This window comes from Puma concolor, chromosome D1 (assembly GCF_028749965.1).
Source record: "Puma concolor isolate L17-30 chromosome D1, mPumCon1.1.hap2, whole genome shotgun sequence".
Lineage (NCBI taxonomy): Eukaryota > Metazoa > Chordata > Mammalia > Carnivora > Felidae > Puma > Puma concolor.
The window spans coordinates 89,617,130-89,739,025 of record NC_141676.1 but is presented as its reverse complement, the minus strand read 5'-3'; the positions used below and the strand labels follow the sequence as shown (position 1 = coordinate 89,739,025).

General features: G+C 45.9%; 2 protein-coding genes and 1 long non-coding RNA gene across 3 annotated transcripts; 2 read left to right on the top strand and 1 right to left on the bottom strand.

Annotated features, from left to right (window-relative positions):
- Nucleotides 1–19,324: 19,324 nt before the first annotated feature.
- On the top strand, nucleotides 19,325–52,976 carry LOC147576854 (uncharacterized). Its single transcript, XR_015241206.1, has 2 exons — nucleotides 19,325–19,528; nucleotides 52,688–52,976. It is a non-coding gene; the product is annotated as an uncharacterized LOC147576854 (long non-coding RNA).
- Nucleotides 35,547–56,672, bottom strand: ADAMTS8 (ADAM metallopeptidase with thrombospondin type 1 motif 8). The gene is made up of 9 exons (XM_025928847.2): nucleotides 55,470–56,672; nucleotides 47,246–47,485; nucleotides 46,305–46,440; nucleotides 45,468–45,635; nucleotides 44,190–44,491; nucleotides 41,728–41,911; nucleotides 39,141–39,313; nucleotides 38,844–39,019; nucleotides 35,547–36,750 (listed from the first exon to the last, which is right to left on the bottom strand). Exons 1-9 carry the CDS (start codon nucleotides 56,655–56,657, stop codon nucleotides 36,180–36,182), a joined length of 3,138 nt encoding a protein of 1,045 aa, XP_025784632.2. The 5' UTR covers nucleotides 56,658–56,672; the 3' UTR covers nucleotides 35,547–36,179.
- Nucleotides 56,673–73,899: 17,227 nt separating this feature from the next.
- Nucleotides 73,900–101,485, top strand: ADAMTS15 (ADAM metallopeptidase with thrombospondin type 1 motif 15). Its single transcript, XM_025928956.2, has 8 exons — nucleotides 73,900–75,269; nucleotides 87,153–87,285; nucleotides 87,803–87,970; nucleotides 88,204–88,487; nucleotides 94,046–94,223; nucleotides 95,488–95,669; nucleotides 95,775–95,950; nucleotides 97,931–101,485. The coding sequence occupies exons 1-8, from the start codon at nucleotides 74,313–74,315 to the stop codon at nucleotides 98,703–98,705; spliced, it is 2,853 nt and encodes a 950-aa protein (XP_025784741.1). The 5' UTR covers nucleotides 73,900–74,312; the 3' UTR covers nucleotides 98,706–101,485.
- Nucleotides 101,486–121,896: the final 20,411 nt, after the last annotated feature.

Here is a 121,896-nt window from a genome sequence, read left to right as displayed (position 1 = left end):
CAGTAGCACCCCTACCTCTCCTCTCAGTCTTCTTCTCTGACTACTTATCCTCTTTTGCCTCCTACTCCCTCAGTGAAAATAATACTCCAAGGAAATAATCTGCTAAATGAATTCACATTAAGGTGTACATATTGAATAAGACTTGAGTGTAAACATGTTCAGGGGCTGTTTGCATTTTAACAGCAATCTATACTTCAAGATAAAAGAAAAAATGTCTAATTGTGAAGCTCTAATTGTTACCTGTTCAATAGGAAAAAGAATTTTTAGAGGAGCTTGTTCCAACTCAGTATTATTCTGTTTCCTAGGTATTCACTACTCCAGAGCGCATGAAGAAATACAAATTATAAAAGAGCTTTAAAAAAACAAATTTGTTCTCGCAATGTGCAATGAAGCTCTGGGGCTGATTTGAGTATATCATTGCTGGATAACAAACTTTTACATTCGTCTAGCCAGAGACACCAGGGATAAAGCCAAGACCTTGATTATATTGAGAAGTTGAGTCAAGGAGATTTTCACCTTGCTATAGGAAAAGCTGATAAGAAATAATAGAACAATCTAATTTAGGATCTTGAATATTTTAAAGGATAATAAGCAGCCTCCATTCCTTTTCATGGCCTTTTTTCCTGTCATCATCAGAGAATCTTCTTTGGGATACAGTACACAAAGTGGTCATTGGGGGGAGTGGGTAGTGTCAGTGCTAGAAAAATGGGTACCAGGAAGTAAGAGCTAAGAGTGGGAAACACTCTTCATCATGATTGAATCTAAACTCTCCTAGCTTCTGTTTCTTCCTCTGTAATGTGGGAACAATAATATCTATTGAAGAGAATTAGAACTCTTTCGATTGTAAGCTATAAGAAGCCATGTTGAACTAGGTTAAGTTGGCGGGGGGGGGGGGGGGGGGAGGAATTTATAGGCTTCATTCTGGATGTCCAAGGGGCATTGGCTGGATCCTGAGACCTAAAGAATCCCTTCAGAACTTTCTGGCTCTCCATTTCTTAGCTCTACTTGTTTTTATTTGGATTTATTCTCACACCATTGTAATTTTGTGTCAGCTAAGAAGATCTGAAAAAATGTATCTATCAGCTTAACAATTCTAACAGAAAATCTCATTCAGATATCAGTCCCAAGGAAGATTACATTGCCTTGCTCAGGTTAGATGTCTAAACCCTAGCCAATCACTGTGTGGTGGGATTTGTTGGTTGGCCAGCCTAAATCATATGTGTAACCCAGTGACTTGGCCAGTATACCATAGATCCTTTCCAGGATCACCTTGCATGGAGGGAGAATTCCCTAAAGGATTCAGGAAGCAGAGGATGGGAAAGTATGCTGGGCATAAAAATATTATAGCTATTATAATCTATCCAACCTACCACTACAGGTTAAAGAATCAAATGAGCAGATACAGGGAAGCTGTTCATAAAATGCAATCATAATTAAAACTTTTTATTCCAATGATGGTAAATACCATGATCATTGAAATCAAGAAAGCTGCACTGTATAAAGATGGCTTTATTATTATTATTAAGGATGGGAAAAGATGAACCATTCAACATCTGGTGTGAAATAACTGGATAGGCCTCTGAAAAAAATGAAAGTAGAAGCCCTACCTCTCACACATAACAAATGGATTAAAGATTTAAATGTAAAAATGAAACCATAAAAGTACTAGAAGAAAACATGAGAAAATTCTTTTATAATCTTGGAATGGGAATGGTCTTCGAATCATTATTCAAAATTCTGAACTCATAAAAATATGACTGATGAATAAAACTACATCGGGGCGCTGGGGTGACTCAGTTTGTTAAACATATGACTCTTGATTTCAGCTCAGGTCATGATCTCACAGTCATGAGATGGAGCCCCGTGTTGAGCTCTGCGCTGAGCATAGAGCCTAAGATTCTCTCTCTCTCCCTCAGCCTCTCTCTCCTGCTAGTGCTGTCTCTCTTTTTAATTTTTTTTAATGTTTATTTTTTGAGAGAGAGAGAGAGACAGAGCACAAGTGGGGGAGAGGCAGAGTGAGAGAGAGAGAGGGATACCAGAATCCAAAGCAGGCTCTAGGGTCTGAGCTGTCAGAACAGAGCCTGATGTGGGGCTCAAACCCATGAACTGAGACAGCATGACCTGAGCCGAGGTCAGATGCTTAACTGACTGAGCCACCAAGGTGCCTCTCTCTCTCTTAAAAAACAAAAACAAAAGAATGACATCAAAATCAAACATTTGTATGGTGAAAAACATCATTTGAGAAAAAGTCAAAAGGCAAAAAACAAATGGAATAAGAGGCAGTAATGCATTGGAGATGGCCTGCACTGGCTCACAGGAGCTGATTATTTAATTTTCAGGAACTTTGAAAGCTGATTATCAAACACAGCCATTATTTAAAATTAAGTCATACAGGCTTATAATTAAACACAGAATGTTACAAACAAAGGTAAAAAATACTCCAAACGCATCACTTTCTAATTGTTTAACTACATTTTACTGTCATCCATGCTCTTGAGGTTATTTATGCGTATTGTGTCTATACCGTGGAGATATTATATAATGGTCCACTGCTGCACATCTCTTTCCAATTCCACATTTAGAGATGTCATATTGGTAGCTTGAAATTATCTGTGGTGGGAACATTTACATCATGGAAGTTGCCAAATGCTGTGAACCAGGGCATATTTTCCCCAGAGACCACTGTTAAACATTAACCAACACAGCAGTGGAAAACAGTTTTTGCAACTCACATTACAGAGAAAGGGCTAATCTCCCTATATAATGTGTTCCTGTAAGTGAAGTATAAAAATACTATTAACCTAATAGAAACATTAGAAAACTATGAAGTGTCCATTCTTAGAAATAAAGTGCTCTGTGCCATAAGAGAAATGCAAATCAAAATCATCCTGAGATACTATTTTTTTACCTATTAAATTAACAAAACTCCAAGTTAAATAAAACTCTGCTGGCACGGCTGTGGGGAAACAGACTTCCTCTTACATTGCTGATGAGGATATAAGTTTGTATAACTACTTTGGAAGGCAATTTGGCAATATATATGTAAAATTACTAATATATCAACTATCTGACCCAGCAGCTCCATCTCTGGGAATTTACCCTATCATATAGTATAGAGCGATTTTGTTTTCTTTTTAATAGCAAAAGATTGGAAACAACACAAACGTCCATCCACATAGACTGGCTTAATAATCTGTGGAACAGTCAGACAATGGAATTAACTGGAGCTGTAAAAAACTTTAAGTCATTCTCCAATTTGAATATGTAAGAATCTCCAAGTTATATTTTCCCCCATAGTTTTATTGAGATATAACCAACATATAACAATGTATTTGTTTAAATTATAGAACACAATGCTTTGATGTATGTATATCTTGCAAGATAATCACCACAGTAGATTTAGTTAACATCTATAACCTCATGTAGTTACATTCTTTTTCTTGTGATGGGAACTTTTAAGATCTTGTAAAATCTTAGCAACTTTCAAATATACAATACAGTATTTTTATCTGTGGGCATCATGCTGTACATTATATCTCCAGAACTTGTTTATCTTATGACTGAAAGTTTGTACCTTTGGATCACCTTCACTCATTTTGCTCACCCCTACCCCTTGCCTCTGGCAGCCACCAACCTGTTCTCTCCTATGAGTTTCTTTGTTTTTTTAGACTCCATATATAAATGAGATCATACAATATTTGTGTTTCTCTGTCTGACTCATTTCACTTAGCATAATGCCCTGGGGATCCATCTATATTGTCCAAATGGTAGGATTTCCTTCTTTTTTTATGACTGTATACTATTCATATAGTATTCAAATATAATACTTTCTTTGTTCATCAGGTTACATTATTAAGTGAAAAAAGGCAAGGTTAATATCAGAGTGTATATCACATTATATTTTGCATAATTAAATAAAAATATAGTTGTATGTGATTTGCATAAACAAACTGGAAGGATAAATAAGAAACTAATGGAAATGATAATGGGGGAGGTTGCTATTAGGATGTGGGAACTGGGTGTGTGAAAAATGGGGTGAGATCAAGACTTGGCATTATCTTTTTACACTAAAATAAATGTTTAACTATTTCAATGTTCTTTTTTAAAAAAATTTTTTTAAATGTTTATTTATTTTTGAGAGACAGAGTACAAGTGGGGAAGCAGCAGAGAGAGGGAGACACAGAATCCAAAGCAGGTTCCAGGCTCTGAGCTGTCAGCACCAAGCCCAATGCAGGGCTCAAACTCAGAACCTTAGATCATGATCTGAGCCAAAGTCAGCGCTTAACCGACTGAGCCACCCAGGCACCCCTCAATGTGCTACTTTTTTATAAAGCTAAGTGAAAAGAAAGAAAAGCTTCACTAAAGAACTTGGTTGTTTATTCCACTAGACATTCAATAAATAGTTATTGAGCAGCGGCCATGTGACAGGCACTGTCCTAGGAACTGCTCCCAGAAGACAGCACCAGACCATGTAAGCTGTGAAGAGTTTAGTGGTTGTCTTTGACATATATCACTCTTGAAATGCCACATCTTCTATTACACCCATTCAACAGTTCTCTCATCCCATCTGGTCTCATATTCACTGCCTCAACATGGGGAAACAGCCCCCAGGCCCTTCAGGTCTAGTGACCATTTAATGTTTGTGTCTTCACTGTGGATGTTCTTTGTATATGATTTCACATCTCTGTTTGTCTTTCTTTTTGAGTGTGTTGTTTAATGTAATTGACGGAATTTGATATTTTAAAAGCTCAGGGCTTTCATTTTATGGACCGTGAACGAAATAGACAACAATTCCTGTGAATTTACATTCTAGCGCTGATCAGAGAAGGGCTTTGTGAAGAGGCGATATTGAACACAGACATGAAAGTTATAAGGGAAAGTGCTTGTCAGTATCTGGGATTATGCTTGTAGGTTCATAATAATTATTATTTTTGCTGCCCTCAGGGGAATTGCAAAACATTACACACACACACACACACACACACACACACACACACACACACACCCTTATTGACAAATATACACTGCTGCCAAACTATCTAATGCCTATTTCCAACTGATTGCTTACCTGGTAATGATGATAGCTTTGAAAGGAGTAAACCACCTCTGGTCTCTTGCTCTGGCTCCCAGTAACCAAGGTCACAGCAGACATTTCGGTGGCCTCTGGCTTTGATTGACAGATATACCTCTGGTTGTGGGGGCTTTGTCCTCATTCCAAATGAAGCTAAATGGCCCATAAAATTAAACCCTGACCTTTTAAATATCATATTCTACCAACCAGAGTAAACAACACACTTGAAAAGAAAAAAAAAAACAACAAGATGTGAAAATGTATACAGAGAACACAGGGGAGAATAAAACGTTCAATTTATTACTAGACCTTGACAGTCATGGTGGGATTTTTTTTTTTGCCATTTGGGGTCACCTATATGAGACTGGTTTGGAGGAAAGAACACTGTTGGGTAGGCATAATGTTGGGGGGCATGTGAAGAGCAGTTAATGTGTGTTTAAAGAAACTCACAAATTCTTTAGCTTTAAATCACAACTTACATGATCTGGTGCCTGTTTTCTGGGCTCCTGTAGTACCTATGCTCTCTTTTGTCCCAGCTCCTACTGCATTTTTTGTTGTTGTTGTTATTGTTGTTGTTGTTGGTAATTGTTGATTAAGTGGTGAGCTCCTTAGAGGAAAGTACTGTACATATTTCCCCCATATCCCTAGAACCTAGCACAGCCCTGACATTTAGAAGCCTCCTTTGAAAGACTGGGGAAGACATGTCCTATGAAGCAAGAAACTGGATAACCTTGTAGACATCTCTTTGCTTTGCGAGAGTTAGAGTCCAAGAGGCATGCTTTATTTTTCAGTTGGGTGAGTTGATGGACTGTGGGTGTTTTTGGTAACTGTTAAGATTTCCTCCTCCCAGTTACCCTGCACTCTACATGTACACATTATGCAGCTGGCTCAGCACAGCTGACTGTGACAGTTCTCAGCTCCGTGCCAGCTGGTTAGGCTCTCCCATGAATTTGTCCCAGAGTCTCCCACACCCTGTGATCTGACTGTAATCCAATCCCCTTCCTTAGACTTCTCTGATCACCCTCCCTGTGTTTTCCTCACCCCTGTCCCTTGCTCTATGAGCTGCTCAGACTTCAGCAGCTATGTGGGACCAAAGCATGCTCTGAGTTCATCCACAGAGCATGTGCCGGGACAGCCAAGTACTCCAGGTTTGAATAAAATGACCCAATCTATTTGGTATTCACTGGGCAGTCACATAGGGACGTGTCCATTCTGGGATGTCCCTCAACAGGGCAGATGCTGCCTCAGCCAGATTTGCCAAAGGTCCTTAAGTCTGGCTCCTGGTGGGAGGCTGGGGAGATCAAAGTATACCTTCCACTGCTGCCCTGCCACGCTCCTTGTTCCACCACCATTTTGCCTTAATAATGAGTTCCCATAGGAATTCCTACCCCAAATTTCATTTGGATTCCTCCCAATTTGATATCCCTCACCTGGTCTGTAACTGCAAATTTAGAAGACTCAAAATAGCAGCTTTCATAGACAAGGGACTATTTCATTTCTGGGAGTAAAGAATTGGCACTGGCTAATGAGTTATATTCCAATGTACAATGCCCTCTGATTGTGTATTATATATTAGCACTCTGGACTTGAAAGAGACAATTGTGTAATGTTTGCCCATTAATTGAGAATAATCATCTCAGCTGCACAGTGTTGCATACCAGCCAAGCTTGTCATTCTCTGATCCAACAGCTTTTAATTGTTGTGTTGCCCTTTAATGGCAACCATTCTCAGAGTTTAGAGAACAAAAACAGAGACTTACCTAAATATCAGCTCCTTCCCACCCTGAGAGAACAGAATCCATTTAGATGGAAAGGATTTGCATTTTCTAATCCCTGGAGAGTGATCATGCCGTAGCAATTTCCATTATCCATCAAGTCTAAATGCTAAGGCCATGGGATTGCTTCTTCCTAATAAAGTTAGGAAATGTAGCAGACAAGGAAAAGGCTTGCATGATTACACAGTAAGCTGGAGACTAAAATAGAAGAGATGCCTTAAAATCATTGTCAAGACTCTTTTGAATGCAAGTAACAGAAAATCTAAATCAAATTGTCTTATGTCAAAATTTTTATTGGTTCACATAACTGAAAAATCCTGGGGTGAAACTGCTTCAGCATGTCTAGATTCTAGGGCTCAAAAATATCTTCAAGCTTTGGTCCCATGCTCTCCATATCGTGAGTCTTCTCCTCTACTGCTGCATTCTTAGATGGGCACTCCCCTCCTCAGGCAAGATGGCAGGTGGCAGCTTAGTTCCAGGCTCACATCTCTGGTGAAAGTTCCAAGATGGAATTTCACTGGACCAGCTTGGGTTATGCTCTTTATTCTGAATCCATCGTGATGGCCAGGGAGAATGGAGTATATTCACTGGCCACACCTTAGTCACGCTCACCCCTGTGGGTGAAAGGCAGGGTCAAATCCATCAACCTGAACCATGTGAACTGGCAATAGAAAGTGGTCGTGTGTCCCCAAGGGAAAAAAAAAAACAGGCACTGTTATCAGAAAAATGGGACTGGATACAGAACGAGCAAGAAAAACTGAGGTACTGTACTTTCATCTCAACTTCAGGAATGAATGTCTTTGTAGGTTGGTAATTTAAGCTTAATGTCTTTTCCCAGAACTCTCTGTATAATAAAGATGACCATTTACCAAGTATCTGACATTGTGTGGAGTGTTTACATATATCCTCTCATTTAATCCTTACAACTAAAGAATCAGGCAGGTATGGTTAACCCCTCTTCTAAATGAAGGAATGGAGGCAGATGGAGATTGAGTAACATGCTCCAAGCCACACAACTATTAAAAGGTGAGTTATAACTCAACTGGAGCCTAACTCCGAAGTACTTGCCTTTTCTCCTTTTCTGTGTTTCCCAAACTTGCCCATTTGCAAGACTTTCTGGAGTGCTTATTGAACATAGAGGTTCTCAGGCACATTCTCTCCTCTACTCCCAGCTCTGCCCCAGAAATTATAATTCAATAAGTCTGGGCTAAAGTCTGGGAATCTCTTTTGTTAACAAGTGTGCTCTGTGATTCTTATGATCAGACTAGTTTTAAAATGCACAATATCATGCTGCCTCCCACAGGTTAAAAATACCTGCACATGGCCACTGCCCAATGCTGGCTCCCTTTTCCTGTCTGGTCCTTTTCTCCACAGAGCATGTAAGGGAATTGCTTTAGCTGCTGGCTATGCTCAGTTCACTCTCTAGAGCAGTGGTCTCCAAAGATGGGGACTAGGGGGCATACAGAGGTTCTGGTGGTGTCTGGGGAGGCAATATTTTTCCTGTTTTTTTTTTTTTTTCAATTTCTATCTGATTTTTATTTAAAAAGAGAAAAAATTCAACTTTACCAAACTTGATATCCAAATTGGCACTGGTATTCTCCTGAGGCACCTGTGAGGCATTTATGATACCTGAGGTGTCTTCAGAGGAGGGCAGGTGGTCCCACAATGCACAGAGATAATGGTGCTCCCATCCTTTGCTAGTTTCCAGGCCCCTGAAACCTTATCTGTACCTAAGGAGAATTACAGATTATATTATCCTGTCCCCCAAAGTCCCCAGGCTTAGAGGGTTTTGGAGGCCAGTTTTACAAAATCATCAATAAACATATAACCATTATGTTATGCCTGTTTCAGATGATGGAAAAGGGAGGAAGGCCACTCAGATCTTTTTATGAATTAGTATAACTTTGATACTGCTGACAAGAACAAAACAAGAAAAGAAAAATGTAGATGTAGGATTCCTAAACAAAGGACTAGTAAACTTAATTTGGAAGTGCAGTGAAAACAATAGATACCCATTTGCAATGACATGGATGGAGCTGGAGAGTATAATGCTAAGTGAAATAAGTCAGAGAAAGACAAATACCATACGATTTCACTCATATGTAGAATTTAAGAAACAAAACAAATGAGCAAAGGGGAAAAGGAGAGAGAAAGACACAAATCAAAAAAGAGGCCCTTAATTACAGAGAACAAACTGATGGTTACCAGAAGGTAGAAGGGTGGGTGGGTGAAATAGGTGTGGGTTAGGGAGTCATGGAGGATTAAGGAGTGCACTTGTTGTGATGAACGCTGGGTGATGAATGGATTTGTTGAATTACTATATTGTATACCTGAAACTAATGTAACACTGTATGTTAACTAACTGGAATTAAAATAAAAACTAAAAAAATATAGATAGCTGATACTTCAAATAAGTAGGATCCATGGAACACAGCCATGCAGTGTCATTATTTTCTTCCTGCTATTGTCCTTAAAAGCTGATATATGGCACTGGTTCTTTCTTACCTATGAATAAATGAAAATCTATAGTCTTTTCTGGCCACTCCAAGTAAAAAGTCTTTTGATCATGAAAAACTGTCTCAGTTTATGAATTAAAACGTATAGTTCTAGGTAACAGTAGAACTTCTAGCACTACAAAGTTAAAGCTTATCCTCATCCTCAACCTGGGCCGGCAGCAGGTGGAAAGTTTGGAATAGACAACAGGGTATTATCTCATCTGTTTCCCTCAGTTGATTTCCTCTTCCATCTCATGCATTCATTAGTTAGTCTCTGACTCCTCTGGGGTTGAAGTAGGGGGAGGGAGGGGAGCAGTAGGAAAGCTCCTACTTGCCCAGCACTATTATGAACTGTTACCAGAACATCCTAGACTGGGCAGAAGTTTAAAGCTAACTTTTTTTTTTTTTTAATCATGGAACTCTCTATGGGCTTTCTTTGAGACCCCCTATTTCTGAGAATCTCTCACCTACAGTTTAATTCGTGCAAAAGAATGCACCCTTTCTACTTAGTTTCCACCCATGACAGCACTACTTCTTTATAGAAGCTGATCCTCTCAAATGGAACTAAGATGATCCTACAAAGGCACATATTCGCTTATGCCCCACAACTGGCTCATAGTAAATATCTCCACACTTCGCTCAGATAAATTCTGGGAATGTAGGGTTTCTCCACTGCCTCTGTTTGCTCTGTGTTGGAGCGGCTAGCAGCCAGTCTCTCCCGGTTTAACTTTCTGAGATGTTAGACACAGTCTACACCGTTCTTCGAGTTCTAGGAGACTTCATGGAAGAGCAAGGGGCCTAGAACCCAGATTTCATTTTTAAAAAGATGGTGGAATTTGTTCTATTAGATATGCAGACTTATTTTTATTTTTTATTATTATTATTTTTATTAAAAAATTTTTTTTGATGTTTGTTTATTTTTGAGAGAGACAGAGACAGAATGCAAGTGGGTTAGGGGCAGAGAGAGAGGGAGGCACAGAATCCGAAGCAGGCTCCAGGCTCTGAGCTGTCAGCACAGAGCCTGACATGGGGCTCGAACTCACGAGCTGTGAGATCATGACCTGAGCTGAAGTTGGATGCCCAACCGACTGAGCCACCCAGGCTCCCCCAGGCTTATTTTTAAATAAGTCTTAAAAGTTAGGACATGGGATGATGCAAGAATTGGAAAATAAATTGCTGGAACAGGATAGGAAGCCCAGGAATACACTTACACATACGTGCATCATATACTCAGTATAAAGGTAGAATTACAAATTGGTGGAAAAATAATGCTTGGGAAACTGATTATCTGTATGGAAAAATACAAAATTGGATCCCTCTCTTACATCATAGGTGGGTTGAAATCCTACAAGTAAAAAAAAATTTTAAATCCTACAGGTAAGAAAATATTAGTCTTTATGACCTTGTGTAGAGAAAGGTTTCTTAGGGGCATCTGGCTTGCTCAGTCAGAAGAGCATGTGACTCTTGATCTTGGGGTTGTAGGTTCAAGCCTCATGTTGTGGGTAGAGATTATAAATAAACTTTAAAAAAAGAAAAATATTTCTTACAGTTTGCACCTATAGGAAAAAATAAGGATAATTTTTATCATATTATATTAACAGCAAATTTTCTGCAACAACAAAAGATACCATAAACAAAATAAAAAGACAAAAATGCAGACATTTGGGAAAAGATATTTAAAATGCAAAATTTAACAGAGAAAAGGTATCCAGAATATTGAAAAAGCCCCTACAAACCAATAATGATGATAATGGTAACAGGCAAGCACTGTCCTAAGCACTTGAGATATATTAACTCTTTTAATCTTTACTGTGTCCCTGTGAGATAGGTATTTATTGTCCCCACTTTATAGATGAAGAAACAGGCACCGAAAATGTTCAATAACTTACCTAAAGTCACTGGTGGACCCGAGTTTGAGCCTAGAAGTCTGGTTCCGGTTCCTGTGGTCTTAGCTACTATGTTTGCTCTCACACTCTATAAAAACATGAATCCAAGTAGCCAACATACATATAAGAAGAATCTCAACCCCACTAGCGATCAGAGAAGTGCAAATTACAATACCAAGGAGAAATCATCTCATACCCATGAGTTGGACAAAAAAAAAAAAAAAAAAAAAAAAAAAAAAATCTGACAATACCAAGTTTGAGTGAAGATGTAGGAAGAACATGAAACCTTTTATTTATTAAGAATTTTAAAATTTGAGGGGCACCTGGGTGGCTCAGCCAGTAGAGTGTCTGACTTCGGCTCAGGTCATGATCTCGTAACTTGTGAGTTTGAGCCCCCTTTTCGGGCTTTGTGCTGACAGCTCAGAGCCTGGAGGCTGCTTTGGATTCTGTGTCTCCCTCTCTCTCTGCCCCATTCTGTCTCTGTCTCTCTCAAAAATAAATAAACATTAAAAATTTTTTTTAAATAAAAAAATAAAAGAATTTTAAAATTTGAGTATAATTGACATACAAGTTATCTTACTTTTGGATGTACTTATTTATTAAAAATTTTTTAAAAGACTTTATTTTTTAAAGTAATCTCTACACTCAATGTGGGGCTCAAACAAAATCCCAAGGTCAAGAGTCGCATGCTCCACCAACTGAGCCAGCCAGGTGCCACTAAAATTGTTTCTTTTAGTTGAGTATAGGGGGAAAATGAAGTCTTTTGTACACTGCTGGTGGGAGTATAGATTTGCACAACCGTTTTGGAGAGCAATTTGGCTATAATTAGCAAATTTGAAGGTGCTTATATGCTATGACCCAATAGTTTTACATCTAGAAATATATGCCAGAGAAATTTTCATGCTGTGTGCACAGGGAGATGTATTGAAGAATATTCACTGCAGTATTGTTTATAATAGCAAAATTTGAAAACCTCAGAATTTATTAACAGAAAAAATTGTGATATATAAAATAAAATAACCTGCAGCAGTTAAAATGAACCAGCAATATATCTACCAATATAGGTAATTATGAAAAAAATAGTATCGTATGGGAAAAACTGGTTGAAACAAAATACCTGTAGTATAATACAATTCTGTAATATTTAAACATCCATAAAACAATGCTATTAAATGTGTATGTATATAAAATATGTGGTAAAAGAAGGAAAATTTGAACAAGAATGATAAATAATGTTTCCATGATAGTATTTACCTCTGACAGAAAAAGAAGGGCAATGAGATAGGGGAGATGTCTGCCAGTAAGTCTCCATCATATTTGTAATGCTTGATTAAAAAAAAATCCTAGGGCACCTGGGTAGCTCAGTCAGTTAAGCCTCTGGCTCTTGATTTTGGCTCAGGTCATGATCTCATGATTTGTGAGTTTGAGCCCCGCACTGGGCTCTGTTCTGACAGTGCAGAGCCTCTTAGGATCTTCTCTCTCCCTCTCTCTCTCTGCCTCACTCTCTCTCAAATAAATAAATAAATAAATAAACTTAGAAAAATGAAAAAAAGTAAAAAACCCGTGAGTTCATAATGATACCTAAAACAACAACAAACACAAAATACAGCCTAATAGTTTCCATTGGAAGTTGCTAGATAATAATTATTCTGTAAATGAATAAATAATGAGAAAGCATTCATTTTATCTTTTGTACACCAACTATATTTCAGTTACTAGATATCTGATAAAGTGGGTTCTATATAGAAGAACTCCAAACAATAAATGCAAAATGAAAGGTAGAAGTTTTAAAAATTTGCCATTTTCAACCTCTAATGAAGTAATTGATCTAGGCAGCATTCACTAATGAGGCTAAAACTATTAGCTGAGATGTTGATGGGGAACATTATAATGGAAGGGTCAGGCTGACACCACATACAACCTGTGATCAATCTTAGTGTCTTGAAAAGTTGTACAGCCTGAATATTATATGCCTCATGAGATGATACAACAAGAAGTATCTCTTATGATGTTTCTTGCCTAAAAAATTGAACTTGATTCCAATCGAGTCTTTAGAACTGCTACTAGTTTACAGGAAATGTGAGGGATAAAAGAATTGCTTAAATGACAAAGATATGATTGGTTAGATCCCAAAGATGGGACATTCTATGGGAAGTGTAACTCAGTTTCTCCAAATATGCTTTATGCTCCTACAAGAATGGCAGTAGAGAAAAAGCAGAGTGAGTTATTATAGGATAAAATACACTGAGGAGATAAAACAACCAAATGCATTGTGAGGTCTTTATTTAGATCCTGATTCAAATAAATCAGCAATAATGAGTTTTTCCTATTGGAGAAAAATCAAGGAAATGTGCATAAGGATTGATAGTAGAGGTCATTAAGTAGTTATTGTTATTTTTTCTTAATTTTTTTAAGTTTATTAATTTATTTTGACACAGAGAGAGGGAGTGAGAGTGTGTGGAGGAGGGTCAGAGAGAGGGGAGAGAGAATCTAAAACAGGCTCCACACCGTCAGCATGGAGCAAGACACGGCTCAAATTCACAGACCGTGAGGTCATGACCTGATCCAAAATCAAGAGTTGGACGCTTAACTGACTGAGCCACCCAGGTGTCCCAGGAGTTATTTATGTTAAGTATGATGAAGGTATAGTTATTATGTTTAAAACATGTCCTCAACATCAAGATGAGGACACGTTAGACAGACTGTAACACAGTGAAATAAATGTTTCTCCAATGGTCTTTTACCCCAACCCTTCAGGGAACCTTAATTACAGAAACCAGTCAAATACTTCACTCAAGGGTCTATATGCTCTGAGAGTCTGGGAAGAGAGTGCAGTGCAAATGAAGAGAACCAGATTTCCCATGCTTTGGTGAGGTGAGTGTTGGAGGAGAGCACTACGGCACCACATAAATGTTTGTGGGGCTGGGACCATCCCTCAGCCCAGAGTAGGGGCGCAAGTGGGGTCAGTGCAGCTAAGAGAAGGGCACAGTGTTCTGGGGGCATTGGGTACATGGTAGGGACTGTCAGGAGGAAGTGGACCTTGCAGAGCACACATCAGGTACCCAGGGGCTGCCGGGCTAGAAAGGCAGGATAGGAGGAAGTCTCCTTCTAGGTGAGTATTGAGTATTGTTCTGTGACATTCCCACTCCAGGCTGACGCAGCTTGGAGACATCTGACCTGCAGTTGTAGAGCACAGATTTGATATTTTACAACAAGCACAACAGTCCTCACCCAGGATCAAACCCATTTTACTGTGAGGGAAACAAAGGCACAGGATCATATGGCTTTGTATCTTTTTTTTTTTTTTTTTTAATTTTTTTTTCAACGTTTATTTATTTTTGGGACAGAGAGAGACAGAGCATGAACGGGGGAGGGGCAGAGAGAGAGGGAGACACAGAATCGGAAACAGGCTCCAGGCTCTGAGCCATCAGCCCAGAGCCTGACGCGGGGCTCGAACTCCCGGACCGCGAGATCGTGACCTGGCTGAAGTCGGACGCTTAACCGACTGCGCCACCCAGGCGCCCCTGGCTTTGTATCTTTTTAAAAAGCTGGGTGAGAACTACCCCTTAATGCTGGGCTGCTGCTCCATCTGCCACTTGCCTGTAAATTTTCTGCTCACCTTTGTCTAACATGCAGAAAGACCGTCAAAAGAGTTACGGGCTTCAGCCCAAGGGTGTTAATAGTTACTATCTTCTTTCTGGGCTTTTATCAGGAACTGCTGTTCTCACAAATCAAACTGTGAGAACATTTGCCAGAGATTTCCCAAGAGCAGACTTAACTCTTCCTGTTATATCAGAATTAGCCTCTTTAGTTGTCTTTATGCTTCTTGGGGTCTGGGGGGGCCACTATGAAGCCGGGTCCATTCTGTCCCTAGAAGCAGGTGCTCTGCTCTTTTGATTCGATGCCTGCTTCTCCAGTGGGTCCTGGCTGGGTTGGAATGTTTCTGTGGCAGTTTGCCAACAGCAAGAAGACTAAGCGTGCCCTGAGAATTTCCAGTTGTAGGGCTCTGAACCAAGTCCAGGGAGACTTCTACCAAGGAGAACATTTTGATTATTTCTTTTGATCTAAGTTTCTTCCTCCCCATGTCCATAGATCTAATCTGGGAATTACTTTTGATCTTGAAAGGTTTTTGCTTTTTGGACTTATTTAGACCAGGTCTACCTTGTTTATAATGAGTAGGACAACATTTTATTGTAAGTAAGTGTTCATCTATACCCTATACCTTAGGCACGGGACTAAGAAGGGGTTAATGAGAAAAGGATGAAAAGAACCAGGTAGGGTCTCCAGGAAGATAATCCCATGATACATTGCCAAGTATTGAAAAGACAGAGACTAATACTGAGCAGAATAGTGAAGAATAAAGAGCTCTATATTGGCTAGTGTGACCTTTTACAAGGCTTTTAGTCTCTCTTGGCCTCAGTTGCATGGTCTGTAAAGTGACACTAATAATAACTAACTTAGGGGCGCCTGGGTGGCTCAGTCGGTTAAGCATCCAACCCTTGATTTCGGCTCAGGTCACGATCTCATGGTTTGTGGGAGCGAAACCCCTCGTCTGGCTCCATGCTCAGCATGGAGATTCTCTTAAGATTTAGATTCTCTCCCTCCCCCTCTCTCAGCCCCTCCTCTGCTGGCACGTGCACTCATGAGCTCTCTGTCTCAAAAAACCCCAAAGAACAAAAAACAAAAAAACTAACCCAAGTAAAGGTAAGAGGTTCAACCTGATAAAAATCTGGAATGACTTTCCTTTTCCTTAAATACTTAATACTGACAATGCATCTCATTCATTCAATGATTTACTATTGCTTTATACTCTCATTCATTCATCCATTCCTTCACTCAACAAATACTCACTGAGCACATAGTGTATGAAATTAATGATGCATGATACTATGGGACATAAAAGTGTCTGCCCTCAGGAATTTCCATTTTAATTGTAGAGAGAAGACATACATGGGAAACTATAGTACACCAGGATGCTAAATGCCATCAGAAAGGTGCCAGATGCTGGGGTGCCTGGGTGGCTGAGTTGGTTGAGTGTCCAACTCTTGATTTCAACTCAGGTTATGATCCCAGGGTCGTGGGACTTAGACCGGCATTGGGCTCCTGGCTGACAGCTTGGAAACTGCTTGGGATTCTCCTTTCTCTCTCTCTCTCTCTCTCTCTCTGTCTCTCCCTCTTCCTCTGGCCCCACTACTCGTGTTCTCTTTCACTCTCAAAAAAAAAAAAAAAAGTGGTTGGCCTGAAGAATAAATAAGATGTGGATAGGTAGATGTGGGGAAAAATATTCTGCAGGCACAGCAAAGGCCTGAGCAGAGATCTGGAGAGGGGGATGTAGGGGATGTGCTTGGGAAACTAAATCATCAAGAAAATAATTGGCAACCGTTGAAGCTATTCAACTGGAAAACCAATTGGAAGCCAACTGCCACAGTGTGAGACTGTGAGCACTTGAAATCAAGGGGTGGGGGAGAAGAAGGTGTGGGTACTGGTCAAGAAAGTACGACCATGGCAGTGAAGAGGAAGGGATGGGAGTGAAGGAATCTGGGTGTCAGAATCCTGATATTTGCCTTTTTTCTTCAAGGTTGGTGGTCACTTTCCAAGGCCTGCTGCCCCTCCATTTTTATATTTGAATAGCACTGGTTTCAATGCCCAGTCATCTGCTCAGAGGGAGTCAGAGTCTGGCCAGACAGCAATACTGTTTGCATCATGATCTTTATTTGGAGTGATATTTGTATTTTGCTTAAGCGTGCCATTTTACTCTAAAAGTCGATGAGTGAATCAACAACATTTATTCAAAACCCATTGAGGTTTTATGGTTTCTATGTAGTTTCAACAAGAGTTTATTGAGTATCTCTGATGTTTAAGGTGATGTGAAGGGAGGGAGGAAATGATAGCTTGCCTATAGGAGTTTACAAACTCATAGCGGGGGGTGTGGAAAGCTGTTTATGTAGATTAATTATATAAAATGAGATATGTAAAAAGTACCAGGAAATTAGAACAAGTTCAAATGAGGAAGCATCCGGGTCTTGCAATCCCTTCCTTAAGGGAAGTTTTAGGAAGGAAGTGGACTTCCTAAAATAAAATAAAATAAAATAAAATAAAATAAAATAAAATAAAATAAAATAAAATAAAATAAAATAATCTAACTGTAAATGCTCAAGGATGGGGAACCAGATTGTGATTTGGAACTAAAGATCTACGCGGCAATAGATTTCGTAAGGGTGAGCTGCTTTCCAGTTGTATCCCCCCGGGCCTTCACACTCCGTTTAGCCAATTCCCACACCAGCTACATTAACTTCTGCAGTCTGTTCTCCTTTATCTGGGGAAGGACAGTTGTGGGATGTGCCCGATGAATCAGGGAATGAAGTTGGAGTAAACTATGTGGTCTCCCATTGGTAGGATTTTGAGAAGACTGTAGTTTGACAATGAAACTGATATGAACGAAACAAATAGTGCTCTCAGGGCCCTTCATCTGGCCTTTCCATCCTTCAAAATCAGTGTGGTTTGTTCAAAATCCCACCTACTGCTTTTACCAAGACCAAATTTACACACTCTGAGAATGGATTTCTCTTTGTGGTTTGTTAGGCCACTGTGGTTTCCCCTGCTGGATTCCTTTTTGTGGTTGGAGGTCAAACCCTTTCTTGCCTGCTGCTTCCAGGAATGTGCAGTGTGTGTCCCAGAGTGCTACATGGGGAGGGTTTTATTCTATCTCTTGTGAATGGAATGGCAGTCATCCAGCAGGCCTGGGTGCATGTATAAATAGAGGGACACGTAAGCCCGCATTTAATATCCAGAACATGAACCAGCCTCCATGGTGTGTTACCCCATCATGTTTTGATGAAAGGCTGCTGACAGCACCACAGACCATGCCATGGGGCCCAGCAAACCACCTAATCCCACTGCTTTATCCCAGGCATAGATGGGGGCGGATTTCCCTGCCAGGAACAATGTCTTTCCAGCTACCAGCAGCTCTGAGTTTCTTTGGCTCTTCCTACTTCTGTCACCCATTACTCATGACCCTTGGTCAGAGAGGCCAGGGTAAACATGGGAAGACCAAGATGTACAGCTAAACCCCAAATCTTTTATTTTATTTTTCTTGAGGTAGAAGATTTCAACTCAGTCACCTATGAATCCCTTGGACAATGGAGCTAATGTCAAAAGGGCCCATTGAGGGGCACCTGGGTGGCTCAGTTGGTTAAGCAACTGACTTCTGCTCAGGTCATGATCTCATGGTTTGTGAGTTTGAGCCCCATGTTGGGCTCTGTGCTGACTGCTCAGAGACTGGAGCCTGCTTTGGATTCTGTTTCTTCCTCTCTCTCTCTGCCCCTCTCTTGCTGTGCACACGCTCTCTCGCTCTCAAAATAAACAAACAAACAAACTTAAAAAAAAAAATAAAAGGGCTCATTGAAAGTTCAGCATTTCAGATCTCCTGCCTGACTTCCTACAATGTGTCACAGCAGACCATCACTTCCTGATCTATGCCGCATGAAATATGAATTCCTGCCATTCAGATTCTTTACAGTCTGGTTCCAATACTGTTCCCATCTTAGAACTAGCCACATCCTTACTTTAGCTTCTGCTTAATTGGATTGCTTTACTTTCTATTTTCCTAGGCCACTTCTGTCACTATGCCACTACTGTACTGATCTCTCCTAAAATAGCTCCCCTTCTCTCTGACTGTTCAAAGGCTTTCTATCCATTAGGATGAATTTAATTCCAGGACCTCCATGGCCACTCTCATCCACAGGTATCTTTCTCTCTATAGCATGCCTTGTTTTGACTATTTACTTAATGCCTGATTGTATGTATATGTCATAACCTATAGGCTTATATGCTGATTAGAATTGGCAGATTTTAGATTGGAATTCTAGTGTCGCCTGGAATGGAAAGCCCAGGAAGTCAAGGGTCATGCATTATCTTCTTTGTGACTCCTATAGTATTAAGTAGTATGTCCTATATGTAAGAGGGGCCAGGAAGTACTTATTGATTGGAGGAATAATAATCCACTATTGAAAAAGCAGAGCCTTGGCAATATTTATTAGTGAATCCAGTGACCTTTCAAGGATATTCTCTGGCTAAGCAGTGCAATATGAGGTAATAATTAAAGTTATTCTCAGGTCCCAAAGGGAGCTCAGAGAATATCACTCCATTGAAGTTCCCTGGAGCCTTCTAGAATGTCAGCTTAACCCAGCTTCCATGTTGGGTGGCTTCCACAGTTTTAGATTTCTTGGGATTCTATGTTATGAACTCAGAAGACCTGATTTTTATGATTGTCATCCCAAAATAGCCTTCATATTCATACTCAGTAAGTACTTGATGATTTGATTAAGCCAGAACAGTGTGTCTAACCTTTTATTAGAGAATTTAGGTTTTGAACAATGCCTTTGAAACTCCATGAGTACCTGAAACATATAATCAGTGGTCACAAAACTTTTTCTTTATTCAATGTTTATTTATTTTTGGGACAGAGAGAGACAGAGCATGAACGGGGGAGGGGCAGAGAGAGAGGGAGACACAGAATCGGAAACAGGCTCCAGGCTCCGAGCCATCAGCCCAGAGCCTGACGCGGGGCTCGAACTCACGGACCGTGAGATCGTGACCTGGCTGAAGTCGGACGCTTAACCGACTGCACCACCCAGGCGCCCCACAAAACTTTTTCTTTAAATAGTGGCTTTGGCTTTTGTAAACCTCTAAATATAATTGTTATTTTTTAATTTTTTTCACTTTTATAAAACTTGATAAAAAATAGTATTTCAAACTGTACAGTCACCAGAAGTACACAGTTACCAAAAATGCACACATTTCACTTGGTATCTCCTAAATATAATTTTTAGATAAATATGATTAATAAAATGAAGACTCAAATATCATGATATTTTAGCACAAAAGGAGGAATACAAAAAATCAGGGGGAAAATCAGTGAATTTTGCATGTAGCTTATAGAGGGGCTTTGAAGTTCTTTCAAAACAGAACTTTAAGAAATGTGTTAAATTATAGAATCATTACTGTAATAACAAAAGCTTCCACTTAGTGAGCATTTGTTGTGAGTCATTAAGTATTGGATACTCAAAATCTCATTTAATCCTAAAAGCAACTCTGTGAAGAGGGATTTTATTAGCTCCATCTTAGGGTCATGGAGGTTAGAGGCAGGTACCTAGAGGTTACAATAGTTAGCCTGGATTTAAACACAGATTTGTTAGACTCCAAAGCCCATGTGTCACTATCATGACCACCTTGGTGGACAAACACTTGATTGGACATGTTCAATTGTGTATGTTTTTAAATTTTTTTTTTAAAAGTTTACTTATTTATTTTGAGAGAGACAGAGACAGCATGAGTGGTGGAAAGAGCAGAGAGAGAGGGAGACAGAATTCCAAGCAGGTTCTGCACTGCCAGCACAGAGCCCAATGTGGGGCTTGAACCTCTAAAACCACAAGATCATGACCTGAGCTAACACTAGAGTTGGATGCTTAAGTGACTGAGACACCCACGTACTGTGCCCTGCTCCGCCCTGCCTTTTATGACAAGTTCCTAACAGATGGCTGTAAAGTGTCTGCTCCCCTCCCCCAATTCACAGTTGCTCAAAAATTGTTTGGGGTGCTTGGGTGGCTTAGTCGATTGGGTGTCAGACTTCTGCTCAGGTCATGATCTTGCGGTTCGTGGGTTTGAGCCCCACGTTGGGCTCTGTGCTGACCACTCAGAGCCTGGCTCCTGCTTCAGATTCTGTGTCTCCCTCTCTCTGCCCCTCCCCTGCTCACACTCTTTCTCTCTGTCTCAAAAAATAAAAGCTTTTAAAAAAGTTTAAAAAGTAATTGTTCTCAGTGCTCTATTGTCACATGTAGAAGGCAGGGTCTTTAAGCTGAAGGAATTGAAAATCCTGAGCAGCTTCTAGATGAGCCACCTTGAAAGTGACAAATGAGAGTTCTTATTAGTTAGGATCTGGAGGAATATGTCACTTGCCTGTCATCATGGTACTGCCTTTCTTCTGTCTTTGGAGTGACTGTATTTGCTCCTAATCCTCTTAGTTATGTATTTAATTTAACGGAACAATGTATTGAGAACCTCTCATGTGGAAGTTGCTAGGACAAACCCTTGGCAGGAGCAATGAGGGTCGGGGGTGGGGGGCATGGAGTGACATGGAGTGGGGGGCGTGGAGGTGGGAATTTGAGGGAGGATGCAAAAATGAATATGTGATCTTGATCTCAACTTATAAATTGTAGAGAAGACTGGACAGTGAGACTATATGTAAGTATGGTAATGGTGGGGGTGGAGGGAGGTATAGACACAATCCTTTGGGAACATAGGGGAGAGAGCAGGTTATTTTGTCTGGGAGAGCTGGAGAAGCTGGAGAAGCTTTCATGGAGGATGGGATATTTGAGCTCCCTCTTGGAGGATGGGCAGGTCCCTGACCAAGGAAGGACAGAATAGCAGCAGGAAAAACATGAAGTAAGAGTGGCTTAATAGCTAAGGTGAGAGTGAGGTGTGTGTACAGGTGTTGGGGCAGGCAGGAGCAGGGGTGGGGATTGTGGCAGGAGAGGTAAGGACACTTGAATATCCTCTTACAGAGTTTAGATTTTATATGGGCAATGGGAGTCACTGAAGCCTTTAAAATTTTTTTTAATGTTTTATTTATTTTTTCTTGAGAGAGACAGTAAGGAGGGGAGGGGCAGAGAGAGAGAAGGACAGGACCTGAAGCGGGCTCTGTGCTGACAGGCCGACAGCAGCAAGTCCAATGTGGGGGCTTGAACTCATGAAATGCGAGATCATGACCTGAGCTGAAGTCAGACACTCAACCGACTGAGCCAGCCAGGTGCCCTAGTCACTGAAGACTTTCGAGTCGGGGTGTAGCATCTTTCCAAATTTCCATTTTCCAGAGATGGTTCTTTTTATATATACAGTTATTGGATGGTGTTGGCTCTACTATGTGGTTCGAGTTGTACTTTTTCCTTTTCAGGGGAGCCCTCTCAAGGAAAAGAAACTTACTGTGTTTTTATCCTCTTTTGCCAGGGTTTAGTTTATTTTCTATTTACCATTTCCCCTCTCTTTCTTCCGATGCTTTTGGCAAGGCAAGGGTTAGACCATTAGTTCTTCCTACTGGCATCTGAGTCAGGTATTTGACTCATATTTGCACATGACTATTCTTTTTGGTGAGTGAGATGGGTCATCACTGTCTATGGGTTGAAAGCTCAAGAAAGTTTAGGAATAAAAAACTTGTGGAAAAAGGCACGTAGTCAAAGAGGTGGGACATGCATCAAAGCACAGGACAGCACATTGTGGATTGAGAGAGATCTCAAAATAGAAGGTGCTTCTCTTGGGATTCACACCACAGGCCTTGGCAGGCAGCCCACCCTTATCACCATTAATTTTTAGAGTTTGGAATTGGGCACTACAGTCTGGTGTTAAGCTGTTAACCTCTAGCATCAAGGCCACAGTTGCCTGGAAGAATTCCTCTTTCAAGCTGTGGCCTCATCAGAGTTCTTCATCTGGATACACCACAAAGGGCGAATGTTCCTAAATCCATTCCCATGATTCTGGGATGCTATATATGCTCAGGCACCTTCCACTCTTTTACTCCAGACCTGCACACCCAGAGAAGAGCCTTCTTGCACTGGATCATGGTGCTGAAGTTGCAGTGTGTGTGAGTGTGTACGAGTGTGTGTGTGTGTGTGTGTGTGTGTGCACAGCAGTATGTAGCTCTCTGTATGCATAGGACGAGAACCATTTTCCAGGCCTTTTGTTTTCTGTTTCCAGAGAGAATGAAACCTGAAACAATGTGCATAGTCTGAGGAAATTAGGGACATTTCTAGAACCTGGCTTTTTACAGAAGAAATCTGCTCCAGATCTAGAGACACGTTTTGGCTTTCAGATTCGAGAGTTGTTTAGATTTTGCCCAGTTTTCCTTGCTTTGTGCTGTGACGTTACACCCAAGCCATCAGCAGAGGGCTCCCTCAACCTTAGGAGCTGGTATTGATGCTTGGAAGGCTAAGCAATGTAAATGAGAGAAGAAATGCAGATCTGACTGTGAGTTTAAAATCCAATGCCCCAAAGTGCTTTTGTAGAGAAGAAACCCTAACCCATCCTGAAAACAGACCACTTCAGCAAGAAAGTATTTGCTAGCGTTTACATGAAATGACACTGTTTAAATTCCTGGATCAAGGTCAGCATAATGTTTATGCTCAGAGTAACACGTAGCTAAGTTATCCTTCAGAGAACCTGAGAAGCAGAGCAACTCCCTGACCAATGGTTTAATTGTTTCTGGACTGGTGGCTCAACGGTTCCTAAATATTGAATCACAGCACCATCAATCACCATGGGTCCCTGGTCTGAACCAAAGCTCTGCAGATGCCAAATCCCTATGTGGCATTTGCCCAGATCCATGTTGGCTAGACATTAAGGGTGCCTGATTGATAAAGCACAATGTGAAGTTATAGTGGTCCCAATCTGTTGGGGCAGCTGGAACTGGCTAACTGCTCTAAATTAAAGTTGGGCAAGTTGCATGGTAAAAATGGGATCAGGAAAAGGAAACAGGACCCTGCTGAAACAACATCCATCTAAAGTTAGTATCTCTTGAGACTGTTCTGATTTTCCACCATGAAGACAGAGCAGCCTAGGATCCAATGCCAGGTATTAGAATCCTTGCTTGGAATTTGCTAGACAACCTCTGTCCTGGTTTTATTAACTGACTCTTTTCCCTCAGCTCTAGGGAAATAATCACATTCCTTTATCATAACTTCATCTGAGATGTGTTACAGTGAATGTTACTACATTCACTGTATTGTGTTGGACACTGAATGTGTTGGACATCAGGTATGCTTGGGAATTACAGTGGAACACCCTAGATTCCTTGACCACATTTGGGAGGTATCTTGGTCTTTTATTTGGGGGCAGTGGGGATATACGTGGTTAGTAGGTGAGGTTTTCTGCCTTTTCAAGTTCCAGGGAAGCGAAGGCAGCATACTGTGAGCAACATCGGCCTCCCACCTGCCTTACATAGAAACGTACTGACCACAGTGAGTGACAAGGGCAAATAGCCACCAGGCAGGCTACAGCACTGAGCGCTGAGTGGGCTTGAGGGAGAGTGGGGTTTGTGAGGTCACGGTTTAAACAGTCATGATCTGGAGACTTTTCCAAGAAGAAGCATGTGTCTTCCTTGTGATAGAAAAGCAAATGCATACGAGGAGAAACCGTTGGGAAGCCACTCCAGGCTACTGCAGTGGGAAACTCAAGAGTTTCTGTTTGTACTGGCTTCCTTCATTCAGATGGTTCCCATCAGCTACATTCAGATTGATTCCATTTGCAAAGCTCTCCTGGCAGTCTTGGTGGAGGAGGCTCGGTGGCAGCATCTCTGGCATTTTCTGAGCCTGCCCAGGCCTTGCTCCTCTTGTGTCGTTTCTTGGCTCTTGGGCTCCTAAGCAGAAACTGGCTAAGCAACCGCTGCTGCTGAACAAAATCAAATGTAAAACAGAACATTGGAACACCAAACGAAGAGACTTTTCTAAATGCGGGGGGCGGGAATGCAGTGAAGAACAGTGAGGGATCAGGAAAGGGAGGGGCTTCCTTAGAAGCAGACTGAATCATGCTCTGGTGAGGGTTTGTCATTGACCTATCTTGTCAGCATCCTTGATAACTGTGCCAGATCAAAGGTTACATCTTTTTTACTCTTCAGTCTCACTAATGGATGCAATATAAAAGATTTGGGTCCTATTCAGGACCATTCTCTCATTTTCTGGCCCTTACGAGAGTTTGTGACCCATGACACCCTGACACCACTTATTTTTTTCCCCTAATCCTTCAACTTAGCCTCATTGCCTCTTATCACCTTCTTTCTGGACATCCATTCTCCCAGCTCCACTGTTTTACATGTGACCCATCTATTATTCCTCCACTCGATGCTAACTGTTCTGGTACTGTGAGTGAGCATGCTTCTCATCCCATTCTTTACACCACCACAGCAGGGAGAAGACACCCAGTGGGAGACATTTCCAATCCTTCTCTTCCCACTGCTGAGACTGGGCAAAAGGGTGCTGCTGTCCATAGACCGTGTCTGTCCTGCCCGGAGACTGATGGCAAGTGTTCTGTTGTTTCTATCCTTCCCAGCACTGTCTGGATTTGATTCTCCCCCCTCCACCCCATGTAGGTCATGGAGTCTGAACTTAGGGTGGACACCTAAGTATTAGAAAATGGGGAGCCCATTGACTCTTGGTCCAAGAGTTATCTAGTCCAGTAATGCTGATGTACACACACGCACTTGCACACACACATACATGCACACACAATGCAGGCTCATTGTCACACAGTTCAAAATTGAAAAGGCACAAAAGGGCACAGAGTGAAGTCTTCCAGCATTCCTGTTCTCCCAGCTTCTTAGTCCCCCCTGTAGAGTTAACCAGTGTTTGCAGTGTCTTATATGTCCTTCCAGACATACTTTATAGTACATACTTTATAAGTACTTTATAAGTAATGTACTTTATAAGTACATTATAAGTACTTTATAATACATACAAACATATGCACATACACCTTGTGGTTTTTTTCATCTTTTTAAATGGCTGCAGAGTATTTCATTGAATGAATTTCCACAATTAATGAGTCCCATCTGGATGGGCATCTGGTAGTTTCCAGTCTTTTGCTACTATAAAAAAATAAAATTGACGTTTAGTCCTCAAATCTTATGTTTATTTCCCAAAAGCTCAGTACTCAGAGGGGAGAGGAGTGTGGTCTGCACTTTACATGGCACTGTATTTAAAGTCCTGGACCACTGAGTCAAACATGTCCAGGCTTGCACTTTTGTTCTAATTCTCTCCAATGTGCCATCATGCAGAGAATTATGCTGTGAGTTCTGGTGTTCAATAAATTAGGTAAGTTTATTCTTTTCTTTCTCCTCTCTGCCTACATCCTCCTCCAACCCAAGGGTTTGTTTGTAACCAGAGTGCCTTTCCAGCAAGTGGTGCCCCCAAGCTCCTAATACTTAAAGCACTGAATTCCCTCCATTTCTGTAGAATGTGATAATTGGCAAAACACCTTCATATAACATTCTTTCCTTTGATTCTTATGCAAATTTTCTAAGGACATTTTCTAGATGAAGAAACTGAGGCTCAGAAGGACTATGTGGCTTGCCCATGGTCACCTAATTGATGAGTGACAGGCACAAAACTTGAAGCCAGATCATCTAATATCAGCCTACTTCTTTCTAATACACACATGAACCCCTTTGCCATATATGTGACATCAGAATCAGTGGGCAGTTTGGAATATGGTGGGAGACTGGAGTTATAGCAAATTCACCCCCAAATTTCATTTCCATCAGCAGATATATAGAGACTATTCAGACAAGAGGAATTATGGACTAATTTACCGGCATCGATAGAATATCCACTGAGGTAGTTCACAACATGATGAGGGCATTGCCAGTTGTCCAGGGAGTGGGAGGAAGTATGGTGGGAGAAGTACCAGGGCTGGAAACCTTTGATCTTGAAGTACAGGTTTAATGTGGAAGTCAGGGCATGGGCTTGCAAGACAGGGGACAGGAAGAGAGGCAAAGAATACATGCAGATCAAGTGTCTGCTGTGCTATGCTCACCCATTAATCACTCACCAAACTTGGGAAGGATCCATGCAGAGGTATGACAAGGGTGCCCTCGTTTTCTCAGTGAGTGACAGTGTGGGGTGATGGTGGTGCTGGAGTGGTGGGACTATCTCTACTCCACCCAACAGGTAGGGGGATTTCCCCAGGGTGGCAAGGGGCTGTGTAACTGGTGACACCTAGTGCGGAGTGGTAGACACCAAACTTGTCACAACATCCTCCCTCCAGGAAGGAAGGACTCAGGTCAAGCTCATATATGTGGCTCTTTCCTCTCTTGGATACATTTTTTTCCAGCTCCTAGGAGCTCAGGCTTCTGGCAGTTTTATGCATCTGGTCGCTAGGCATCTTCAGATGTGCCACCTCTGCTGCGGTGTCTGAACAAGGTCCAGTGCCACTGCCCCAAGGTGGCAGGGATGTGGAAGAAGACAGGAGCACTGGACACACTCCTGAAGGGGAAAGGGGAGCTTTCCAGGGGCCACCATTGAGAGAGACACAGGACACAGAGGTAGGGGCTGGGTTATTACAGGCTCAGATGCTATGCCAAGGGCTTAGGAAATTATTCTAGAGGCAGAGGGAATCATGAAAGAACTTTGGGGAAAGGAATAACAAGATTAAGTATGCATTTGAGAGACACCACTCCATCAGCAATTCACTCATTTGTTCCCTGAACACTGAGAGCACACACTATGGATCCCACCCCCGAATTCATATGTTGTACCCCCAACCTCCAGTGTGATGGTATTTGGAGATGGGGCCTTTAGGAGGAAGTAGGTTTAGATGAAGTCACAAAGGTAGGGCCTTCATGATATTTCTGTCCATATGGGAAGAGACTCCAGAGAGCTTGTGTTCTCACTCTTTCCCCAGAATTGTGTACAAAGGTGGCCATCTACAAGCCAGATAGTAGGTCCCCACCAGGAACTGATCAGGCTGGCACCCTGGTCTCTCCAGAAACATCTGTTGTTTAAGCCACCCTGTCCATGGTACTTCATTAGGGCAGCCCGAGCCAATGGAGACAGCACACAACCAGGTGGCTGGCACTATCTTGGCTCTGGATATCCAGCAGTGAACCAAGAGTCCTCATCCTCATGGAGGTTGCAGTCTAGTTGGGGAGGAGAGGGAGGCATGGCATGAACAATGCACATAAGACATTTGCAATTACTTTTATGAAAGAGAGTAATGGGGCCTTATTTAGACTGGGGAAAATGGGGGAGGACTTCCTGAGGACATGACTTTCAACCTGGGACCCTGAGGATGAGTCGAAGAGAGTCAGGAATGGGCAGAGGAAAGAACATCCCAGGCTTGGGAAGGGCATGTGTAAAGCCCTTGGGTGAGAAAGGGCTTGGTGAGTAACTGACAAGACACAAATGTCACCAGAGGAGAAGAGTCACGTAAAATAAGACTGGGAGCTGTTATGGGATAGTACACTTAGGAACTTGGTGGTCTTGTTAAGAGTTTTAGATTTAGGGGCACCTGGGTGGCTCAGTTGGTTAAACATCAGACTCTGGCTCAGGTCATAATCTCACAGTTTATGAGTTTGAGCCCACTTCAGGTGAGCCCCACTTCTCTTTCTCTCCTTCTCTCTCTCTCCCTCTTTGACCCTCATGGGATCCTCTCTCTCTCTCAAAAACCAAAAAGAGTTTTAGATTTATATTCTTAGTGCATTGATGAGCCATTATAAGGTTTAAATGAAATGAAGTGATCCAATTTTCATATTTAAAAGATGACTCTGAATAATATGAGCATCAGATTGGAGGGATGTCAAACAGAATGAGACAGGCCTATTCTGAGGGATGTTGTAGCCATCCTAGGGGTATGATGACCCTGAGCAGCAGTGGGAGTAGAGGGGAGTGGTTGCATTTGGGGGCCAGTGGATAGGATGGGTGGGAAGAAGGAGAAACAGAGGATAGGTCATAGTCACAGCAGCTGGGAGGAAGAGGGTGAGTTTGAGGACACTGAGTCTGGTGGAAGTTGGAAACACATGGGCCTGTGTTTCAGGAGCCAGCTTCAGCCAGAAAGCAGTGACTACAGCAGGCCTGCCACTGCTGTCCTTACAAAGACCTTATTGCACGGTGGGCCCTTGGCTGGTGTCTGAGAACTTGGCTCTCAGAGTGTCCCAGTCAACAGTTGACTGATAAGGACAGTTCCCTGTGGCTAGACTGTGCAGACAATATGATTTATGCTGAACACCTACTTTCCTTCTGGAAGTCTGGAATTTTTGTACGTGCTAGGCATAGGTAGCTTAGTAGACTGGCCACCAATTAAAACATTGGGCACTGAGTCTCTCACGGGCTTCCCCAAGCAGAAACATCACACACATGTTTTAGAGAAAGACTATGCTTTGTGTATCCCCTCATGGAGGAAGAGAGCACAAAGAAGCCTCATGTGGATTCTTCCAGACTCTGACTGTGTCTTTGTCCCTTATAATTCAGCAGTGTCTCTGCAAGAAACGTCAGCCATGAGAACAGCTACAAGCTAAGTCCTGTGAGTTCTTCAGTGTGTTTCCAAATGTGGGGTGGTCTTGGGGACCCCTGACACAGCCTCAGGATTTAAATTTGGAAGTGATCAGCATGTGGAAAAAACTGAAACAATGGGAGCATATGAGATCACCCAGGAAGACTGAAGACTGAGTAGAACCCTGAGGATCTCCACAACTATGAAGGAGGGCCAGAACTCAGGCAGTAGGAGAGAGGAATGTCTGCTGAATTTAGCACAAGGTCATTGACAACCTTGGCAAGTCAGTCCCTGTGGGCAGTTGTGGAGAGAGCTGGATTATTAGGGGATGAGGGGGAGAGCAATTCTCCCAAGCTTGACTATAGAAGGAGCAGAGAGGAACGTGGGGGGTGATGTAAATGTATTGAGGTAGGAAAAAACTTGATCATTTGTTTCTTCATTTATAAGGTGCTTGCTTTATGTAAGCCAACACAACACTGCTGTGGGTCCAGCAGAGAAAACAGGAAGGACTCCCAGTGTGCTGCATATTTGAAATGTGAACTGCACAATGCCATGAAGGTGTTTGACCCAGCGTGGGGGCTTCTTTGAGGAAGTGACCTTGACTCTGGAGCTTGAAGAATAAGTAGGAGTTTGTTGAAGTGAGGAGAAGAGAAAAGGGAAAAAGGACTTTTCAGGACAAGGGAATAATGCAGATGGATGTCCAGAGGGAATGAAGAGCGCACACTGAGTGAGGGGAGTGTGAAGAGATAGGGCTGCAACATGGCAGCAGCAAGATGAGGCAGTGCCTTCAGACTCTCATGGGAAGGAAGCAGCAGAGAGGTACAAGCTAAATCTACAGGAGAGGGCTTGAAAAGATGGAGAGCTGTGGTTTCCAGAAAGAATTAATTCTGATAGTAGGGAAATACCTTGTCATGTAACAGAAACAGGAAGAAAGGATGAGTTTTAAAAGAACAGGTATAGCCATAGGTAAGGCCTTAGGATTGGTGGCAAGAAATTGAGCATTCTTGTATGATGGCTTTCATTTTTTTGTAGGGTATGTTTTTCTCCCCTCCCACCCATCCCCTTTCTTGAGATCTAGCATATTTTGAGGCTGAGGAAACAGAAGGGGCCTTTGGTAAATAACTCCAGGTGGAGAAGAGGGGGACATTCTTTCAGCATTACAGCACATCAGAGATAGGCTAGCAGGAGGCCAAAGTTAGTGTGGTGGAGTCTATTGTCTTTAAGATATATTATCCTTGGACCTATCCCTGTGAGGGCTTTTTCCTTCTTCACCTCCTCCACCCTTGAGATCTGAAGCTCCATGTAGCGGTGACTCTACATGGAATGGAATGACTGATAAATCCCGCCAGGGGCCAAGCCCAAGAAAAGGCATTTCTCTGGATAGAAAAGGCACCAAGTGGAGAACAGAGGGGTCAACAAGGATGATGGGATGGGGAAATTGAGCCATATGTGAGTCCTGGATGTCTAGACTTGATATGCCATGACCTTTGGAAGAGTTGAGAGATTAATTTAATAAGGTAGAGAGATTATCTTCTGTATCTTCACCTTCCTGTAGACTTGACAGCAATTGGAATATAGCTTCTGAATCCAAAATAAGGTAGAATTCTAATGTTCCTTTAGATTCATGTCTGTACCTTGACCTGTTAATTGTGAGACTGTCCTCTCTCTCCCTTCTATCATGGGAGATGCAGTTTTGGGTACCACTTGGTAGTAGGAGGTAAGGTCATATACTCATAGTAAGGGGAAATGTGGTAGGATCATGAGTTTTAGGACAGTGGAGAGAGTGTACAAGAAGCCTGCTTAGGTTGCTGGTCAGAATTTCCACTGGGGCCCCAAACTCTTTAGTGGTACCTGTGTGATTTCCCTCAGTGTTGTGGAGCCTGGTTGTTAACATGATGATGATGGGCATGAAGCAGACAGTTGAGGGGTTCTGGAGTGAGGCTCTGCTTGTTGAGCTCCACGGAATGTCAATGGGACAAGGAAGTTGGGGCTATTAGGCAAGACTGAAGTGGAGGTGAGGGAACATGGAATCTAAAGCAGCACAAGGAAAGACAAAGTGGAGACAGAGGAGAAATAAAGACACAGGAATGTGTATATAAGGAGGTAGTCAAAGATCTGGGGGTCCCTTGAATAAATTTAATGGGAGCTGGTGAGAGATCTGGAAGGATAGGAAATTGTGGTCGGTAGTAGGATATTTAAGTTTATGACTTCAGAGATGGAGAAGTTCTGAGTAATAAGCATGTTCAGGATGTGGCCTTGGGAGGGCCCACATTGACCCTTGTCATCACTGGACCCTCTCCCTGATCCCATGTTCACATGGCTTTTCTCCCTCCTTTCAGCCTCTGATGTGCCTCCTACCTCAGCCTACCCCTTTCCCACTTTCTGGTCCAGCAAGAGGAACTCACAGCATCTTTTCTTCCGGAGAAATTCATTCCACATGTGTCTGATTCATTTGCGTTTACTGAAACTCAAAATCTCCAGTGTCCAAAAACTCTTTCAACTGTTTTTTCCCCTGCCCTTTCTTAGAAACAGGAAGTTGTGTTTGGCTGAGGACAAAGTCTTCCAGTGCCCTTGGGACTTACAAGATGTTTGGGAATGAGGAACGGTGAGGTCTGGGGAAGGCTTCTTTATTCTCTCCTTTCCTGGGGCAAGGGTGTATCTGTCTGTGGTAGCCTGGGCAGCTCATGGGGATGGAAGACTAGCCATAACTTTCCTGTCTCTTCCCACTGAGCCCAAGACCTGAGGGAAAGCATGTTCTAAAAGAGACAGGTGGCTTTGAATGCTCCTATATTTCTCTCTCCCTGCACTGGCATCTACTGTTCAGAATATACTTGGATGTTGGTTCTCACCTTTCTCTTCCCAACACTTGGACAGTGTCTTTGAGGAGCTTTTCAATCTAGTTTTTGAGGGGTGTGGGCTGGCTGGCACTCAATTTTAAGTGAGAAAGGCCAACTGTATCTTCAGTGGGATCTCAGAGAAACTCTCCATCTGAAGAAGAATGAACCAGACTGTGATTGTGATAAGTCTGCCCAGGTTGTTGGCAGGCGTTAGCCTAGAAAGCAGACAGGTGCCTGGGAAAGGCTGATGGAGTGCCAGTGAGGCAAGGAAAGCATGGAGGTCACAACACCAGCACTCTGCTCACTCAGCGCTCCAACATTTAGCTCCCCTGAAGCGTGTTATTTTGTGCCATCTAGAATTTTTTCAGATGTAAGGCAAATATGCCCACAATATATCACTTGAGTGATTGAGTGAACCAGCAAAAATGTCAGCTTAGGTGAGTGACTTCTGTCTCTCACAGTCCATAGGCAGCTTTCTTGAAGGACCACAGGAAAACGCGCTGTGCCAGAAGGCAGCTTCTCATAGACATACTGTCCTGCAGCCAAGGGCCACTAAAAGAGAGCAAACCCATTTGTATTTCTCAAGAGCAGGAGTACAGCTGTGTCCCTCTCTTCCTCTGTCTCCTGACTGAACTGCACCCATGGGCAGTGCCTTGGGGTGCAGCATGCTGGATGGATACACTTCCCTTTACTTAGGGCATCCCCTCCCACTCTACACAGAGCAGAATCAGGGCGGAGAAGGACAGGTGTCAGGGGCAGTAGCTTAATCTTGCCTAAGATGTTGCCTTCCTCGTCTTCCTTCCTCATGCTTATCCCACCTCATGTTTTGTTTTGGCTGCATGTTCAGTAATCTGGCTTCGATGGACTGAAGAGGCACAAGGAAGTGATAAGGCTGTGGTAGCTGAAATCTGGAAACCTGAGGGTGATACTACATTTGATTCTCTTTGGTAGATTCCGTATTTCTTTCACTCTTACAAACAACTCCTCATTTCCAACAGTGAAAGGGACACGGCTGCTTACTGGAGGGGCTTGGTGATCTGCGGCAGAGCATGTAGAGAGCAGAGATTGCTGTGGGCTCATAAGCCTCTTTTCCTACGACCAGGGGAGACTCAGACCCTGGGAGTCCTGGGCTATGTGTGAAAGCATATCGCCTTACCACTTTACAGTCTCAAGAATGCAGTGGTGACAAAGCCTCTCTAATTGCCCTGGACCAGAAGTTGAAAATATCAAGACCAAGCAAAAGCCAACATATGCTTAAAAATTTTCCTATTGTTCATGTCTTTTTTTTTTTTTTTTTTTTTTTGGTTGTCGGTGGGGAGGCCTGGAAAAAATGAAGAAGGATCCAGAGGAAAGCAAGAAGAACTATATGTTTGGATGCGTGGAAAGAAGAACAGTCCTTATTATGAGGGCCCACTGGTTAAAAACCCCAAACACAAAGAACCTAGTGAACATATCAGAGGGACAAGATGTTGGGTTAGTGGGAAGATGGTCCCATTGTCCCTGGACAATGTTCCTGGGAGGGGGATGGTTTGCTAAAGTGGGCTGGGGAACAATAATGTTGCATAGTTTTATAAATTCACAAATCCCTCTGGTCAGCTACAGGGGAATAAAGGGCAGAGAATAAACCCCAGGCAAGGATTCACTTACATTAAAGATGAAAGAAATGAACTTTGATGCTAATGTACCACCTCTGAAATATTTCTGGCAGGTGTTCAGAGGATCCAGATGAATGGCCAAGCTACCTGCCGCATCAGGGCCTTAGGGACTTTAGCAAACACTAGTACCAGTTTCCATCAGGAGCACTAGCAGGAAAACGCAAACTCTCAGCAGAGGAAATGTAGTCTTCCCTTCTCGGGGCTCCAAGGGTGGTTGAGGTTGGCCAGGGGAAATAATGGTGTGGTCTCTCACTGCAGATCTATTTTCTGAGTCCCTGCACTGCAGCTGTTGAGTTTCCAGACACAAACAAGTATGTATTCTGTGAGCCTGGCCGAGCCCACACAGCAAGGAAGAGCCAAGCTGGATTCCATTCTGCTTTGCACATCGGCAGCTCTGCTGCCAGCTGAACTCCAGGGCAAACGCAGTCCCTGCTGCGTAGGGTTGGCACAGCTGGACTGCTCTGGGCAGCGCATGGGGGACACGCTTGGCTTTGCTTATTCTAGGGAGGATGAGAAATGGAAGGAGATGAGGAGTTGCAGAAACATACATCAGTCTCAACAAAACTGGTGCATGGCAAGGAAGAATCTGGTTTTACTAGCCGTCATCGACATGCCTGTGTGTGTGCTTGTTTATGTTTAGGTAAGCCTGGCCTCCCCCTCACTAGAGTCAGCAGATAGGGAGAAAGTGGTTAACTCCATGTGGAGCTGTGCACCACACGGAGCTGACCAGCAGCGACCTGCTGAGGGCACTGTAGGGGCCAGAATCCAATTTATTTCGTTTCCTGCTCCCAGGGCGAGTCCTCCCAGAGGGCACCGTTTCCTCACTCACACCAGGGCTCCCTATAGCATCCTCTCTGCCCATGTCACTAGTTATTTGAGTGAGTCTTGAGAGAAAGCAAAAGGGAGGGACAAAGGGGTCAAAGTGATGAAAAATGGAAGATGCGAATTTATATGTGTTCCTTCTTTTCACTACAGTGTCACTTCTTGATGTCGTCTGTTTCATTGTACCCATTAATGAGCAAGGACTGAGTTCCCTCTACACTAGACCATATGGAAGACTGAACCAGGAAGAGGTGAGGAGATACAGAGTGGAAGGTGGGATTCTGGGGCTCTCAGGTAGGGTTTAGGTAGCAGGTGGGGGATGCAGTTCCATGTAGAAAGGGCTGATTGGGACCATTGCAAGTTGTTGGGGCCAGGAGAGTGGTGAGGTGGAGATAAAGTCTGATGTGGAGAGAAGGCACTGAGGTCGTTGGGATGACAGTGCTTAGATATGGGTTCAGCTTTCCTCAGGTCCGCAGAGAATCTGGTATCTCTGGCTGGTCAGTATATCAAAGGGAGGCTGTGTATGTTTGCAGAATGGAATGGGATAGTCTTTCTCAAGAATAATGAACCCAGAGGCATCTCACAGCCACTGTTACCTCAGAGTTGGATATTTCCACCAGAGCAGTGGTTCTCAAACCAGCAGTCTCCACATCACCTGGGAACTTGCTGGAAATGCAGATTCTCAGGTTCCCTCCTTAACCCACTGAATCAGTAACACTTGGGGTAGGGCCCAGAAATCTGTATTTTAAGAATCCCTCTGTATGCCTGCTCGAATTTGAGAATGACTGGTCTAGATTATGATGAAGAGTTGCCTGAATGAGCTGGATTCAGCAAGAGGAAGGCCTGAGAGACCCAGGCAAGGTGCCAGCTTCCCTGTGTGCGTTCAAGGTCAGCTGACCTAGTTTTAGCCTCCGTCCTTGGGCTCTGGGTCCTCTGCCTTTTCCAAAGAAATAGTGAACCAGATCAGACCACTGCATTGGCACAAGATCACACTTTAGTTCAGAGACACATTTGCATAAATACTTGAAATGGACCTGCCCCTGCAGGTGCAGCCTGAGACCCTGCACGGCTCTCCACAGTCCTGCAACTCTGCAGCCCTTTAGGCAATGGATTTTAATACTGAAGACAGTTAAGGTCATTTCTGAAGGTGGCTCGGGGGCGCAGCTGTGGAGCTTTGACATTAGCCATCAACCCCATACTCCGAGTCTCTGTTTTACTAATTTTTTCCCCCTGAGGTAGATTATTTATCGGGGAAACCAAATAGGAAAAACTTTTTTTCATTTAACTCTACTAGTCCTTTGCAAACAGGCTGAGTCTCCTGTTTGGGTCAATAAGTGTTTTTTTTTTTTTTTTTTTTTTTTTACCTTTTAACCTATGTCCTCTACCTGAACCCATACTAGGTTCAACCCACCAGATAGTAGACTTTAGGATCTGTTGTCCCCGTTCTCTTCTCCGCATTGTGAATTCATGCCGAATTGGAGTGGCCATGGCAATGGCAGGCCTGGGTAGGCCACGCCACCTCCATAGGTAGGGTTGCCACAGTGGGTACCTTTGTCTGCACTCCAGCACCCCAAGTCCATGAACACGAGACTGGCCTCACCCCGCTGGATCACAGTGGGCACGGCTGGCTTCCACAGGGCTTGACATCCTCAGGTTTCAGGGCCTCGTTGCAGGTGGCGGAGGCCTGGCCGTGGGGGTCCCGACACTCCACAGTCCGCCGCTGCCGGCCAGCTCCACAGCTGCTGGAGCATTCAGACCAGTCCCCTAGCACCCACTGCGCGTTGAGCAGGGGCTGAATGATGTTGGTGGTTGCTCTCTCTTTACTGTTCTGTATGCTGAAGTTCACGTCATTGGGAACAAAGAAGGTATATTTGACTTTGGGGGGAAAGACCTCACCAGGGACAGTCAGGAGCTGCACGGTCAGAGGCTCAGGCAGGGGCCGGAAGCTCTGCAGCCGTTCCAGGGTGGCAATGGAACCACTATATTTAAGGATGGTCCCCTTCACCAAGATGTCCTGTTCTATGGCAGAGATGGCCAGGTTTCCATTGAGCAGGTACTGCCCATCGGCAGTCTTCAATGCCAGGTAGTTGCCATCGTTCTGGACCCCTGGATGGCTCCGTTGTTTCACATCAATGTTAGTGGCACCAGCTGGGATGGTGACAATGTCATTATAGCCGTAACTATGATAGGAACAGAAAGACACCCTTAGGACCAGTGGCTACCCAGCCCAGTGCCTCAGGAAGTTAGCACGCTGGTGACCAGGGTGGACAGACACAAACCACCAGCAAATCATCCAAGTAATTGCCCCAAAGTTCCTGATAAATTAGCTGCTGAGGCCAATAGGAATGTTCTGTGCATTGGGATATTCAAGCGTTTTTGCTTTGCCTGGTAACTCTGTTTCAAATGCTTGGAGTTTAGATGTGTGGATCTGGACATCAGCACAGAGGAAGATATCCCAGAAGGGTTTGCAAAGCTGCATCAGTGCTGCCAAACCTGGCCGCTCTTGGCTCAAGTGAGATCTCGAAACACTTTTAGCTCCTTGCATTGGTATATAACTTTGCTTGGCAACTTTCATACTCAAAGCTCAAACCCATGTGGAAAAATCTGTTCCACACACCCGTTCCAGAATCCAACCAGGGTGGACATCTCACTCTACCTCTTAGAGCCAATCAGTCCCTAGTATTTGGTTAAAAGGGCCCCAGGGCAGGAGCCAGAGTGATAAATGCTGCTTCTAGTTGCCTTCCTCCGGTGTGTCCAGGCAGCATGAGCTGTGTGCTTCTGAGAAGATAGGGAATGTGTTTCTTTCTTTCTCTTTCTCTTTCTCTTTCTCTCTCTCTCTCTCTCTTCCTCTTTCTCTTTCTTTCTTTCTTTCTTTCTTTCTTCTTTCAAGTTTATTTTGAGAGAGAGAGAGAGAGAGAGAGAGAGCAAGCATGAGTGTGTGAGGGTAAGGGGCAAGAAGAGAATGAGAGAAAGAGATTCCCAGGAAGGCTTTGCACTGGCAGCATGAAGCCTGACATGGGGCTCAAACTCACAAACCATGAGATCATGACCTGAGCCAAAATCAAGGGTTAGATGCTTAACCAACTGAGCCACCCAGGCACCCCGGGGAACATGTTTCAACTCTACTGTAGGTCTAGGGCTTTATGTGGGTTGGAAAAACCTTAGTTTTTAGTCTTCTCTTCTGGGGCAAAAGTGCTCGTGTTACATAGGCTGGGAAGAAAGCAAAGAAGGTTGAGGACAGGCGGTCAGTTCTGTGCTACTCTTGCCTTTCTATCCACTCAGGCTAGCCACTTAGTTTAGGGCAGCTCTGAAAGAATCCACAGCCCCATATGTCTAATGCCTAAGAGAAAACCAGCTAACGGACCCAGTATCTGAATATCTCACACCACATGCTTCTTTTTTCTATATCCTTTGAGTTTAAATTTGAAGACTGCCAAGTTGTCTGCTGTAGGCTGGTTTTGTTCTCTGAGCCCGATAAGGTGAGAGATAGTGAGAGACAGACAGGGGCACAGTGTGGCCGTGTAACATATGCCCTTGCCATTCCTCTCCGGGAATTGTATGCCACGGCAGGAAAAAAATAGCGCAGGATTAAGACACCTGGGTTCTCTTCCCAGCTGTCATTAACTATCAGTGTGACCTTAGGAGCATCATGTGATCTTTTCATGCCTTAGTTTCTTTATCTGTAAATGGGGAATAATAGTATTGGCCATCTGATCTTATTTTAGGAATCAAATGAGGCTACAGGGATAAAAGCACTTAAATACTAGTTTTATGAACTTATGGCTTTAAGACGTGACAAAGCATCCAGAGTTGTCAGATTCATGAAAGCCCTAAGGCCACCAAGACCCGCCCCCTCTTTGTACTCCTTTCTGAAAGATCCACCTGAAGAAAGGGTGGGACTCACCAGGTGTAGGGTGAGATGTCCTTCCCAAAACAGGCCTGGGAGAGCTGCTTTCTGGCCAAGGCCCTGGTTAGTCAGCATAGCTGTATTGCTGGTTGACTCAGAGCTGATACACCCCTATCCTCGGGGCCTCTGGCTGCCCTGTGCACCGTCCTCTCTATGGGTCAGACACTATGCCAAGGGTTCCGCCCATCTCATGACTTGTTATAATGATTCTGAGATAGGGGGGCCTCCCAATGCTTTACAGAGAAACTACAGCTCAGTGCTGCGTGGGTATTAACTGGCCGCTACAGTCCACACTTAGGCCGATGTGATTCTAAAGCCTGTCCAGCTCTTCTAGAACCCAGGCACAGGACTGTGGGTGATACTCACCTGGAGGGGTTGAGGGAACCAGACACCTTCCTGCAGGAATTGCCTTTGCCCCCACACACACCACATTTGTCCAACTTCCTAGGTGAGTCCACTACATGGTCACAGCCAGCCTTGACGCACTGGCCACGGACACAGATGGCCAGAGTCTCAGGCCCACAAAGGGTGCCATCGATCACCTGCAGTGGGGAGAGGGAGTGCAACAGAGGGCATGGTGTGCACAGAAGGAGCCCACAGGTGGAGTCGAACCAGGTGGCCTTGCTCCCCACCCGTAGTTCTGAGCTCCAGCAGGATTCTCACCTTGGCCTCAAACACTTTGAACTCACTCCTTCCCCGGGCTCGGCAGAATAACTTGCAGCGGTCCCGGGGGGACACCCCTGCATACTTGGGGACCCACTGTAGGAGGTTCCCATCCATGTCCGTGTAATTGTAGGCATTGTACTTCTCACACTGCTGCTCTCTGAAGCTTTTCCCTACAAAGAGTAAGAAATTACATGGAGGTAACATGGCTTGCTAGAGCAGGGACGACCCAGCACCAGAAATGCCAGGATTCAGAGCCCCTTTATTCCTCCTGGTTTTGACCCAATCCCAGGACACAGGTCCAGTGTCATCTGGGCTCAACATTCCTAGACTCCCCCAATCTAGGTCCATGTGGCAAGGTAAGGATAAATGTCCTTTCCATTTGGGGAAGATACCAATTTTATCTTATAAATGAATAAACTTAGTAGTTACAGGGGACAACTCAGTAAGCTTGAATGCTCCATGGAGTATATTTTTGGGACCCTGCTAATTGTGCTCTATTTTGACTTCCTTGGTGACATTGGACATGTATCCAAGAACTCTTAGATCTATCTCTGGTTCTGATCTTGCCCCTATTCCTCACCGGCTATAATTCTGGCTGTCTCTGGAGGGACCTCCATTTGTAGTAGTGAGATTACCTCCAGCTCAGCAAAAGCCCAACTCCATGTGGCTTCTCCATTAACTGGTTTAGTTTGCACTTGGGGATACTGCCACATTCTGCTGTGACACTGGAGTCAGGTTTCTGCTGAACATTTGAGCGTCTACATCCACTATTTCCAACCTGTTGTTAAGTCCTACACTCTATTCAGGACAATCTGTGATTTTAAGTGTCTCCTTCCCACTCTCACCATCTGAGTCCACCTCCCACGAGCAGAGGCATTGCGGTTTCATGTGAGACCTAGTTCCCAGCCTCCTCTCCCATCCTGCTACATGCTGCTTCCAGAACAATCTGTCAGGAGTAACATATGTTGTTGTTGTTGTTGTTGTTGTTGTTGTTTTTACCCCACAATCCTGAAATTAAACCTGCTCTTAATACCGAGGTTCTCCACCCTAGTTGTACATCTGCATGGCCTGTGGACACTTTTCATAACACAGATGGCCATGCCCTACTCCTGAGATTCTGACTCAATGCACCTGAGCAGTCTAGGCCTCTGTGTTTCAAAAAGCTTCCCTGATGGACAGCCAGTGCAGAGAATCTCCAGATACCATTTTTAGCTTTCACAAACCTTTGTTGTGTAGCTTTGAAGGGCTAGTATGCTGCTTGACTCCACCTGAGTGAATCCTAGCCCCTCTCAAACCTTTCCCATCTCCTCCCTGGCACACATCCTCCTACACCTCATTCCTATCTCCATTGTACAGGCCCTGCTCAGCCCTAACTCCCTGTGAAGGTTCAGACTAGCTCAGGCTTTTCCTTGCTCCGAATTCTTCATAAGTCTAGGGGTCTAGGCCTCGTAGATTAGGCTTTAATTGCTTTGTAAAAGGCAGGTGGATCTCTAACTAGACCGCAAGTCCTTTGAGGACATGTCTTGTGCATTTTTACAAGGTCATTTATAACACCTATTATAGTTTGAGCCACACAAGAGGCACTAAAAACCACTTGATTGAGAGGATGGACCCTGGTGCATCCTGAGATCATACTATCACCATGTCTACCTTGTGCCTTATAGTCATCCCTTCTCCTTTGTCTCTCCTTCTCTTTACCCCATATGCCAGGCAAATTCTCATGATTCCAGGGCAAAATTTCTAGAGCCTCATGCCATTGTTGATCCCTCATGCCATTGCAAAACTGCAAAGCCTACAGATTCCCTCATTAGACACCAACCCAATGTCAGTGTGTCTTTGCACTTGGATGAATCTCCCTTAAAACTCTGCTTGTCTTTTGCTGCCTGCCAAAATTTCCTGGAGCTGCACAAGGGGGAGTTGGATGGGATGGTGGGGAAAAATGTCTAATGACTCCCTCTCACCAGTTCTGCTGCTACCCCTGCTGCCTCTGAGTTAACATGTGTGCTTTCTAGCGGGAACTAGGGGGTAGGAATATATGCCAACTAGAGGTGGTGCTGCTCCCTGGTAAGGTTCCATTAGGCAGTTGCCATGGCCCCAAGGGAAGATGGGCAACTCTTCTCAGAAGGAATGTGCACTAGAATCAGATTCAGAAACCCTCCCTCCGCCCTAGGCTGAATGTTGGCTGGAAAGACAGTGGAGGTTTGGCTCTGACAGTTGCTTTGGAAAATACTTCTATTCTGCACACAGACGAGGGTTCAGATGCCTCCAGGAGGATTAGTATCCTAGACTCTCGCCTCTCTGCAGAGCTCCCCCCAACCCCCTGAATGAGTTTGGTTGGGAATGACATCCTCTATTTACACATCTTAGAAGACAAGGGAAATTTCTTTCCTTGACTTTGCTATGCTCTCCCAGCCCAAGTGAGAGCTGTCTAGGGGCCAGTAAGCTTTGCCCTAAAATTTGGTGTCTTGCAGAGTCCATTCATATCTGGATCTCAGGAAAGCTCTGCATCCCCAGGAGACCCACCCTACTTCTTGTCTGGGGATTTGCTGCAGTGACAACAGTCGTGGCCATCAGTGGTCATTACCATCAGGGGGGCATTCCTCTGTGTGGCAGGACTGATACTTAGCTCTCCGACCCAGGCAGTATCTTCCTCCATTCTGAGGCTCAGGGTCCTTGCATTCACGATGTGAAAACTGTACTCCTCCTCCACAGGTCCGGGAACATTCTCCCCAGGGTCCCCATGGGGCCCAGCCTCCATCCACTACAGCCTGAAACACACAAGGCCGCACTAAATCAGGAGAAGAGGTGAGGAGGCCTCAGCTGTCAGTGTAACAGGGGCCATGGCCCTGACCTCCTCACCTAGCTATGTTCATAATAATGGTGGGTGTTGTTCAGTAAGCTTCCCTAATCATTTGTTTAATGGCTGTGTGATTTGCTTGGTTATCGTCTTCTTGAACATGGAGGCTGTGTGGGACTTGTTCACTGCTGACTCCCCTGTGTCTAAAACAGTGTCTTGCTGTTAGTAAGGTGCTTGGTATTAGTTGTTGAATGAAGCAACATTTTATGGGAATAAGGTTGTGTCTAATGCAGCAGTTCTCCATCTGGGCCAATTTTATCCTCTGGAGACATTTGGCAATGTTTGAAGACATTTTAGTTGTCACAACTGGGGAGGGCATATGCTGCTGGCCTCTAGTGGATAGAGGATGGGGTGCTGCTAAATATCCAACAATGAACATCTAACAATGACGAAGACATCCTCCCCTTCCACCCCCCAACCAAGACTTATGCAGCTCCAAATGTCTCTAGGGCCGAGGTTGAGAAGTCCTGGTTTAAAGTAATAATTGCTGGGAACTGTTGCTATCTGTCTACCAGCTACCAGTTCCAGTGGTAGGATAATGTCCGGGAAATAGAGTTGCTTCTATCTTTACAATCAACCTGGGAGAACAGAGCTTTGCCCTTGATAGGTTCATAGAGTTTTCAAAAGCAAAATAATTTTTTAAAATGACAAAAGTATTATTTACTTATGTAAAAAAAGAAAAACCCAGAAAAGTATAAAAGAGAAAATAACACTTAAAAAAAAAAAAAAACAAACAAACACTACCCAGGGCGCCTGGGTGGCTTAGTTGGTTAAGTGTCCGACTTTGGGTCAGGTCATGATTTCTTGGTTCGTTCAGTTTGAGCCCTGCGTTGGGCTCTGTGCTGACAGCTCAGAGCCTGGAGCCTGCTTCGGATTCTGTGTCTCCTTCTCTCTCTGCCTCTCCCCTGCTCTCTCTCTCTTTAAAAAAATAAACATTAATTTAAAAAAGTAAAAAAAAAATACCACTGCCCAAATAAAACCACTGATGTAATTTTCATTGATAACTCCTTGTACTTTTGCTCTGGATAATAATAAAGATGCGATGTTTTTACTTTACATACTTTTGATTCTGTCATATAGTGTTTTATGAACTGTTTTCTGTCCTTAAAAATAGATGGTAAACATCATCCCATGATCATTCCTTGTCAAAGTCTCCCTGCATTGAGTTTGGCTCTGGTGCTGGGGAACGTTGGACAGACCCCCTCCCCTCTCCTCAGTAATTCGTGAAGCACATGCTATGGGGGATGGGGGTGGGGGTCAGTACCTAGAAGAGAAGCTTAGTGTTTGAATGGGGAGGACAAGTGGCTGAGGATGAATCCGTGAATCCTGCCCTGGTTCGAGCTTAGATAGAGTGTGGCTTACCTGGCCTGAGCCCGCTCCTGAGCCTCAGTGCAAAGGACATGCCACTGAGGATAGTCCTCTGGACAGAGAGTGCTCAGGCCACCCCGGTGATTCAGTGCTGGACCGGGACCAGGCTGCAAAACTCAGCGGATGCTGTTTCATAGGCAGGCTCCGTGACTCGCAGTAAGAGAAATGTGATCAGCCTCACGGTTTGGAAGTATTAAAAGCAGGGCAAAGAAGCGAATCATTTAAAAACTCTTGCTGGCATAGCCTTGGTTTTTCTTGTAAGTTTACTCTGTCCCAGGCCAAGTTTTCTCTGCCTGGTCAGAAACAGCTTTGATTCCTTCTCCCCTCTTGATTATGGAATTCTCACAATTAATCTCATTCTCCTGACCTCTGATTCTGAATGCAGCTCAGACACAGGAAGGATATGGATACCTTTCCCTCAGTTCTTGAATGTTCCTCTTCTGTTATCACTCTATCTGTTTGTAATGGAATTCATGATGGCCTCCCTCTATTGAATGGTGAAGTTCTGGCCTTTGTGCTGGAATGCTTCATACCTATCACCAATCCTCACAAGCCTTCAAGTCAACCCCAAAGCAATTACCAAGGGGGAGTTCCCAAAATGCCCTGAGCACTGGTGGTGTCATCCATCTGCCACCATCTGTCATTCGAGAGTACAGCCTTGAAGGCTGTATTCATCACTAAAAGATGAGTGATTTTACTTAGAGGTCATGGTTGCAGCCTAGCCCAAAGTCTCTCAGTTCATGGCCCTCAAGTGTGGTTTCCTCCTTGAAAACAGCCTCCCCCTCCCTCTCCTTCCACACCCCCAAGTGGCTGTCCCTCACCTTGGGCCTGTCCACTTCCTCCTCAGGCAGACAGCTGCCATCCCAGCAGAGGTGCCCAGGCCCACAGGGCGTTCCATCAGCCCATGGCAGGCTGCCGTTCTTCGTGTGGCAAAGGGGCTCAGCACCATCCATGTGGCACCACAGCTGGGCGCAGATGTCCTGCGCAGAGGTGTTGGGGCAGTGGCGGAAACCCAGCCCAAAGATCTGCTTGCACTGTTGGTCCAGCTCATACAGGGCCCTGCGGCCTGGGAGGTCTGTCGGGAGGGGCAGGGCTGAGGTGGGAGCATCCAGGAGACAGTCTCCTGAGAAATGGAGGAAAGCAGAAGAACAAGAATGAGAAGCAGGAGTTTTCCGCTCTCAGCTCTCCGTACCCTCCCACATTACACTCCCACATTATTGCTGGGGTTGAAGGCCCAGCCATCGTAGTTTATTTGACAAGCTAAAAACTGTCAACACTCAATCATCTATATGAGCCTATCCCATTTTTGACTATCAGTAGTAAACATTTTACTAGGATTGAATTTTTTTTGTTGTCATCCAGAACATCTTGAATACATTCAGTGTTCACCTAGGGAAGGCCAGCTAGCTGACATACTAATTTACATCGCATATAATTGGGGATGTAAATGTGCTCTCAAAAACCATGGCATGCAAAATAAAGTCAAAGGATTGGTGTTTGGATAATGTACTATTTTTGTATCGTAGGTGTCCCTATCTTCTTCAATGAGAACAACCACAAATAAATTATGTTTTCAGTGCTTTGCCCAATAAGTCAAACTGTTTCGACCAGGCCACCCCTCTCCCCCATCCCCCTTGCCCTTGCTCTCACACCACTCGTTCCCTGCCTCTTTGCCATTTCTAAGCTGCCGCATCATCTATGTCTCCAGTCCGGATGCTCTATTCTCTCCTCTGTACTACATTCTTCCATCCCTTCGAGCTCTGTTCAAGCCCACCTCTTCCAGGTAAACCTTCTCAGACTAATTCTACCTGCTCTGTGACTAATCATCTAAATTAGCCCAGCACACTGGTCGCTAGAAGATAGGGCAAGGAAGAGCATGCCTTGTGAGGATGGTTAGCCTGCTATAGCACGGGAGGTTGGGTGAGGAACACATCTCTGGTGTCTTCTATCCTAAACGTCTCTGATGCTTTGTGAAGGAGCTCAGCCAGAAACAGCGCAGGTGCCAACGGCAATCTAGCAATCCAGGAGGTGGGCTGGGCAGACCTCAACCACCAGCAGCTGGCCAGAAAGAAGCAGGGAGAAGCTGGAGGGACACCTACCGTGCCCGCCGTCCAGGAGCTCCGTGAGGTACATGGCACTGCAGGGAGACCAGGGCAGTGTCTTGTTTAGGTGGACGAAGAGGGGTGCCATCATGTGGTGTTTGCCCATGGGCCCAAAGAGCCGTGCACAGGGCTTGGAGTCGTCGTGGGGCATGCTGAGGACGTGCCCTGAGGTAAAGAGAGACCTGAAGTCCACCCTAACTGGCCTCCACTGCCCTCCACTCCGCCCTGCCCCTCCCTGAGGGCTCCTCACAAGGCCCAGCACCAACCCACCCCCCTCTTGTAAGACAGTTACCCTCTGCTGACAGAAGAAGGCATCTCAAGGGCTAACCAGTCACCGGCTCCTCATGGGAACAGCCATGCCCCTGTTCCTTAAAGATTTTTGTTTCAGGCTTCACTCTGGGCTTTTCTCTCTCGGGAAGCTTTCTCAGAATACTGAGGAACATTGATTTCCCTTTGTTTTCTGCCTCAGCCTGTCCTAAATTCACATGCACCTCAATGATTTGCTTGCTTATGCAGTGCCAATGGATCTTCCCAGAGTTCTTACCACTTAGCTCTGGCAAAGCATCGCAACTCGACCTGAGCATTTGTTTCATTTGGCATTTTGCTGGTGACCTCTGCTGATGGTCCAAGACCCTATTTTAATATTATGGCCTCATGCTCAGGGTGGCAATGGAGAAAGCACAGTACCTATTTGCATATAATCAGTCTGTCCTAATTCTGGGTAGAACCTGGCCGTGTGTGAGATCTGCACTCCTTAGACCCTGGGCTGGCCTGGATTTGGAAGAGGCAGATCCCTCTGACACAGTACAGTAGACGTGGCATGGCAAGTCTTACCTAGCTCGTGGGCCAGAGTGTAGGCTGCCTGGAGCCCCTCATCCTCGATCACGGAGCAGCTCTTGTTAGGGTCACAGATTGTGCCAATGTCCGCCACACCCAGGGTGTCACACATCCCTTCCTTCCCACAAAAGTTCTGCTTGGCAGAGAGAGAGAGGGCATGAGAACAGACATTGAACAGAACATCTTCCTGTTTCTGCTCTTCCTTAGTTGAAGGAAAAATTTTAAGCCAAAGGCCCTGTTTCTTCACAAAGGCCACTCGTGTGAGGAAACCCATTTCTTTTTCTGTGTTGGTGTGTCCTGGGGCCAGCTTGTTTTGGAAGGCAGGGTAGCACAGGGGTTATGAGTACTGACCTGCAGCAAGACTGTGTAGGCTTGACTATGAGTGTTACCACTGTGTGGCCGATCTGTGCCTCAGTTTCCTCAGTTGTGAAATGGGGCTTTGTGGGGCTGCTGTGAGGACTGAAGACATCAAGAGCGCCTGATACATGTTATTAGAGTCTTCAGCCTTTGGGAAGCTCTGTTTCAATTTACCAGATAGGAGGGCAGGCCTGCCTCCTGGTTTGGAGGTTACCAAATCTCCGGTTAGCTGCCTCTGTGTTTAACAACCACTGCAGATGGCTCTCCTCTCTTCGTTCCAACTCCCGATCTCTTACTGGGCAGTGTGAGCACATTTCCTCTTGTTATGACCTCAGCAGACAGCTGGTCACAAACTTTTGGAAAAGGGCCCTTGCAAGATTCCTGTCCTTCCCCTGCAAATACCTCACACTTGTCCTCATGACCTCCCCCTCGTCGTTGTTCGGCACATGAGGCTCCTGGCGTCCAGCTGGGGCCAGCAGGGAGACATTTCCCATGTTTGGGCAGGCCTTAGTGGCCCTCTCTTTTGATCCGCCCATCCCGCCTCCCTTCCTCTCTGGGGTTTCTGGAGCCAGCCCACAAACCTGTCTGGTGAGCAGAATGGCTGTGTCAAAGTGTTCTGGGTGCCGGTCGCTGGGCTGGTTGAAACGTCGCTGCCAGTTGCAGAAGTTACGCAGGGTAAGGCCACCGTTGTCAGACACTTCTGGGCCCCACTTTTCATCTTCCACGATCAGCACTTTTACCACCATCAGGTTGATGGAGTTTCTAATGCTGGGGTGCTTGTAGATTCGGGCTGCCACAGACATTAGTGTCAGGACATGGTTCTGTTGGGAAGAAGGGGGCAGGTCGAGGGGAGGGTTACATCTCCTGGCCTGTTGCCTGCCCACTGCCACCACCCCTTGATATGCGTCCTGTGTGCCAGGCTCTGTGCTGAGCGCTGGATTTGCGGCATGTTGCTGAAGACTCACAGAACCCCTGAGGCCCTGGCGTTATATTCCTTCATTTTACCTGTAAGAAAATTGAGGCTCAGTAACTGACCCAGAACACAAAGCTAATGAGTATACTGCCAGCATTTGAACCCAGATGGCCTGGTTCCAAAACTTGTGCATTTAACATCTTGACCAGCCGCAGGTGACTCCGTAAATCTAAAGTTTAAATGCAATAAAATTAAAGTTACAGTTCCTCTGTCACACTGGCTACAGTTCAAGCACATCAGTAGCCATCTATGGCTCAAGGCTTCTGTATTAAACTCAGCAGACAGAACATTTCCATCATCACAGAAAGTCCTATTGGACCGCACTGATTATTCTACCTTAACGTTGACATCAACCGCCTCTGTGCCAGCCACCCCCATCCCCTCTCTGTTCTCAGCCCAGAAGCAATTGTTTGAGTGTTCGAGGTTAGTAGAATATGCCCCCTTAGAATCTAGTTGAGCATTTTCCTGGTGCCTATTGGGTAACTTCTACTCTTCAGGATGGGCACTGTTAGCCCGCAGATTGCTCCGATAATCACTACTAACAGTAGCCAGCCTGCACCAGTCACCAGACCCACACCTTACTCGATGCTCATGCTAACTCTGTGCGGTAGACGCTGTCACCCCCATTTTACGAATTAGGGAGTAGAGGTTCACACAAGTCAAACAAGCTGCCTAAGGTCACACAGCTCTTAAAGCTGGGACACCAGCCCAAGCACGTCTGTCTCTGAGGTCTACACCCTTTGCGTTAAGTTTCCCAGTGCTTGACTGCTGGTTTCTAGACAATCCCAGAAGGTCTATTCCCTTCTGCCAGGGCCTTGAGAGAAGTCAGTGGACCTAATGAAACCCAGGCGCTTAGGATCACACCTGCCTCCAGTTCTGCCCAGGCCAGCTGAAGGAGTCCACATCATTGCTTGGCCTCTGTCCTACCCCTGGGTTGTTCCCAAGGCTTTGGAAGCAGCCAGATGGAGCTCACTCTCCTGCTTCAGGGACTTCTAGAAGTGAGTCCTCTTGGACTATTGTGCAGAAGAAAAGGGGGAAAAGGCACGCGTGCTTTCAGCCAGGAGTGTGGCCAGCTGAGCCTGCCATTCATGTGCCCTGCTCCCTGTTTCCTAGGGCACTGTCTCCCATAAGCCTTTCTTTTTTTCTTTCCTGTGGTCTGGAAGGTAGGAGTGGAAGGAGGGGAGAGGAGGGTGAAAGGCTAAAGAGGGACAGAGGTGAAAGGCTCTGTCGGTTGAGGCCATGTGTGGGAGTTCCAGACGAATCCCATTATTTGTGAATGGGATCTGTCTGTTCACCTCGCAGGCAACGAGCCAGGTATTTTGTAAGCCCTACAAACAGGGGTTGGCAGGTTCCTTAGCGTGTCAAGCACTCCAGCTATGTTTAGGCTGATGTAAACATCTTATCAGCAAAGCTGAAACTTGGCACTTGCTCCTGGAGCTGGATTCCTGAGGGAAAAAAAGCAATCACATCATTATGCAACTGGGGGTGAGGGCTGAGGAATGGGAGCTCGCTGAGGCTGCTTCCTGGCCAGGCTTCCCTGTTTCCAGGGGGCAGAGTCTCCTGCGCTCTTGCCCTAGGAAGGGTCAAATCTGATGGGCCAGGGACCAAGCCCTAGGGTTTCTTCAGAGGCAACCTGCAACTCTCTTTACAAGATTTCTTCCTTTTGAGTCCCAATTTCACAATCTCAAAATTGGGGAGATGATGTCTTACAAAAAAGGCGTTAACACAAGATGCCAGCTGCTCAGCATTGGTCCCGGAAGGTTTGAGGTTTAAGAAGGATCTGTGTTCCCAAGCTGACCAGATCAGACTGGGGCTCTCGGGCAATGCAGCTGAGTGGGGACCATGCACCAGCCATGTCCCCAGGGAAAACCAAAGGCACAGGGGTGTACATTTGTGTACAAAGGAGGGGCTGAGGCATCAGCGGAGGCTTCCCGAAACTAAGATTTTCAGGGAGTCTCCTCCTTTGCAGTTCAGGGAGCTCACAGCATCTTCTCCAGATACTAAATAACTGTAGGGCTGAGCAGGCTTGAGAGCCATTTTTTTTTTTTTTTTTCAAGGCAGTGGATTAGACTTGAGAGCATTTGGATGTCCTTCTGGTTGCTATTTCAGAAGATAATTTCCATTGCTACAAATTCTTATAGAGAGCTACAAGAACTATGTGGTTCAGTGTGTCTGTTAAAATCCCAAATCCTGGTCCTCCCCTTCTCTCTTGTCTTGCTGAGCTTCTGGAGATGGGAGGCACTGCTATCCCCGCTGCTAGCTCCTCTAAGAAACTATGGCAGGAAAGCCTGACGTTTGCAGTGCCTCTTGCAGTTACCTAGGGGCAAGGACCTGGGGAGGTGGGGTTGGCTGTCAGTCTGTGAGCCTCCGATTCTCAGTCGGTACCCTAGGCAAAAGGCTAGACCCGACTTACAGTCCCACAGAGAGAGGGCTCAGGAGCCAGTGAAGGAGAAGGTCAGACGGCTCACTCCACCACCTGGTGTCCATATATACCTCTCTGTGCACCACACAAGTGTGGGCTACTTGCTAAAGAATGTGAACAAGATGGTGCCCCTGGTGGTGTGGGGGCCCCAGCACAGCAGATGACCTCCAGCAACCATGTCAGGTAAGTGGGAGCCCATGACCAGCCTGGCCAGGGCTGGTCCAACATCCCTGCTCTTGAGTGACCTGGGGACCTCATGCCCTTAATTCTCACTGGGAAAAGGCGGGGCATTTTCTAGGGAGTCTCCTCCACTAGTGCCCCTAGGACCTGAAAAAGAGAAAGAAATGCCCGAGCCAGCTAGGCTGAGACATAGCACTCTGATTCTTAGCAATACAAACAAGGAGATTCCTCCCCCAGAGCTCCCATGGCAGCCAAAGCCAAGTGCAGTGGGAGTCCAGGAGAAGGCTGGGCCTGGGCCAAATGCATTTCCAGCGGCTTCTTCTGCTCTGTCATCCTTATGCTTGGCTCACTTGCTCTTCACACTGTGGGTCCCACCGCTTCCTTGCTGCACACCTGGGAGAGGCAAGGCAGGGGAGCACGGCAACATGGAAACACTCTGAGCTCAGCAACCAGTGCCATACTTTTCCTACTGGGGGTCTCCCTAGGGCCCCAGACTGCCGAGGAGGTGGGGGAGAGGCCAAAGAGAGTAAAGAAGCAATTGGAGAAGAGAGAGGGTCCTGCACTGATGTCCTTCATCGCTCCTCATTCTCAAAGCAGCAAGGGGCGGGGCACCTGGGTGGCTCAGTCAGTTAAGCTTCCCACTTCGGCTCAGGTCATGATTTGCAGTTTGTGAGTTAGAGCCCTGTGTTCGGCTCTGTGCTGACAGCTCAGAGCCTGGAACCTGTTTCCGATTCTGTGTCTCACTCTCTCTGCTCCCCTCCCCACTAGTGCTCTCTCTCTCTCTCTCTGTCTCTCGAAAATAAATAAAACATTAAAAAAACCAGCAAGGGGCAATGTCCCTCTCCAAAGGTATACGCACTTACTGGAACCACAGTGAGTCAAGCTTAAACACTCTGAGCTGAGCAAGCTGGAAAGGAAGGCCTCCCTGCTGCGTGGGACAGCGGAGCCAACACAGCAGTGGGCTGGCTATGAAGGTGTATGACCACACTACCTTCCTCCTCTGACAAATGTCATCACCGAAGGCAACTCTGGTATTAATTCCTCTTTGTTGAGCACCTACTATGTGCTGGGCACTGGGTCAGGTGCTCTCTATATTGTCTTGTATCCTCAAGACAATGCTAGGACATTGGTATAACCGTTCCTATTTTGCTGGCGAAGAAATCGAGGCCCAGAGAAATTGGTAGCTTACTCAAGGACACTCAGTCATTTTGATTATCCTTCGAAGCATATGCTTTTACTCACCACACTGCTGCCTATCCTGGATGCTGCAAGGACAGCGACAGCATAGCCAAAACAAACCCAGTTCAAGCCAGCAAGCAAGCTTACCCCTGGCATTGTCTACACCTGGGGAGGCAGAAGTGGCAAATCAAAGACCTTTGAATATCAAGGCATTTTCTTTGGGAAAAACTGTGTATTGTTGATCATGCTTGGAAGAGATTCCTCTTGGAAGGAGAACATAATTCACCTGGGACGTAACACTTGTCTTTCCCCCATCCTCATGGGGGATATAGAGCCAGTGGGGGTGTGTGTCTGCTTCTGTTTTTATCCAAACCAGGACACTTTTGAGAGTGAAGATGATGCTACTAATAATTATGCCAGAACAGGCCTAAGTGGGGATTGTGCTGGACACACTGGGATATGTGGGCTTGTGGGAGACATTTTCCCAGAGGATATGGGTAAAGGGGAGATGGAATCGCTAGGACTTAACCCTTTCCTGAAATCCCTTGCTGGTAGCCTGACATCTTGGGAGTCCTCTGGTCTTCTCTGGGGATGATGATTACCACTTCTAGGACTCTCCCTGCTAAGCAAAGAATTCAGAGCTCAGCTGGCAGCTGATCCACCGGCAGGATGGATTTCTCAGACTGAGTGTGGGGCACGGCTCAGCCTGCCCCTCACTGCATTCCTGCTCCAGGTTCCTCCAGGGAACAATCAGCAGCAGCCGGATGCAGACAGAGTTAATGGCCTCTTCCGAGGTGGTCCCTGCTTTCAGAAAGCCCCCTTTGTCTGAGCTCATTAACTCTGAAACCAGATAAGAAGGTGGGAGGTGGAGGGGGGCGCCCTTCTGTCAAGGGATTAAGTGAACTCAAGTGTACAGAGTTCTGGAAAACTTCATTGTCGCTTAACAGTGTGACCAGCTTCTAGCATGGCTAATTCTTTCCCTTGGCCTTGAGGTGGTTTCTTCCCAGGATAGGGCCTCCCACTTTGGCTGGGCATCTTTGGACTGCTGGATTCAATGACCTATTCCCACAATATGGACAAGTGTAGGGCCACAGAGCCACACACCCTTCTCATGCTAACGCAACCTCATGGCACAAGAGAAAAAGAGCACTGCACTCAGGTTCAGGACACTTGGATTGTGACCCAGACCTGCTGCTTACTAGTTGTGTGACCTTGAGAAAGTCACAGATTCCCTGTGAGCTGAACCTTTTTCCTCTGCCTCCCTCACAGGTATTTCCGCTGAGGTGATGCATACAAACCATTATGCAAATTGAACGCACTCAGAGCATGGTTTCCCCACATAGTGCTGAATTTTCTAGAAGACTCATCATGAAAAGTGGCCTCACTGATGCTTACATTAGCACTGATGACCTAGTCTAGGTGTCTGGCCTCACAGATGAGGAAATGCAAGCCCTCAAGGGGGTAAAATTCCTTCATCCTTACCTTACACCACTGCCTGCTAAGATACCCCAAAGTGCCTTCCATCTGTGCAAATGAAGTCTCTAGGAGATGCCTCGGAGAGTTACTTATAAAGAACTGGATTCTATTTTGGGGATATGGATCTGGGCAGGCAAGGTCTTGGGGAACTAGAACATGACATTCATTCTTGTCTTAGCTGAACTCATGGACATGTTTAGGAAGTCCAGGGGATTGAGCTGAGAAGTTCAAGTCTATCCTGTGGCATCTCCACAGCTGGTAAGCAGTCAAAGCAGAGGGGTCAGTGGGAGGTCACAGAAGCAGCTGTGCCTCAGCCCCTGCCCCACCCCAGCGTGGTGACAGCAGGCAGGGGTGTAAGTGGGCTGTGACATAATGAGACCAAAAGGGAGGTGATGGAGTTGGTACAGCTGAGACAGGACTTTTCCTTCAGGTATAAGACCTGGAAGCAGATCCCCTAGGGAGAGGCCCTCAGCCTATACAGGTGCCTGATGCCTATTCTGATATGCTTTTCTGACCCATGGAGGCTGGCTGGGTGCAAGGTGTGTGTCTGTGGGTGGTCCAGAAACAGCATATGGGGAGGGAGAGGGGATGGGACAAGCATGTACTGGGTCATCCGGTCAGAAATCTGTAAGGGTAGAAGTGTTCCTAGGTGCCTCTGTGAAGAGAACCCGAGGCAGACCCAGCCCAGCCCAGCCAAGTATATCCTTGAGGTAAGTACTCAGTATCTTAAGTTACTAGGTGATGGGCTGAGTGAGATGGTAGGAAGACAGTAGGGAAAACATGTTGGCTCTGAAGCCTGAAAAGTAATTACTTTCTCTGATGCTTCCTTGTGCTCTTGTCTTTCCTACCTCCTGGTTCTCAGACAGATGTCAGAAACTGGTCCATGCATGGGGAGTGGCTCAGCACCTCAGCTCAGGGTTTGCAATGATTGTACTTTCAGCCTTTCTCTGGTAGAGCTCCCTGATAGCCAGGTGTGGTGGCCCTAACCTGTGATGGGAGAAGCCCCATTAACCACCCTTTTGAGGACTTGCTTGAGGAAAGGAGTCAGGGGAGTTGGCTGGTGCCTCCTTTTGCTTTCAGGGTGGGCAGGGAAGCAGATATGCAGTCATCATAGACCTAAAGCCCATTGGAAAGACCACACCGATGGCTCAAAGCTGCCTTACCAGCACGTGGCAGAAGTGAATACTACAACAGTGTGCAAAGGAGCCTGCTTCTACAGTAACCAGAGAAGCAGCCACATGGGCCACTCACCCCTATCTCTTCCCATCCTTCCATCTAGATGCATTTCCCCGTGATTGCAGAGTGAGAAAGATGGGGTGCATCATCTAGACTGTTCGGCACAGGTGATGCTGAAGCACTCGGTGCCCCCAACAGTTGGGCATGGGCTGATCCTAGAATAGGATCACTGGCCAAGATTGCCATTACTGAAAAAGTATCAACTAAACTGCGGCAGTGGCCAGGATCCCTGCTGCAGGGATCTATGACCGCTGGGAGGGCAGGTCTTCTCTACCTAGCACGCCCCTGGTTTTGTGCTCCTCAGGGGAAGAGAAAGTACGGCTCTCTCCTGGAACCCTTGTACTTCACCTGGTGCTTGGGGGAGGTGTTGGGACACAGGGTGACACAGATACCTCTTGCTGAGTCTGCACCACCTCTGAATCTAGTTAGACGTGGTCTGGCTACAGGAGCTGTCCCCTGAACTCCATGTTCCTGCCCAGCCAAGCTCAGTAGAGAGCTGTGTCTGGGCTGGGAGCAGCTGGGGTGGACCAAGGAGAGTTCTGGCTCCACAAGGAGCGTTCACTGAAAGAGTTCATATCCCCACTATTTTCTCCCCTCCCTTTTCCACTGAAGCTTCAGTCTCCCAGGCTAACCCCCAGGCAGAAATTCTGTTCCCCTCCCTTCTTGTGCTGATGCTGGCACTGCGAAGTTCTGCCCGGGGCTGAGTGCCAGGTTGGCAAGGTAGTCCACGCCCCTTGATCAGAACCAGCTGGGTACACAGAAGTTGGGCAGCCCCCTTCCAGGTTCAACTCCCTCCAAACAATGTCTTTTACTTATGGCAACCTCAGTTCTGTACACGAAGGGAATGAAACAGCCACATCTTTCCAACCCAGCTGACTTTCCTTGGGAACCTGTCAGGTCTGGAGCCAGTAGAGGGCTGGGAAATGGAGGGTGGGGTGGATGCTCTTCCAAAATGTCCAATTTTCATCTCTGTTGGGAGAGGCAGGTGCCTGGGTTGGGGGTGGGGGAGCTGTTGTGCTTGAAAACCCACTTTTAGTTCAGTTTGCCAAGTGCTGAAGGAGATTCAGGATGCGAGGGGTGAAGGTGAGTAGCAGAGGAGGAGGCGCCAGGACCTCCACTCTAAATTAGAAAGGACGGGGGGTGGGCGAGGGCAGCAGGTAGCCCAGGGGTCAGAGGCTAAGAAAAGAGTTCCTGCACCTTCTCAGAAAGGAAAGAACCTTGTTTGGGGTCGGTCTTGGAAGGATGAGGGATGTGAAGGGTTATCTCAGAGGAACTGGAAAGGGAAGATTTTGGAGGCTCTAGGAGGTGACTGGGGGCCTCCAGGCAAAGCGAATCCTACCTGCAGGTCGGCTCCATAGAAGGCAGCCATGGACGCATCGGCCACCAGCAGCGTTTCCACGAAGCGAGCCTCAGACACAAAACGCTTGGTCCGACTCGTGGCCCCCAGGGGTGGTGGCTGCTCGCTGGCGCCTTCTGCATCCTCTTTGCCCTCCTCCTCCTCCTCCTCCTCCGTTTCCTCCTCCTCCTCCTCCTCCTCCTCCTCTTCCTTCTCCTGCTCCTCGTCTCCTTTCTCCTGCCTCTGACCCTCTCCCTTCACCTCCCACTCGGGTCCTCCAGGGAGGGGGTGGGCTTCAGAGGCGGCGGCGGCGAGCCCGGGGTTCCCGCGGCGCGGCCCGGGCCCCCAGCGCTGCAGGCGGTGAGGCTGGTGCAGGGAGCCCCCCGCTCCCTGCGGCTGGATGGTGAACTCCTCGCCGTCCAGCAGGAAGGAGCCGCTCAGCCCGCGGCACAGGCTGACGGCCGCCAGCGACTCGGGCTCCCCATTCACCGTGCCGGAGAAGAAGCAGTCGCGCAGCTCCCGCTCGCCCCCGGCCGCCCCGCCGGAGCCCCCGAGGCGCTCGATCTTGAAATTGGGCGCTAGGAAGCTGGCGTCCGGCGCCAGGCGCAGCACGAAGCCCTTGCCGAAGGCGGACAGGTGGAACGTGAGCTCGCCCGCGCTGCCCGGCAACCGCGTGGGCTCCACCAGCTCCGAGGCCTGCCCCCGGGCGCCGGGCCGGGCCGGGGCGCCGCGGGCCGGCGGCGGCGGCGGCGGCAGCAGCAGCAGCAGCAGCAGCAGCAGGAGCGGCGGCCACCGGGGGGCGGCGCGGGGCATGGGGGCTCCGGCAGCGGCGCAGGAGAGGGAAGAAGGCGGCCCGACGCGGGCAGGTGCTGGCGGCGCGAGCGCAGCCCGGCCGCTCTCTCCAGGAAAAAGCAAATCAATCAGCTCGCTGGCCGACTGGGCCAGCGGGGGCCTGGCGGCGGCGACGGCAGTCCCCGAGCGGCCCCTCTGGCTGGCGCAGGCCGCTCCTCCCGCGCCCGCCCGCCGAGCAGAGCGCGAGCAAACTGGCGCCCCGGGCCGCGTGCGCCCGTCCTCCGCCCCTGCCCCGCACGTCGTCCCCGCGCAGCCGCCTCCTGCCTCCTCCCCACCCCGGGAAGCACCGAGTGGGCTGCCGAGCGCTTCGTATTTATACTTCCTTCCCGGCTTTGACATAAGAGGTTTATTTTTGATCTCTCACTATTCCCGTTTCCCCTCCCCTGGGATCAGAGAGAGAAACTGAAAAGAGGGAGCGAGAGAGGAGAGAGAAAAAAAATTGGATGAAATGTAAAACCAATCAGGAGTCAGGGAGACGCGCTCCCCCCCCCCCCCCCCCCCCCCCCGTAAGTGTCAACTCCAACTTTTTTCCCCTTCCCTTTACGCGCGGTCCCACATTAACTCCTGCAATGCTGGACTGGCCCTTCAGACAGAGTCCTTTGGGGAGGCCCCAGTTGCTACCTCCTTCAAGGCCAAGTGCCCAGGGCACAGCCTCCCAGAGGCTCCTGCACTGGCCCCAGCGACAGTGTTCCCATCCCTGTAGAATCACTCTGGGGATCCCGACTGTTGTATCCCGACTGCTGGGGATCCGATGTGTAGAAGAGAGGTCTCCAGAGAAGGTTCCAGAGCTTTTCAATTGTAAGGCCCAAAAAGGATGTAGGAAAGGTCATACTAAAATCATGCTCCCCACTAAAAACCACATTTGCACCCCAAGCTGGGGATCAGGGACAAATACCACCTGGTTAACACAACCAAGGTCTCGGTTACTTGCCTTGTCCAGGGGCTGCAGCGCAGAGCGCAGCACAGCAGTAAATTACGAGAGGTAAGGTTGGCAGCAAAGTGGAATCAGAGGGAAGGTGAGGGAAGCAGAGGGAAGGTGAGCATTTCCCTAGGAAGGCTGCAGATCTTCAGGAACTGCAGTTTGGGCCCTGAAAACTTGATTTGAATACTGCTCAGTTTTTTTGGGTCCTTGATGAAAGGTGGCAAGCCCCCTCACATGGCGCTGCCCACAGCTGTGGGTACAGATGTGTGTGAGAGTTGATTCCTTCCCACACTGCCATCTCCCCCAGGGATGAGACAGGACTGCAGCCCAGAGAGAGAGAGAGAGGAGTGGCATGATCTACAGTCTTCACTGAGGGCCACAAAACGAAGCACTTAATGTCACCCCGGTCTTAATGGCACAGCTCTGGATTGGATTCAGGGTCCTGTTCTCTAAGTACAGGCTCTAGAGTCACTCCTCTCTGTGCTTGCTCCGAGTTGTCAGTGTGGGAGATTCACTGGCATCAGGACCTTTAAAATCCTCTGCCAGCTCACCTATACCCAGCTACCCAGTTCTCTGCCTGTGTTGGGGGTACTGGCAGTTGAGGTCCTCCCTGCTTTTTAGCCCAATTGAACTGGTAGCTATGGACATTCAGCATGCATATGAGACCCTCCGGGCTTGTTACCTCCAAAGAGGAGGTTGTCACAAATACAAAAGTACTTTTGTGACTACAGAACCTCTGGTAAACCCTGGCGTCCCCCAAATTCTTTCCAAGTGTCTCCTCTGTCTATTTTCCTTGAAACACGGAAGGATGGCTTTGAATGAGAAAAAAGGATGCATTAGCAAGCTGTAGGATTGTCTTTCCAGATCATTTACAAGCTAGGAATAGCTCGCGTCTCATATGTTTTGGGAAACACTTCTGGAGAAAGGGGTATGGAAAGAACGGCCTCTTCAATCCTTTTCCAAAAATGAGGAAAACTGCATCCCAGCATAATGGCATAATGGCCCTGGCAGAGTCTGACCTGGACAGGTGATGAATAATCCTATTTACTTCAAGCCTGTTGTAACATTTTTGATCATTGGTCTTTGCTTCTTTAAGTCCCATAGTCAAAGTGCTGATTATCAATAGCAGTTATGTCCCTATACGTTTTCCTTCTTTTTCCTTTGTAAGTCTCTGAAAGGAGAAGGATGGGGCCATTGGGCTCCATTCCCCATTCTCTCCTCTGGAATGTATTAATAGCTGCAGGCAGGAGATTTAACCAGCCCAGGGAAAGTCTTGAATGTCCTTGGAGCCCTCTGGTCTCATTTGGGAAGGCTCTGGAAGTTATTATTATTTTTTTTTAATAGAATGAAATGCCCGTAAAGACAGCCCTTTGGAGAGAGAAGTCAGACAGTGATCTGCGGACTTTATCCTGCCCCATTTCAACAATAACAACAGCTGCTGGCTGGCTCACTGCTGGGTTGAGTCTGCATGGCTGCCCCCTCCTGGATTCACACTTACTGGGAGATGTGCCTTGCTAGTTAATTTCCAGGGTAGCACCTGCCACTTGCCGAGCGACCTCAAGGTGTCAGGCTTGTCTTAGTTATGCTTAAACCCAGTGTGTGCCCTTGCCCCTGGGACTAAGGGTCCCTGGTGTGTGGTGAAAGCCTGTAGGAGAATGGTAGATGAAAACAGTCCAAACAAAACAAACACAAACCAACCAGCAAAAATCCCAGAGGGGTATTTTGCCAATTCTGGATTCCCTACATTATCACGTTCTTTCCCAAAATATGTAATTACAACAGGATGGCAAACTCCAGCCCATTGGCTAAATCCTGCGCTGCTGTTTTCACATAGTCCACAAGCTAAGCATGATTTTAATGTTTTTTAAATGATAGAAAAAAAATGAAAAAAAAATTCATGACACTTGAAAACAGTTTGAAATTCAAATTTCAGTGTCCACAAATACTGGTTTATTGGAATGCAGTCATAGCCATTCATTTACACGATGGCTGTTCTTGTGCTATAAGGGCAGGGTTGAGTGAGCCTAAAATGTATTTACTATCTGGTCCTTTGCAGGCAACATTTGCTGACTCCTGAATTACAGTAAAGGAGCATTAGTTTGGAGTCTTCAAAATTTGGAATATGGGATTATTTAAACTCACTTGTGATTTTTACAAAATGAGAGGCTCAAAATAATTTCTTGGTGTGACTATAAAGGAAACTATATAAAACTTAAAATTCAAATATCTATGTTTGTCCTTAATTCTTTATCTAGCACTTACTCATTATTTAATCAGTCCTTATGTAATTAAAGGACTTTTGTGTTTATGGTATTTTATATTGTAGGTCTATTGTGAATTTTAAGTTTTTAATTAACTTCAACTATTGGTCACTGATTATATCTTAGTTCATAACTGGAATTTTATAGAGTGTATATTATCAATTTATTATCTATACCAAGCTCTGGTATTCTCTAGGGCCTCCTTCTAGAACCAGATTGGAAGAGACATAAGTGGTCATCTAATCTACTTACATTCCCATTTTGCAGAGAAGAAACAGAAATGCAGAGGTTTTAGTGATTTGCCCAAAGACACATAATTAGTGGTTAAATTTTTCCTAAAATACTATGATACCCCCCTGTATGAAGATAAAAAAGTTGTATTACTTTCAAATTTCACTGGCAATTCGTACCTTTTCATTAAAATTGAGTGCTTGTTCTGGGTCAGGCAGTGTTCTAGAGGCTCATTTTAGTTTAATTTTCATTCACTCCTCAGTAAATGATAGTCTCCATCTTTTGAGAGTGCTTGCTATGGGCTAAGCACTCTGCTGAACAGCTCACAAACATGATTCCACTTTATCCTCATGACAGCCCTCTGAAAAAGGCATCCTACAGATAAAGAAATAGGATGAGAGAGGTGAGTTAGCTTGCTTCCGGTCGTTGGGTTAGTAAGTAGTGGATACAGTGTTGGGGCACCTGGGAGGCTCAGTCAGTTGAGCACCGACTTCAGCTCAGGTCATGATTTCATAGTTTGTGATCTTGAGCCCCATGCTGGGCTCCGCACTAACAGTGTGGAGACTGCTTGGGATTCTCTCTCTCCTTTCTCCCTCAAATAAATAAACCTCTCCCCCCCCCCAAAAAAAAATAAATAAATAAACCTAAAAAATATTAAGTAGTGGAGACAGTTTTTTTAACCAAGGTCACATTCATAAGCTACCAATTAAATATATTATTTTCTGGTGATAATGTCCTGCGCTGAATTAATGTTCCTTTGTTTAGAACCAAGGATTAAATCATGGCATTACAGAGCTGGAAGGGATTCTAGGATTCATCTTTAAAGATCCCACAGAAGGGAATAAACAGCTTTCCCCAAAAGCCTGTTTGTAGCACTTAAACATAAACAGAGTTCTTTCTCTCTAAACAAAATAATACTCCTTTTGCCACAATTTATGTTCGTTTTCTATAATTTTGGCTATTTTGTAATAGCCACGACCCTGTATTGCCCTATAACAGAGAGAGAGTTTCCTGGTCTTTATCTGTCACACTACTGAGCATCCATCCCAGGAAGATTATGTTTGACTTTTGACATCACTTATGTGCTGACATTCCCCTAATATTCTCTTTGACATGCAAGTTTTTGTGTCTGCCACCTGTATGTACACAAGTATCCCTATGTATTTTTATTTGTCTAATTCTTTCTTAGTCCTAAATGTTCTTTCATAACCTTTGGAAATTCACCCACTATTTGGGAAACCACTAACTCATATTTTTGAAGCCCCTTTAAGTGCAATTTCCTTACTTCTGTGAAGTGCTAGCTACTTTGAATGCTTAACCTACCTTCATTTGGTTGTTCTGGTGTTTACAGTCACAGGTTCAATGGCTGAGCTCTCAATCCTGTTATCTCTATCTCTGAGAACCAGATCTAGCACAAACTTTTGTGTGAGGTTGACACTGACTTGCTGGCCAGATTTTAATGGATTTTAATATACCAAGAAGCAAACAAATAAAGCTTTTTTGTTTCTGCTGTTTGTATTTTCAGTGACTTAACTGCCGTGTTATTGGGTTCAATGTTGGGCACCCAAAATATAAGGTTGCCCAAGGTTTCATGTGCAGTGCGTCTGTGATTACAATCTGTGATTACTAGTGTAACTTGTGCGTTCTGAGTTTTCTATGCCATAACAATGGACACCCTGTTGATAACAGAGGCTTAGATCATGCTCGCTTTACCGCCTTATGGCCAGCAGGTGGCATTGTTGGAACTTCATATTTATCCTCTTTTACAACTTTCAGAGCAACTTCTTCAAACGTTAGAAATCTCTATCATGTCATAAAAGTTTGAGTCAGGAATTCGTCAAAATCGTACAAATAAGAATCTGAGTGTTTATTACATTTCTTACAACCAGCCACTAGAGAAGGTTGGAGGAGGTGTTGTGTGGTTGTCTTTAACATAACGCATGCTTCTCTCCTTCCTTCTGCTCTTTTCTCACCTTGATTCCTGGTCATCAGTCCAGTGTCTCTCAACTCAAATCATCAGGCAGTCTGGGAGAGCTGGCTGAGCTGAGATGTCTCCAGGGCTTGGGACCACCTTAATTGGGAGGGTGGTTGGGTTTCTGAACATCTGGTTAATTATTAATGCAAATGGTAGGTTTTCCCCAAATATTCATTATTGATTCTAACCACTAGATGGTAGTCTTGTCACATGTACCTTTTATAGCTGCTCCTAGAGGGTCTAAAATCTCTGTAAACAATGGGTCTAATTAACCACATCTGATCACACACACACACACACACACACACACACACACACGTGTGTGTGTGTGTGAGTGTGTGTATAGTATTAACTTGCAATACTGTACCCTTTCTCCCTGTTTTAGAGGGAAGGAGAGATGAAGGAAAGAAACCAGGATCTTCCGATGCAGGGTAATTTCTCAGGGCAGATAAGATGCTTATTCAAGTTCTTTATTTCAAGGGACCTGATGTAAAAACTATCCACTGTGTAGAAATATGTTCACAATGAGTTGGAATTTGAAGCGCTAAGAATGGTAAGCATACATCAGTGTCTGTTTCTATCACCATCATCATCATTGTCATCATCATCATCACCATCATGTATTCCCATCTGGCCTGGCAGAATAACTGTAGGAGTGGGAGTGGGAGTGGGAAAGAGGGTTCTTGAATTGGGTGGGAGAGGAGATCTTTAAGGCCTCATCCATTCTAGTTTTCAAGTATTCTCAGAGGAAATGAGCATTCTTTTGATTCTGGATTTAAAAAAAAAATCCAGTTTTTTTTTTCTTTTAGACATCTAGGCCTAGAGCAAATTGTGCAGGTGTCCACTGATGATGCTTCCTGAGGTTATAGGACTTGTTTCTTTCTCTTTTTTTTTAATAAAAAACTTTATTTTTTAAAAAATTTATTTATTTTAAGAGAGAAAGAGAGAGAGAGAGAGAGAGAGAAATGGAAAGAGAGGCAGAGAGAGACGGAGAGAGAGAATCCCAGGCAGGCTCCAAGCTGTCAGCACAGAGCCTGATGTGGGGCTTGAACTCACCAACCGTGAGGTCATGACCTGAGCTGAAATCAAGAGTCAGATACTTAACCGACTGAGCCACCCAGGCACCCCTCTTTCTTTCTTTCTTTTTTTTTTTTAAAGAACATTCTTTTTTGTAGTCTGCTCTGTCTGGAGTCTCATCAAATTCATTGGCACGACAGAATTTTGAGGAGGGACACAGACATTAGAGGAGGAGATCCTTTTTCTAACTTCTCACTTTACAGATAGGGAAATTGAGATCTGCAAGGAAGTCATTTTCCCGGAGTCACACCCCGGTTGACAGGAGATTCAAGGCTAGAATGTGGATCCCAGCCCTGCATTCATTCCATGTCACATCTAATCCCACTGTCCCCCCTGCTGCTCTATAGCAAAACCCAGGTTTGTGTGACATGTGTAACCTGCTCACACCCATGCTCTCTCTCTTTTTAAAGTTCTTAGTTTATTAATCCTCTTACGAAGAAGTCTGCACAATCACCACAGATAAAGTCACTGCAGAATCTTTACTCCTTCTGCTGTCCAATCTCCAGTTCACCTTTTGCAGGCCCCTGACTTTTGTCATTCTGTTCTTGCATTCCTTTTGCTGTTTTCTTGCGTCTTTTTTATTTTTTAATTTTTTTAACGTTTATTTATTTTTGAGACAGAAAGAGAGCATGAACAGGGGAGGGGCAGAGAGAGAGGGAGACACAGAATCCGAAGCAGCCTCCAGGCTCTGAGCTGTCAGCACAGAGCCCGACGTGGGGCTCGAACTCACAGACCGCGAGATCATGACCTGAGCCGAAGTCAGACGCTTAACTGACTGAGCCACCCAGGCGCCCCTCTTGCGTCTTTTTAAAAAATTCTTTTAACATTTATTTATTTTTGAGAGATAGAGTGTGAGCGGGGGAGGGGCAGAGAGAGAGGGAGCCACAGAATCTGAAGCAGGCCCCAGGCTCCGAGCTGTCCGCACAGAGCCCGACGAGGCACTCGAACTCACAAACCATGAGATCATGACCTGACCTGAAGTCAGGTGCTTAGCCGACTGAGCCACCCAGGAGCCCCAAGTCTTTTTCTTCTCATACAGGCCATGTCCTGCAAGTCTGTGTTTGGGTTCATTTTTCTTTGCATACTCCAAGGAATCCTAAATCATGCCAAAGCCCATTGTCTTGCCACCACCAAAATGGGTTCTGAATTCAAATACAAAGGTGACACCTGGTGTGGTCTTGTACATTTTGGCTTGTTTTTCCTGAATTTCTATCTTAGGTACTAATACCTTTCTGGGGTGACAGACATCAAAGACCATTTGTTTCTGTTGTGAAGTAGTCAGTTGGCCATGAATTCCTGGTCTGGATAGTTACTGTTTGGTTTATGATGGTGCCCAAGCTTCAAGCCATGCTGTCTTTCTCCTAGACACACAGACACACAGACACATACAAGAACCTTTGCATTTGGGAAAGTGAATCTTGCAGGTTTGGAGTGTAAGGTCTTGCCCAGGTGTGGCAGGCGATGAAGCTGGGACAGTTAGCTGGGCCAGTAAGCTGGGCCAGTATGTGAGGGCATGCATTTGTTACCCTGGGTGCTGAGGAGCTTTCTTCCAGAGGCAATGAAGACTCATTGAAGACTTAAGCAGGGAAGTAACTGACGGCGTTTGTCTTTTAGAAGGACAGCTCTAGCAATTATATAGACTGAGGACCACGTGAAGGGAGGGGCTGGAAAAAGGGAGACCTGTTAGAACAAGCTTTCCAGAGATGGTGAGGACCCTGGACTAAGGATGTGGTGGTGGTGATGGAGAGGAGTACTCAGGGTCCATGGGGTGATGGGTGCAGAGGCTCAGCGGGGCGAAGGTAGCAAGGCTGACTAGTTGAGGGCTGAGGTGAACAGAGATGCCACTGGCCAAGTTGGGGAAAACAGGAAGAAGAAGGTGTGCGCATGTGTGTATGTTGTGGAGGGTATGTTCAGAAGAGGGACTAATGAGTTTGTTTTTAGGCCTGTTTAGGACCCTCTGGTATGTCACTGGAAGCTCAGCAGTCACGGGGACTACGAATGCGGAATTCAGAGCCAAATGCTAAGATGTGTAGTTAGAGCTGTAAGAATGCAGTCTGCTGGATGAATATACGTAAAATTTGGGGTTTTCTTTTAAATTTCTACTCATCTTTCCAGTTTCCCCATTCCCCCACTTTTCTCTTTTCACACTTTTGAGAGCACAGGTGAGATTTGTCGGTCCAGTCACTGCTCCTGTTGTCTCTTCTCTTCCCACCTCTGGGACCTTTCCAGAAGCAATAGGCACACTTTATGTGCCTTTATGAAATGCAGTGATTTCCACCCAGTGGAGCTCTGTGGTCTACAAGTGTCTTCCAGTTGGTCTGTTGGCTGATTCACCCTGTCAGGGTGGGATGTCCTGATGGGAAGGAGGAGATTCCCGGGTGAGAGAAAGAGAGGAGAAAGGGAGAAATCTTTACTGGGAGTAACTTGATGTTTAGAGTCTCATCAACCACAGCTTGAAAGTATTGGACAAGTTGCAGGGCTGCTCCAGCCAGTTTGGCTAAGAAGTGACATTACTGGTTACTGTATCCCATCACCTCTCAGCTCTCAATGGTGACAAAGGAGGCTGCACCGAGCTGTAGGGAGCAGGAAGAAGGGCAGGGAAAACACAGCAAGACTTTATGAAGGAGATAACATCTATCTTCTCAGCAGAGCATTGGAACCCAAGGTGGGAGACAATTGGGGTCTGCTGGGTGCCTTGGGTTCTGCTCTGGGATCCACACTCAAGTGGGAGGTGGGTCTGGGCCAGGATAGCCAGAAGCAGCTTTTCTTCTACCACTGATCTGGGTCAAAGTCTAATTTGATGTTATTCTGTAGTTAAATACCAGAGTTTCTGCCCTTTAATTTCTGATGTTCCTGAGGATCAGAGAAAGCTCATGCCTATAAGCCTCATGCGTATTTGGTTGTGGACACTCTATTGAAAATCTTTTCTGCCACTCTGGGCTCACTGCTCTCACCTTGTCCATGATGATATCTGTTGCTCATCTCCCATTGCCCACCCACTTCACTTCCAGAGTGAAACAGAGGCATGAAACCTGACATGAGGCAATGCACATCGACTAAGTTAGTAAGAGATAGGGAAAGATGAGGTAGGCATTCCACATGATTTTGTAAATGAGAAACCAGGTAAAAATTTGTGGACAGTAGCTTATGAGGTGGAAATCCTTCCATCCTGGGAGATTTAGTAAGAACCCTCCCAACCTATTGGGTCCAGTAAGAGGCGTGATGGATGACAGACAGGTGGAGAGATGGAATTTGTTGCTGTGCAGGTGGTTTGTTCAACCTTAGTGGTGACCTTGCCTAGGAAGGTCTTTTTGAGAACTCTTGTTCCCTCTTCAAGAACCTCCCTTGTTGGTCCTGTCTGAAATTCCACCATCACAACTGCATTTTGAACAAGACTTTGATACCTTAAAGGTGTAAATATATGTGAATGGGAAGCATTTTGAAACTGTTATCAGTTGTTTTCACCTGAGTGTAAATTAAGATGCAGGCAGCAGCAAATTTTGAGGAAAGGAATTGAAGATGTATGAGAAGAATTAGAGAGAGGGCAGAAAGCAGAACAGGGGCTGGGTGGGGTGGGGAAGACAGGGAGTGTAGCAGGTGGAGGGGAGGGGGCTAGAATGCTTGGAGGAGACAAGAGTGGAGGAGCACAGCTCAGATGGGAAGGGTTGGCTGTCCTGGGTTTCCAAAAGCTATGTACCTACCCCCTAATTTTACCTACATGAAGAGAGAAAGAGCTTACAGCTCACTTCATGTTTTTTTTTTTTTTTTTTTTTTTTTTTGGCAGAACAAATCAGAGAAATTGCAAACTCCAGAAGTGAGACCTATATCATACTTTCTAATTACAAGAGTCCCACGTAATGCTATTTACTCTGTGGGGTCATTGTGTTCTTACTGATGATAATAAGAATATTACTCCATTTTCATGAGTAAGGAATTCAAAGTTCCTGGAGACTGGGCCATTTAACTAGCATCCCCAAATAACCCAACATCAAACAGAGCTGGGGCTAAGCCCTGGCTTGAAGATCTGCAATTTTGTGCAGTCAGCTTGACTGTTCCATGCTCCTGATTTCTCAGTCATATAAGGGCTGGTGTTTTAGGCTCAGGTCCTGGAGCAACCATATCTGATTTTCAAGTATTTTAACAACATGTGTGAGAAGAGGCTTCTTCCTGTTTGGGCATGGGCAGGGCTTGCTTGGTATAGTTCAGGAGCTAGGGAATGGGCTTCTGAGAGGACAAATCTGCCAAAGTTATGGGCCAAGTTTCAAGTGTGTGTACATTCCTGGTACTTTTCTAGGGATGAGGTTTCACAGTGATTATAACATCTCCATAGCCTCCAAATGGTGAAGAATCACTACATTAGAGCAAACTGTGATCTCTACTGACTTGCAGTGAGTCGAGTCCCCTTAGTGCCGTAGCCTGGAGGGAAGGAAGTGAAAATGAATACAACAGAAAAAAATGCTCTCTTAATACAAATTAAATAGTACTCCTCTGTGAGGAGTGTTCTCTGTGGCTTTTTGTAAAGGCTCCAAAGACAGTAGACCAGTCACACTGAGGCCATCAAGTTAGGTGTTGATCTAGAGTTGGACTTGGCTTCCAGGCAAGTCACGGTGTTCTTATAAATCCTACTTAAACTAGCTTGTGAGCAAGCATTCAAAGAGTGTGAGGGGTGTGGGTATGGAAGGAAGATGAGGAAAGAACTGCGTGCTGGGGGTATACGACAGGCCAGAAGGGGTGTGCCCACGTTGGGAGTGAGGAAAATGGCACAGTCTTGCCAGAAGAGAGGCAGCTGAGTGAGGTAGAGAGGAAACATGCTGGGCTGGGACTTAATACCAGGTGAGTGTTCCAGTCTTCCTCTTGCTACTTACTAATCAGATGACCTTTGTCTATCCCCCTAACCTCTTTAAGTCTTAGTTTTCATTGCCCAAAGTGGAGATGCCAGTAATTCCTGTCCTACCATTTTCCCTCTCCAAGTGTTTCTGTGAAGATGAAGTCCGATCATATGTAGGAACTCGTTTTACAAATCACACACTCTTTTGTGTATGTCAAGTAAATTTTTTAAGAAGGAAAATGTGCCGAGGGAAGAAAACATAGTCACCTGGGAGGAATGATGCATTTTGTTTTGGATCCTTGTCTAACGTACTAAACTTCAGGGGTGGTGCTTTCCTGCTGATGGTGGCTGGTGGCCTGAGGCTCAAGTTCAAGTGCCCAGTTTGAAGCTACTATTCTGGGTGCTGATGGTGACAGGAAAAGAGTATACTGGGAGGAGCAGAGGGGATAGACGATAGTTTGGCAGAAAAAGCTTCTTTTTAAATCCCCAGACAGGAGTGGAGGATTTAGTATTCATTTCTTCTCCCTTCTAGTTTTTTCTCCTCCACCAGCCTGAGCGCTAGTTATCTCTTGAACAGCCAAGTGCTCCAAAGTAATTTAGGTGTGTGTGTGTGTGTGTGTGTGTGTGTGTAAATCTATAAAATGAATGATTAAATTGGGAAGCCTGAGATCCAAGGGTAGCAGCTGTTTTTCAAACTGTGTAAGGGGGAGATTCAGGGTATAAGCAGGAGGCAGCAGGGAATCATGGTTTGATGAGTTTCCTCAAGCCAAGTCAGGACCCTTTGTTCTCACCTCCTAGCATCCAAGAGAACAAATACAGGACTTAAGTGCCAGAGGGATTTCTATGAAATACTTTGCCCCAGAGAACCAAACAGAGTGGGTGGCTGAGAGGGAAAAAAATAGAGTTAAGTATTTCCTCTGAGCAAAGAAGAATGGACCCAGGCCCAGGGTTATAATTCATGGGGTCTCAGATGAATCTCCAGCTGCTTCAGCTGTCTCCACATCTGGGAGAAGAGTGGCCAAGGAATCCAGCACTGGTGGAAGCCAGTGGATGATGCAGCTCAGTGGCTTAACACTCCTTGAATCTTCCAAGAAGCTTCCTCAAACCCACGCCTTTTCTAGATGTCGTGTGCTTTGCCCATTTCTGCGGTGCAGTTTCCATGAAGAGCACATTGAATACATCTGGGGCTTTTAGAGATCTTTGACAAAGAATGATGAATCTAATTTAAGCCTAAGTTAAGTTCTAACATGGTAGACCAATGAGTCCTAACATGGGTAGACCCCATTTGAACGATGGGGAGACCTCTGTCAGTCATTTCCCTCCTCTTTAAAATATTGCCTAGACCATAAAGATCATTTCTTATTTCTTCACCTACCCATTCTCTTTTTTCCTTAATCTTTTTTTTCCGGTTTGGGGAGATCCTCCAGGATGCTTGATTTTCCAGGTAGGCGGAAGTCATTCTTGGTTCTCATGTTGAAAAAAGTCACAATCTGAGAGAAATGAAGTCTAAGTCTCCAAACTGAATCATTGTGGCTGCCTCCTTTTGTCCTCTGTGCATCCTCCTTTAGGGATGATTTCCTACCTGGAGCCTCCTGCATCCACCTGGCTCAGCCTAGCAGTCAACACCTGCTTTGGGTGTTGTCATGGAAGAGGACATGAAGGAAAAGGAAGCCCTAGTTTTGGTGAGTTTCTGGTCTAGTCTGTTGTGGCCATAGCCCAGTTCAGGAAAAGGGTTGAACATTTAATCAGAAAAGGCAAGTTCAAACAGAATATTATTTAAAAAATTTTTTTTAAATGTTTATTTATTTTTGAGAGAGAGAGAGAGAGAAAGAGAGAGAGAGAGAGAGAGAGGAGTGGGAGAGGGGCAGAGAGAGACAAAGACACAGAATCTGAAGCAAGCTCCAGGCTCTGAGCTGTCAGCACACAGCCCGATGTGGGGCTTGAACTCACAGGCTGTGAGACCATGGCCTGAGCCAAAGTCAGATGCTTAACTGACTGAGCCACCCAGGTACCCCCAAAGGGAATATTCTTATGTTAGAAATGGAATAAGCATACACTGAAGGAATTGAGAAACAAGGAACAAAGCTGTGCTGTGTGAGTTAAGTGAAGTGCTTTCACATAGGAGGTGAAAGTTAAATCCATAGGCATAGAGGAGGCTGAGAGGGCATCCTATATGGAAGAAATGGTTTACACAAAGCTATGCATGTTGTAAGAACAGCTTCTGGGCAGAAGAAGCCAAGTTAGAGCCAGGTTTTCATGTAAAGGGTAGGGAGAAACAAGTTTACGACATGAGCAAAGCAGCTGGCTGGGAGCCTTAGATAAGTAACCATCCCTCTGGACTTCAGCTGCCTCAACTAGGAAATGAGTGGGCTAGGTGACTAGGCTACTGGGCTGAGCTTTCCATCAGAGAGTTGAAGAGCATTAATAATCATGGGAGCAGTGTGTCAGGCACTCCAAACTCTCCTAAAAGCTAGTCTTATCCCCATTTTAGAGATGAAGTATCTTCTTTTAAGTTTATTTATTTATTTTGAGAGAGAGAGAGAGAGAGAGAGAGAGAGAGAGAAGGGGACGGGCAGACAGAGAATGAGAGAAAGACAATCTCAAGCAGGATCTGCATTGCCTGATGTGTGGTTTGAACCTACAAACCATGAGACATGACCTGAGCTGCAGTCAAGAGTCAGAGGCTCAACTGAGTCACCCAGGTGCCCCCAGAGATGAAGTACCTTGTCCAGAGTTTCATAGACTATGAGTGACCAAGCTGGGATTAGAAGTGAGTCGATTTATCCACTCACTATGAATGGAGAGCTCCTATTTGCCATGCACTGTGCCAGGCCTTGGGGGATATAATAGGGAATGAAACAGACAAGGTCCCACTTTCGTTCTAGTTGGGGTGAGAAAGTTAAGATCCAAGTGAATAAAACAGGTTTAAATAGAATTAAATTCCATGGAAAAAATAAAACATGGAATCATGGTCATGATTTGGGGCTTCTTAGATCAGGTGGCCTAAGAAGTCCCCTCTCAGGAGGCAGCACCTGGCTGGAGACCTGAAGGGCAGGGAGAGGTCGGCCTAGTTGGCAAAAGGCATAACTGGCCAAGCTGAAGTATTTAGATTTGACACCATGGACTACACTCCCAGTCTTTCTTTGGGGGGGAAGGAGTTGTTTTTTGCTTTTTATTTCTCAAAGATCTTAAGATGGTGGAGGGGGACTCCTGGGTGGCTCAGCTGGCTAAGTGTCCGACTTTTGGTTTCACCTCAGGTCATGATCTCACGGTTTGTGGGTTCGAGCCCTGCATCAGCCTCCACACTGACAGCTTGGGACCTGCTTGAGATCCTCTCTCTCCCTCTCTCTCTCTGCCCCTCCCCCACTAGCTCGCTCTCTATGTCTCTCAAAAATAAATAAACATTAAATAAAAAAGAAGATGGTGGAGGACAGGCAGAAGCCAGAGGGAGGCAACAGCAGTGTCCTAATGTGAGGTGGGGTGGTCGAAGTGACATTGGAGGTTTCTGGGCAGAGCTAGGAGAGGTTGTTCCCATTAACTTCCATCCCTTCCCTGTTAGGAATATCAGAAGACTTCAAAAGGTGATGATGGCAGTTATCTTGGAGGGCCAAGGAAGGCTTGATAATAATAATAATGGCTAATGAGTATATTAGTTATTAAATAACATTTAAGAATCATTTTTTTATGTACCAAGCACGTCCAAGCACTTTTTAAGCATTAACTTATTTAATCTTCATAGTAACGATAGAGATGGGTAGTATTATTATCCTAACTTTAATAATGAAAAAGCTGAGGCTTCAGGAGGTCCAGTCACATAGTCACGTACCTGAGATTGCACAACTGAGGTTGGTGGAGCAAGGTTGCACGTCTGGGTCCTCTGAGCCTAGACTTTCAATCATCATGCAATGTTGCCTTCCACAGGTGTCAAACTGTCATGTAACATTTGATCTGGAAGTGATCTTAGATATCATATATACCAGAGATTTCTAATGCGGTCCTCGAAGAGAAGACCTCTGGTCTAGGGTAATCCCTCCTCTTTTGACAGATGGGAAAATTAAGAGTCAGAGTATCAGATTAGTGATGGAAATGGAGGGTTGATGCTGAATTCTGCCTTCTACTCGAATGCTGTTTGTAATCTATTTCAGCATATCCATAGATACACGAACCTGGCGGAAGTGACTGGACAGAACTGTAGCCTCCAAGAGGGGACAGATAAGCATTAAGGAAGATAATGCACATGAGATTCTTGGTGTGGTGCTCAGCACAGAGTGAGTGCTCAATGCATGCCAGTGCCTTTGAGAAAGTCCACATGGCTGGTTTCTGTGCCCAGTGGTGAGAACAGTTGGACCATGGTTGGGGAAGAGGAAGCAAGACACACAGGTGGAGAAGGGCTTCCTCTCCTTGAGCCTGCCATCTTGATTGACATGGCACAGCCCTTACCGAACCCCATCCACCACAGTGAAAGTAAATGTCTTTGGAAACCTTGTAACCCATCATTAAAACTGCTGGGCGTAGGAAAACAATTGCTTGCTCTAAATAAGTGACTTATGATTGCCCTTGGTCTGTCTGAGTTTTCCTTTAATTATAGGCCCTCTTGAAACACTCAAACACACAAGGGCTTTGTAAATTTGAATCTCCTTGCTCTCACATACATTCCTGCCATATGCACATGCTCCCTTGCATTTACAGAGCTTAAACACCCATCTCTTACTCATTCACATAATGAATTTCAGCCCTGTGCATCTCAATTGAGGAGGGGCCCAGGAGAAATATGGGTATCTGAGCAGGCTTCCTGTTCCAAGGTGCCAGGGGGCTCTTGGAAGACTGAGTCCTTTGTGGGGAGAAGGTAATGGGCAAAAAGTACTCTTAACTGATGGACCAGTCCCGGCATTCTCTTTCCTTCAGCAGTAGAGTTGTTCACTTGAGCAGCCATGTCCCTAAGAAAATTCCAAAATTCTTCTGCACCACCCCACTTCATGCTTCAAATCACTGCATCCTCCCCTGTCCTGTCCTCTCCTCTTGGAAACTCACTTGGAGCCTTTTGATTCTGACAAGATGTTCTAGATACTAGGAGAAACTACAAAGACCTTCTTTCCTCTACTTGCATTTTTTCCTTGTCAGAAGAAAGAAGGGGATTTTTTGGAGAGGTACAGAGCATCTTGGGGACCAGTGCCTGAAACAGGGCTCCCCAGACTATGTTGGAACTAGATGGGAACTCATGGCTTGATGGTCTTGTCCCCACTGACCCGCACTCAGCCTTCCCTTCAAGTGCCCTACGTGGTACCTGGTCAAGGATCTAACGAGAGAAACTCGAAGGAAGTACTGGCGGATTTTCCTATTGCCCACCAGTCCCTCAGCCCCTCTCTGGCAGGAAAACCACCCCTTTCTGCACATCCCCTCCAGGCATTGGTGCTGGCCCACTGGTTCTCTTCCCTTCCCCAAGCACTAGGTGATAGCAGTTGCCCATTTGGTGGTGTAGGTACTCCCCCTGGGACCTGTTTCCAGCTCTTATTGTGATGTCCTTGAATGAGGTAGCATTTAATATTTCCATCATACTTTCACCTCCTATGCTGTCTTTTCTGGGAGCTGTGGGCTGTCCTGGAGGGTTGGTGGTTCTGGAGGTTCAAGGGCATAGATTATAGTTAAATAATTAGGAAGTGATGGGGTTTGTTATTAAACAATTTATAATTGTAAGTTATATAGTGTAATTTTTAGTAACGGTGGTGTTTAACAGCCACCTGGCAAAATCCCTGAAAATTTAACCTCTGAACCAGCCCACCCAGCACACCACTGCCTCAGGGCAGACTGTAGGCCTACACGGGTTCGAGAAGGGTTCTCCGTGTTCCTGGGAATTCGTCCTTCTGACGATATGACATTTACAGGGACAATTCTTGGTTCTGGGTCTTTTAGGGGACTCTGTGATGAAGAAACAGGAGGGACGTTGCAACGGGAGGGGTAAGGCGGGACTAGGATGGGGAGGGGAGGGGAGGGGTCAACGGTGAGTCTTCATTCCCAGCTCCCGACCCTAACTGCCTGGAGATAAAGGCCTTGACCCAGGGAGCAGACAGATGTCGATCGGGACGGAAGTAACTGGTGTGTGGGGGCACTAGGGCATAACGCGAGGGCAAAATGCGAACCGAGACTGTAAGCGTTGGTTTCTCTAGCCAGCCCACGCCTCCTGCCTCAGCTCAACGCCACTCCCTCCCCGCCAAGTGGCTCTTCGCTCTGGAGGCGGGACCGAGTTCTCCGGTGGCCCCTGGAGGGAGGTTCGGGCTGCAAGCTTTGGGAGGCTGGGAGGGGAGAGAGGGAGGGGCGCTGACTGGGCAGTCCAAAGAGGAGGGGGCCTTTAATAGGCTCGCCCAGCTCCTGGCTCTCAGCGCAGCGAGTGGCTGCGGTTCGAAGTGGCCCGGCACCTCCCTCTAGTTCTCGGCTGCAAATCTCTGTCCTTGCACTTGACAGCGATTGTACTTAAGCTCCCAGGGCGCGCTTTGCTTGGAAAGGCACAGGTAGGAGGCGCGGGCTGTTCGGTGCACGCTCACTGCTCTGGGAGGAGTCTCTCTCTCTTTGCTCTGCTTTCTGGGAGCTGCGGACTGCCCCGGAGGTTTGGTGGTTCCCGTGTGCCTGCTGCAAGGAGACTCGCCGGCGGCCGGGGAGCCGCGCCGAGCCCTTCTGAGAGTGCGGCAGTGCGCTGCCCGGCGCCATGCTTCTGCTGGGCATCTTAACCCTGGCTCTCGCCGGGGGACCCGCTGGCGGGGCAGAACCAGAGCAGGAGGTGGTGGTTCCCATTCGACTGGACCCGGACATCAATGGCCGCCACTACTACCGGAGGGGTCCCGAGGACTCCGGGCACCAGGGACTCATTTTTCAGATCACAGCATTTCAGGAGGACTTTTACCTACACTTAACTCCAGATGCTCAGTTCCTGGCGCCCGCCTTCGCCACTGAGCATCTGGGCGTCCCCCTCGCGGGACTCACCGGGAGCTCTGCAGACTTGCGACGTTGCTTCTACTCTGGGGACGTGAACGCCGAACCAGACTCCTTCGCTGCTGTGAGCCTGTGCGGGGGTCTACGAGGAGCTTTTGGCTACGGAGGCGCCGAGTATGTCATTAGCCCACTCCCCAACGCCAGCGCGCAGGCAGTGCAGCGCAACAGCCAGGGCGCACACCTCCTCCAGCGCCGGGGCGCCCCTGGCGGGCCACCCGGAGATCCCACCTCTCGCTGCGGGGTGGCCTCAGGCTGGAACCCCGCCATCCTGCGGGCGCTGGACCCTTATAAGCCGCGAGGGACCGGCTTAGGAGAGAGTCGCAGCCGGCGCAGGTCCGGGCGCGCCAAACGCTTCGTGTCTATCCCGCGGTTCGTGGAGACACTGGTGGTGGCAGACGAGTCAATGGTGAAGTTCCACGGCGCGGACTTGGAGCATTACTTGCTGACGCTGCTGGCCACAGCGGCGCGACTCTACCGCCATCCCAGCATCCTCAACCCCATCACCATCGTTGTGGTCAAGGTGCTACTTCTCGGAGACCGCGACGCCGGGCCCAAGGTCACGGGCAACGCGGCCTTGACGCTGCGCAACTTCTGCGCCTGGCAGAAGAAGCTGAATAAAGTGAGTGACAAACACCCAGAGTACTGGGACACAGCCATCCTCTTCACCAGGCAGGTGAGTTAGATGATCTGTCAACTCTTTGGACCCAGATAACCCCATTTTCTTAGGGTCACCGTCCTTAGCTCTCCAAATGCCCTTTGTGCCAATCAAGTGACCCCGGGTTAAAATTTTGTTGATCTCTCCCGTCTCCCACTTTGGTTCTAACAGGGACAGTCCGCTCCTGGGCTCCGTGGAGCTTCGGCTCACGTGCATCTGGATGCACGTGGGCTGTCGGAGGAGCGCCTGCTACTTCAGAAGGTGTTGGCCTGGCGTGGCCAATCAGCGCCTCCTAGATCAGGCGCGGAGGGGCCGGAACCCAGGAAGTTGCCGCCCCGGAGCCGCAGTGTGCCTCCAAGGCAGATAGGAGGCGCTCTGAGGATGGTGTTGGAGGGGTCGGGAAAGGTCCGCCCCTATTCAACCAGGGCGTCTAAATCCTTCCAGACAGCTCTTCTGAGGCTTCTTTTCTCTTCTTGTGAAACTGGAAGGTGATGCAAGCGTTCCAGTTCGGAGCCTGGCTACATTTCTTCTGGGTAACATGTTCAGTTATCCTCTGTCCTGGGCCTGGAAAACCTGGATTGGGACGAAGGGAATCAATTGGGATATTTTGTGGGTTGAAATGAAAAAGACAGACTCAAGTACTTGGGAGCATTCCGTCCTTCTTTGCTGCTTCTCCTGTACCCTTGTGTGCTGGGCCTGCCTTCTATTTGAGGGGATTCCAGTCCATTCAGAGCAGGCCATCTAGTTCAAGCACCTGTTTGGAGGTTGGAGTTTCAAGTGGAGTTGCACTTGGAGCCGAGTTGGGTAAAATCTCTCAATTTTCCCATTTCCTTGTTGGCCGAGGGTGACCCATTTGCCCTGATGTGTGTTATGGAGCAGAGCAGCAGAGGTTACTTATGACACTGATTCACTGAAACTTCTGATGACCACACTTGACTGTAGGGCTCCAGTTTCTGCCCCTGGCAGTGTGCAGGTGGTGTGAGCTTAGTAAAGAGCATCTGGAGACCCCAGGTGCAGGACTGGAAAGGTACTGAGTGTTGGGAATGGAAAGATGGTCAGATCGCAGAAGCACCTCTGCTCTTTGCTATGGCTTTATGAAAATTTACATTCACAGGTATTGTGGTGACTGGGTACGTTGAAGATTTTGGATTCTTGAAATTTCTCAGATTCATGGGACTGGGAGGAAGAGGGGCATCCAGGTGACCCGCTTCCTCTGATTTTGGGGGTTGCAACTTGAATTGGTGCCATGCTCTTGTTTTGTTATTGTCATAACCACATCATTCTGGGAATGGCACAGAATCCTTGGTTACCCATGGGGCTCTCACTCTCCACTGTTTCCAAAGGCCACTCAGAGCTGCACTGGCACACACTGGGCTGGAGCTAAAGTCTTCCACACTAACCCATTTGGCACCGCCTGTCCCCTCCTGGAATTGAACTTCCTCTTTTCCCAGCCTTCTCCTCCCACCACCTGGTTCCTCTAGGGAGGTCTTTGGCCTGAGTCTGTTTCCTTGCACTCATTCTTCCAATTGAGGTCTGTAGAGCTGCCACTGCCCAGCCCCTGCACACACTGTCTGAGTCATGGGGAAACTGCAGAGGAGGTGGCTTCGACCTCTGCACACAGACCAACTCGGCAGTCAGATTGCTTGGGGGGAGAAAGCAAAGGCCAAGAACAGGATATCTTAATGGGCAAAGCAGCTGTTGGCCCATCTGCTACCTGGGATGCCCCTGTGGAGGTCACTCAGTGCTTCTAACATAACAGACCTCAGTCTCCACTGCTTTGTGGTTAGGTTGACTTTTGGAGCCAGCCCTAGAAAGAGGACTCCTGCTGGGAGTATGGGCCACATCATCAGAAGGATTCGCGTTTTAAAGAAGAAGCAATCAAGCAGCATGACAGCTTCTGTTTGTCAGTGGTGTCTAGACCCAGGGGCTATGCTAACCATGCATAATGGGTACAAGATGCATGGCCACTTGGGTCAGAAGCAGTGATGTGCAAGATGTGAATTTTGGAAGCTGTCCTTCTCTTAGGCTTCTAGAGGGCGAAGCCAGAAAGTGGGGAAGCTGTGTTGGCAGGACCAACATCCAGGTATGTGCTTAATGCTTTCGAGTAAACATCTCTGCCTCGCCTCCTTGCCAGCACAGACTTCAGGGCCTGCAGCATTCTCAGGGTCTTAGGAACTGCTCATTCCTGAATTCCCCTGGGGAAGGTACAGTATGTGGTGAGAACACGAGCCTGCAGCTGCTCTTTGTAGACAAGGCAGATGTGGTCTCTGGGAACCTGGAGGAGTCTCCTGCTGCACTCCAACGCAAGAGAAACTTGTGTTTTACTTTGTAAGGTTTAGTAGTAATCCTTTAAGTCGGGTATGAACTTCCCTGATTATTGTAATGTTGGTGTAAGCAATGCTTTTTCAAACTAAAATGAGGATATATATATATATATATATATATATATATATATATATAGGATATGCAGTAGGATTGCATATCTATATATCTATATCTCTATCTATCTATCTATCTATATGTATTTACAGTTGACCCTTGAACATGGGTTTGAACTGCATGGGTCCACTTGCAGGTGGACTTTTTCCAATACAGTATAGGACTCTAAATGGATTTTCTTTTACAATTTTCTTAATAACAATTTCTTTTCTCTAGCTTACTCTACTGTAAGAGTACAGCGTATAATACATATAGCATACAAAACGTGTGTTAATTGACTGTTACTGGTATGTTTTGGTCAACGCTAGGGTATTTTTAGTTAAGTTTTTAGGGAGCCAAAAGTTATGTGTGGATTTTCGACTGCAATGGGAGTCAGTGCCTCTAACCTTCATATTGTGCAAGGGTCAATTGTATATGGTTTGTTTGGATAACAAGTTTTTAGAAATATGCTTATTTTGTTAATCACCTTTGGTCTATAATGGATCTTGAACTGTCAGACATCTTTAGAGTCACCTATTCCTTGGTCCCCCCAGAAAATTCTGAAAAATGGCTAGTGACTCTGATAGCACACAGGAAGGAAGCAGGGAAGGGTCAGTCTCCATCAGACTGTACTTCCTCCTATGAGGAAGAGGCGAGAACAGCACCTGTAGAGCTCCAGGTGCCAGGTACCTGAAGGGGGAACAGTGGGAGCATTGGGACTGATGGGCACCGGAGCACCCCCGTTGACCCACTGTCAGAGTTGCTGTGCATGAAAACAAGTCTGGGCCCAGGCTATGGGGAGACGCTGCTGTCCTCTTGGCGGGCAGAGGGAGGGGTGTGGGGTGTTGAAATCAAAACACTGGAAAGACATGACCCAGGGAGGAGACTTTGCTGTGCGCAAAGGAGAAAAAAAGAATTGATCATACAACAAATATTTTGGCAATTTGAGGAGTTTTCTTAAAGATTCAGAGTCAGTTCATGGTCTTGGAGAAGGAGCGCACATTTGATTCTGCAAAGCAATCAGTCTCCAGACTCATAACAGCAGGGTGAGGTCAGCACGGGATTGGAACCAGGATCTGTGGAGAATTACAGCCAGTCTTTCTGGGTGGACATTCATTTCCGTGAGAAGACAAGTTTCAGTGGCTTCTTGTTGCCTTGGGCAGCAGGAATGAGGTATCTGGTGCTGGGGCTCAGTAGGACTGCATTTCTCTCAGTCTGCTCTCCCTTAACCTCCGATGCCTCTGCAATTTGGGTAACTTTGTGGCAGACTAGCTTTCGTGAATTTATTCTACATTTCAAAAGTGCTTACTGAGCAGCTGTTATTTCCAGGTACTGTCCTGGGCTGTGGGGGTACAGATATTACGATGTGGCCTCTAGCTCTCAGGAATTCACTGGATATCTGGGAGCCTGACAAGGAAATAGCTCATTACACAAGGGTGTGTTAAGTGCCATGGGGGAGGCATGACCCCTCTGTTGGAAGTCCGGTGGGGGATTGTTCTTCTTGTGGCTAGAGCCAGGAAGGCCCTCTGAGGGAAGGGGACAAGGGACAGGTGGCAAGAAGGTATTGGGCTTGGGAGCTGGTGGTGATGGGAAAGGAAACTTGTTTCCTGTGTTGCAGGAGTCCCTCTTCTCCATTCCACCATCTGTTTTGCTATTTGTAACATTTTCTCCTTTGAACAGACTTTGTTTTTTAGGATTTGCAATTTGTGGTTTTTCTGCATGAGTATTCCTTCATTTACTTTATTTATTCTGTTGCACTTATTTTATTTTTATTATTATTTTTCAAATTTATTTATTTTGAGAGTAAGAGTGCACGAGTGGGGGAGGGGCAGAGAGAGAGAGAGACTCCCAAGCAGACTCCACACTGTCAACTCAGAGCCCCATGTGGGGCTCGAACTCATGAACCATGAGATAATGACCTGGGTGGAAGCTGTATGTTCAACCAACTGAGCTACCTGGGCGCCCCTATTCTGTTGCACTTAGTAGGACTGTATGCCGTTCCCTCCCCCTCTCCCCTCACCATTTTTTCTATGCTCTTGTTTCTCCTCTTTTGAGATTCTCCAGGGCAGGCTGCTTGCCGTTGTTCTCTTCTCTTCTGTTTCCTTCATTCATGTCCTCACCTTTCTGCCTCTTAGTCCCCAGCTTGGTGCTTACCTTGTTTTGGCCTTGAGTAGTACTATGTTTTATGGGGGCACATGCATGTATTCTATACTGTGTAGAGAGGAACAGCACTCTGGAGGCTCAGTTGAGATAGAGGCTAGTTCTTTCTATAATAAATGACTTGCCATATGGCAGTGAAATTTAGCATTCAATTAAAAAAAGGTAATAAGGGGCGCCTGGGCGGCTCAGTCGGTTAAGCGTCCGACTTCGGCTCAGGTCATGATCTCGCGGTTCGTGAGTTCAAGCCCTGCGTCAGGCTCTGTGCTGACGGGTCAGAGCCTGGAGCCTGTTTCAGATTCTGTGTCTCCCTCTCTCTCTGACCCTCCCCCGTTCATGCTCTGTCTCTCTCTGTCTCAAAAATAAATAAACGTTAAAAAAAATTAAAAAAAAAGTAATAAAATGATAACGTGTTTTACACATATCTCCTAATACAATAAAGAGAGTTAGAGTTTTGTCAGAATCTTTTGGAAGCTGGACCTTGGAAGATATTAGCAAAGAGGGGTACCTGTAGCTTTGGTATTTAAGAGTTTGTAAATCTTTATCACTGAATGGAAACTGAACACTACTTCTGGGAGGGAGGAGGGAGGAGGGAGGAAGGAGAATAGGAGAGGAAGGAGTGGAATATGGTTGCTCCCAGACTTGGAAGGTGATTGTTCTTCTCCCTCCTTCTTTTACTTATACCAAATAAGGAAGCCTATATTAATAATGGAGGATGGGGGAGGAAGTTTGGAGGAAGGAGTGTGCACCAGAATCTTTTTTTTTTAATTTAAATTCCAGTTTGTTCACATAGAGTGTAATATTAATTTCATGTATATGAGTTAGTGATTCAGCACTTCATACAACCCCTGGTGCTCATCATGAGTGCACTCATTAATCACCATCACCTATTTAACCCATCCCCCCACACATCTCCCCTCTGGTAACCATCCATTTGTTCTCTATAGTTAAGAGTCTGTTTCTTGGTTTGTGTCTCTCTTTTTGATTGTTTGTTTTGTTTCTTAAATTCCACATATGAGTGAAATGATACGGTATTTGTCTTTTTCTGACTTATTTCACTTAGCATAATATTCTCTAGCTCCAACCATGTCATAAATGGCAAGATTTCATTCCTTTTGATGGCTGAGTAATATTCCATTGTATGTATATACCACATCCTCTTTATCCATTCATCAGTTGATGGGCACTTGGGCTGTTTCCATAATCTGGCTTTTGTAGATAATGCTGCTATAAACATCAGGAGGAATGTGCACCAGAATCTTCTTCTTTCTTTTTCTTGAACGCTGGTTTAGACAGGAAGGCAAATGAGGTTTTCTCCCTCCTTTGGTCTTGCTGTCATCCTGTCTTTGAACTTCTTGGTAGATGTTTGTGCCACTCATGGTGCTTCCCCACACCTTGCCTTGATGCCTGGTCTTGGCTGTGTGGCACAATGGAAAGAACATGGACTTGGAGTCAGGCAGAGTTGAGTTTCAGTCCTGCCACTTGACTTTTAGCAATGGTCATTGAACGAATCAGCCACCTGGACTCCACTTTCCTTATCCATAGAAGGATAATGATGATGACAATGGTACTGAACTTAAAGGCATTATCAAGGATAAGTTACTGGGTATTCCAGAATAGGCACCTGTTGTCATCACTACCTTTGTGGTCTGTCAGTATGTTTGTTGTTGTTGAATAATTATCTACAGATCCTTTGCCAGAACTTACACTTGGGATGGCCCTGTTTTAAAGCATTCTGTCTCATTGTACTTGTAAGTACACTTAATACATGTCTGTTTTGTGTGAAAACTATGGACTCAGCACATTCCACTGACTTGTAAACTCCTTTAAGCAAGGAGTGCTGATTTGTAGGGGCACATGAACCCCAATGTTTATAGCAGCACTATCAACAATAGCCAAATTATGGAAAGAGCCCAAATGTCCATCAACTGATGAATGGATAAAGAAGATGTGGTATATATACACAATGGAATACTACTCATTGATGAAAAAGAATGAAATGTCACCATTTGCAACAGACATGGATAGAACTGGAGGGTATTATGCTAAGTGAAATAAGTCAGTCAGAAAAAGACAGATATTGGGGGTGGCTCAGTCAGTTAAGCAGCTGACTTCAGCTCAAGCCATGATCTTCAGTTTGTGAGTTCAAGCCTGCATTGGGCTCTGTGCTGACAGCTCGGAGCCTGGGGCCTGCTTCAGATTCTGTATATCCCTCTCTGTGTCCTCCTCATTCTCTGTCTCTGTCTCTCTCTCTCAAAAATAAATAAACATTAAAAAATTAAAAAAAGAAAAAGATATCTTATGTTTTCATTCGTATGTAGAATTTGAGAAACTTAACGGACCCCAGGGGAAGGGATGGAGAATTATTTTAAAAAATAAATGAATCTAAAAAATAAATAAATGAATCTAAAAAAAAAAAAAAGACTTTTGTGTCTTTGTAGCCTCTCCAGTGGGCCGTGCATGCTGCCGTTGTTCAGTATGTATTCATGGGAGGAAGACACTGATACTAGTGAAAGGAGTGTGTGTAGCTCTGGGTGCTTAGGTAGCTCACCTCCCTTCCTGGGGATCATTAACTCAGCATTTTCAGCTGTCAGGCTGCAGGGTTGGGAGGGGTCAGGTTCTTCTGGCATTTCGTGTTGGCTCTTTGCCATCAGCTTTTGCCCTGGAGAAAGGAGAGGCCCCAGCAGGGAGCCAGCAGACAGGGTGCACAGGAGGGACGGGGTCAGTGTGTCAGTGCAGGTGTGGGGCAAGGAGCCAGGAGCTTGCTCAACCAGGAAAGGGGTGCAGGCGCTGCTCTAATAGCACTCTTGGCAGTCAATCCTGTCATTCCCCTCTCCCCAGGCCTCTCCCTCTTCAGTGGCCAACCTGTGCTTTGGGGGCTGAGGGTATGGGCTGGAAAGTCTTGCCATCTTGAGATTCCCCAGCCCCTTCATCTCTGGAAGCAGTACTGATGTGAGGGAAGCATTCAGCTCTCAGGCGGCACTTCTGGATTTCAGTGTTCACTCTGCCCCTCCCTTCCTGTCTGACCTTGGGCTCACTGATCCTGGGCTAGTAACTTACCTTCTCTGAGCCTCATATGTAAAATGGGGCCTGACAATGGCATCTCCCTCATAAAGCTATTGTACAGATTTAAGAACTAATACAGGAAAGCTCTTAGAACAGTGTCTGGCACCTGGTAGCAGCTCAGTGTCAGCTATTAACATTGTATTCGATATGTATCCTCTCTTGAACTGATGATTTCCAGAAAAAGCTTGGTCTTCCTGCATGCTTTGGATTTCTCTTATTCTTGTCTTAGTTACCTTGGTCTCCCACTGTAACACCATTTTGTACATCTTGAGGAATTAATATTCTAGCGAAACCCACTCTGCTGATAGATGTTTCTAGAGTGGGTTCTCTTCTTCACCAGGCATCCCTAGTCCCATTGCCCAGACACCCAGAATTGCTATTTTTTCCCCTTCTTCTAGCAAAGCAAGGCCCTCCCATGCTTAGGGATTACAAACAGAGGTAGATTTGGGGTTGGATGAGGAAATACAGAGATGCACGCCAGAGATTCAGATGGGAAACAAGTTAAAGGCACAATATTAATCCAAGCACTGGGTGTTTTTCAACAGTACTTATGCTATCCTAACTAGAGTGCTGTGGTTCAGACCAAAGACCCCTGCTGGCCTTGGTGTCAAAAGGGTTCAGTAGCTCATTCTTTAGTTAATAGCTGTATGGCTTTGGGTGAGTTCATGGAGCTTCAGTTTCCTCATCTACAGAGTGAGAGGTTGACTCCCAAGTTGTGTGAGTACAATACTTGGAAGCTGCGGTGTGGCCATGAATATAAGCACTGGCCCACATGCTTACAAGTTCATAATGAGTAGGAAGTTGGCTGCATGAGAACACATATCTTCTGCTGCATTAAAAAAAAAGTTAATGTGCTTGATTTTTGTGGGTCCTCCACCCCGTACTGCTGGAAAATATGAGCATCTCAGTATGTGGCTGGGGAAATGAGAGGAGGTGGGAAGGAAGGCCATGAGGAGTTGTGGTGAGGCGTGGAGGGAGTGGGCATGGTAAATGTGGATTGGGCAGTGGATTGGGCCACTGCAAGGTGCTTGCTTTCAAGTCATGGCTCTCCAATCCTAAATTATTTTATGAAAAGGTACAGTGAGAAAACAATAACCTGGGAAGACCAGGGTCTTGGCCAAGATGATTCTTGGGTCATCTGGAACAGCAGCTGTAGCTTCAAGGAGAAATGGCAAATTACCAGAAATAGTGAGGCAGGTAGGGGCTGGGTGGGAAGTGCCTCCACCCTCCAGGCAGAAGGAACCAGAACAGTTTCTATTTCTGGAGACAAGGGCCTGAGCTGAAGAGGTTAAGGCAATTTGAGTGCATCTGAGTTCATTCCAGAAGGGTGGAGACATTCAGTGCCACAAATGAGGCACTACTGAGCCCTGCACACCCGCCTGTAGGCGTTCAAAGAACTAAGATCCAGCAATTCTTCATTTGAGTCCCTGGCTGGGGGAAGAGGGCCAGGCAGAGCCCCTGACCCCAAACAGCTGCATCTTCCCACAATGAAGACACTGGTTACTGCAAGCCTGCTGCTCTCAGCTACACCCTGACCCTCAGGAAATCTGCCGGCTCCTTCCTTGTTCCTCTTGTTTGATCCAGGGAAACCGGGATTTCTTGATGGAAAGAACAGGTTGCTCCTGGCCAGGAAGGGTCTGCAGCTGCATGTCTATGCTCCAGAGAGAATCCACCCTCCCGGAGAAGAATGGAGGCCTTTTTTTTGGCTTTAAGGACCTTCCAGCGGCAGAGGCGGGCTGCTGGGCAGTGGAGCTCCAGTGGCTGCTTAGACCCCAGTCTGAGCTGTCAGTCTGGTCTCACCATTTCTGCTGAGCAGAGCAGCAGATGGGATTCTGAATGTCCACATGGGTGACCTTCACTTTTCTGGGAGTTCCTTTCATGGATTAGTAGACAAGATCATCCTTAGGGTTCTTTCCATTCTAGAAGTTTATCATTGTGTGTGTTCCTTTCATAACCTACAGGGCCAGAAGGGGCTGAGCACCCTGGGATCAGGGAAGGAGCAGAGGAGACTGAGGCCTGAGGAGAGAAGTGACCTGCCCCAAAACACACATCTACTTAGTGGTGGGGCCAGGGCCAGAGTCTAGGCTTTTCCATTCTTGTTCCCATGCCTTTTCTCTTACACAAAGCCCGCAGTGAGCGTGCATGGTGGCCCCAGGATGGTGTCATGTTTGTCCTACAGGCTCTCCCTATGGGCTGTGACCACTAGACGAGAATTTTCAGAGACCCCTGCCTTAGTGGGGAGGCTGTACTATAGTGTCTAGGGATGAATGGGCCCAGCCCCCTCCCCCTTCCATGCCTCTGTGCAAACCTCTGTTCTTTCCTTCTTTGTCCCCTGCCTTCTTCTCCCTCCGTTCTCAAGCTGATCCGTGTGACCCCGCCCTGTTCCTCAGCAGTTGTGTTCCTTAAACTGCTTGTCAGGTGAACTTCCCCTCCCAGGTTTTGATAGCAGTTCTCTTCTAGGTCTCAGAACTCTGAAGGAAGGAGAACTTTCTGGAAAAGTGAGCCTTTGGAAAGGGAAGAGTACTTGGAAGAGAGGGAGTTTGAGGTTCACCCTGAAGGGTTCCAAGAAATGGCAGACATGCCACATGTGAGCCCAGGACAGCAGATCAAGGCCAGGCGTCCACCGCTCATGGTTGACCTGTGTATTCTGGAGTCTGATTACCCTCCCAGTTCTTTGGCCAGAGTTAACGCTCATTAGGAGGTGTGACTATCACCTGACCATGGGAAGCCAAGTTTGACTGCTCAGGTGGTAAACTTTGGAAGGCTCTGGATTAAATTTTGCTGATTTTCTGTACTATGACCACTTTTCCTCCTATGCCTCCTGACCCCACTAACTCTGCTGCCCAGCTGTTCCCCACCATCAGCATGTGCATGCACATGCACGTGCATAGAGCCCTAAAGAGAAATAAGATTGAGAACAGCTCTGGGTGTGTTTATGTGAATGCCTTGGCTACCACAGAGAACACACACCACTCTTTCTCCTGGGAATTCACTTAGGAGCTGCTGACCAGTCAGCTGTGACATGGTGCAAAGAATGCTGGTAACCAGTCGTACAGCACATCTCTGCTCTGTGACCTGGGCCTCTCTGAGCGTCAGCTTCCTCGTCTGTGGAAGGTGATAATAGCAGTCATTCTTCCAGTGGGATGTTGTGAGGATTAAGTAAGGTCATGCACGTTAAGTACACACATGATGTCAGCATTTAATAAATCATCTCCATGATTAACTGTGAGCATGGGCCTCAGTTTTCACCTTTGACAAATAGGTATAATGATGTATCTGCCTCCTAACACTCTCTGGGGGATTAAAATGAGATGCTACATGTAATAGTTTCTTGTAAACTGTGAATGAAGACAAGGATGTAATGGAAAGAATACCGGTATCACTGATTCAACAGTGTCTTCTCTATTGTGATTAAGTATCTTGTCCTGTTTCCAACTCCTGGGCTCTTAAGATATGTAGGTGCATTGATGGCTCAATAAGTTTATTAAGATATCCATCCCCAGAAGTGCTTCCCATCAGGGTTGTTGCAGGAAGTCCTAGTTTCTGATGCAGGTTTCAGTACAAAAAAGAGGGACTGTCTTCGGTGGCAGTTCATTTATTTTTTGTTCCTAGCAGTCGCTGAGCCAGTGGTCCCTTTGAACTTCTGTAGCCAGTTGAGCTATGTCTGGATAGGAGACTGTATCTGCCTCATTCTGCCTCCTCCCAATTCAAGGAAGCCAAATCTCTGGCTTGGGCGGGTCCTTGGCCCATGACACTTTGGCTGAGAATCTGAGCTTAATTCACGGTTGTCCAGTCACTCCGCAAGGACTGAGACTGCTCAGAGCTGACTCTGGATGAGGAACACACTTGCCTTCCACTCCCACCTGCCTCAGTTATCCATGAATGGAACCTCACCCAGCTGTAGGAGTCGCCATTTTCTGGTTCGGAAGTCTGTCTCTATATAAAGCAATGACCTTGTAGTTTAATTTTGTACCTCCTAATTTCCTCCCACAGGATCTCTATGAGTAGGATTTGGGCACAATCTTCTCAGTGAGCCATAGGGCTTTCTTCCTGATGCTTCCTCCCTCAGTCTGGGTTGATTCTATGTGTAGCCCTGCAACCCTCTGAGAGAAAGGACCTATCTAGGAAGGTGCTGGACTTCATTAGACTGGGAGTTGGGATGAGCTGAGCATCCCATAGGATACCTTTCTTTCCTCCAGGCTCCTTCTGTACCCCATCCTAATTTCTGCCTGGCTTCTTGCTTCTCCCCCACCCTGGCAGGACCTGTGTGGGGCCACCACCTGTGACACGCTGGGCATGGCTGATGTGGGCACTATGTGCGACCCCAAGAGAAGTTGTTCTGTGATCGAGGATGATGGGCTTCCATCAGCCTTCACCACTGCCCATGAGCTGGGTAAGGTTGGAGGGTACTCTTGGGTACGGGGAGGAGAGCTCCCCTCTGGGGTCCTTTTGGGTTTGCCCTGGGTGCTTTGGTCAGGGGGTAGACATCTGTCTTTGCTTCCTCATGTCCTGAAGCTTTAGGGATCCTTTCTTAGGGTCAGAGTCTGCCTTAGCAATCGCTTGGTTTTATTTTTTCTGATTGCCCCAGCCCAGTAGGCCAGCAATATTGTCTGACTCAGCAGTCAGAGTATCTCATCAATTAAGCATGAAGGGGAGAATATATTAGATAACACTGCTGCTCTCATTGAGCCCACAGCCTGATGGACAGGACAGAGAACACAAGAACACTATCTTAACATTTGCAAAGTAGTCAGTCTATCACTAGGTAGAAATGACCAGCCTGAAAATTGCTGACATGGGCTCTCTAGCTTCCTCAGCTGAACCGCCCTCCCCTCCCCTCCGCCCTGCTGCTTTAAAACTGCATAGCCCACATCCTTCTGCCCTCTGAGTCCTCTTGCCTCACCCCACAGGCCACGTGTTCAACATGCCCCATGACAATGTGAAAGTGTGTGAGGAGGTGTTTGGGAAACTCCGAGCCAACCACATGATGTCCCCAACACTCATCCAGATTGACCGTGCCAACCCCTGGTCAGCCTGCAGTGCTGCCATCGTCACCGACTTCCTGGACAGTGGGCATGGTAAGCCAGGGTGACAGAGGAGGGACTTCGGGGTTGTCACTGGAGTGACTGCTCATTACCTCTCTGCACCTGTCCTCTGTTACCTAAGGTGTGCATGAGCCCAAAGAGTTGGGTTCTCAAGGGAGTCCATTCCACTGGCTCTTGCTTCAGTGTTTCCCTATCATTCAGACTCACGGCTAGCTGAGCTCACCTTTCTCAACTCATCTTTGATGAATGTCCTTGGCTCCCTGTAGGTGACTGCCTCCTGGATCAACCCAGCAAGCCCATCTCCCTGCCTGAGGACCTACCGGGTGCCAGCTACAGCCTGAGCCAGCAGTGTGAGCTTGCCTTTGGTGTGGGCTCGAAGCCCTGTCCCTACATGCAGTACTGCACCAAACTGTGGTGCACTGGCAAGGCGAAGGGGCAGATGGTGTGCCAGACCCGCCACTTCCCCTGGGCAGATGGCACCAGCTGTGGCGAGGGCAAGTTCTGCCTCAAGGGGACCTGTGTGGAGAGACACAACCTCCATAAGTATAGGGTGAGTGTGCTGGAGCTGAGCGAGAGGCAGGGGGTGGACTCGGAGGCCTCCAGCGGGAACAGGTTTGCTGTGTAGCCATAATTGTGTCACATTGCTGCACTGTGCCTCCATTTACCTGTCTGTGGTCCTATCCCCTTCTTGACTCTAAGCCTGGAGGCAAGAGATATGGTAGGTCAGAGAACTTGGTGAGGCCTTAGACATGTGAGGAAAGTCTTTCATGTGGAATAAGGGGGCCCAGCCCTGAGTTCTGTGCCTCATCCTACCTGGGCAGGAGTGAGCACTGAACCCCAAGCCAATCACTAGATATTTGGCATTCCTCACTTGTTGGCTCCTTCCAGCCTCCCCTTATCAGCTATTTCTTTTTCTTATGATAATGATGACTAAATTTATTGAGCACTCACTCTAAATTCTTTATTTAAACTTTTTAATGTTTATTTTATTTTTGAGAGAGAGAGAGGGAGAGGTAGAGAGACAGACAGACAGACTGTGGGTGGGGGAGGGGCAGAAAGAGAGGGAAACACAGAATCTGAAGCAGGCTCCAGGCTCTGGGCTGTCAGCACAGAGCCCAACACAGGGCTCGAACCTGTGAACTGCAAGATCATGACCTGAGCCGAAGTCAGACACTCAACTGACTGAGCCACCCAGGTGCCCCTATCATCTATTTCTGAGTGTGTTCTGTTTCCAGGGAGCTCTGGGCCAGAGGTGAACCAGGCTCAGAACTGAAAGGAAACAGACCTTTGGGCAAGCTTCAGTAATTTGCTACATTCCAAACCAAGTTTCTGTCGTGATTGTTTTTTGAAGCTAAGACATAACTGAGCAAAAGTTATTTTTTTCATGGTAAAAAGAATAACAGTTGATTAAGAACAAGTTTTAAACCCCACATATTCTCTGAATATAATAAAAACTTTATATTCTTCTGGTCTGGGGGTGGGGTCACAAAGGGATTGGGACTTTGTTGGACAGGAATAAGCAGTCCATCCTCTTTCTGGATCCTGGAGATGATGGTCCCTTCCCCATCCTTGTCTTGGATGCAGAGGGCCTTGCCTTGGGGTTTTATGTACAGGGGGGCAATATAATACAAAAGCATTTGCCAGCACTTTATCAGTTGCCCTGAGCTGGGTTTGGTACACAATTATGTAAAATCTTGTTCTATGTTTTGGGAACATATATTTAATTAAGCCTTTGGCCATTTATTAGGCATCATCCCACTGTATTCAGAGAACTATGTGAGGTACTGTGTGGTGGTCAGTGAAAGAAATAAAACATGGGTTGTGTCTCAGTGGGCTCACAGTCTAGTGGCGAAGCTAGAAATGTCACTGTAATCCAAGACCCAGAGAGGCATGTATTCAGTGTTAAGATAGAAGTGTGAAAACGTGTCATGGGGGAATAAGGAATGAGAGATTAATGATGACTGGGGGGGGGGTCTGAAAAAACTTTGGCAAGGAGGTTGGATTTGGAGAGGGACTTGAGGAATGAGTAGGGTCTCAACAGGCAGAGATGGAGCAAAGTCAGGGAGGTGGGGCAAGCTGGAGGGGTGGACAGGCCAGAGCTATATGGGAAACATCTTTGGGGGTGTGGTTTGGGGCTAGTCTGGGGTTGCCTTGACCACCAGAAGGTCCCGAGGACAGGCCAGCCATGGCCAGCTCCTTCTCTTGGGAAGAGGAGTCTGGAGGATAAAGATGTTGCCCAAGAGGATACTGGATATAGGAAATGTGATCTGAGAAGACAGTATTTCCACATGCTTTCTGGAATTCTCAGTCCATCAACAGCAACATCCACCATATCCTCAGTCTCTTTTCTGGACATTCCCTTCACCACCCTGGCCCTTCACAAAGGACACTGCCCTAATCAGCTGAGGTCAAAGCACAAAGCTTATCTTACTGATCACACAGCCCCAGTGCTGCCCTGGGATCTCATTTGCAAGAATCACACTCTGACTACCAAGGCCCTGTTGTCCAGCCCTCTAGTTTTGGACTCCAGCAATTCTTCAGTCCCACCTGCTCTTCCTGTGCCCTCACCAACCTCCTTCTTGAGCTGCAATTCCGTGGTCCATTGTTAAAATCACTCCTTCATGTCCACTCGTGGCTCCCATGCCCCTGCCTCTCTCTGTCGTACTCGCTAGGATAAACCACTGTCCTGGTGGAATCCAACTGTCACTCAACTGTGCAGGTGGAGGTGAGTGCGGCTGGAGAAAGACATGGAACCATGCTCAGTGGGTTCAGCTTAAACTAATGGCCTGACAACTTAGGGGGGCCTGCAATGCTGCTCAGGAGTCATATGGTATTTTATTTCCTTTACTGCATTCGTCCTCCCAACATCCTACACGATTATGTCACACCTTCGCCTCTCTCTGCCATTACCAACCCTTTCTCTTCATTTCCACTTTTGCCAGTAGCCTTTCTTCCCATCTCATTAATAAAAAAACAAGCAATCAAGTAATCAGAAGAGAACTTCCACCAACTCCCACCACCACATCCACTGTCTGTCCTGCTTCTGTGCTTGTAATCTCTACCTTTCCTCCTTTGCTATGGATGAGCTGCCCACATTCTCATATGGGGCCTGGCGGTGCAGTGCTTTGTGCTTAGGATAGTATCCCCTCTATTCAAGGAAAATGCTCCATAAATTCTTCCATCTCTCTCCTGCAGTGTCAGATTTCCCCTCTCTTGAGTTGAATCATTTCTATCAGGATACAAACTTGCTATAATTCCTCCCATCTTAAATAAAACTTCTCCTGATCCTACTTCCTCTCCATAAATCAAAATCTATCTCTCTGACTCCCTTTACCACAAAGTTCCTGGAAAGAGTGGTATGAAATTTCTCTCTCCAGTTCCTGTCTTGCCATTTTTCTCTGGAGTCCATTCCAATCTGGCTTTCAGTCCCACTATTCCTCTAAAAATAACTCTAACTAAGGTCGCCAAATGGCCTCTACACTGCTTAAGGCAGTGATTGATTACCATCCTCATATTGTCTGACCTGTTAGCAACATTTGACACAGCTGATCACTCTCTCCCCTGGGAACACAGGCTCGGGTCTTGGTTTCCCTTCTCCCTACTGGCTGCCCCTTCTGGTCCCCTTCACTGGCTCTTCCTCATATTCTTGTTTTTCCATGTTGGCATTCCAGCTTTCAGTCCTTAGCTCTCCTCACTATCCACACTGACTTCTTAGGTGATTCATTTAGGCCAATGGCTTTAAGTACCATTTACACTGATACATTGAAGACTCCCAGATGTGTATCTCCAGCTCAGACCTCTGTCCTGAACTACAGACTCACATGCCTCACTGAATCTTGATTTCTCCATTCAGATAAGCATCCTAAACATAACATCTGTAAAACCAAGCTCCTGATCATCTGTCCTGAACTTGCTTTGGCAACTCCATCTTCCCGTTGCTCATGCCAACCCTCTGTTCTCTCACACTCGCCCATCTACTATTTCAGCAATTCCTGTTGATTCTATCTTCAAAATAGATGCAGAATTGAACTATTTTTCCCACCTTATCTGCTTCCACCCTGTGCCAAGCTACTGTCAACTCCCCCTTGGATTCTTGCTCTTGGCACCCTAGCTGATCTCCTTGCTGCTGGTCTTACACCTCACAGACTGTTCCCAACATAGCGGCCAGAGGGATCCTTTAAAATGTAAGTCAGGTCATGCCACATGCTCAGAACCCTTCAGGGACTTTACTCTGTGTGCTCTGGACAAGTGAGTCCTCTATCTGCCTTCATCTCCTGTTTCTCTTGCTCATGTGATGCTGGGGCACTCCAGGCCCGTCCCTCCTTAGGGTCTTTGCATTGCTCCCTCTGCCTAGAATGCTCTTTCCCTCCTATCTGCACAACTCCCTCCTGTACTTCCTTCAGGCATCTGCACCACCGTCACCTCTGCAGTGAAGTTTCCATGACCCCCTGTAATGGAGAGCAGCCCACCTCACCAAGGCCTTCTCCACCGCTCTCTCCCCAGTGCCTGCATTTAACCGCTTCTGACACTATATGCCCAGGCCTATTTTTATTGTCTATCTTCCCCTGCTGAGATGCAGTCATTTTCAGGGCAGGGATTTGATGCACACAGCGTTGACATGGAGTAAGAACTCAATAGGTATTTGGTGAATGAATGGCACATGGCAGGAGTGTTTCCTGTGAGATGAATGTTTTCTGTAGGAACAGGGTGGAAAAAGTGATGCAAGTTTAAAAACAACAATGACACAACAGCATCATCTCAGAAGCTGCAGAGACAGTGTTAAGTACTGAAGGAAAACTGGAGAAAATGAGGTGTATACACAGACTCTTCAGTTTATTAGTGGTCATGTCAGGCCTTTGAGAGAGCAGCTTCCCAGGTGTGATGGGGACAAAACCCATATTACAAGGCACCGAGGAGGGAGGAGGTGGAAGGAGCGAATGTAGAGACTCTTAGCAAGTGAAAGGCCAGGAGGAGGTGGGGTGCTAGTTGCAGGAGGAGGTGGGGCTAACAGCAAGTAATTCTTTCACTGGATGAGAGACATGTTGACTCAGTGAAGCAAAAGCTATCAGACAGAAGGGCAGATAGAATAACTATGCTGCATGTATGCCTAAGTTAAAGTATTTAGATTACATGCAGCCAGTTCCTGATTAGCTCCATGCGGGTTAGTCACTTTGGATGATGTATGAGAGCATTTTAATCCCAGGCTTGTACAACTAGGCCGCTTCCTTTGTTGCCCAACTGATGTGTGTTCAGGGGATGAAAACTCACTTTACTGGCATCCTAAGAAAAACAATAATGAAGACTATACCGTTTCTCTCCCCTCTCCACCCTCTTGAAAAATGAAACAACACTGCATGGTTCACCCTGAAGCCAAACAAAGTTTTGGGATTGCTTTGTAGTCTCCTATCTTCATTTCCTCTGAGCACAAATGTTAGAACCTCTTGCAGTGAAACTTTCTCAATTTCAGCCCGATTGAGCTTAAGATCTGCTTAAGTCTGGTTTGGAGAGGAGTCTGGATTATGGATCATTTATAAATAAAAATATTCAAGTATCTATGGCAGCAAGGTTTTCTGGCAAGACTGGGGGCCCGCCCCTGCCTTAGATTTAGAGACTCTTTTCAATACGCTAAGAGTAGGTAAGGAGAAACCCATCTTGCTCGGTGGCAAACACAGTGCTAGGAATTTTCACACACAATGTATCATTTAAATCTGTCTGATCTCACACCTGAGTATTACTGGTCCCATTTTTGCTAATGAAGCACCTTAAATTTAAGGAAGTTTCACCCCTTGCTCAAGACCACCCATGTGGTGAGGGCAGAGATGATGACAGAACTTGGCTATCTGACCCCATAGCCCAAAGGGGTTTGTCTTCTGAGTGGCCTCATTTATAACTGGGTGCAGAAGGCATTTGCTACTGACCAGGTTGAAGTGTTCTGTGGGCGCTGTGTGGACCCTGACCATTTGCTTGTCATTTTCCCCTTATGATCCACAGTGGACTTCATTCCAGTGGGACGGGATGGAATGGTGGGGGCTGTACCCGTGTAGCTGTTCTGCAGGCTCCCAGTGTGCATCCGGCCGCTGCAGGAGTATGACGGACTCTTTCTCATAGGTGGACGGTTCCTGGGCCAAATGGGAGCCCTACGGTCCCTGCTCACGCACCTGCGGTGGGGGCGTGCAGCTGGCCCGGAGGCAGTGCAGCAACCCCACCCCTGCCAATGGGGGCAAATACTGCGAGGGGGTGAGGGTGAAATACCGATCCTGCAATCTGGAGCCCTGCCCCAGCTCAGGTGAGGAGGGGAGGGCAGTGTTGGCCTGTGCCCGGGGACATCGAGGCTGGAGGGCACCCCTCCCTCATCCTCCACACTCTGGATACTTCATGGCTGCAGATTGACAGCAGTCAAGATTCTATCCCCTAGGACAAAGTCTGGAAGTGCAGAGGAGCAGATTCCTCTTGGGATCATTTCTTCCCCACTCCCCTTGGGCGGGGGTGTTTTCTTCCCCCTACTTAGGCTGGGGGGCTAAGTGGCCCAAGAGAGTGACACACTAGATGTCCTCTTAGTTAATTAAGTCTCGCAAGCCCATCACTCATAAGCAGGGACTCTTTATCCAGGGTCCATGAGCTTGGAGGGGAGAAAATTACATCTCTATTTTTACTAGCCTTTTTAAATTTAAAATTTATCATTCCCTTCAGTGAGTAGTTTAGTATAGTTTTTACTAATCTTTCTATCTAAAATTATTATTTCTTTTAATTAGCAAACTGCAATGCTAGTGGCACTACCCTCGACTTTGTCCGCAGTAGAGATCTTGGATATGTTCATATGACATTTCAGTTATTGCCATTTCTCAGAATGCCATTTCTTCTCATCACTACTTGAAAATGACGGTGGTTATTAGACTCATTATTATTTTTTTTTTAATTTTTTTTTTCAACGTTTATTTTTTATTTTTTGGGACAGAGAGAGACAGAGCATGAACAGGGGAGGGGCAGAGAGAGAGGGAGACACAGAATCGGAAACAGGCTCCAGGCTCTGAGCCATCAGCCCAGAGCCCGACGCGGGGCTCGAACTCACGGACCGCGAGATTGTGACCTGGCTGAAGTCGGACGCTTAACCGACTGCGCCACCCAGGCGCCCCATTAGACTCATTATTGAATCTTGTTATGTATTGGGCTAACAAGGAGCACACATATCACAAATATGTTTTGATATATATTGATAGTTGTATATCAGTATAGTTAGTATTATTATTCATGTCATAACATTCTGAAAATAGTTTCAGAAGACTCCTGAAGGATTGTGTAGCCCCAAACTGTTTAGGGTGTCTGTTATGGAGGGAATTGAAGGCGGCCCATTGCTTGGGGGTTGTGTGATTGGCTGTGACCTGCATCCTTTGGTCCTAGCCTGCTTTAGTTCTTTGAGAAGGGATGAGGATAACTCAGATGAGGGTAAGAGGTGTTGAAGGCCACAGGCGCTGAGCACCCTGGGGAGGAGGGCTCTCTCTCCCCCATCACTCCTCCCTTTAGCTTCCTGCCTGTGCTTCCTCCCTCCTCAGCTTCCGGCAAGAGCTTCCGGGAGGAGCAGTGTGAGGCTTTCAATGGCTACAACCATAGCACCAACCGGCTCACTCTTGCCGTGGCATGGGTGCCCAAGTACTCAGGTGTTTCTCCCCGGGACAAGTGCAAGCTCATCTGCCGAGCCAATGGCACCGGCTACTTCTATGTGTTGGCACCCAAGGTGAGTGAGCATGGGGCAGGAGACCAAAGCAGAGACAAAGTCTTTGGGATGCATCTGGCTGAACTGCCCTTCTTTCCTTTTCTCCCTTTCCTGGGGGCACTGCAGGTGGTGGATGGTACACCATGTACTCCTGACTCCACCTCGGTCTGTGTCCAAGGCAAGTGCATCAAGGCTGGCTGTGATGGGAACCTGGGCTCCAAGAAGAAATTCGACAAGTGTGGGGTGTGTGGGGGCGACAATAAGAGCTGTAAGAAGGTGACAGGCCTCTTCACCAAGCCCATGTGAGTTCCGGGTCCTGGAGCAGGGGGAGGAGGGCTGAGTGGCGCTGCCCCCAGGTGGTGGAAACTTGGGTTAGACTGGGGTAAATGGGCTGTGCCCTTGGTGTCGGGGCCACTCAGACTCTTCTGGGAGTATGATATTCAGCCAGCCAGCCAGGCAATTGACAGAGATGAATGCTTAAGGAGTCCAACACTGAAAAGGAGATGATATTTAGGGAGATGGCAGAGAAACATTAGAGTCTATCTGGAGTTCTAGAGTAAGACTGGCCAGTGTTCAGATCTCAGTTACCCATTTTCTGGATGATCTTGAACATGTGACAACATCTCTGGAATTCTGGATTTCCTCACTTGTATAGTGGGCCTGACATGAATATATTTCCTATTGTGCTATTGTGAAGATTAAGGGTGTTACTCTAAGTAAAATGCTCAGTGTAGTACTTGGTGCATAATAAATGCTCACCAAATGTTCATGATGATGATCACAAAACACAAAACATGCCTGGGGACAAAATGTGACAGCCTGCCCATCTCCTGGAGCCTGAGGCCCTGGCCTCAGGGATGAGATTGAGGTGAGAATGGCAATAAATGGCAAAGTGAGTGGCTAGGACTGATCGATTCCCTCTTCCTGGGAGATATGTACAGGGTCAGCTGAAGAAATGTCTCTAAGCCTCTTCTATTCCCACCTCCAGAGCCCGGCTTTCTGAAGTCCAGCAGGTTCCCTTTTATTTTCAGGGGGAATGTGCTCCTTTGGAAAGTCCTGCCTCAGGTTCTGGAAGGAGCTGGAGCAAGCAGAGTCCCTGAGGTCTCAGTTGAGCAAGGCTATGGTTGGCTCTGAAAACTTGGGAGGCCAGGTGCTAGAAAGGCCTAGATGGCTGTCCAGGAGCCTCAGCTGCCTCTTCTGGACACAGTGCCCTCTGCTGGGCCTGTAGGTGGGCAAGTTTTCTAGGAACAGGTGGCACTGCAGGTGGGTGGTGTTCACAGGGATCTGCAGGGGGTGACCAAGTGGAGAATTAAAGGTAAACACCCCCAGACTTGCTTCACTGGCTAAATGGCAGGCACTCCTTTCATGGACTAGTGGAGCTGGAAGGAGCCTTAGATATCATCTAGTTTGACCCCCTCACTGTATGGGTGAGGACCCTGGAACCCAGAGAGACTGATTTGTCTGAGCCACCAAGGAGGTGGTGTCCAAGCCAGGGCTTCATCTGGGTGCCCGACTCCAGGGCCAGTGTGTCTCATTACGTCTAGCCCCAGCCTTGGGCTCAGGGACTGAAGCCTTGTCTTCTGTTCCTCCTCCACCTCCTCCTCCTTCTCACAGTTAGTATATATTGAGTGCTTACTGGATGGTAGGCACTGTGCCATAGGCTCTAGGTGCTTTAATGAGGTATGTGTGATTATGATCTCCATTTCACAGATGAGACAACTGACAAGCTAAGTGACTTATCCCAGGCCAACAGCTAAGCCAGTGATAGGGATGGGTCTGGCTCCAAAACCTGTGCTTTACTCCTGCCCTAGAATTCATCACCATGTAGGGGTGTCTGGGTGGCTCAGTCGGGGAAGCATCCGACTCTTGATCTCAGCTCAGGTCATGATCTCTCATGGTTTGTGAGATTGAGCCCCACGTTGGGCTTTGTGCTGACAGTTTGGAGCCTGCTTGGGATTCTCTCTCTTTTTGCCCCCAAAATAAAGACATATGAAAAAAATTTAAAATAAAAGAATTCACCACAGTATAAATATCCTGAATAAAAAAGGCCACAGGGTGGTACAGCCAGTGTATGTAGCTTCAGATGATGTGGTGACAATCTGAGGTACTGCCTTCCAGTTTGTGTGCCCCCCCTGACCTTCCGTGCTGTGGTTGAGCAGTCTCTGCTATCTTGGTGACCTCCTGCAGGGGTTGTGAAAGGGGCATCAGCTATGATTTCAGAGGGGGATGAGGGCATTATGTCCAGGCAGGTGTCTAATGTATGATCCCCTTTCTCACCACAGGCATGGCTACAATTTTGTGGTGGCCATCCCTGCGGGTGCCTCGAGTATCGACATCCGCCAGCGTGGCTACAAGGGGCTGATTGGAGATGACAACTACCTGGCCCTGAAGAATAGCCAGGGAAAGTACCTGCTCAATGGGCACTTCGTGGTGTCGGCCGTGGAGCGGGACCTGGTGGTGAAGGGCAGCCTACTGCGCTATAGTGGCACGGGGACTGCGGTGGAGAGCCTGCAGGCCTCCCGGCCCATCCTGGAGCCCCTGACCGTGGAGGTCCTCTCTGTGGGCAAGATGACGCCACCCCGGGTCCGCTACTCCTTCTATCTGCCCAAGGAGCCTCGGGAAGACAAGGCCTCTCACCCCAAGGACCCCCGGGGCCCCTCTGTGCTCCACAACAGTGTCCTCAGCCTCTCCAATCAGGTGGAGCAGCAGGGCGACAGGCCCCCTGCACGCTGGGTGGCAGGCAGCTGGGGGCCTTGCTCTGCAAGCTGTGGCAGTGGCCTGCAGAAGCGGGCGGTCGACTGTCGTGGTCCCCCAGGGCTGCATGTGGCGTCTGCCTGTGATGCAGCCTATCGGCCGGTGGAAACGAGAGTCTGTGGGGAGCCCTGCCCGACCTGGGAGCTGGGTGCCTGGTCGCCTTGCTCCAAGAGCTGCGGCCGGGGATTTAAGAGGCGTCCACTCAAGTGTTTGGGCCCTGGAGGGCGGCTGCTGGCTCGGGACCAGTGCAACCTGCGCCGGAAGCCCCAGGAGCTGGACTTCTGTATCTTGAGGCCATGCTGAATAGGACTGTCCTTTTCTCCTTCTTACTCTCTGCCCAATTGGTGCTGCCAGTGTTCTGACCAGCTGGAGCCGTGGGCAGAGGGCAGTGGCTGGGGGTCCATGCCATGACGTCACCCACTTCCAGGGACAAGGACCAGGGACAGGGGTGAGAGGTCCCCTCCTCCTCCCTGGCCTCGGTGGGGGAAGCCAAGTGACTAATGCACAGTCTACCTCACGCCGGGCTCCTCCAGGGCCCAGTCTCTGGGAGAGGCTGAGAGGTGCGGGCACTGGGTAGAGGCGCCGGGGCCCAGTTTCCAAGGGACCTGGAGGATGGGCACCTCCCAGGAAGAACTTCAGGGACCTTGGCCCCCATCAGGGAGGCCACAGGCTGCTGGAAGAGCCATGGCCCAGCAGCTTGGCACCCTCAGGTGGCCCCGGGGGGCTCTAAGCCGTTTCTGAACAGGCAGGTTTTTATGGTGCTGTCAGCCCACCTTTTCTTTCTGACTGACAAGGACTGAATAATGAAAAATGGCTGCGGTGGGCAAAAACTGGTGGGAGAGTGGGATTAGGTATAACTGGAGCCTGGACCACCCCTTTTGGGAAGAGGTATATGTGTAGGGGGAGTCTGGAGGTTTCTCATCGGTTTTCTACTCCTGGCCCTCCCTCAAGAGCCACCCACCTCTTCTCACTGTGTTGTCTATGACATCAGGCTGGTGGGAGGGCTTCCAAGTACATGCCCTCTGACACATTGCATATAGATATAGGAAGCCAATAGGGAGCCTACTGCCTTCTTCAAGAGGGATCTGACCATTAAAATAAGATACAAGGGATGATGGATTCTGTGGTAAAGCACGGAGTTTGAAGAGTGACGTAGGGGGTTCTGTATCACTGGTGGCTGGGCTTGAACTTATGGCGCACAACACCCTGGGATGGGGAGGAGGAGGCCCCAGTTCAGATGGCTTCTTCCTCTAGAGAGGCAGGTATAAATAGGGCTGCTACCTTAGCTCTGTGTTGCCTCAGAGAACCTTCAGAGTGGCCATGGTCTTGTCCCCACTAAGAAGGGCGTGGGAAATGCACAGAGGGCTAGGTGCTGAACATCCACATGCCTGCAGGTTGGTTTTCATCTGGCCAGCTACATATGGTCTGGCTTTGGGCACATCACATGACATTGCAGTTGGATAGTGGGGTTCACTGTTTGCTACCTCAGGCTATGCTCTCTGGGAACCAACATTTGTCCCTCCCCAGGGACAGTGGTGACCCTGGTGCTTCCAGCAGACCTGGCTGTTGTCCTCCATAGACTGAGCTGCCCAGACACAAAGATGATTGTGTGGTGCATTGTGTCCTGCTCCTCATAGCCCAGCCAACCACCCACTGGTGTTCCAAATATGAAGACAGGATCTCTCTCCTCAAGTGCCTTGGGGACAGGTTTCAGGTGACACCAAGAATCAATAATCTGACCCAGAAGCCCTTGGCAGCCACAATGGGAACTCTTGTCTATCCTGGAAACATGTTGGGGATATAGATACCAGGGTGTTTCCTATAGCTCCACATGGGAAGATGTTTTGGAGTTAGCAGTCTTTGGTTAAGCAGGGTATTTCTTGAAGGTGCAGCTGCTCTAGCATGTACATGGGAGATTCTGCTTCTGAGTCAGGTAATATATACTGGACTTTAGCAAGGTGACATCAGAGCAAGTATCTTCCCTGGGAAAGGGGTTCATTCCTTTTATTTGGCATCCCCTAATAGCCAGAACCCACAAACCAGCCATCCAGGCAAGCCTCTGGGATGGTTTTCCAAATTCCAGCCTAACCCCAGGCTGAGCCCTCGAACAGCGCTCCCCCAGAGGGGCCGAGGGCATGTGGATTTCTGAGGCAGGGCTGCAGTCACTTCTGAAGACTGAAGTGAGGAGGAATCTTCCCCCCTGCATGGGTGAACACTGTGGGGCTGCAGCATCAAAGGGAACCCAGGGCTCTAGGGCAGATGTGGACCCCCACTAGCCGACGATAGCACTGCACCCTGTGCTTGGTGCACCCATCCTTGGTGAGGAGGTGGTGGCACAGGGGCTGTGCAGAATGGGCAGGGGAATGGGGTGGGAGGGAAGGGAGCTGCCATCAGTGGGGGTGACTGGCCCCCTAGCAGAGCAGCTTTACAAATTATTTCAAGGAGGGACAACCTATCTTGTTCCTGACACAAGCTGGGTCTCAGTGCTTTTTTCTGTTGTGATGTCTTTCTTCTTCCTTTTTTTTTTCTTTTTAAAATAAGTATGACCAAGACAACTTGGGAGGTTTGTCTTATCCTTGACCATTTTGCTAATCCAACCATGCTCTCCAAGGCTGAGCAGAGACAAGCCTCAAGGTATAGGTTTCTGGTGATGGGATAAAAAAAAAAAAAATTAAGGTGGTATCTCATGTCTGTGGAAGAGGAGGGAGATTCTGTGGGCTCCAGAAACTTCTTCCATGGGGTGTGAACCTGTAAGGATCTGGGCTCTGGAGCCCCCTGCCTCCTCTGCCCTTTGTGTGCACTGACTAGAGGAGTCCAACCTTGTGAACCTTGCTGTGCTGGAGTAGAGGGCTGGGTGAGCTGGGGGGCTTGGTTGTTCCCAGCCCGGGAGTTGGCTCCCAAAGGCACTAGACACTGTCACTTACAGAGCCCCCTTTGTGTTTGGTTCTTTTGCATTCCACGTGCTGCAGAAGGATGGAAGGACCTGGGTACTGGCTAGGCTGTGTATACTGTGTATACATGGGAGCTGGCTGCTGCAGGGACAACAGCCTGCTCCTAATAAAGTTGTAAGTATTTAAAATCTGTGTCCTGCTTCTGTGATTTCATCTTATCCATGCATAGATCCCCCTGTATCTGCTGTGAACACACACGATGCACCAGCCATGGGAATAGGGGCTATGATAGTCACAACAGTGACTAGGACAGGCACAGTCTCTGTCCTGTGCAGCCCCCAGGCTAGCTGGGGAGGCAGAGTGAACAGTTGGGAAGCAAAGATCCAGAATAATGACAGATGAGGTAGGTGCAAAGAAGAGATGAACTGATGCTAAGAAAGAGAACTTGCATCTGGGTGTGTGTGGTGTGTGGGGTAGAGTGCCCAGGGAAAGCCTGGCAGAGGATGGGGTTTAGGGGCATTCTGTGATTAGCATCTAAGTGTCAGACAGCATTCAGAGTCTGTCTCTACTAAATAGACCCTCACTTAGTATACATGCCAAACTTGGGCCCTCAAATATTAATAATATTAATAATATTGCAATATTGCAATAATATTGCATATTATATTATACAATTATATAATTGCATATATATGCATATATATGCATATATATGCAATTATATTATATATATGCAAATATATTATATTATTGCAATAATATTGCAATAATAATGCAAATATTGAAACGCACAACCCTTTTGAGAAGAGGATGGGAGCCTTTCAGCAGACGAGCAGCATGCTGGGACTTGGTGACTGGAAGGACCAGGTGTGCAGGAGGGTCTGAGAGAAGGCTTGTGAGGCAGGACTGTGGTGAGGGGAGCAAGGCACAAAGGAAGGCCGGAGGGTCCCTCATGTGGGGTTTCCCAGACCCCTGAGGGCCCTACTAAGTCTCCTGAGGGAAAGTTCCATTGTGTTTGAAGACTATTTCTCTCTTCCTTATTTGGTTTTGGTCTGACAATGTTAAATATACAGGCGGGGGACTGGTGTGACCCATTTTAATGAACATCCAACTAGGAGTCCAGAAACTTGCGTTGGTCTTAGATCTAAAATCCTCTTCTGGGACCCCATTTTCTATCTGCAAAGTGGGAAAGGTAGATTTAAATCCTTAAGGTGCTTCCAGCTTTAGTGGTCTGGGTTTCTAGACACAGTTACGTTTTACACTTTGGCAGATGATTATTTGGTTTCAGTCTGGTGTTCAGAGATGAATGGGGTTCCTTTCATGCCTTTCCTGCAGGGCAAGGCCATGGGATGAATGACTGATTGGAAACCTAGAGGCCCAGGGCGAGGGGTGTGGAGTGGGAGCTTGGATGAAGCTTCAGCACTTGATAGAAGGTTCTGGTGGAAGAAGGAGTTAGCCAGAAGAACCCACTTTGACACCATGGGCTAGTTGGAGGCCTGAAAGGGACAAGGAAGGGTTTGGGTTGATTGATGTCTAAGCTAGAATTCAGCAACTTTAAGGTTTTTATAAAATTTCTCAAAGCATTGTCATAATCCTGGGGTTGTTATTTCTGTTACCCCTTCTGTTTTCCATTGTAGCAATTGCCAATAAAACCTTTCTGAGGAAAAGTTCCCACGGGTTGGTCTCTGGGTAAAAAAATGGTTTCTCTGCTTACAATGCTTCTGACACCAAATGTGTGGGTTTTTTTTTTTCCCACGCTAACCAATTTTCCAACTCTGCAGACAGCAACTGCGTGTCCTAGAATTTAATTCATTTCTGACACTAGGGAATTAGCATCAGACTCCACAGGTTTAGGGTTCAGTCTCAAGAGACTGCCCTCACTTCAAACACCAGTCACAAGCAGTGGGTCTCCAGGGCATCCACACTTCTGACGAACTTAGCTACAAAGTTGAGTGTTCCCACAGTCTCTGGGGACATTTGATAATTTGCTGGGTTGGCTCACAAAACTCGGGGAAACATTTACTTAATTTTACAGGTTTATTATACAGGATATGATGAAAGATATAGATGAAGAAGTACATAGGGCAAGGTCTGGAAGGGTCCCAGAGTGAAGGAGTTTCTGTCTCTGAGAGTGGGGAGTGTCACCCTCCCAGTATGTTCACCAATGCAAAACTGTCATTTAAGGATTTTTGTGGAGGCTTTCTCATGTAGGCATGATCGATTATTAACTCAATATCTCCAGCTCTTCTCCTGTCCCTGGAAGATGGGGGGTTGGGCTGAAAGTTCTCAGCTTCTGATCATGGCTTGATCTTTCTGGTGTTAAGTCACCACCCTGAAGCTATCCAGATGCCTATCCAGAGTCGCCTTGTGGGAATAAGAAATGCTCCTGTCACCCAGGAAGCCAAGGGATTTAGGAGCTTTGTGTTAGAAACAAGGGTCAAAGACCAAACAGAATAAAAAATGCTGCTAGTACCCTTATTACTCAGGAAATTAAAAGGGCTTTATAAGTCCAGTGTCAGGAACTTGGCATGGAGACAAAAGTATATTTCTCATGTTGCAGGAGGTCAGCAAATAAAAGAGGAAGGAGAGAAGTCTGGGTCCCACCCTGCAGCTAGTTAGGCTGTTCAAAAGAGCCAGGTAGGGTAAGGAGGTAGAATGTCACACTGAAGCCATCTGGAGCAGACAAATATGCCTGAGTTTTCAGGCTTTCTGGAGAAGGAAGGAGTGGTTTCCTAACCTCCTTGGCCTTTGAAGAGAGGCGGGAACAATTTGCTTTGTAATCCATCCTCATGAGAGGAATGCTTTCTTGCCCCAGTGGAGAAATAGCCTCAATAATTGCAAAAAGGTCTTGACTCTCTGGGCCTCACTCCCCTTGCCCGGCGAGCCCTGGCTGGTCCCCAGCAGCCTGAGCTGGCACGCGGAGGGCAGCGTGTGTGACCCCGAGAGTCTTTCCGTGCCTCCTTGGCTTGCACCCAGCACTGTTGAGTGAGTCAGCTCCGAAGCCTGCAGTCTTAGCAACAAATCCCAAAAGAGCAGAACATCTCTCTTCAAGCTCTCTGGATGCCACTACATCACCCCAGCCCACAAGAGAATTGCAATGACACGTTCACTGCTCCCAATTGTGTGTGGAAGGACGGGGCAGCGGGTCAGACCCCACGCTACTCCAGAAACTCTGCCCTCCCCCTTTCGCTCCCACCCCGTACTCTCCACCCTGCCCCCTTCATGCTCTACTGGGAAGCCCTTCCTTTGTTTTGTTCTCCTGTACTCTGGTCAGTAATGTAAATCACATTCCGAGCATGGGCCAGAATGTTGTTGAGGGAGATAAGAGTTCCTGGCTTCCAGAGGCATTCCAAAGAAGAAACAGAACTATTTGTTCCCAAAGGAGAGCTATTTTGGCAGAAAGGGTAAGATAGAGAGGAAGACAGAGGGATCTCCTCATGAAGAATTAGAATCGGGAAAATGGCGAAAATATCATCATGGTGAATGGTTGGAGGTTAAGATTTCAACTGCATCCCTAAGTTGTTACCAACAGTCCCCTTCTACCCACCCCCTTCTCATGCCCCATCTGGGCCACAATCTTAGACTGTATACACAGCAGCTTAGGCCACTGTGTCTGGGGCTTCTGACCAACTGCCAGATAACCTTGTGGGACTGGGATCCTAGTGTCTCTGCAGAGAGAGGACCCATCACCTCCACCACGGGTGATCCAGCAGGTACTCATGTCATGGTTTTGGTGTTGAGGATTTTGAGGAAAGAGACTTGAGAAGCCTAAGGAAGGGTATTCAGGAGGATGACATGACCTTTTCAAGAGCCCTTTTTGCACTGGGTCTGCACTGCCTCGGGAATCTGGCCCCAAGATGATGACAGAACCATCTTCTCTGGAACTATGAGGATACTTCTCCGTGCAGGCACTGTTCTAATCTACAAACAAGTTTCAATCTGGCCTTCATAACCACCCTCTGAGGGTTGACCAATCCAGCCTTACAGATGCTGAAGCCTGGCTTTCAAAATGTGAAGTAACTTGTACAAAGCCAGCCTAGTGAGTGGGAGCCAGGATGCAAGCTTGAGTTTGTTTCCTTCCAGAACTAGGCTCTTCAAGACTCTGCTGTATTCTAGGATGCCTTCCAGCCGCTCTTGAGGCAGAGAGACAATTAACTGTTTCTTTTGTCCTGAAAGATTTTTTGAAATGACCTGGGAGCATGTTCTTGAGGCAAGGTTTTATGGTTTCTAAAAGATCTCTTAACCCAAACTTGCCCTGATCCCCATAATCTCTTAATAGGAAACCAATTCACTTGATTGCTTATTTGGTATGTTTCCCAGTGGAGCTTCTTCTGAGGTTTTTAGGACCTGCGTCTGGCTCTTGGAAGCACACTGCCATCAAATGAACCTAGAGTTCAGATAAGCCCCAGAAACTTCGAATGGTTTGAATTATTTTGAGTGTCAAAGGAGCAGAAAAGAATGGCGAGGAGTAAAACTGGCAATGGAGTCCAGCAATCCACGTGGCTCTTCATTTTCCCTGGAGACCTCCAGAAGTTTTTCTTTTTCTCCCTTCACTTCCTTAAAATAGTAATTAAATACTTAAAACACACAGAAGGAACAAAGAACGAGAGAATAAAGCCTAGATGCCAATCACCCAGTGTAAGAGCTGAAACATCTCCAGTAGAGTTGAAGTTCCCAGAGGGTACCTCCCCTCTTCATGGCCCTCCCTTCTCTGCCAGAGTTAACCATGATCTAGAATTTGGTGTTTATTATCCCCAGCCATTCTGTCATTCTTTCACTACATATATCTGGTTCCCTAAACAATGTAGTTTGCTTTGCATGCTTTTCAACTGGGTAAAGTCAGATAGGGTAGCATCTGCGTATACCTGCGTATACCTGCACCTCAACTGTGTTCTTCTGCAATTTACTTTCTCTGCTTAACATTAAGCCTGTGGGAGCCTTCATATGGATACATGTAGCTCTACTTCACTTGTTTTTCAGTCTGGTATGTTACTTCATTATGTGGATATGCATGATAGACATTTAGGTTGTTTCTAGAATTTTGCTATTACAAAACTTTTGCTGTGAAAATTCTTGCAAATGTTTCCCAGTGCATGTATTATATGAGAGATTTTAGGGGTGGAATTTCTGGGCCATAGGGTATATCCATCTTCAACTTTATCATGGGCTATTTGCAAAGTATTCTCCCAAGTGGTTTTACCATGCCCAGAGTTTTGCCAATTTGCCTTTCTTTTTTTCAGGGGCTACTTGTCCACCAAGGGGGGTTGCTTCCTGATCCACCTTACTATTGGGTAAGATTCACATTTCTCTAGTTTTTTTCCCCCTCTGTTTCTCTTTCTTACTATCAGCTGAGATCCCAGAAAGAAATAGATGACGCACTCAAATTGAGATAATCTGAGGAAAGAGTGGAATAAAGAAGAGTTTACAAAGGTGTGGGTGGTGGGGTAGGGAAATCCCAAGAGCTGGTGTAGCACCCCAGGCTAGTAACTGTGGGGTTCAGTTTCCACACCGGCCTTGAAGGGTGAAGGGAGAAATGGTTTGGAGGACCAAAGTGAGAGAAGTTTAAGTAGATGGGGCTGCCTGACAGGAGCTGAGACTTTTGGTTGGGAGACACAGCTTTAATCTATAAAAGGGGAAATAATAGTGCCTACCTCTTATAGCTATTATGTGAATTCAGTGGGCTAATGTGTTTAGCACAGTGCTGTTATGTAGTAAGTGCTCAAACAATGCCAGCTTATTATACTCTAAACCAGGAGTAATTACATTGGCTTAATAATTCTCAAAGAGTGGCGCCTGGGAGGCTCAGTCAGTTAAGTGTCTGACTTCAGCTCAGGTCATGATCTCACAGTCTGTGAGTTCAAGCCCCGCGTCAGGCTCTGTGCTGACAGCTCGGAGCCTGGAGCCTGCATCGGATTCTGTGTCTCCCTGTCTCTCTACCCCTCCCCTGCTCATGCTCTGTCTCTCTCTGTCTCAAAAATAAATAAAAACATTAAAAAAAATAATTCTCAAAGAGTTTTCATGGTTATTTCCCAATCTGTGTTGAAATATAAGTAGGTTAAAGTTATTCTTCTCATAGTTGTTTCCTTAATGTCTTAAAAAATAGGACATGTGATATCTCTATTTGTTTGTACTTTGTTTTTTTTTTTAAAGTTTGTTTATCTGTTTTGAGAGAGAGAGAGAGTACAAGAGAGCGAGGGAGGGCTCTCCCAAGCAGGCTCCATTCTGTCGGCACAGAGCGTGATGTGGAGCTCAATCCCATGAACCATTAGATCATGACCTGAGCTGAAATTGAGTCGGACAGTTATCCAACTGAGCCACCCAGGTGTCCCCTTTTGTACTTTTCTTATGCTGCCTTTTATCTAGCTCCTCAGGAGTCAATGTGGTTCCTGCTTCCTGGATATTGCAGAACAGTTTTTGGGACATGATTCTCCAAGTTTCTGGAGACTAAATTTTCAGGTGCATCTGACCCTTCACTCCTAAATATTTTAGCATACATTTCCTAAGAATAAAGGCAGCCTTTTACACAGCCTGATATCATTATCATACCTAATTAACAATTCCATGATAGCACCAGATATCCAGTTCATATTCAAATTTCTCCAGTTGTTCTAAGAATGTCTTTTATAGGATCCAATCAAGGTTCTCACATTGAATTTATTTATTTATTTATTTATTTTTATTTTTTATTTTTTTTATATATGAAATTTATTGTCAAATTGGTTTCCATACAACACCCAGTGCTCATCCCAAAAGGTGCCCTTCCTCAATACCCATCACCCACCCTCTCCTCCCTCCCACCCCCCATCAACCCTTAGTTTGTTTTCAGTTCTCAACAGTCTCTTATGCTTTGGCTCTCTCCCACTCTAACCTCTTTTTTTTTTTTTTTTTCCTTCCCCTCCCCCATGGGTTCCTGTTAAGTTTCTCAGGATCCACATAAGAGTGAAACCATATGGTATCTGTCTTTCTCTGTATGGCTTATTTCACTTAGCATCACACTCTCCAGTTCCATCCACGTTGCTACAAAAGGCCATATTTCATTTTTTCTCATTGCCACGTAGTATTCCATTGTGTATATAAACCACAATTTCTTTATCCATTCATCAGTTGATGGACATTTAGGCTCTTTCCATAATTGGGCTATTGTTGAGAGTGCTGCTATGAACATTGGGGTACAAGTGCCCCTATGCATCAGTACTCCTGTGTCCCTTGGATAAATTCCTAGCAGTGCTACTGCTGGGTCATAGGGTAGGTCTATTTTTAATTTTCTGAGGAACCTCCACACTGCTTTCCAGAGCGGCTGCGCCAATTTGCATTCCCACCAACAGTGCAAGAGGGTTCCCGTTTCTCCACATCCTCTCCAGCATCTATAGTCTCCTGATTTGTTCATTTTGGCCACTCTGACTGGCGTGAGGTGATACCTGAGTGTGGTTTTGATTTGTATTTCCCTGATAAGGAGCGACGCTGAACATCTTTTCATGTGTCTGTTGGCCATCCGGATGTCTTCTTTAGAGAAGTGTCTATTCATGTTTTCTGCCCATTTCTTCACTGGGTTATTTGCTTTTCGGGTGTGGAGTTTGGTGAGCTCTTTATAGATTTTGGATACTAGCCCTTTGTCCGATATGTCATTTGCAAATATCTTTTCCCATTCCGTTGGTTGCCTTTTAGTTTTGTTGGTTGTTTCCTTTGCTGTGCAGAAGCTTTTGATCTTCATAAGGTCCCAGTAATTCACTTTTGCTTTTAATTCCCTTGCCTTTGGGGATGTGTCGAGTAAGAGATTGCTACGGCTGAGGTCAGAGAGGTCTTTTCCTGCTTTCTCCTCTAAGGTTTTGATGGTTTCCTGTCTCACATTCAGGCCCTTTATCCATTTTGAGTTTATTTTTGTGAATGGTGTGAGAAAGTGGTCTAGTTTCAACCTTCTGCATGTTGCTGTCCAGTTCTCCCAGCACCATTTGTTAAAGAGACTGTCTTTTTTCCATTGGATGTTCTTTCCTGCTTTGTCAAAGATGAGTTGGCCATACGTTTGTGGGTCTAGTTCTGGGGTTTCTATTCTATTCCATTGGTCTATGTGTCTGTTTTTGTGCCATCTCACATTGAATTTAATTCTCTGTTTCCTCATGGTGCCTTTTGACTTGTTCCATTCCCGCCCCCCCCCCCCCCCCCCGCCCCGTGTTTCCTGTGTGGCTCTCTGGTGCAGCAAGTTGGAAGTCTCATCATGCCAGCTGTTCCACTAGTAGTGAAGCTGTTGGATTAGTTGGTTTCTCTGACTCTTTTCTGGATGGTCTTGAGGAAACTTGTGCTTTCTTTCTGTCATTCTTTCATTTATGGGATGGATTTCAGCCAGCTGTTGGATTCCCCACTCTTTTACTGAATGCTGAGGTCCCTCTTTCCATGATCTTGAGTGCCTTGAAGACTATGGGGGTAAAATAATAGATGTATCCCTGTTCCTATGAGAGGACTTCCATATGTCTTCAGGTTTAAGTGGGTCATTTAAATTCAGCTATTCATTCATTTATTCTGCAAGTATCTGTATATCTACCAAGTATCAGGCACTAAGAATAACAAGAACATTCTTCTCTCTGCTCCTTTGGTTGCTTCTGTGCTTCTGTCTTCCTTTTCTCTCTCTGCTTGTTCCCGGTCAGTCTCCCTTCTAGCAACTTTTCTTCCTTTAGCTTTAAACACTGGTGTTCCTTGCAGACCTTTATTTGGCTCATTTCACACACACACACACACACACACACACACACACACACACACACGCGCGCGCACACTTTCCCTGGGGAATCACATGCTCTCACATTGCTTCTGTTAAAAAAAAAAAAGCATAATGATGGCTCCTGAAAAAAAAAATTGGACCTGTGTACATTCAGACTTTCTGGCAGGGACCCCCACATCTTATCATTCATTGATTCACATGACTTGATTCCACTTCCTAAGTGTCTTTCTTCCTAAATGTTCCTTTCTACTGTTGCTAGCTTATTGTAGGCCAGCATCATGTCTCACCTGGAGGATATCAATAGCCTATCCTTGTTGTCTCTGGTTCCAGATTCAACCCTTTTCAATCCTTCCTTCTAGAATGACTTTCAGCCATAACAGTAGATGACCCATTTCATACTCTCCTGGCATCCTCTGTGTCCTTCTGATATTGCACAGTGTTATCTTTCTCTTGGCTTATACTCTAAGGACTTTGAGAGTAGGCCTTAAATGACTTTGCACTTCATAAGTGCTGGGCATACATATAACAGCCATCACTTAGCATTAACTATATACAAGTATTATGTTAGGGTCTTTACTTGTGTCATTGTATTTATTGTTCACAACAGCATTATGAATTATATTAAATTATGGCACCCTTTTGTGTATGAGGAAGCTGAGGGCCAAAGATGTTAAAGATCTAGCATGTGTTCTCTCAACTTGTAAGTGACAGAGTCAGGACTCTAAATTCCATGTTTATCAAAAGAGTTATAGAATGAAACACTTAGCTCACATTTTTATTGGGGATGGGGCAGGCATAAGCAAATGATTCTGATGCAGTGTGGGGAAGGCTATATTGGAGGCAGACATATTAATCTATGGGATTATAGAAGAAGCAATCACAGTAATAATTTTCAGTGGATCTGGGAAGACCTCACAGAGGAAATAATGTTGGAGTTGGGTCTTGAAGAATGAATTGAATTTGTTAGTAGACAGGAGGGAAGGCATTCCTCACAATGGGGTCAGCATGTATGGATGGAGCTTTAGGAATGGGCATAGTATGGTATGATATGGCTGAACTACATACAGAATGCAAGGGCAGGGTGGTGGTGATGAGTCTTCAAAGCTTGGCTGGGGTGTCATCATGAAGGACCTTCTATGCCACAGTAAAGAGTTTGTGCTTTGTTTGGTGGGAAATGGAGAGCCATTGAAGGATTTTAAAAAATATTTTAAAATCAGATCATATTTTAAGAGCTCACAACTCTTGTGAGTTTGTAGTGAGCATGGACTGGGATAGGAAAAGACTGTTATTAGAAAAACCAAGTAAGAGGTCCCTGCAATAATACAGATTTAAGACCTTGATAGTCTGGAGTAATGTCAAAATGAATTGGAGAGAATGACATAAATTCCAGAAATATGTAGGGTCAAGTGTGAGCCAGTCTTGATAACTAACTGTGTACAGGGCCTGACAGTGAATGAGTTGTCAAAGGAAACTGCAGATTAATGTTTTTCCTTTCAATGATTTCCTCACTTTAAAGGAAAGTATAAAATTAGGCCATTTTGACACATGGATATGACCACAGAACAGAGGGAGAGGAAATTAGATATTCTTGATCTCCTCTCTGGATTGTGTTTCTAAAATTTGGTACTGCCTAGATTTGAGGGGATGGGATGACTGATACTTCTTTTTCCTATTGCTCCTCACTTCCTACCACACTTCCATACCGACTGCCTTACTTTCTGGCATCACATCCCCCTACCTCTAATCTTACTATTTTGTGGTTAGCTTGGTACCAAGAAAACATACAAGGAGACATAGGAGATTGAAAGGAAAAGGACAGAGTGATCAGAGGAAAAGACAGAGAGTCCACATACATTAGTGTGAAAGCAACAGTATGGTATTTCAAATGTATTGCAGCATAGGTCATATAAACAGATTTATTTTTTTAATATACCCCCTGTATCTTTCAATTAACCATACATTGTGCATAATATATTTTAATACATGTATCTCAGGATGGGAATAGCAGAAACATATGTTAACAGAGTTATATTAACTCTAGGGACAATTCCACTGGGTTACAAGATATTATGGCTCCATATGTTGCCCATAAAGAATCCTGTGGTTTAATGTGTAACACACTCTGTTTTGGATTGGCAAATGGATTGGAGTCAGGCTGAGAAAAATGTGGCTTTTTCTGAATGAGAAGGTTTATGTACTGTATCTGGGTAAGAAAACATTCTTAAAGAAACCTGGGTAAATCTCCTTGCCACCCAATCTCTATCTGAAATGGAGATTCTATTGGGTTAGGCCACTGCTATTTTCTCCTCACCATCCTGGGAAAATTTGACACCTATAAATTGCCTTTGAGACAATTAGATAGATACTTAATTGCTTAACGGGGAAGTCTGTCCTATTCCATGAGTCCAGGGCACTATGTCTTGGTAAGTCACTCTGTTCTTATTTCTTCAAAAGGTACCTCTTTATACATGGAAAATCATGGCTCTGGGAGTTACAAACTTCTGTCTTGGCTCTTCTACCACTGGGCTCAGTGACCTTTTGCAAGTGACTTGTCTTCTCTTGGTGTCCCATTTTTTCACTTGTTAGATGAGGTGTTGGACTTGACATGGTTCTTTTCATGCTCAAAGACTCATCAATTCCATAATAGAAACACCAAGCTCCAGGGGAATTTTCAAATGCTTTTGTCTGTCATTTCTTCTGAAATGAAAGGAAGTGTATCTTTTGGCTTTATACTTTGGAAAACTCCACGATTCTTCACTCCTTTTGGACTTTGCCCACCCAAAACATACCTACCTGCTCTTCTATCTGTAGGCAGCCCTTAAAAGGACAATACATATTTGAGAAATTTCAGTATAAAGGCTTGCTATTGCCTGTGTGGTTTCCTTAGTCCTTCTTGACTTTTAAAGTAGTTTTGGATGTCAGAGGGCAGGAAAGTGATACTGAAATACTTCTATTTTCTCTCTGCATTTCTCATGCCATGCCTAGACACCAAAATACGTTTTGAATTCCACACTGCCGCCCAATGGGTAGTTCTCATCACTACATTCTCTTTGTACTGGGCCTTGGGCAAAGAAATCTGAATACCTTTTGGAAGGTGGGGTAATAATGAGGCTGCTGCAGCTAATAATGGATGGTTTTCTACATCCAGCTCTAGTACTGTTAAATCCTTATATGTTGTGTATGTTATATGTGTTTATAGGTTATGAGTATTTATGTGTTACATGTTGTCTATTTTCAGAGCTGCTTGATGAAATAGGTTCCATTATTATTCCCATTTTGCAGATTGGTTTTGCAGAAACCAACATTGATAAGTGACAACTAGCTTGGTAGGTTTTAGGGCTAGAAACAGTGAGAACAGTTCTCTCTGGGCCTCTGATCACACAGAAATTCCCAAAAACTATGTTCCTGTCTCAGCTGCTCTCCCAAGCATACAAAGAAAATGGACTAATTGTTGGATAGTGTTTTCAGTTCAGTCCAATAACTTTCTATTGCAGTGTGTGCTTGGAGCTGTGGAGCATAAGAAAGAAGCCTGAGGAATGGTCCTTATCCTTAACAGGCCTGTCATCCAGTTCAAGGGGGTTATGCATATATTTAGGAAATAAATAAATAGCACAGGGTAGTCCAGAAAGTTTTGTGGAAGACGAGGGGATGAGACGGATGAGGAAGGCACAGGTCAAATGTGGAGGCTGCAGACAGATGGGAGATGGTGAGTGTGGGTGGATTGGGAGGGGGTCTCCTTGAGGCAGACACTGTATCCTTTGTATTCTTTTTCTCCTCTTCCCCGCTTTTCAATATGTATCATTTTCTCAGTTGAATCTGGGCATACTGAATGTGGAATATCCATATGGAATATGGAATATGAAGTGGAATATGGAATATGAGACAGGATCTGCACTCAGAGGGCTCACAGACTAATGGAGAAACTGTAAAATTAACTTGAGTTAATTTTAACTCAAGTTAACTCAGTTAACTGCCTGGTGCCTAACTCTGGCAGGCAGCGATAACTCTGGCCCCTGCAGAGTGGTGAAGAAGCTGACCTGAAGCAGAGGCACTGTGCCAGAAAGGTGTGGTAGGTAAAAGCAGATAAGAGTAGACTATGGAGAATTGAATTCCTGCCCAGAAAACTTGGGGCTTTAGGCTAAGCCATAACAATGGTGGATCTGGTTTCTAAACAGGGGAAGAGCATTCTGAAATCATATGGCATTGACATTTTTTTAAGTGAGAGAAATGAAGAGAGGATGTCTCACATCCTTTGTACCAGAAATGAGTCTCTGTGTTAATGTGTTGAACTCTTTTGAATCCAACTGTGGAGAATTCTCCAACACCACTGCTGCTTTTCTCCTCCCATGACTATTCTTGGAGAGATTTAGCAAGGACAACCATATTGGCTGTTAGGGTCATGTGGCTTCACAGATGATTTAATGTGGTCTCAGTAAGTTTAAGGCATTGCTTAGGGAACTCAAGAGATGAAGAACCCCAAATAGAAGCTAGAGACAGAACACGCTGTTTGACTTTTATAAGACTGAGGGGTTTGGTCATTTTTTGAAGCTAAACATGTAACTGTTTTTTCTTTTTCTTTTTTAGCTCCCTCTCTATGATAAGGTCAAAAACTTAAAAAATGAAACAGGCAGCATAGAAGGGAGAGCAGGAAGACAGTTTAGTACAGAAAAAGAACTATGATGAATTATTTAACAAACTGTATGCATGCAAAACTCAAAAGCCTCCAGGCAATATGGACTGACTTATAAAATATGCTTCTTATTTGATATGGGAACTCTTTGATGAATCTAACTTATAGAAACACATACTTATAAATGTGCAGGAGTATGCATAGGAGTGTTAGTCACAGCACTATTTATAATTTAAAAGGAAAGAAGAAAAGAAGAATGGAGGGAGGGGGGAGGAAGGAAGGAAACAAGGAAGGAAGGAAAGAAAGAAGGAAGGAAGGCAGGCTGGCCTTAGATTCCTATCAAAAAAGGAACAATTTAAATCGGTTATGGTACATTTATAAAATTGTATGTGAATTGTATGTGGCAGTTTTTAATGGTGGTAAAGCTATGTATTAGTTTACTAGGCTGCCATAGCTAGGTGTCTTTATTACTTTTCTCACAATTCTGGAAGCTAGAAGTTCAAGATCAAGGAGTCATCAGGTCTGATTTCTTCCAAGACTTCTCTCCATGGCTTGTGTCTACTCAGGGTCTTTCCTCTGTACATGTATGTGTCCTACTCTCTTCTTTTCATAAGGACACCTGCCATATTGGATTAAGGACCCCAACGACCACATTTTAACGTAATCACTCCTGTCTCTAAATGCAGTCACATTTCAAAGTCCTGGGGGTTACGGCTTCAACATATGAATTTTGGGGGAAAACACAATTTAGCCTATAACAAATTATGTATACTCAAATTAAAAAGAGCCTAGTATTGTTAAAAGTAATAAATTGAAAATTAGTATGAGTATGATTCCATTTTGAAAACAAAGTATGTATGTAACGTATATGTGCACATGTGTACCAAAAACCATTAGGAAGGATATACATCAAATATTTAACAGTGGAAATTTGTGAGCGAATAGGTAGACATTGTGGTGAAGGGGATGTGGCTGTGTAGGAATGGGTTATGGGAAAATTTTTTCCCATTTGCTTATTGCTTGGATTTCATTTTTAATATTTAAAAAAATTTTATATTAGTTTAGCAATAAAGAACACACACTCTAGAGTTACATTGTTTGATTCATGATTTGAGAGTATAGGCTCAACTTCTGGTTTTACCCCTTTGTGATGGCTTCTCTACATCTCTGGAGCTTCATTTGTAATGGGGAAAATAATAATAAGATTTTTTATGACAGTCACATTAGGTAATGAATGTAAAACATTAGGCAAGTGCCTGGCATCTACTAAGGCCAATAAATATTGGCTATTTTTATTACTATGGTAAAAAAAAAGAGTTCCCCCTTCAACTTGGAGTGAAGAGGTGTGTTCTTGATTCCAGAGTGTTGTTAATTGAATACGGTTCATTTGAACAAATAATTGAGAGTCTACTGTGCATGCAAGGTGCCATGCTAAAATCTGCAGAGGAACAATGGTAGTTAGGTCAATGCCTGCCTGTAAGTAATCTAATAATAGGCAAACATGGCCTTGCCTACAAAACAACCCTAAATCACAGGAGTCTTGTGACTGTCTAAGGAGGAAATACCTATAAGGCACTTAGTAAGAATTCAGTATGTGACAACAATTGTTGATATTATTTACCTCTCTTTTGTAGCAAAATCTACTTGGAAAACTAAATTTAGAAGGCAGCTCAGGAAGATTAGATTCAGGGAAAATTACTTAAGGGAAGTGTCACTAAGTCATCCATATTCCAGCTCATTTAGACATCTCTAGAAGTAGATAGAAACACTTATGATGGCTGGATGTCATCTCCCTAACATTGAGGGTGGGGTCCGGGTAGGAAGGATCTGACAAATTCATTTTCAATATTCCTTTTTGGTTGTCAAGAGCTTCTTTGAATATAGCCATATCACAGAGAGAAGTTATAACTTCTTAGATCATTGTCCCAACCTAAGAGATTGGCTTTTGGCACTTCCTTCTTGTAGAATGAATTACTTCTGAAAGGTTCCTGTAGATTCTTGTCCCTTGCCCCTGTGCCTTGAACACAGTTTTGTTGGTCCCCTGTTAAGACAAGCTGTGGTCAAGTCTGCATCGGTCAGTGGTGATGGTGATGTTCTGGCACTGGGGCTTTGCTCTCCTGGTCTTATTAAGATGCTCCAGGTTCTTCACCTTTGTACTCAGAGTATATGTCTATCCTGACCCCATCTGTTCACTATGTGCAAACCAGAGCCTGTTGCCAGCAGGGCCCTTCATTTAATCATAAGAGATTGGCTTATCAAGGCCAACTTGAATATTTGGCCTTATCAAGGCCAAAAGAATATTTGAGCTAGAAAGAGGGAACAGTTCATTTCTTCTTTTTCCCCCCATTCCTTCTTTGGGGGAAGTCATGTGGAATTGACTTTTTTAGTCAGAGAAGAATATATACTGGAGTTGGGGGGAGTATGGCCAGAGGGTTACAGGAAGAGGCCTAAAATGTGAGCTGGGTGGGCTGAGGGACAGGGTCATGTGAGCATCACCTGCAGGTGCAACACTAGCCATCAATGGAAACAAGCAACCAGGAAGTTCAGGAGAGTGGCTTGAGGGGGGAAATCACATGTGGGGGTGAGATGCAAGAGAGCCTGTGGGAAGCCCTGCAAGCCACAGTGAGAGAGAGCTGAAGCATGATGATTCAGCTCAGGCTCCAGAGCCAAGGATCCAGGTTCAAACCCCAGTCTATTCCTTATGAACTATGTGTGACCTTGGCAATTTTTGCTCCTCCCTGTGCTTTGGTGTGCTTATCTGTAAATGGAGATGTTAATAGTACCTGCCTGGTAGGTTTGTTGAGCAGACTAAGCGAGATAACATGTGAACGGCACTTAGAACGCTGAGTGCCTGGCTGTTCTTATGATCACCCCAAGAATGCACAGAGATGTCAATGCAGAGAGCAGTTATGAGCACTTGCACATGGGAGGAGGGGGAGTCCTCCTGCTGCCCTCAAGCCTCACACGTTGATTCCTGCCTTTCCTGTCCGGTGTTATTCAGGCAAATTCTCTGCAGAAAATGTCCCTCTGCCGACAAGGTCACTTTTCCAACTCCCCAGGGTTGGGAGGTGGGACCTCCTTGACTGTCAGCCACCAAGGACCCTTTTGTGCAGATCTGGCTCTTTCCTTGTTGGATTTTATTGGCTCTGGATATTCAGTCCCTGCTGCCAGAGAAATGTGCCCTCAGTTACCACCATTGCAGGATCACAGCAGACCCCCCCTCAGCTTGATAGGCCTCTCTGTGAAGAAGAAAATTGTGGCAAACAGCCTCTCCAGCCTTCGGCCTGCACACAGCTCAACCCTTCTTAGGCTTTCATGTTGGAAATATGAAGTGTGACTTCCCTTGCACAGGGGAGCCTGAGCCAACCCAAGGCTTGGCTTATCTCTACTCAGCATAGTGTTTGTTTTAGGAAAATCAAAGCACTTTCTTTTTCTGCTTTCTTCAAAGAGAGGAAGAGCAAAGCTGGCTGCTCCTCAGGAGCAGGGGTTGCCAAGTTCAGAGGGGTCAGATGAGAGCTTCCCCTTTCCCCTTAGCCACTTGCCTTCTGGTCATAGGCCTACCCCCTCCACGGGCTAATCTGCAGGCATCAGCTTGTATCAGGGTACCCAGACTCAGGGTTCTGCATCAGGCCCTGTGAGAGGAGGCTGCCCTGAGTTCACCCACCTCTATGGATCTTCTCACTCCAGGTCATAACCATTCACCACCAGCACTGCTGAAGCCTCTCCTCCATACAGGGTTCTGTTGCTCTGGGCTCCTTCCTTCTGGGCCATTCCTGTAGTATTGCAGCTTCAGTACGCCTGCAGGTGGAGAGGTCTTGACAAGAAAGTTACCCCTCTCCCCCCTCATGTTTGTTCTCTTTCTTTTCCTTCTTCCTACCCCACATCCACCAGTCCCTAGGGCCAGTACCACATTCTCCCTCCTCCACTCCAGGGAAGGCCAGAGCCCCTCTTCCCCCTCAGCCTTCACAGAGGTCAGAGTTTCTCATTGCAGGCATTGAGGGAGCTGAGACTGGCTGTCCAAGGCCCAGCCACTGATGGGAACAAACAGCTCATTGTTTGAGATGCTTCTAGAAGTACTCAAAGCCCACTGGGTCCCTGGGGTGCCCTCAGCCAGGACTGGGACAAGGCCAGTGTGTGAACTCAGGAAAGCCATTGGGGGCCTCCTGGAGCTGTTGAGTCATGGCAGTGGCAATGAATAGTTGGTAACCCCTGGGTCCTGCTTTATTACTCGGTTCAAATCACTTTTCATAGCCAGAGTCTTGTAGTATAAATTACAATGCTCTTTGGCTTAATTTTTTTTAAAGAAAAAAAAAAATGGGTTTTTTCAAACACACAAAAGCAGAGAGAATAGAACAAAGAAAGCCCAGGTACCCCATCACCCGGATTCAAAAAGCCCAGACTTTGCGTAGCTATGTCCTCAACCTCTTGCTTCACTATCTCTCTCTCTTGAAACATACTTCTCTTTAACTTGCAAACAATTGATGACTTCTTAGGTGAATTTGGCACATGCCTTTCTGCCACACTAAACAGGAAACCAATGCTGTTATCACGGTTTATTATCATGGCTTATGCTTTACACTCAGGAGACACAATCTGTTTTACTAGAGAGCTAATCCAATGGCAAAAGACTGTCAGAGAGAACAACCCAACCTTATGCCAAATGGAAAATAGTTGTTTTAGGCAGGCATTTTCTTACACCCAATCAGACAGCTTTAAATAATGATGTGACTGGCCAATTTACACAGCTGCCTTGGGCTGAGGGGTCAGTTGGGGGCTGGCTCTTTACTTGAGCCCTTTCTGATCCTCTCCCAGATTCAGGGCCTCTCTGGATTAGTGGCTCTCTTTGTAGCCTTGTGGTTCAGGGAGGAGGCAGCTGAGGATGTTACCCACAAAGTTATTCATCAGACTTTTTAAAGGAATTACACCATAATTCTTGCAAAAGGCAGCTCCGGGAAAGGGTTTGCCATTCCTAATATTTGGTATGATTTTTTTCCCCTGACAGTACAAAGAAAAAAAAAAAAAAAAAAGAACACTTTTGTGTTCTGCTTTTTGCCTTGGCTACCAGGAAGCTTAGCACTAAATGTAGAGCCTAATTACAGTGACCTGTGGTCTCCTGTCATTCCAGTTAACTTATCTCTCCCCCCCATTTCCTCTATATGATTTCCAATTTCACCCTTTTATCTTTATATGCCTAGAACACAGAGGTTTTATTGTATCCAAATTTCATTTTTGTTACTTTGAAATTAGGAGTGGTAGAATTTAAAACAAAAGCAAACAGAATGCAACTGCACCTTCCCCATTGAGCCTTGTCTGTAGAGCCCTTGTTTGCAAGAAGCACAAGAAGGTTAAGGTACTAGGTCCAGACCACACAATCAGTAAGTGGCAGGGAGGCATAACCAGACTATATATATATATATATATATATATATATATATGCAGTGCATTTACACTTTGTAATTTATGGTTTATACTTTTAAAAGGGCTTACTCATATCTTGAGCAAATTGTCTCAATTTCTCCTTGATTTATTCTTTCAACAAGTACTCACTGCTCACTTTATCTATAATGGGCACCATAGACAGACAAATAAAGATAACACAAACATTGTCCTTAGGGAATTTACAATATAATGGGGGAATATCACAATGTTCATGTAATTAAAACCCAAAATGAAAAGTGTGGGAGTGTTTTAGATAAATTTTATAGGAGTTGAGAGGAGGGAGAAGCTGCATGAAGTGAATGAGAAGAGACTTTATGTAGTTGGCATTCGAGTTGATTCTTGAAGGAGAGGGAAGGAATGGACACTGATTGCTGCTATCCCTATTTTACAGAGATTGAAATCAATTCAGAAAGAGGAAGGCAATTTCCTGGCATCACACAGAAGTTACTGTCACAATCATCCCACTGCTTCCTTTTGTTGAAGCTGGTCCTGTGGCTTGAGGGTAACTGAAGGCTGGATTAAATTTTTCTTAGGTGACAACCATTGAATTAATGGTATTTACAAGCCAGAACCCGAGCCTTGGTATTTGGGGCAGTAGTTTTCTTATTTGTAAAAGACAAAACATCATTTTGAGCTAGGTTAGGGTAAAAAGTGGGAATTCAGGGAAGCCATTGAAGTATCACAGACAATTTAAAGATGGGTTCAAGAAGCAACTGGGGCTCAGAGACAGCAGGCATGGGGCTGGCATGCCACAAGAAGCCGCACTTTGTGTCTGTGGTCTGTGGTTCTACCAGAGTATCAACTTCATTTGCTACCCCCTTCACCCCCGTAGCCCATTTTTCAAGACTGACTTCGAAATGAGAAACTTTGGCATGTGGGTGCCTGTAGCCCACATATGTCTGCCCTCCCTCGGAACTGACATAGACATTACTCTTTGCCTCCTTCGAAAGCAATTGTATGAACATCCCACCCCTCACCCTCCTGCTCCTACCCCAAAGCTTCCTACAGCCTTGAGAGGGAACTGGCTTCACATGGTTCTTTGGAAAGGGGAAGGGAAGGTGGCCGTGTCAGGAGGTGGTTTATAACACCTCGGCATGGCATCTTGCACTTCCCTGCCACCATGACTTTAGGATGCTGTATATTTTTTCCATTTCTGGATATCTCCAGCTCTCCTTTCGTTATTGTTTTAAATTAAAGTTTGGATATTGAAATAACTATGGAATTACATGTAATTATGAGAAACCATTCAGAGAGCCCACATAGTATTCACTCAGGTCCCCCAAAGGTAACATCTTGCAAAACTATAGAATAATGTCACAAGATACTGATGGTATCACAGAACGTTTCTGTCATCATACCTTCATGTTGCCCTTTTTGAGCTATGTTGCACCCCCCCCCCTTATTTTAAAGAGAGAGAAGGCACAAGTGAGGGAGAGGGAGACAGAGAGAGAGAGAGAGAGACAGAGAGACAGAGAGACAGAGAGAAACAGGGCTTGAGCTCACCCAGAGTGGGGCTCCAGCTCATGAACCATGAGATGGTGACAGGAGGGGGTCAGATGCTTAACTGACTGAGCCACCCAGGCACCCTGCCATGTTACCCTTTTTTAGTGACTTCCCTTTCCCTGCCACTGCCTCCTTTACCACTGGCAACCACTAATCTCTTTCCCATTTCTATATATAAATGGAATTACACACTGTGTAACCTTTTGGGTTTCTTTGCTGCATATATTACTGCCCGTGTCAATAGCTTGTTACTTTTCTTTTCTGAGTAGCAGTCCACAGCATGGCTGTGGTGCAGTTTTACCTTCACCCACTAAAGGG

Bases quoted from the DNA above. Each gene is read 5' to 3' on its own strand.
- ADAMTS8 (XM_025928847.2), bottom strand. From the start codon at position 56,657: ATGTCAAAGCCGGGAAGGAAGTATAAATACGAAGCGCTCGGCAGCCCA. The intron at 39,314-41,727 runs GTAATGACCACT...TACTCTTTGTAG, and splicing joins AGAGGAATGCCCCCCTGATG to GGAAAAGCTTCAGAGAGCAG. The intron at 39,020-39,140 runs GTGAGAATCCTG...TCCCCACTGCAG, and splicing joins TCAAAGTGTTTGAGGCCAAG to GTGATCGATGGCACCCTTTG.
- ADAMTS15 (XM_025928956.2), top strand. From the start codon at position 74,313: ATGCTTCTGCTGGGCATCTTAACCCTGGCTCTCGCCGGGGGACCCGCT. The intron at 87,286-87,802 runs GTAAGGTTGGAG...CTCACCCCACAG, and splicing joins CACCACTGCCCATGAGCTGG to GCCACGTGTTCAACATGCCC. The intron at 95,670-95,774 runs GTGAGTGAGCAT...GGGGCACTGCAG, and splicing joins TCTATGTGTTGGCACCCAAG to GTGGTGGATGGTACACCATG.